General features: G+C 42.0%; 8 protein-coding genes across 13 annotated transcripts in view; 2 read left to right on the top strand and 6 right to left on the bottom strand.

Annotated features, from left to right (window-relative positions):
* Positions 1-4,218: 4,218 nt before the first annotated feature.
* LOC120789534 (receptor activity-modifying protein 3-like) lies at positions 4,219-35,611 on the bottom strand. 2 transcript variants are annotated; one of them, XM_040126258.1, is made up of 5 exons: positions 35,337-35,611; positions 14,707-14,736; positions 14,295-14,454; positions 9,016-9,090; positions 4,219-7,455 (listed from the first exon to the last, which is right to left on the bottom strand). In XM_040126258.1, the coding sequence occupies exons 1-5, from the start codon at positions 35,389-35,391 to the stop codon at positions 7,200-7,202; spliced, it is 576 nt and encodes a 191-aa protein (XP_039982192.1). In that variant the 5' UTR covers positions 35,392-35,611; the 3' UTR covers positions 4,219-7,199. The 2 variants fall into 2 exon arrangements, with proteins under 2 accessions (XP_039982192.1, XP_039982191.1); XM_040126257.1 differs by lacking the exons at positions 9,016-9,090; positions 35,337-35,611 and having other exon boundaries at positions 14,707-15,567.
* A 1,243-nt stretch (positions 35,612-36,854) lies between these two features.
* On the top strand, positions 36,855-53,622 carry zmp:0000000991 (mucin-17). The gene is made up of 5 exons (XM_040127397.1): positions 36,855-38,106; positions 43,212-43,333; positions 43,471-43,654; positions 45,727-45,772; positions 46,555-53,622. Exons 1-5 carry the CDS (start codon positions 38,006-38,008, stop codon positions 51,796-51,798), a joined length of 5,697 nt encoding a protein of 1,898 aa, XP_039983331.1. The 5' UTR covers positions 36,855-38,005; the 3' UTR covers positions 51,799-53,622.
* Positions 53,623-54,673: 1,051 nt separating this feature from the next.
* LOC120790103 (myosin-6-like) lies at positions 54,674-65,263 on the bottom strand. Its single transcript, XM_040127396.1, has 38 exons — positions 65,213-65,263; positions 64,655-64,866; positions 64,399-64,542; positions 64,151-64,307; positions 63,987-64,014; positions 63,780-63,885; positions 63,599-63,691; positions 63,451-63,514; positions 63,259-63,357; positions 63,087-63,190; positions 62,869-63,007; positions 62,619-62,737; positions 62,359-62,508; positions 62,071-62,241; positions 61,663-61,972; positions 61,506-61,585; positions 61,216-61,421; positions 60,991-61,114; positions 60,771-60,907; positions 60,430-60,685; positions 60,096-60,338; positions 59,290-59,466; positions 59,045-59,190; positions 58,584-58,674; positions 58,098-58,487; positions 57,848-57,974; positions 57,651-57,769; positions 57,364-57,560; positions 57,094-57,277; positions 56,838-57,003; positions 56,613-56,737; positions 56,223-56,531; positions 55,923-56,126; positions 55,526-55,822; positions 55,307-55,411; positions 55,113-55,208; positions 54,869-55,003; positions 54,674-54,783 (listed from the first exon to the last, which is right to left on the bottom strand). Exons 2-38 carry the CDS (start codon positions 64,856-64,858, stop codon positions 54,763-54,765), a joined length of 5,823 nt encoding a protein of 1,940 aa, XP_039983330.1. The 5' UTR covers positions 64,859-64,866; positions 65,213-65,263; the 3' UTR covers positions 54,674-54,762.
* A 9,210-nt stretch (positions 65,264-74,473) lies between these two features.
* Positions 74,474-79,769, bottom strand: LOC120790165 (myosin-6-like). The gene is made up of 5 exons (XM_040127516.1): positions 79,726-79,769; positions 75,846-75,927; positions 75,089-75,265; positions 74,844-74,989; positions 74,474-74,540 (listed from the first exon to the last, which is right to left on the bottom strand). The coding sequence occupies exons 1-5, from the start codon at positions 79,767-79,769 to the stop codon at positions 74,525-74,527; spliced, it is 465 nt and encodes a 154-aa protein (XP_039983450.1). The 3' UTR covers positions 74,474-74,524.
* Positions 79,770-81,494: 1,725 nt separating this feature from the next.
* Positions 81,495-96,011, bottom strand: slc22a17 (solute carrier family 22 member 17; the record flags this gene model as incomplete). The annotated part of the gene is made up of 9 exons (XM_040127513.1): positions 81,495-83,711; positions 84,527-84,638; positions 85,364-85,587; positions 85,788-85,893; positions 87,473-87,597; positions 88,121-88,286; positions 89,208-89,362; positions 91,321-91,424; positions 95,553-96,011. Coding segments are annotated over 9 exons (1,728 nt in total), but the record flags the coding sequence as incomplete, so codon positions are not given.
* Positions 96,012-107,620: 11,609 nt separating this feature from the next.
* On the bottom strand, positions 107,621-108,935 carry cebp1 (CCAAT/enhancer binding protein (C/EBP) 1). The gene is made up of 2 exons (XM_040127512.1): positions 108,642-108,935; positions 107,621-108,513 (listed from the first exon to the last, which is right to left on the bottom strand). Exons 1-2 carry the CDS (start codon positions 108,933-108,935, stop codon positions 108,208-108,210), a joined length of 600 nt encoding a protein of 199 aa, XP_039983446.1. The 3' UTR covers positions 107,621-108,207.
* A 1,934-nt stretch (positions 108,936-110,869) lies between these two features.
* ngdn (neuroguidin, EIF4E binding protein) lies at positions 110,870-115,760 on the top strand. Of its 2 annotated transcripts, none has more exons than XM_040126329.1 (11): positions 110,870-110,945; positions 111,225-111,284; positions 111,743-111,814; positions 112,375-112,461; positions 112,549-112,633; positions 113,328-113,380; positions 113,634-113,751; positions 113,940-114,114; positions 114,417-114,570; positions 115,111-115,174; positions 115,536-115,760. In XM_040126329.1, exons 1-11 carry the CDS (start codon positions 110,925-110,927, stop codon positions 115,553-115,555), a joined length of 909 nt encoding a protein of 302 aa, XP_039982263.1. In that variant the 5' UTR covers positions 110,870-110,924; the 3' UTR covers positions 115,556-115,760. The 2 variants fall into 2 exon arrangements, with proteins under 2 accessions (XP_039982263.1, XP_039982262.1); XM_040126328.1 differs by having other exon boundaries at positions 112,324-112,461.
* Positions 115,761-118,302: 2,542 nt separating this feature from the next.
* pabpn1 (poly(A) binding protein, nuclear 1) overlaps positions 118,303-125,457 on the bottom strand; it is a 13,067-nt gene continuing 5,912 nt past the window's right edge. For 2 of the 4 annotated variants that reach the window (XM_040126689.1, XM_040126692.1), the window contains exons 6-7: positions 124,920-125,071; positions 118,303-118,982 (exon numbers count right to left, since the gene is read on the bottom strand). In XM_040126689.1, the coding sequence (XP_039982623.1) occupies positions 118,787-118,982; positions 124,920-125,071 (348 nt within the window). In that variant the 3' untranslated portion in view covers positions 118,303-118,786. The other 2 variants (XM_040126690.1, XM_040126691.1) reach the window with 2 other exon arrangements.

The following is a 125,457-nucleotide window of genomic DNA, read 5'->3' as shown; positions in this document are numbered from 1 at the left end:
ATCCACATTCAGTGTAATACAGAAATAATAGTTAAAGTGGAAAGAAAGAGAGGTTTATGGGGAAGGAGGGGGAGAGTGGGAACTTAAGACTGGGAGGATGTCCTGTTTGGGTCATTTGCTTCTTACTGTGGGAAAGTGTGTTTGGTGTGTGTGTATGTGTGTGTGTGTTTTGTGTGTGTTTGTGTGTGGTCTGGTTTAGCTACTTGTGAGAACTGACTTCTGAGGACCCATTGTTCCTGTTTTATAATTTATTGAGGCTGTGGTTAAAGGTGTGTGTGAGGGGGTAGCATGTTGAATTAAGTCAATTCAATGTCCTCACAAATGTAGAAGACCACCAACAAAAGTGTCCGTGTGTCTGTATGTGTGGTGTGTGTGTGTGTGTGTGTGTGTGTGTGTGTGTGTGTGTGTGTGTGTGTGTGTGTGTGTGTGTGTGTGTGTGTGTGTGTGTGTTTGAAGAAAAAATTGAGTTCTTCTCCCCACTCTGGGGCCTCACACACACAAATACACCCACACATGCACAAGGATTTCACCATTAATTATGAAACTAAAACATAACATTTGACCCCATAGTGATCAGTCACACTGTACATCGTCAAAAACAGAACCATTTAGAAAACTTGTGTGTGTGTGTGTGGGCTGGGATCAAGACAACAGAGCAGGAAATACTTGGAGAACACCAGATAACAGTAGCAGCTTCTAAACAAATATGAAAATGCATGTTTTCTCCATAGATTGTGTCTTTCTGACACAGAACACTGTGCTTACTGGATCAATATAATATTAACATTCATATTAATATTTATAATAATATTCCAATTGACAAGTGAAGCGGTTCAGGTCTGATCTGTTAGCAACAATTATCACACCAAAAACCAACACAAGCATGAAGTAAATAAATCAATTTTTCAGAGCAGCAGTTGTTTTGAGGACTCTACTATTCTGTCCAAATATCCTCAAAGGTTTATGTTCGTTTTTTGCACCTTGATACGATTTTCCCAGTTTGAAATCATACATCTGTCATATCAGCCTTTTTATCCCACAAGTGTAACTGCCAACATTAGTAATAACCACGTTTCCATCCATATTTAGCACAGATTTTAAATGGATTTCCAGAAAATATTGAAAAGTAAAACATGAGTGAAGTCTTGTTTCCCTCCACTGCTGCTACGTGAATATTAGCCAACTGGTTGATGGAGATAAACAGCTGGTAGAGCTGATTCTCCAGTCGCTGCCATTAAACCACCACAGAAGAAGAGGACACAGTGAGATGAGGTCACTAAAAGAGCTCCAGTCAAAGCTCAGAAGATGGAAAACCACGTGGAGAACATGATGGAAATCTGACATTTAACGTTTGGTGCGTTAATGTGAGGCAGGTTCCAGCCTCCTCATGGCTCCACACAGATCTGATGGTTTCCTCTCTTCATGCTTCGTCTATGTCAGCGTTCATTCACTCAGTCTGTTTCTATTTGGCTTTTATCCACACAAGTACTGTGACAACTCAGCTGAGCGTAAAAAACTTTTTGCTTTATTTCCACTGAAAATGAGCATAGAAACAGGTGCATGGAAACTTACTGACTCGGTATAATTCAGGTGTCCCAGTGAGCCAACATGAACAGAAACTGAAGCAGCTAAATGAAAATCATCATTCATCTTGTCATCTTCACCTGTGATTTTCCTGCCGTTGACAGATGCATTAAAGTCGGCATTAACAGGAGGTGGACTCGGTCCTGCAGAGCCTAAATGAGCAGGTTCACCTTCCTCTGCTCCCTCACTAAAACAGGACTGTACAATATACTGCACCTCAACATGGATTGTTGTGAAAATGAGACAAATCTGTGTCTATATCCAGCTGCACGTGTGTGTCAACGTCTAGAAATTAATTTGCAGATATTTTTGATCTGCTATTTCCTGTCTTATCAGTGTAAAAATGTTTTATAGATATCAGCGCCAGTGTTGTCCACGTCTGGAGGACTACAGCCAATCCCTTGTTCTTTTCATCAGATTTCATGGAACTGGGATGAGGAACCACAGAGGACCAGGAGTCTGTAGGTTTCTACTCCACCAGCTGATTGCGCTGACTGTTGCTCCATCAGGTTGGGGGGAGGAAGTCATCAGTGAAATTACCTGCTGAGGTGACTGGCTGAAATGGGATCCTGCAGACTGTTGGTCCTCGATCACAAATGGTTCAACATCCCTGCCATTTAAGCACGTGTATGTAAAATATTGAGAAAGAATTCAGTAGCTATAATATTAAAGTGCCAAAATAGCAAGGGCACTGTGCTAGAAATGGACACCAGCCCTGAAAAACCTCGGCTGAGCCACAGAGCTTTGCGGTTTGCCAGCAATTCACCCATCGGAACAGTGCAGCTCTGCATGGACGCATGGCACTCTCGCACTTCCTGCACCGCTTTTGGTCAAAACCACCGGGTCAGCCCACTTCCCTGTATTCTTCTGTCAACTCTGGGAAAAAGCTTTAATATCCTTCCTGCCTCCAAGACGCTGGCCGTGCAGGCGGAGTGAAAACCCATCCTCGAGGGCAACTGCACTGCGATGTGTCCCCTCACCGCAGAGTGAACTATTGTCTCCTCTGTTTGTGTCTCCTTGTTTTGCCTTTCAGAAGAAAGAAAAACTCATGTGGCTTCCTGGACAGTTACAGGTGGAATAAATACTGCCTGATATCTTGCCATTTGTTTGTTTAGGTGGAGTCAATAATGATGCCGTGATTGCTTTGTGGTCACTGAGTTTGTTGTTTTCAGCTTTGCAGTCCAGCCTCTTTAAGATCAGACTGAGTGTCAACATCAGTGGCCATCACCCACTGACAGTGATGACTGCATTGTTTGACTCTGAGTTTATTTACATTATGCAATGAAACTGCATGGCCGGGTTTTCTTTGTATTGTTTCGAAGGTTTACATAGACACAAAACAAATCTATCATGGATTCAGCTGTCCAGCTGTTTGTATAGGTCGAGATCATATTCTTTGTCTTAACCAAAGAATAATTAGTGAGTTTGAATGACACACACACATGCTCCCCCAGGGCATCAGAGTTCTGAGATCTGTTCACAAGACATAGTCAGTGTATTTCCCAAAAAACCTGTTCTGTGCAGCGTAAAAGAATTGGTACACTCGCTCAGTTCTCCGCCATCTAAAGCAGAGGAAAAGCAAGAGACAAAGTATGAAACAGACACACAGTCAACAAGAGTATGATTCAAGTTCAGCCTAAGATAAAAATGCCAAAGAGCACAATACAGTTAGTTGGTTTCTCAAACCTATTTGTTGTAGTGTTATAGTTGCAGTACTGTAAAGGCCCTAGACCACTAGGGCACATCTACACATCTACTGACTATCCTCTTGTCTGGACTACGTAAGGTATAGAAACTGTGCTTGATTGACATTTTCCTGCCACGTTAAGGTCGTTTTGGATAGTTGGCAGTGGTGGGAAGCCTGTGGCAACGAGGGGAGTGTTCACATCATTAGACAACCCAAGACAGAAGCTGTGAAGATTTGCTCAGTAGAGCGCAGACCTCCACCAAGGCCAGAGTCAAACAACATACGACAGACTTCAGAGAAAAAAAATTCAAATTCATAGTCAATGAACTCGCTCTTCCCCATCCCTTCACTAAGTTTGGTGAATGGGTTCAGTACTTTTTTATGTAATCAACAGATGAGGGTGATCACATAACCTCCTTGGCGGAGGTAATTACAAAATTGTGAGGAAAGAGAAACTCTCAACGCATTGAACAACACACTTTGAGAAGCCTTGGAAGTCCATGTTTTGTTTGGTCCCATACATCGAGCATGAGTCTCTTGGATGCTAACGAGACAGTAAGTTAACAGAGCTTATCCAACAGACATACTGTATCTGTACCTACGTCAATCTTATCACCACCAGGCGATAACAAAATCTGTAAATGAGACACCTCACCATCATACTGTTGCCTTAGTGTCTTTTTAATGTGTATTTGTCAGAGAAACTGAGAGGCTGTAAACTGTTCTTCTGGTAATGTTGCTGAATGTGAAGTAAATATGTATGGCTTAATAAAAACTTAATTTCATGCTCCTATGGCACAATGCAGACTGGAGAGACGAGAGACAGGATGTGTCGTCAGCTTTGGGTTTTTGTGCCACTTCTTCAGTCACATGGTCTGTTCTCGAGCATGCTGCATAGATTCAGAGATCGCAGGGAGAAAAAGTAAACTGGGACAGGACTGGCTTTTATTTGACTTTAATTTACAGTAAATAATTCAGCGAGCAGATGATAAAACGATCCCTTCAGGATGTGACGATGGAAGCCAGTAATGATTGCATTTCTTTTTGACATTGATGGACGTTCATACACACACATTCTCACACTCCTCAGACGACAGATTAAAAAGATGACTTCAATAACTAGGGGGGCTTTGTTTGTAGGCAGGGACAGCTCATGTGGGTGGAGCAGCCTGTTGGACGACTGTAGGCGGGTTTGTTTCATGGGAGGAAACACCTGTAGACCTTGTGATGAATCATGACACCTAGTGAGGGGTTTGTTTTAAACTCCTTTGAGAGGGTTTTGAATCATTATTGAGGGACCTCTTGACCACTGTGCTGCACTGAAGCTCGTGATTTCAGAGTTCATTCAAATAAAACAGTGCTACTAAACACTCCACAGAGTCGAGTGTTCAGTGGAAAAGTAAAAGGAAAATTTAGTCCTTATGCTTAAAGGTGCTGGTAATAGCCTATTTATTTTTGAATACATGCTCATCGGTTTGATATCTTTTAGTAGCCTTTACATTATCCCAGGGTTAAAGTTAGTGCTTTGCCTGATTCTTTGCATGTAATTGACACCAGATGAGGTGAGAGACATGATGTTATTACTTCTTGTGGCAGAACAGGGTTTCTGGTGGAGGTAAATTAAAGAGCCTCCTCAGTAATATGAGAATAAATTATTACTTTTTTTTATAAAGAATATAATACGAAACAAGCAGTGGTGCTACATATCACAGCAAAGGCCATGTGCTCAAGGAGTCATCTAATAACTGATAACGAGATGAACTGCATTAGGGATGTGTGTGACTCTGCTCAGCAGGTGACTGATGAGTTGCAGTTAATCAGAGCAGTACATCACAGTGTTGTGACGAGTCTTTACAAGTTGGGAAATGCCAAGATAAATGACTAACGATAAAATTAGTTAAAAGTTTGTGCTGACAAGCTGGATCTGTTTCATAAAGGGCGATAATATGTTGAGGGGTTACCTCTGCCCTAATCAGTTTCCTGAGGGAAACCCTGCTACAGGCTGACTGTGGACCAGAGAAACAGAAGGCAACAGACTGCACAAATCTGTAGGTTTGTTAAACATTCATGAACATCAGTTCAGAAGGGATGAGCTACGATACACTGCATCATAAAACTGTGTCGGCTAGTGTTTGTTTTCTTCATGTAAAGAAGGAAAGAAAAAAACTATCTTAAGAGAGACTTGACATTTAATCAAAGTACTTTAGCTGAGGACTTTCAGTTTCCACAGACAGCAGCCGATGTGAGCCCCAGTGTGCAGGTGACAGCTGACAAACACACACTGATGTGTAATGCTTTGGAAGAACAGAAAAAAATCTGTGCTTGGTTTAGTTTGCCTGGTGAGGACTGCAGTCCAAAGGACAGACGAAGAACGTACGTTAAATCAAACATTTCCCCAAAAGAGTTCGTTTGCACTGGTCTGAGTAACACTGGAGAGGCTATGTAGATACAGTAGACAGCACAGACAGAGTATAACTGTACAGTATGAGGTTTCAGTGTCAGATCATAATCATTTTGGTTCCATTGAGAAACCCTATTTGTTAGTATTAACAGTAATTTATTCAACAGTATACGATAAGTTACACTGTTAGATAACAGTCCATCAGGGCTCAGGTAGTCACACAAGAAATTCAAGTCCCAAAATATATGAATCATAGTGTTGCCTTATCTTTGGGTTCCTGACCAGTGTTTTTTTTTTCTTTCCTTTCCAGTGACGATGGTCCATTCAGTAACTCAAGAGTAAGATCAAACTTGCTGAATCAATATTAAGTCCAAATATGGCTTCTTTTTCATCATTCCAAGCCATCATAGAGCATCATGTTTAAATATTTAACAAGTATCCTCTGGGAGTCTTTTTCCCAACAGTTTAGAGTTTAGTCGCTGCCTCTGATGCTTGGTGGATACTTTGGCCTTCAGCAACGATACAGTGCTCCAACAAGAATCTCCGAGGTCCACAGCCCAAATCCATGAGCTGAATGCACGAAAGCCCCAAGATCTGGTCAACTGTTCCGCTGGTCTAGTTCCCTGATAAGTGACGACAATATCAAACCACCAACATCCTTTGTGTATCAGTTAGATCTTTCTCCCTGTTAACCAGAGACACAGAGCGCCCTGCATCTGTGGCAGACGGGAGACATTCACCACATTTTATAGGAGAGTTCCCAGCTTTGCATGAACCAGACCACTCAAATTAAAGAAGTACGTTGATATTTTGGGACAAAAGAAGATTGATACCACTCATGTCTATGTGATAAATACGTAGCTGGAGCTAGTGACCAGCTAGCTTGTTTTAGCATAAAGCATGGAAATAGTGGTAAACAACTAGGCCTGCTCTGTCCGAAGATAAACTGCATGGAGTCTCCACTAGTTGCCTGGCCACTGGTGTCAGACAAAAACAGCCTGACACATAACACGCACTACACATTAAAGAAACATGATATGTGTTAATCCGTGCGTTTTAGAAGGAATGGTAGACAAGATTTTTTTTACCTTTGGACAGAGCCAGCCTTTATGCTAAGCTAAGCTAACCGGCTGCTGGTTGTATCTTAATATTTAGGAGCCTGGTGGTTTCCATTTTCTCCTATATCTCTCAGCAAGAATGTGAAAAAGTGAATTTCCTAAAACGTGAACTCTGTGCTAAATCACAGAGCTAAACAGGAGACCATGTTGAGTGTTTGTGGGCCGTTGTAAGATGTTTTTAAAAACACACAAAATTCATTAACAGCTTTTTTAAAGCAACCAGGGACTGCCTTCCTTGTCTCCACAGGATGTTTGGGTGGTTTGCAGAGCCACTTATGGAATATCTGACCAGCAGAATCAATCTCCCAAATCCTCCGTGCACTTCTTTGTTGTGTATAGTCCTGTTTCAATAAAGAGGCTGGGACTGTGAACTCAGTCCTTCTCCTTACTCTTCCATCCTCCTCTCTTCCTAGGCCAGGATGTCACTCCTCTTACTGCACCAGACCACCAGGGCGATCATGGCCATTGTGAGGAAAACGGGGATGAGGATGAGGATGGTGAGTGTGTCGTCCGGCGGGTCCACCCATACCACCTGCTCCATGGTGCAGTTGGAGAAAAAGTGCTTGTGTATGCGGATGATGTAGCTCTCCACCAGTGGATTGGGCCAGTAGCAGTGGACAATCTGGGACTTTGTCTCTGTGCAGAGTGTGAAAACATGGTACTCACTGAGGAGATGGGAAGAAGAGAAGGAAAGGATTAGAACACTCACTCCTGTTGCAGCAGAGGGTCAAGTGTGCAGCTTTTCTGACTTTTGATCTCATTTGCTTTCCACTTGTACATCTGTTTTAGGGCACTTTTTTAAAACACGGACACAGATCAAGGTATGAAAGCAACAAGAGGCATACCATAATGAAGGTGGACAGTTTCCCACCTGTTAAGACTCAAAATGACCTCACTTATTCTACACCTGGTTCTCTGAAGGGCATACAACATTAAAAAAATAGCCTACAGTGGTTTAGCTAGTATTATGTAGAGCATCGGAGGTTCAGTACGTAATCCATCACTGCGGCTGGGTATACACCAACTTCTTCCCTCCGCTACGCTCCACTGTTTCAGCAGGCATCGAGGGCCGCTCAGAGCTTTCTTGGAGCTTTTCAGGCCTAGAGCTCTGCTTTCATGAATCCATTCAGCCAGCCCTAATCCCTCTTTCTCCATCCTGAATTATCAGCCTTCCAGGTGCAGCTTCTTTTTTCATGACATCCAGGAGCTGTTCTTATTCTCACCAGCTACACTAACACTTACACCATCTCCACATCCTGCCCACATTGGCTCCTGTTTACATCACTTGGACCTGAAGCTCTAGACTATGACTGTCTGTGATATTAAAACTAAACTGGAGGCAAAGCTGTAAAACACAGCGAATGATTGTTGTTGTTCAGTGGACTGAGTACTGTCATTTTAAAGCACAGCACCTGTTAACTGTGTTTTCTCTTGTCATGGCTCCTCCCTTTCAGCTGGCGCAGGTTCAGTCATCTCAGACCATACTGTATATCTCAGACTAATATATCCATCGCTTCCTAAGACTCAACATTTCTGACTTCTGTGCACCTGGAAAATTCACTAGTCGGTAGAGTCGTATCAATCTTCTCATCTAACTTTCTGCAAGCAGGTGAATCAACATGCTACCCATAACTATTTTACTATTTCATTTTACTTTAACAGGCTTTTTAATATGACGATCTACTTATTTCCCATTTTGACATGTTTGAACACGTAACATAAAAATGCAGTTAAAGTAAATCTTGCCTTGTTTTTGTAATTTGGTGACACATTATTAAAATGTGCAATTTAAAAAAAAGAAATGAACAAATCTTGGCAAGACCTTAAGGCATTTGTTTTGTTTTAGAAGTAAACAAACTGAAACTATGAAACTGTGTCAATTTAGCATATAATCGTAATGGTAATGTAACAGAAAAATATAGTTATGCACTAAGCCCACTTAAAATCATATTTAATTTACCATACACACATGCTTAGGGAAACGTGTACAGTAGCCTGAGATGCGAAAAAAAGGGCAACAAGAAGTTGACGTCTAATGTGAGTGCATTGTTTCGTCAGCAGATAAACATTAGTGCTGACATCAATCATTGACTTACAAGATAACATCTAGAACATTATGTAAAACTGCTGTGTTTATTCACTACTACTAATAGAAAACAGCAACCATCACCAGGAACAAGAGGCCATTATGAAATCTAATACACTGCACCGTTTGAGCCTCTTACCCTCTGTACAGCACACACAAGTTGGGCTCTGATGTCAAACTGTCGCCACTGTTCTCAAAGTCCTTTGCTGAAGTGCTGCAAATCAAATAAAGCCAGCTGTCTGAATGGGATTTTACAGTCTACAGTATACAGTTTACTTAAAGCCACAACATTAAAACCAGTTACTGGTTTTAATGTTGTGGCTGATCACTGTAAATATAGTGTGAACAATGTATATAGACACTTTATATATAGTGCAGATGCATATGGGTGAGATGCCAGTGATAAGAAAAAAGTTTATTGCTGTGAAAAGCTTCCTGCCTGATCTGAAATCTATTAAAGCAGTGGGAGCTCATATGTTAGAGTGGAAACAACTATTCGCATTAACATCATAAGATGAGAGGGACAACGTTACCTTAATATAGGCTATCAATGTTTATGTTTTATTTTATGGCTCTAAGTTTGTAGTTTCTTCTATTCAACAAATTGTAAGTTGAACGATGTTAAATGTGGTTTATGAGGGAGTGACAGATTGAGGTTTCTGTGAGCAGACAGATACTGAAGCTGCTGATCACCAGTGTTCAGCATCTAATCTGAATATTGTACTGCCTAAAAGTAAAAAGTAATGTTTCCCTTGTTATTTCATAACTTCCCCTGAGATGTTAAAGCTCCCTGTGAAACCAAGACTGATAAAATGATTTGGGGGTTTGCAGCTCTAAAAGGCAACATAACAGAACACGAGTCGAATTTTCTACTACAGGTGGCACAACAGCATACAAAGTCAGTGGAACTTCCCATTTCCGGGGGGGATTAGACGTGACTTTGCTCATTTGGGGCTTTATCGATCTGCTTCGCAAACGTAAAGAGATGAGAAGATAAGGGAGAAGGACTAGAGGGAACTAACAGAGAGAACTTGCATTTGAACACGTACATAGGCACACTCCCACACACACGGTGCAAAAGCCCTTTACTACCTAGCTTACAGCTACCGGCGGTACAGTTGGTACATTGTTTGAGGTTTGAGGTGTTGCCAAGTGCTTGCTCATTGGGGAATGTCGGGTCTCTGTAAATATAACTATAAAGAGTACGGTCTAGACCTGCTCTGCATGAAAAGTGCCCTGAGATAACCTCTGTTATGATTTGGCGCTATAGAAATAAAATGGAGTTGAATTGAATCGCATAAACACAAACTGTCAGCGATCAAATTCACACAGTTGGCATGAGGCCGAAATTCACTTTGCTTTCTGTCTGAACGGACCTGAAACTTGACACGACTTGAATTTGTATTTTGTAACTTACGAGCATCTTTGTGTAAAGTAGAGCATCATGCTATAACCACATTTCAGCGGTTTCAACTGTTGACGGTGCTCAAGTGATTTTGTCTTCCAGGTGTTGGAAACAGGCTCTTACCAGTCGTATGGAGCATATAATCCACTTAAAATGAAGCTTGCTCATCTAAATGGGCAATTAGTTGTCACAAGTGGCAGAAGGAAGAGGTCTAATGAGTCAGAGCAGCATCTGGTCTCCACGGGGACTAACCATAATAACTAACAGTGAGCATATATTATTACAAAGTCCAGCTAGACCAGCACACCACTGTTCCCCTGTTCCTGAGTGCACAACAGCAAGGCAGAAAATCAATATGTTATTAGAGGTAAATGATTGAAGCCGGTAAATGCACATACACACACTCACAGCCTGTGAATGGTCTGTGTACACCCTTTTCTGTGCTCAGAGAAGCAGGTACCAGCTAGTAGTGGCTCATGTCGAACAGAAACGGCCCTGGTGGCCACTAGTGTAGGCTCTGCAGGGGTCACTGCTGGTTCAAACGTGAGGCCCCTCACTCCCCAAGCCCCATCCCTACTTCCGCTCTCTGGTTTCTCTGGTGCCTTCGCTCTCACTCTTTCCCTTCCTCTCCCTCTCTCTTTCTCTCCTTCTTATCACCGTCCTCCAGATTCCAAAGTAGACTGCTGCTGAGAAAGTCACTGTACCCTCCACAGTCGTGTAAATGAAGCATCGTACACAAAACAGCAGCCAGATGAAAAACACAAACTCATGTTCCTGGAGAGGCAAGTCACGCTGTGTTTCCTGCTGATTGTTGGCGATGGAAACAGTCTCTGCTGATACAGTCTCTCTTCATTTGATATGTAAGACATCACTGACAGCGCAGACCCTGATTAAAGGTGGTTGTGACTCTTTAAAAACCCTCTGTATCTTCTTCATTTTTGAGTGAGTAAGCATTAATACAGAGAGAGCGTGGATATTAAACCACCCATCCCGCACAGGTAAAAAAGACTTTACTCAAGTCCTCAATTCACATGAACTCACACTCAAACATTAAGACAAAAATCAAACTGTACTTGAGCTCTAAAGATCCTCCCTGAGCCCAGTGGAGGAACCTGGCTGGAGCAGCTTCATATTCATATTCATATGTTATGTTTTTTTATTCTTAAACCTGAGGTTGATAAAGCTAACTCTTTCTCAAAAAGTTTTCTTATTTCCACATCCAGCAGTCACAGAGCAACACGATCCTTCTTCTGGATCTGGTGTTTGTGTCCGCCTGATGAATCTAAGTCCAGTATTCCGTCTCTTTTAGCTCTGTTTTTGGTCTCCACCAACTCCTGTGGGAAATACCTTGCTTTTTAGCTACAAAGTGCTCCACTATGTTCACCAGCTGGTCTCTGACTGTGTCTGTCTGCTGTTTGCTGCTGAACAGGTAGTGGACAGTGGCTTTTCACAGTTTTATCTCTGAAAAAAAACGCAGTGAGAGTGGATGAAAACAGTAAAGTTGTTGGCCTGGAAACAAAAACAATGAACTGAAATACACTAAAAAACTCAATGAAGCTGAGCTGAAGTGCAGAGTGCAGTGGTAATGCTTTGTGGGTCCGTCACTATGAGCGATCCTTTTTATATTCAAGTAGTCATGTGATCCATTGTTAATATAAGAAAACTGACTATAGCAGCTTTATCTTCGGGAGCTTTGGCATTGGTTTTGCTTTGACAACTGCCTACGTCTAATTTCAAGTATAATTGCACTGCAGGTTTGTTATTTGTTGTCCAATTATTGTTTCTGTTAATGCATATACGTTTGCAAAAGTAATGAACACAAATTTTACAAAGCATTCATGATATATGTTTCTTTGCTAATGACTTGGTGTTTACATTTTATTTGAAATTACTTTCTTGACTGGGTGTCACTTACAAAACAGAAGCCGATCTCTGTGTGAATACTGGTGTCAGTAGCTAACTGGCCATCTTTAACCACTGACAATCGTGGTTAACTTTATCTCATAACTTACCTTTATTTCACATTTAACCTCTCCTTCAGTGTATAATAACTGAAAAAAACCCCTGTGTGAATGTGAGTATGTGTGTATTCAATTACAGGGTTTTGCTGGAAAGCAGGAGGAAGCTGTGACAAATTTTCCTGGAAAAAACTAAGCGAAGAGAAAAATAGAGTGAATGCATGACCAATGGATGAAGCAGGTGGTTGTCTTTCCCAGAATTATTACATTTTTCCTGCAACTCTGACTCAGATGGTTATTTTGATGGTGATTTTGATATCCCATGTAAATGTTATTTGTTTAAGAAACCACTTTCATGGCTTTCTCCTGCTCCTTGTGGCTATGCAGTCAAAGGAGAAAAAGCTGAATGTGAGAAGCCAAAGGTGAGAGGAAGAAATGAGGGGAAAAACTGGATAAAGATAGATACAGACGGGTGGTCAGGGCTCAGATGCTTCTTGAAAACTGTTCTCCCAGCCACGGTCATCCACCCAGCTGCAGGGCGCTGTCAGGGATTACAGTTTTCCATCAACCTAACTGTTTTGAAGGTGCCATCGTACAGGATTGACAACCCCTTAACTAAAACTACAAATGTAGAGTCCTCAGACAGGAAGGCAACAGCACTTGAGAAAAGAGAGCAGTAGAGATAAGACCTTAAAATGTGGACAGTGTTCAGATGTCTCTTATCTTTCAAAGCTTCCCAATGCTTGTTCGTGCAAAGAACACGGGAACCTATTTTAAGAAAGCAAGCAGTGATTCCCACTAAAATCTCCTTAGGAACAAAAAGAAGAAGTAGGACTGTGTGTTTCCACTGAGAATCCATTTTATGAAAATATAAAATCAGGTCAGGTGATAAATGCCTCAAAATGCAATTACAACTGAACCACTGTGTGTGTGTGTGTGTGTGTGTGTGTGTGTGTGTGTGTGTGTGTGTGTGTGTGTGTGTGTGTGTGTGTGTGTGTGTGTGTGTGTGTGTGTGTGAAGTAATGCCACCTGTGCTGCAAAGCTATGCAGGATGCAGCAGGGATGTAAATGACTATGAAGACATACAGATCCTTCACTCTGAACAGATACAAACAGCATCCAGATTATTTACCCCACCCCTCTCACACACACACAACCAACCCAATGACCTGTCACACATGACTGAAACAGTTTGCCACAAACATCACGACACTTCTTTTCGAAGTCAGGTGGAAACACACAGATGTCAAACACACTGTGCTACCTCAGTCTCTCCTGTGGTGGTTGGATCTCTAAGGACAAATGTCCATTACTCCTTTTAGAAATCAGAAAAAGGACACTTCTTGTAACTTTAGATGTTAAATCCAGATTCAGCTGTCTTTTTCAGTTTCAGCAGTACACCAGGTGATTGTTGTCTGTACGCCCACAGATCTGCTAGCAGCCAAAGCTGAAGGACTTTTCAAAAGTGTAAAGAAAAATGCGACAGGCTAAAAACCTGGTTTTAAAGTTAGATATTCAGCCATTCAGTAGAGTTTATATTGATTAATCCTTCACAAGTTCTCACCATATTAGTTGTGCACTTCAGGATAAAGCTCGGCCTGCTCCTGATGATAGTTTCAAAGTAAAAGCTTTGGAACACTGCCACCATGTCTCTGTCCTTCTTTTGAGTAACTTTACTCTTCTCTGTGAAGAATATTAGTGGATTTCCTGAATTCAATGCAACGTGGCCCAGTGCAGTTCTGACCTGTATGTTCCCACTGTTAAAGCCTGCTGTTGAATTTCCACAAGGTGAGGTTAGCATTAGATCATTTTGGCACATGGTTCAAATATAATTTGGCATATAATGTTGGAAGCTAAACCTATACATATGAAGAGTTCACATACATCGCAGCAGAAAACACTTTTCAGAATTTCATGAGGACAAAAACAGAAACAGATGGGTTACACTCCTAATACACAGACACACAACTATTGGGTTATTTCAAAGTCTGTGTCACTTAAATGAAGCTGCTAACATTTCTGTTGTGAGTGACGAACCTCCACGTTTGCTCTTACCTGATGAAGTGTGTGAGGTTACACCAGTTCTGTGGATCTATGTGAGCCATGTCCCGCTTGAAGTCCTCTCCACAGACCTCCACCTCCAACTGCAGACGGGACTCATTGCAGGCGTTGCTCGGCCTGGGGGGAGTGGGCTCTGTGCTGAAACTGTCGGTGGCTGAGAGGAAAGACGGATGACAAGAGCAGAGCATTTATAGGCGTTGTGAGTAACACTTGATAAACAGTCAGGAGAGTAGCTGAAGTCACATATGGAAGTTTAGGATCTGTAGTTTTCTTTTCCTCATCATGCTCTGTCATAAAGCTGTGACGTCTGTTTTTCGTACTGTCCATCATGAGTTTCATATCTCCCGTCAGAATTGATGAATGGGTGGATGGATGGGTGAATGGGTGAATGAATGGATATGCTTACCTGACAGCCCTTTCATCATCCAGACATTGACTGTAAAGAAACAACAGAAGATAGTTAGTGTGGTTCGATCCCAGGCTCCATTATGTGGAATTTGTTTAATAAGAGAACTGTTGTTACCGACTTTACATTTTCTGATCTCTCTGCGTCTCTCTGTAACCTTCCGATTCCCTGATCCCTGTTGCCTGAGATCCATGCACTTTTCTAACAGAAGTGTTTCACATTTTAAAGTGTGTATTTTAGGCTGGTTTTGGGAGTTTTTAATCTCATGTTGTGCCTCAGTTACCCCTCAGAAAAACATGTTTAAATGTACGAAATGATGTTGGTGACCAATGCCCACCGTCCAGGATCAGGCCAATATTGGCAACTATTCATTTGCAACATCCTGAAGAAGTCCCGGTTTGTGTTAGGACCGTAGACAGACAACAACGGCATTGTTCAGATTGAGCTGAATCTGTTGTTTTGACTGTTGTCAGGCATCAGATTATTAGTGAAACATCAGAGGTAAAAAAGATAATCTCAGCTACATCAATATAATCTATTTGTTTGAGCACTGCCATGACTGACAGACACTAAAGAACCAAAGAAATCCATTATTTGTGACATGAAATGTGTTTTCAATTTTCTGTGCATTTGCATTGTTTCTTATTTTCTTTGTTGTCTTTCAGTGAAGCTCCTGCAGAGCTGAAGGAAGTAGAAGAGAAAAAAACAGAGACAGAGAGAATGAAAAATTACTCTCTGAAGAGAGGTATCCCAGTGATACTCTGTAATACTAAAGCCCCCGCCCCCTCCTCTGAATCCAAACTCTCATTTTCACTGCAGCAGTGTTTCGAATGACCAAAGCTAAACGTGCTGCTGCACAGGAAGGTGTATCTCCCTTTGAAGTGCCACGCTTACAAAGTGGAGGATCAGTTTGAAAAACGCCCCGCAGGACAAAGACTGTTAGCAAGTGAGTGTGCTAAATATAGAGATCTTCCTGTTTTAGGAAGTTTTGAGGTGGAGTGGTGGTGAGATTATTTCACGCAGTGTGTTTGTCTGATATAGTTACAATCACTATAGTAGATTCTGGCCTGATTTCATTGTTACTGTACTGTACTGATGTGTCGCTCTGACTAAAAAATGACTACAGAGACTATAAAATGTAATGAAATGGTTTGGTTTACAATTCCATCAAAAGAACAGTCTGACATTTTGTGAAATACGTTTTTTTTCACTTTCTTGCTGATAGTCAGATTTTCAGATTGATACCATGCTCACATCTGCACAGTAAATATGAAGCTTCAGCCAGGAGATGTCTACTTTTACCTAATTTCCTACCCATCACTTTAATACTGACACAAAACTACCAGTATTGGCATTCAAAACCCCACATCGACCAAGCCCTCTTATCCATTCAGTTGTTATACGAATCTTTGGTTCTGAAGTCGAATGTAGAGTGGTAAAATCATAATTTTTCTTTCATCTGGATCCTTCAACCTGTTTTTTACAAAGACATTTTCAGAGCATAGAACAAACAAGGTGTTTCATGCCAAAGCCCAACTTCCCAGAGAGGTCGAAGTCGAGCTGCACGGTGAAGACCTGAATAAAAATTATTATGGCTTCCTCTCTGGAACAATAATACACTCTGTCATTTGAAGTTCAGGTCAAAAGGGCAAGAAACATCTTCCTAATTAGGGAGAGGGCTCCTAAGAAAGTGTTAAGAGCACTTTTCCTTCCAGTAATCCAAAGTCACCAAAATGCCAGACAGTGATGGTCCTGAAAGAATAGTTTGAATTATAAATATGGTTGGCTTAGATTATAACTAGTGTTGTATTTTACTTTCCCTCATCTGCCTGCGTCAACTACCTCAACCCCAGTTTAGCAAAAGCATACTAATAGCAAGAATGTGCAATCAAGGAATTCCTGTCATCGCTGTGTCTCAACAAAAGAGGAAAAAGCTAGTAAAAGCGTTTCTCACAGAAACTTTAAAGATGACAAGGACTTCTCAGACAAGCTGTCGCAGAACAAAAGGAGGTCTGAAGGTGACAGCTGAGTCACGCTCGGATTTATTAGACCGGATCAGGAGACAGCTGAGGGTGCTGCCTGAGAATCCCCAAGCTCGTGAGAGGTCACAGAGTCAAATCACTCATCTTTTTCTGTATCGTTACCCCACCACATTAAATCCACTTTCTGCCCTCTCTTCAAAAGGGAATTAGAGAGTTGTAAACGCACACACAGACTGAAAATTATTTCTCAAGATTCCTTAGAAAGAAACCAGGTCCTTTGTGTCTGCTGATAGGTACATCAAATCAAATATTATGGCACATTTCCACAGCAATCTGAGAATTGCACTCTTTGAAAGTTCTCTGACTTTAAAACTTGGCTTTCAGACGTTTGGTTCCCACAGGTCTCCTCTTGCATTTAATTCCTCCTGACAATAAGCCACACGCAGGTCGGGCCAAGAATAACATCTGCTGTATAACATCCAACATAAATACGCCTTTGATAGTTCGAGCTTTGTAGGAGCCCCCCCATTTAAAAAAGATATTGTCGAGACATTTTACAGGTTATTATGTGTGGGTGTAAAAGCTGCTAATATATTTATTTCTGTTCATCTAAGATCGGAGCACCAGACAGAAAGAAGCTGCCAATATCTTATTATGTTAACCATTCAAATTCGATAATTTTCATCACATAAAATTCCTCTAAAGGTCATTTAGTGTTTCATCCAGCTTTTCATTCATCAGGGGGTGGAAAAGCTACAGAATCAGCCCACTGCTACCAATAGTAATCACTGTGATGATAAAATATGATCAAAATCTCATGATTTTGGCAGGACACAAAACCAGTGTAGCTGTAGGTTAATCAACTGCTTCATATCCTCATACCACAAACTGATTTCACGTGTTTAAAGATACAAAGGGGAATTTTTTGATCTAACATTACTGACCTTTACTTGTACATGACCAGATTACCAAACAGATTAACAAACCAAAATGCTGTAAAACTGCTGCTATGCTTTTATTTTCACGGTGCATGGGGTGTTTTGCCTTCTTCTTTATTTTGTAGGCAGACTGTTATGTAAATGCACATAAATGCCTCTTCCCAGAATTCCTGGAAGTATAATTAAAATAATTCAGTGCTGGTATGAAACACTTTTATACTGTGTGTCAGACGAGGCTTTCAACCTCACAGTTTGGTTCTTACCAGAAATGCCAAAAGCAGAATTAAGTGATAACAGCTTTTATGCTATAATACACATTGTGGATGATTTGATCAGTTCATTTCCGTCTCTGAATCAACTCAGTGCCTCTGGATGCTGCTCCATCTGACACTGTGTTAACAAGCTTAACAAGCCTATTCACACTTCACACAAAGTGACACTGTTCTTCTTATTGTTAGATTATCACTCACTATTGAGCTGCCGCAGAGACTTGGCACCCAGTGCTTGTGTCCTACATTATTAATTAACACAAGCAGGACGGAGGATGTGATGAAAATAACTTGGAACAAAAATCTAGCAGCAGGATTCCCTTCGGTATGAGCTCTGCATAACAGCAGGGGGAAATCTGAAACTAAATCAACACCATCAGCTGTATGAACTCAGGGGACACAGGCAGATTCAACACCAGCGGTCAGTGAGTGTGTATGTGAGGGATTTGGTGGACTTATACAGTTAGTCATGCCAGAGAAGGAATTACAGCCTTTTGGTGAAGCTTTCATCCTGGCGTGTGCCAAATGAGTATCCCATTCTGGATTTAGAAAGAAGATGAAATATCAGAGCACTGACTTTAACAAACTTTTTAAAGCAGTATTATATTATTTTTGAGTAGCAACCTGGGAAAAGTGGAACAAGCAGTTAACATAACACTGACATATTATCGTTATTAAGTTGATATGTTGAACTTGTTCCCAAACAGCTGGTTACTTCCACACCGAGCAGTTACAGAGCAACATGATGATTCATCTGGAGTGGTGTTTATGTCCACCTGATGAATCTAAGTCCAGTATTCCCTCTCTTTTAGCTCTGTTTTTGGTCTCCACCAGCTCCTGAGGAAAATATCTGAGTCTTTAGCTGCTAAATGCTCCACTATGTTCACCAGTTTGTCTCTGACTACGTCTCTGCCATTTGCTGCTGATCAGGTAGTGGACAGTGGGTGTTGAAAACAACGCTGGTAACAGGGTTAGGGTTAGTTGCGTGTGAACCAAAACTTTAAAGCTGCAGGTCTTAAAACCAAAACAATGAGCTGAAAAATGCTAAAACACTCAGGTGAGTCAGGTGATAATTCTCTGTGAGTTCATCACAATGAGCGACTCCTTTCACAATACAGCTTGTCATTTAAGCTTGTCATTACATGGTCTATAAAAGCACAGCGCCTCATCCTGCTGTTACTATAAATCTGATCATGCTTCTACAGAGGATGAATAGCAGCAACACAATTCATCTGTAGCTGCCTCTACTACGACAGTTACTTTATAGGCTGTGAGCTGCAGTCTGTAGCAATATCTTTTCAGTCTAAGGAAGCCACGAGTGCCAATGACTTTTTATTATCTTTTTTCTAATTCATTTTTTAAATTTTTATTCTTTACCATTGGTAGATAACATAAGTATTATTTACAAAGAAAAATATTAATAAAACAACAACACAAACACAAAAAAAGACAAACGAACAAAACAAAACAAAAAACAAAAAGGGTGCGTGGGTGGGGATACCACTCATGATGTGCAGGGTTGAGAAGCATATTGTGGGCTGTTTTGTTATTTTTACTTGTCACTCATATATGAGTGAGGCGGTGCAAAGAGGAATCAGCTCTGGATGAATTGCAGGAAAGGAGACCAGGTTTTAAGGATTGGGATCAGATTTTCCCCAAGGGTAGATGTGAGCTTGATAGGTTTGTGTGATCTGTTAACAGATAGAAAATTTATTGATAATTCTATTCTTTCCTTCCAGTTCGGTAATATGGTTTTCTTGGCAACAGATAATGCTATTAAGATGAAAGCTTGGAGATGATGTGGCATTGTAAGTGAGGAGAGATAACCTAAAAGAGAGATAGAGGAGGAGAGGGGGATGCTGAGGGTGGGGATCTCAGACAGATTTCCCATGCCCTCCAACCAACACGGAGAAGAGAAGTTGTGGACATTATGGATATCAATTTTCTTTTTTATGGTCTCTTTCAATTGTATGTACCGTTAGTGACAGTGGTAGGAGAAGTTGTATGTTTGTTTGAGAAGATCGAAGTTCATGATAGAGCTGCCACTGAAAAGGTGCCTGAGGCTGGTTGGTCCTCTCCATTTCCGTGCAGGGAAGTTGATGGTTTCCTTGTAGATTTTAAACATAGGGTTATGCCAGATAGGGGTGAAAGTAGAAGGAGCTCGTTTAAAGTTAAGTATGTCATTTGCTTTCAACAAGGCAGTGAGAGTGGCATTTATGGTGTTAAATCTGAAGCAGCTGTGGGTCTTAACTGATTTATCTATGAATGTAATATGCTGAATAGGGAGATCTTTACAAATGGTCTGTTCAATATCAAGCCAGTCAGCACTGGAGTTGTTTGTCCAGTGTTGGATATGCTGAGGCTGTTGGGAGAGGAAGTAGTGGTAAAAATTTGGTGCATCGATCTGCCATATTGTTGGGGTTCTTGGAGTGTTGCTATTTTGATCCTGGGCCTTTTGCCCTTCCAGTAAAATGTATTGACTGTTGAAATTAAGGAGGAAAACCCACCCAGGGTTGGACTAACAGGGGTCAGGGCAAATAGATTTTATTTTAATTTTTAAAATTTTATTATTTTTTTAATTTAGTGTTCATTTTCAGAAGAATTTTAATTTTGACGGTGGAAACGCAGCCAATTAAAGAGAGTGGGAGTTTGTTGCATCTATCGAGTTTTTCTTTGATGCAATGTAGTAATGGGGTAAAGTTGAGTTTGGGTAGGCCCCCAACCTCAGCCTCCCATACAAAATGGCTTAGAGTCAGAATCCCAGACTTACACCAGATAATGGAGTACGCAGAAACCCTGCCAAAATCAGATTGTGGAGCGATGGGCAGGGGTTGAGGGATTTGTTAGATATACATTAACAAGATGTTATCAGCATATAGACTGATTTTATGACAAGGTAAATTGGATTTAATGCCTGAAATGCTGTCATTCTGTCTTATGGCTGAATCAAGTGGTGATAATGGGCATCCTTGCCTAGCTAATACCTGTTTAGGTTGAATGATCTAGATATTGACCCGCTTGTGACTACAGATGCTGAATGATCCAGGTGCACAAGTGATGAAATTACAGATTTTATATGTAATGCCAAAGCCTTGCTTCGAATTTTAACTTCAGTGTTTATTAACGATATAGGGCGGCAGTTGGAGCAGTTTGTAAGGTTTTTGTTTGGTTTGGGGATAAGTGTAATCAAGGCGGTATTCATATGGTGGGGAATTTTATAGCTATGGAGGATTTCTGAGATAATTTTTAAAAATAAGGGTGAGAGAAGGGACTAGAAATGTTTATAAAATTCTAGTGGGTATCCATCTAAACCTGGGGACCTGTTGGGCATGAGTAGTAGTGCTTTCTTAAGTTCATCTAGGGTGAGTGGTTTATCCAAATTCTGTGCCTGGGTTGTGTCGAGTTTTGGGAGGGAGACATTCCTCAGAAAAGCATTGGGTTCTGTACATGTGGTGTCATGGTCATGGGTGTAACATTTGCAGTATTAATGTGTGAGTGTGTCATTTATTGCATGTGGTCTTGTTTCCTGAAATGTCTTCTACTGATGTGATGTAAGTTTTTCAGCTTGTTGTTTAATTGATCAGACAAAGTTTCTCAGTTTTATCACCAAACCAAAATGTTGGTGACAGATTCTAAGAAGACTATGTTCTTTTTTTTTTTTTTTTTTTTTTGATAAGAATATTAAGTTCATGTTTGGTTTTGAGTAATTCTTTGCTGATTATGTCTGTAGGCGCCTGAGAGGCAAGGGTGTCCAGGCTGTTCACCTCCTGCTGTTTCCTCTTTTTTTTTTTTTGGTTTGTAGAATATGCTATTATTCTACCTCTTAGAATGGCTTTTGCTGTTTCCCAAAAAGTGCTCGGGTTGTATAAGGGGTTCTGCTGGTTTGTAGAACTGATGCCTATTCTTGTTGAAAATACCCAATAAAATCTGGGTCTTTCAGGAGTGAGATATTAAAGGGCCACCAGAGATGTGGGTGAATTCCTGTCGGTAATTTGAGGGTGACAGGAGCATGGGCTGGAATAATACGGTGGATGTTGGATTCTATTTTTCTATGCATGTGTAAATTGTTAATCAGAAAATAGTCAATGCAGGAGTATGTTTTGTGGTATGGGGAGTAGTAAAAATATTCTCTGTTGTCTGAGTTGTGTAGTATCCACATATCTGTTAGTCCCTCATCTAACATACAGTATATTGCTTAATTGTAGATGAAGAGTTGAAGGGCTTAAGGGAGGTTGAAATAGAGGAGCAATCAAGATCTGGATTGAATACACAGTTAAATCACTTTCTGGAATAATATGGGAATTGAGAAAGTTTGCTAATTCCAAAAAGGGGATGTGAGAGAAAGTGGTGGAATCCATGTAGGGGCCATAGATACGAGCTGTTGTAATACTGTCTTCCTCAATCTTGCAGTTGATAAAAATGAAACATCTTTCCAGATCAGTTACAGTTGATGTATGAGAATATGGTGTATTTTTGCTAATCAGAATGGAGGCACCACATTTTTTGGAATTATAATTTGAGTGGTAGGTCTGGTCAATCCATATGGCTGTGAGCTTCTGAGATTCTGCGTCTGTGAGATGGGTTTCTTGTAATGGACAGATGTCTGATTTCAGTTTGTGCAGATGCTTCAATACTTTGGTCCTTTTTGCAGAGGAGCTAATTCCTCTGATATTCCAAGTTTTTATATTCAGTGACAATGTCATGTTGTTACTGATGTTGGTAATGAGAAAAAGGTTGTGCTTTACAACGTGCTTGTTGAAGCTGCTACTCCATGCAAACTTCCCTGCATCCAAGAAATAGGCACATACAATATACAACACAGGAAAGACATGAAATTTTAGATGAGGACGGAAAGGAGAAAAAGAAAAAAAAGCAACAAGGAAATACAAAGGTCTTAACAACCATTCAGGGAACAGTGTGTCTTCTTGTGGGGACAGCTGAGTTTGATGAATGAGTGCCTATGACTCTATGTGAAAGCTGGTTTTAAATGACCGAGCTGGTCCGTGAAACAAGTGATGACTGACGGTCTGTGTCTAAACATTCAAAGAGTAATATATTTTACATTCATTCATTCACAGATTCTCATTAGAAACCAAAACCATTTAATCTCTGAATACTACAGACAACAGAATCATTAAACCTCTCATCAGTCACATGTGGATGGACGGTTTCAGCTGCCAGGTTTATCTTCACTGAGGTTCGCAGGACTGTGACTGCTGCTGCTGAGAAACAACTTGTGCTAATGAAACCTTTCCTGGTCACACAGTTGTTCATGGATCAACCCCAGCTCTTCATGATCTAACCATATCAACTATGATTCTAAAAGGATAAAACTCATCGCATGTCACCATCAAAGTTTCTTAAACATCGTAGTGAGTATATGTGCTGGCCAATTAACATTTAATAGCTTATTCAATTAGCTCGTCTTTTGCCTTCAATTAAACTGTGCATAGCTCTTGTCTTGTCAAAGGGACGCTTTAATTTGAAAATACACTGAAACGCCTATTTATACAGCAATAACTGACTCCTGAAGAGACACAGGCAGAAAACACAGAAGTAATAAAAGTGGAAGAATAAAGTCTTATTATGTTCCTTTATGTATAAAGGAGGGAATTATCCATACTGCAGGATATTCATTAGATTCTCTGCAAGTGGGTGTTTAAAATTAGAAAGACACTAACAGGCTGCAATTATAATCTTTATTATGAAATTCACAAAAAACATCTTCCATTAGAGCAGGATACTGGTACCTATAAGACATAATCAGTAAATACTTGTCAATAAGGGCAAGCCTTAAACTGACTAAACTTTTAACTGACTTAAAAATGTTCAAGTCAAATGAAATTAAGTCCTGGCTCTACATTAAAAGGATGTTAAACCTGTGAATTACGTAGGCCATGCCGAGGTATTTCAAATGAGGAGATAGTTAAAACAAGGCGTTTTTAGGAGTTACACGCTGGTTGACAGTGTGCCAGCCGAGAATCGGCTCAGTTTGCATGCACACTGCCACGCTGTCATCTACTGCTTGTTAGGTTGGCAAGACAAATGTAGAGAAAGAGGAAAAAAGAGAGGGAGGCGGACCTCATGTAACAGAGGGCTAGGAAGAGTGAGGAAGAGTGGAGGGAATGGAGAGGGAAATGCACGCTGGCTTCCTGAACATCAGCACACATGGATGGTAATATATGGACTGATTGACTTGTTAATATTGACTGTCCGGTATTAACTACATAATGTTGTTTTGTGCTTTTCTGTTGGAGTATCAAGAAACATTAGCATATTGTTACTGCATATGTACTGTTTTTTAGCCATGCTAGCAGCATGACTGGGGATAGTCTGGACGGTGTGTCCATCCACCCCTTGAATTATTGGATGGATCACCATGAAACTTTGTGCAGACATTCACTATCCCTAGAGGACAAATCCTACTGACTCTGGTTATCCTCTGACTTTTCTCCTAGTGCCATCATGAGGTCAAAGTTTTAATTTATCCAATACTTTGGTTTATGAAAAAATACCTGCAAAACTAATGGTATTCCCATCGGCCTCATGTGGCCTTGTGTTTACTGCTAATCAGAAAATGTTAGCATGCAACATGCTAAAGTAAGATGGTGGCCATGGTAAACAATACACCTGCTAAACATCAGCTGGCTAGCACTGTCATTGTGAGCACATTAGAATTCAGCTCCAAGCACCACTGTGTCTAAGTCCAGCCATACAGAGCAGCTAGCATGGCTGGAGACTGTGAGACTTGTTTACCTTTTTTTTAACCACGCCTAGACAACTGTCACTCACTGCAAAAGAGTGTAGACAATATTCAGTAAAAATACAGGTATGAGTTCTGAAACAATATAAAATGAAGTAAAAACCATAAATTTAGAACAAGAGTGCTACTTTCCAGATCCTTTAAAACTGACATATATTAATCCAGGAGAAAGGGCCAGTGTATTTAAAAAGCCCCCAGAGATAACCGCACCTAGCAATAAAAGGCAAACCTGGGCAGTTGGATCATTAAAGAGCAGGTCACTGTGATCCAATAAAGCTAAAAAGATACAGGATTTATTTTTGTATTTCAACTATAGCTTGGAACCAAGGTTTTCCTAAGGAGTCCCAAAGATTACTTCACCGATCAGCCACAACATTAAAACTGTAACCGGTTTTAACGTTGTGGCTGATTGGTGTACACATATATGGAAAATTGTAACGGCCTTAGTACAGAACCTTGGGCTCCCCCTTTAATTTAAGGAGGAATGAAATGGAAGACCCAGCAAACTGGACACACTGGGTTGTGGACAAATCAGTTTACTGCTTGGCTAGATAAGCTAATACTGCAGAATCTGATAACCAAGGTTGACATGGTCAACTGTTACAAAAGCCTTGGAGAAATCAGGGAAAAGAGTCACACATTAGAGCATTAGTTGTAGTGCTGTGTTGTTGTACAAACAACAGCAGTGAAGACCACTTCAATGTTTCTGAACAAACCGAGGACATGTGAGGTGAATCAAGCAAAAGCTCTGTATGTCTGAATAAATTTCAGTCTCATTTCCATCCGCAAAACAACACAGCATTCATGAGTAAAACCCTGACCTCCCTTTGAAGATCACTGAGTTCATGGCTTTTCAAGCCATGCCGACCCCCATGTTCACCATCTGCAGAAAAAAAATTGAAGCAGGCTTGCTCAATGAGAAGGAAATGTTGGTTTGTTTGCATTGAAGAAGTGCAGATGATCCTGAAGCAGGCCAGAAGGAAGCAAAGCAGCAGAAGGGTTACCTTATTTTAGAAGGGAGCTCAAATGAGATGTTTATGAGGCACCGACTGGCTGATTTTTGCAGAAGCCATAATCAATACAGACATAAATTTCGAAGCTGTAGGGAGCTACAATAAATACCTTTTATGTCACACAGAAAAAAACACCCAAAATGACCTGATCACTCCTTAGTATTGATGAAAAATTAAAAAGAAAGTAGTAGTAGTTCTGTGTACAACAGCAAATAAAACTAAAGCTTGTATTTGCAGAATTGTTCGGTCAATGTTAAATGCAATGATAAGCTATTGCACTAGACATATTGTATATCACCATATACATATAGTCCCTGCAATAACTATTTTACACTTATTGGGGTTTATTGAAGTACCAGTATCTTTGTATTGAAACTGCTGGTTAAATTTTGTGTCACTGTTCGATAGCTTACATTCTCTCTGCTGTTTTCCAAATATCGCAATGTTCCAATGTCGTCCTCAAAAATGTATTTTCTTCTTCTTGGACATAATGTCTAGGTGACAGGGTTGTCAATTTGTAAGTGTTTCTCAACAAAATTGAATATTTATGTGTGAATGTGCAACAAACAAGGTTAAAAGTGAAAACATTCTTCGTCATTATTTATCAAGAGTATCACTCTCAAAAACTCATCTTCTCTGCTTCACCAGGACTGTGCTGGTGTGGATAGATCAATTTTGCTCAACCTAGGTTGATCTGCTGTTTGCTGCTGAGCAGGTATTGCTCAGCGGCTTTTTACACCTTCGACTGAAAAAAACTGACAGATGCTCAAAAGCTCAGTAGAGCTTAGGATCCCAGCAAAGTCGGGTCCATCACTACAAGCAAACCCTATCATTAGACTCAGTCATTTGTTCTGTTGTTAATATATAAATATTCATTTCTGAGGGTTAAAGTTATCATAAGGAGTCATCTGATACGGATCTTAAGATACAGATATCATACATTACCTGCAATTACCACAAAATTGTGGCTATATGTTTTTCTGAGGCCTTAATTTTTCCTCTTTGATAAAGCTTTTAGTTCGGGCTGGCTCTGGTGAGACAGGAACCATCCCATAGTTCTGCTGCTTTAGGCCGAGGCTGCCGGGGTAACTCCCACGATGCAGTGAGCACTTCTCTCTTTCTCTCTCCATGCCTTTATATCACTCTACTTCACGTCATTAACTTTGTGTTTTCTCTCTCCCTTAGTTTGTGCTTTTCCTTTGTGTCCTCTCTCTCCCTATCCTCATCTGCAGGTCACTCCTATCCGGATCTGCCACTACTACTAAAGACTCATCATTATTAGTATAATTATTATAATTATAATTATTATTACTATTATTAATAGGCGCTGTTATCATTGTTGCTGTTATTATTTATAGCATTATTATACCAATAAGTATCACTGTTATCATCATGATTATAACAACCAGTCTGACAGTGCTTGAATACAACAGTATATACAGCTGTTCCTGTGCCCCCAACCCAGCTGGTCGAGTCAGACGGCCTCCCACACTGAGTCCGGTTCTGTCGGAGGTTTCTTCCTGTTAAGGGGAGTTTTTCCTCTCCACAGTCGCCAAGTGCTTGCTCATGGTGGTAATTCTTGTCTGTTTTATTTTGCTGCCTTATGAAGCACCTTGTAACATGGATTTTGAAAAGTGCTCTATAAATTATTATTATTAACTATTAGGTTTCTCTTTATAACATTGTAAGGTGTTGACCTGACCCTGTAAAGTGCCTTGAGTTAATGTATGTTGTGATTTGGAGCTATTTAAATACAACGTTATTGAATTGAATTGACTGAAAGGTTGCTGTTGCAAATCCCTGGGTCAGCTGGGAAAATCAGTAGATAATGCAGTTACGTCTCTAAATTTCAACTTCCCTCCAGAGGTTTGTGAGTCAGTGTTGTTCCAGTCAAGATTCAAATCTAAACATACTGATTAAAAACTTTCCAGTGGATGGTAGACGAAGATGAGCTGCCATGTTGCCACAGCACTAATATGTGAAAGCAGTCTGCCTGGATTCTGCTCTGACACATTTTTAAACTCATGTTGAACATCTCATACCCAACAGACATTACAAGTTTACAGATTAAGAGATGTTATTTTCAAGCTTGATCAGCGAAGAAGAGGACTGTTACTGAGAGAGGACATCGAAATCTTAATTTATCCTCAGTCAGCCATGGCCAGCAGGTGTCTGCAGGTGCCTGCAGCTGTCTACTGCTGCTGCTGCTTGCTCAGAAGACTCAGCTTGGATAAAAAGCTTCAGAAGTTTATCACAGATCTGAGAATGCCTACAGCCACAGGACACAGACCTGCCACACACACTGTGTGACTTTTTTAAATGTCCGCAGCTTGGTTTGGAAGTTATTTTACTGACAGACAAAAAAAATCACTCTTCACTGGGGCTGTGAAAACAGAGTGGAAACTACATGATTGGTTTCTGTTCCCACTCAGTCCTCAGAAAAACAAGCCTGTGGGACTCATTTATTCACCTGCCAGCTGATGTGCTAGGTGAGGTGAACAGAAATCAATTCAGAGACTCAACCTGTCAGGAGTTGGGACTAAAATCCATTCAGAAGTTTGACAAAGTACAAAGGAAGTAAATCTGGAGGGTGAATATTGCACTAAAGGCAAAATATTTGATCTTTGTGGTTTAGTGGATGTTGCCATTGATTCTCTTTCAATACACAACTGGTCTCTCAAGGATAAAATGAAACCACAATAAAGACGAGTATCACTTCTTCTCTTGCAGTGCAAAAGAAGCCCAGGAAGACCTTTCCCTTTTCTTTGGTCTGAGTAGAATTTTCCAGGCTGTTTCTATCACAGTGGAGTCTTCCATATGGGGGGGTCTGAGGGTCAAGGAGGAAGTAGAGGAAGACAAGACTGGAGAATGACACAGATGTGCATGACAGAGGGGAACTCTGGGTACTTGGCAAACAAAAGCAGGAAGAGGAGGAGGGAAGAGGGGGAGGGGCTGGGGCTGGGGGAGTGCTGGATGACCATGATGGAGACAGACAGAAATAAAATGCCGGTGGTGGAGAAGAAAGACTCCATGATAGTGGACTCTCCGGAGAGAATTGCCCTGTCACAGAGTTTGCACGTATGTAGGGCAGCTCAGGCGGTGGAGCAGGTTGGCCAGTGATCGCAGGACTGGTGGTTCGACAGCATGACGTGGGGAATTGTGAGGCACCGTGAGGGGATAACGGCTCTATATAAATGCAGTCCATTTACCATTTGGAGAGGAAAATTACAGCCAAGCTTCAGCAGACTAGGCCCCTGTGGAGTGAATCCATCTGTCTACAAGCCGTCACGGCTTGTTTGTGGGAGCGCTGGAACTGCTACACTGAGCATCTCATGAACATTTAGTCTGTGGCTGAGCAGTTAGACAAAACAGTGTCAGTAAAAATGTTTTTAACATTTGTTTTAGTGAAAAAGTGCATTTATATGAGCATAAACAGTTGCGTGCTCACACATTGCAGGCTGTTGGTGACAGATAAGAAACATGGATGCAATTATAACAGAGTGCACTGGCAGAATCAGCACACTTTATAAATTCCCAATCATTCTTCTTAGCAAACATAATCAGCTGGAATAACAGCATTAGAGAGGAAAGGCTATTCATGCTTCCATCAGTATTCCCCCATGCACTCCTCTTCAACTCCAGACAAGGGTTTAACTCCAACAGCCAAAAACAGCCTGAAGCCACTTTGTTTCATTCCCACTTTGACAAACATCACAATCCAGCTCCACTGGAACATTTGCATCCAACAAAAAGCAAACATTTGCTGTTTGGAAGAACATTGTGACAGGCATTAAGTATCCACTATTTGTAGAAAAACACCAAATTCTTAGGAGTAACAGTTGCATGGCTACATAGAAGAAGACAAAGCTGTACATTTAGAGGCTCAGTTGAACCGGGTCTCTTTTTCTTCTCAGTTAAATAAGCCATTTAAATTCAGACTGGAGTCAGTGACAATTCAGGATACCTGGCACCATGATAAAATGTGCCTGATCAGTTTTCTGCCTCCTTCAGTCGGAATGACACATAAAACTGCCATAATTTTTCCTTAAGTGTCCAAAGCACAGCAGCAGTAAACACTTTAGCCCCCTGCATGATGCAGTCCCCCACACAGACGATCTTTGATAAACATGTCAAATTGTTCTGGCCATCATTTACAGCCCCAGTACAATCTGTGAGAAAAATGCCAGAGCACAGCCATGGAATGCATTATCACTCTGACTCTGACCACAACCTCATCAGCGATGTGATGTATATATACAAATAGACAGATACATGGAGGTAGAGATCAGCAAAGACTGATATAACACAAGTTTGTATACAGGGAGGGACAATTTGACCAATCTGTGACCTAATTCTCATTGGGCGGACAACAGCCTTCCAGGATGAATCCCTTATTTACTTCGGTGGGAGAGACAGATTACCTGTGAAAACAGGGGGTTCGGGCTTTTCATGTTTATTCATAATTCATTTAGGCTAATAATGCTACCAGGTAGAGTGCACTCAGTGCACTGTGGCCGCTTTAGTTCATCTGGAGGTAACGTTCAGATTTTTTTTCCCCCCACGACCAATCAATTGGTTGAGGAGTAGGTACGATTTCAGTCGACCAAAATTTTCTTTGGTTGACTACAACCCTGTTACAAACAGATGAAAAAAAAATGTAGACCAATATATAACCCATTTCCCTGAAAAAAAGAAACGGTTGCATCGGAGAAATTTAGTGGAAAAAAAGGCACTCTTTCAGTCAGTTGTTGGAGCAGTGATGCCAAGGACCGCTGGCACTGTCCTCAGAGGCAGTGAGGTGAGTGCCAACAAGCTGTCCATCTGCCAGTCTCAGAGTCAGCAGAGGAGGAAAAGAGGAAGGGAGAGGGACAGAGGGAGAGGAAAAATTTGGTATTACTCTGACACAGCCACAAATTGCTGCGACAGTGAGTCAGAGAGTCAGAGATTGCACAAAGGGGACTGCAGATTATGTTCAATTTTTGAAAAGCTGGACACAGGTGACATCACCAGAGGATATTTATCAGACTTCACACAGCTCCCTCTGCAGACGGTAAAGGCGTCACACTAATGTTAAAACATGTGCAGGAGTACTCCCCAACACCTGGAAACACACGGTGGAGTTCTCTTTAATGGAATGAACATTTTTGCGCAATAGATTGTTTCCACTGAAAAAATAATGGCAAACATAACTAAATATAACAAAATGATGCATCCTGTTTCACAAATATCACGGAGAGATAAACCTCAGTGACTGAACAGGTTCCCAAAGAATTCATACTAAATTCACCCTCACCCTTTTCTAACCCCATCCACTCCTAATCATTTTTAGACAGTCCCTAAGAAATGTGCCCAATTTTATAAACTGACATGGCCGTTCATGTTTAAGAAAAACATGAAGACTCTCCTGTAACATCATGAACGCTGCCAGTGAGCTTCGTGAAAAAGCTTTTCAAGGTTTTGAGATCTCCCCACAGCTGTTGCTGTTGTTTCTGTGGTGAAGACACGTTAACACAGGGTTTTATTCATCTACCAAAGCTCTCAGCTCCTGACACCTCAACACGAGCCAGGATCCGTGTCTGCATGTGAAAGGCTGCTTGCTAATTAAATGTTAATCTCAGTGTGCTTTAAAGCATCGACCAGCAGCTGATTCGAACAGGGCATTGTGGATTACTGCTTAACAGGCTGGTCAACTCGAACACATGCACATATTCCTCATCCAGTTCCTCCGATGGCTCCAACTCGTTCTCTGCCAATTTTTAAATTACTTTTAGTCTGTGAATAAAATCACTTCTGATCATCATTTACTAATTTCAGTCCTCAGACTCAGCGATGACTTACAAATTCAACTGCGTCCAGTATAGTAGCGCTCATCACTACCTATCTGACACCCTCTGTCACAACTCCTGCACTCTGACATAAAGATAGAACTAACCACCCCCCTGCTCCTGCTCTGCCCTCTCTCTGCTCCTTTGAGAACCCAGTACCAGCGTATGATGGCTCCTGCACATGAGATCAGATAAGTCCTCTCGCTACCTCCTCGGACAAGTTAGGGTGTTTTTTTTTCTCAGCCTTTTAGCAATAATGAGACCGAAAGAGTTTGTGTTTACTGAAACCAGCTGCTTTAAAGATAAATAACAACAAGTGAAGATCTTGTATTCGTGTTGTGTATTACTTGTACCATATGTTGTAGGCCTGCAACTAATAATTATCTTCATTGTTGATTGATTTGATGATTATTAATAGTTCTGTCCATAAAATGTCAGAAAAATGACATTAATCGTTTATCAAAATAGTTGCCAGTTCATTTCCTGCAGATTGACTAATCATTTCATTTCCCGTTTGTTGCATTCATAAAATTCCCTGTGTAACAGTTCATTATGCCACATTTTTCGTCTACTATTTTGCACTTTCTCCCAATACCAGGTATACTGTATTTATACTGTGCGGGGAAGCTTCCACAGTTTCATGAGCTCTAATCTAAACTACAGTTAAGATCAAATCTGGAATGAAAGCAAACTGCGGCTTCTGGCTGAAACTTCAGGAGTGGTCGGACCAGTCATCACAGACAGGCAGCAAGTTTAGCAGCGCATCTATAAAGTATAAAACATCTCTGCAGTCTGTTGACCACATGGTGCTTCATCAGAAAGGCTCTGTGCTGCAGGATGAGTAAGTAGCCTAAGTTTGAGCCAGTTCCGGTGTATGACTATTTAACAGGCATCTGAAAGATTAATAATGCTCTTAACATGTTTTCAGTGCAGCTAATCGACTGTAGGCTTTGGTACATCAGGCATGTTTGTAATGGTTTTAACTGTATATACCCAGTGTGGCGGAATGAACCAGGTACAAGCTGCAGTCTGGACTGACTCACAGATATCCTTATGATGTTTTGTTGTTTCTTCATGTGTTTGTCAGTGTAGTGCCCATCAGAGACGCTATCTTATGGGATGGCAGGTTTTCTACTTTCTGACTGAACATCCCACCTAATAACGGGCCTGTCTAACTATTGATCTGTCTAACATCTGGCTGTTGTTGTAACTGGGTAGTGTTAAAGAACAAAACCAACAGTACGTTAGACCGCCTCTCGTTGCTCCCCCCCACCTGTCTGTCCTCAGGCCCAGGCCCATTCATTCCTACTGAAGCCACTCTATATCACATGAATATATACTTTCATTTCAAAAAGGCTGGATCATTTTTTAAAACATCTGGACATGGCATTTTAAGCACATTGTCACTGCCCAGAGAAAATCATGTATCTCCAAAAACCTTTTAAGAAAAACAGCTCAGTTTCAGCCTCATGACAATATATTTTTCAGATTATCCGACTGGCTTTAAAAAACAGTATTTAGCTAAAGAAGCAGTAGAATTTTCTCAACCCACAAAGGAACACTTCAGTTTGTCTGAGAATTTTAAATTTTCCATTTTTTGAAGGTACCTGGTTTTCACTGGACGGTGATGAAATGTAACTCAAAGCGGAGTAAATAGTGCATTTGTCTGGGACCATTTTCAGTGTTGGATTTGATGCACCGTGAGTATTTCCTGCAGCAGGGCCGTGTACGTGGGGTTGAGCCTAAATTAATTCCAGACCTCAGTCCAACTAAGATAAATTAAATGTTGGACTAATAATCTTTACGCTAAAAAAAAAAGAAGAAAACGACAATACACATGTAAACTTATTCACTGAACACGTTGAAATCTAAACTGCAATTTGATACAACCAGGATTTGTGCAAAGACACAAACGGCCCTTTATCTTCAGTCTTACATTTTTTAGCATTTACACATGACGTGTGTCGATTAGTAAACCTGAAAAAATTTCAAAGCTGGAATGTGCATGTGATAAACAACACTGTGTATACTGACATCCATCCCCCAGCATATGGACATCAGCCCTGTGCACTGATAAGATTGAACACACTGAAATCTTACCACAGGTCACAGAAGAGCGTTTTAATAAAAGAAGTTAAAAACATTTTTTCACAGCTATGCCTTTTTCAGATGGCAGTGGAACAGAGGAACCCTGAGGCATTTTCCCTCGCTGGGAGAGAGGATGAATAGCTGTTTATTGGGGGAAGCAGATACTTTGCAGTAAGTGGGAACGGCCCCTTTTCTGTGCTGCAGATGAGGACCTTATCCACCAACCATTCTGCTCTCAGACTGAGAGTAAGAAATCAGGCCGACTCAGGGTGATTTTAGTGTGTTATGTTCTGGTTTTCTCTGACCGTGCTGGATCTGATTTCTCCACCTTTCTTCTTCCCAATGGGGATCTGGATGGGAAACTCTTTCAGTCTAGACAAGAGCTAACCCAGTGAACTCTCACTACTTGTCATTTTTAGACACTCCAACATAAATAAGAGTTAGTTTGATCACACAGAAATCGCTTTACTTCTCCTGTTTTCCATGATGCTAGATTCAGCTTTTACAGAGCCTGAACATAAAATGTGTTTTAAGTCAGAAAAGGACCATGTAAGCTAGTTTTCTGCTTGGCCGGACGGTGCTGTAGGGCCACAGCTGTGACATGGCAGAGATCCAGGGGAGTCCAGGCTGAAGGTCTTGGCTGGACATAGACCACATCCTCCTGTCTACTATATGCCTAACTCTTTAAAATGGTAAAAGGACTTCTTAAAGTGTGTTGGATCAACGCTTTTGGCATTTATCCACCTTCAGTTTTACCCCTCCAGAGGCTCTAAGGGTAAACAGCAACAATTTGCCTCTAAATAAGAGCCTAAGTTTGATGTCTTTCCAAACTACAGACCTTGAAACTGAAATCCTGTATCACAGGGCTCATGTGTCCACATGGGAGAGGGCTAGGTATTTTCAATCACCGATAGACAAGATGGCACCAAGACCAAATATCAACTCAACATTTGCTCTCTGAGAGCCCTTGCCTTCGTAGCCACATCCAGGAAAGAGTCCCTGTGCTGCAAACCAGCTCAATATGTGAACTGGAACTGCTTCTGCTCTGCTGATCCTGCATCTACGTGTGATGGCTATGATTACAGGATAAAACAGGGATTACAATAACAACATTTACGCTTTGACTCATCTCAGTCAGTGCCCAGCATAACTCTAACATTACTGCAGAGCAGGACATCTCCAGAGCATCAACACAGGCATCTAAATCTTGACAGCAGTATAACAAGTGTGCATGTTTCAATGAGAGGGTTCATGGGTCACAGCCTTGCACCACAAGAAACATCATTTCATACATGATTTCATCCGTGTACCGCCAGCTAATGAGCCAGATCCAGAAATTCCCACTGGCCCCAATATAGGTCAGGTCTATCCACTGGGGCATGATGTCATTTTCCAGCATATTCCCACTCACTGCATGTGCTGTGAGAGGTGGTCCTTCTTAGCCATCCTTATCATGGGCACCTTGCGACCTGACACCCTCAGGCAGTGTAGAGGGACACATGCTGTGTGTACAGCTGGGTGAATTCATGGCACGGAACCTGTAACTGTGCAGTAATACACTGGCACATTTCTGGAACAGCACGAAGTCATTTCGTGCTGTGCAAGATATCTGACTGGAGTGGAAAAGTGGGCCCAAACACCTAAAACAGCTCTAGTTTCAAGAGGCACTCGTGTGATGCTGTGACATTTCCCCCGATAACAGCGCACACGCACGCTGTCTGGCACAAAATAATACAAAATAATCGTACTCACCCAAAATCCCAACAACAAAAAGTTTCAGCGCTGCGCACCCATGTGTATCCATCATGTTGCGAGAATCCAGTCGGACCGGGAATGAAACCTCAGCTGCGGCTCCGTGAAAATGTACATTTGAAGCGAACCATAATTAAAATTATCCCCAGTGTGAAAATCCGAGTTCCGTCATGCTGTCATGAGTCCAAACTGTGAGGGTGAAGGATTTTGAGGGAAAAGCCAAAAACGCAAAAAATAAATCTGATCCCAGAGCGTGATTCCGGACTGTCCACGGGATGATCGCAGCCGTGAGGAGTCAGAGCTCAGGACCAGTCAGGCTGCCCCGCATCCTCTGCGGGGGAGGGGAGGAGAGGAGTGGGGAGGAGAAGATTTCTCCAAAGCAGTGATACTGGATTGTATTTACTGGATAACTGCGAAGAATAAGCCCCTGTAGTTCCCAGCATGCCCTGGAGACATTTAAATATGACACAGGAAACTGATGCAGAAGATAGGCTACGATAAGAATCCAGCAACAGAGCAAATAAACAGGTTTCCAGTCTTGTTCTTTTTTTTTCTTTCTTTCTTTCTTTGACTGTCTTATTATACGGGACATTTGAACACATGCACACACAACTAAAATTCATGAAGTTGTCATATCTTTGTTTTCCTATAACCATTTAATTCTAAGTTATACCCACAGTAATACAAAAAATAAAACGTCATGATGACAATGTAATTATATTATATTCTGATATATCTGTCAGACTGCATCACTTCACCGCTCGTAGACGCATGAAAAAAATAAAATAAAAAAAAAAATATATATATATATTTATTTATTTATTTATTTTTATTTTTTCTTCCTTTTTTTTTCCTTTTTTTTTTCTATGAAACAACACTGCCCTGCTCTGGTTTCCTTTCACATTGCACCTCGATCAGTCTGTCTGGATTCGGCACTGAAAATCATCCAAGATCACATCATTTCAGCAAAATAAAATAAAACTTTGTACACTTCTCTGTCAACTAAAGGATAACCGTTGACAATGCCGCTGACTTCAACTCTTACAGTAATTACACATCACACAGTCGTTATTATAAAACTTGTAGGGTAAAACCCAGGGATTGAATAGCCCAAGGGACTGTACACAAATTATCAAGTCAGAAAAGGGGGGTGCTGTCATTTTTTATTTTGGCTGAAGGTAGAGTAGTCTTACTGTTTTTTTTAATAGCAGGGGACGGTGTAAGGAGTTCCATCAAAAAGACAGCTTTCACTGGCTGCAACAGTTCTGTCTGTCTCAGGGTTTTATCAGTGTGTACACTGGTGACACACACTACAAGTTCCATTAAGATATTAAGGATAAATTGGGGTACACGGTTAAACAAGTTAACACTGTTATATTACGCACACGGGGCTTTATTAGGAACACCTGTACACCTGCCTATTCAAGCAATTATCCAATCAGCCAATCTTATGGCAGCAGTGCAGTGTATAAAATCCTGCAGATACAGGACAGGAGATTCAGTTAATGTTCACATCAAACATCAGTAGGGAGAAAAAAATGTGACCTCAGTGACTTTGACCGTGGCGTGATTGTTGTTGCCAGACGAGCTGGTTTGAGTGGTTCAGAAACTGCTGATCTCCTGGGATTTTCACACACAACAGTCTCTAGAGTTTTTACTCAGAATGAAGCCAAAAACAAAAAACATCCAGTGAGTAGCAGTGGATGAGAGAATGACCAGACTGGTTGGAGCTGACAGAAAGGCTACAGTAACTCAGACAACCACTCTTTACAACTGTGGTGAGCAGAGAAGCATCTCAGGGTGAACAACACGTCCGACCTTGAGGTGGACGTCTACAACAGCAGAAGACCACGTCAGGTTCCAGTCCTGTCAGCCAAGAAGAGAAATCTGAGGCCGCAGTGGACACAGACTGCACCAACACTGGACAGTTGGAGACTGGAAAAACGTAGCCTGGTCTGATGAATCTGGATTTCTGCTGAGGCAGCAGATGGAAGGGTCAGAATGTGTAATTGTTCATATTTTGTTTCTGAAACCTACACTATGTTCCTTTTGATTAAACTCTAACAAGGCTGCCTGCATTGCAGAAGAGATGAAGGTGAAGAATCTTTTTTCATTCCAGCAGAAATTTAAGGAGAGAGCAGGAGGAGGGCGCTCCAACTTGTTTGCCCTGGTTTGTAAAGCAAAAGTGAAAACTGTTGTCACGTGGCCTTAACTCTGAGGAGCACAAACTCTAGCAGGGTTCCCCGGAATCATCGAGCACTTCATGAAAAATAAAATAAATTCCTTGCAAACCTTTCTCTACAACTTTAAATAAACAGGGGAAACGAAAAATGTTCCCATGTTGCCACATTGCCTTTAGATGCAGGGTAAAGACCATCAAATAGATAGACTGTGCAGAAGAGCACTGAGCATCAAGCAGCTGGACAGCGTCCTGAGAAGGAGACGTGGCTGAGGGAGAACGTTTGAAGAAAAGGGACGCGGCCGGTGGCGACTGCATGGTCTCCTCTGCCTGACTGCAGGTGTTGAACTTTAACCTGCACCCTGGCACTGACATGGACGTGCACTGGGCCTATTCACAGTTCAGTTGCATTGGGTTCCACACTACGTGATTAAGATGCACTGTCCCGTCAGCCTGAACAGTGAAGTCTGACTGAACCGGTTCAAATAGGATGTCAGGTGACGCAGGAGAGCTGGAGCCCAGAGCTGTAGGAGAGGAGGCAGCGACGCGTCTGAGCAGGACAAGGCGAGTCACACGGACCACCACTGCAAGGTACGTAAAGTGTCGTTCAAGTTCCTTTTTTAATTTCACTGTGTGTTTGTGGGTTCTGTCGTCCCGTCAGATGTTGCTGTGCACTGTTTTTGTTTCCCTTTGCCTGCTGGAGGCTTTTTAGCCGCGGTGCGAGCCGTTCTGATGAACGGAGGGAAGCCCACGCCGAACTCCTTTTAAAAATCTGTATATTCAATGTTGCAGTTCTTGTCCGGAAGCACATACGTGTCTCACAGCAAAAGGAAAACCTGTCATGATTCATGGCTCCATCTTTAGTAAATTCGGCGTTAAGATATTCCGGTCATTTCACATTTTACACTTGGTTCAGCCGCAGAATACCCCCCGTACTTTATTTGACGGCAGGAGGAGCTGGAATAACTTGTGAAAAAGTGGAAATTTGTTCTGTTTTGGTTTGTTTTTGGTCGTTTTTTGTAGTATTTTGGATACATTTCAGTGTCGTGCCGATGCAAAGTAAGCTAACTTATCTCCTGACACTTCTTATGAAAGTCCTTTTTTCGTTGTTTTTTTTAATAAGGTTTGGCGTGACACGCTCTTTCTCTAGCTCCTAAAACGTGACGCATCTGGGCTCCGGTGAACTATCGATTATAGGCGAGCCTGTGCTGGTATTGAGTGCATGCGTTTGTCCTGCACTTCACTCCCAGTGTAACATTAACCCAGGCTACTGTAAAACGGCACCATTGGGTGCAGGGCAGCTTCAGTGGTCTAGCAGGCGAGCTCATGCGTGCACATCCAGGCCTGCGGTTACACAGCGTCACTACCACGGATACACAGTGCAGTACACGGTCTGTTTATTATCTGCTAGTCTCCCACAGACATACCCGTCTATGGTAAGGAAAATAAACGGCATGATTGTTGGTGCCAGACGGGCTGGTTTGAGTCTCCCATAGACAGACCTGGCTATGGGAGACAGGTATGTCCCCCCTGTATACGCCTCGTTAGGCTGGAAGACAAACAGCTCTGCTGGATGTTTGACAGGCACTGAAGGTGTGGCACCAAACAGAACGTGTCTCGCTCTGTCCTGGCCACCTTTTGTTACCACTCATGCAGTCACTGCAAAGTTGTTACGTTCTCTCTGCATGGATCTTGAATTCACGAAAGATTAGGGAGTAGTTCATTTGCAGTATTTGGAGCATTACACAGGTTTGTCAGTTCTGAGCACACACCCACACTTCAGGCTGGATCCTTGTGGTTATGTATGTGTTAGCTGGCAGATCTGGGAACACACCCACAGTCAGGCTGACCTCCAGTGAATAACACACAAACATACTTGTATGAGACACAGCGCATGATGCAGCAGCCGAAGAGCCTTTCTAAGATAACAGTTAGTCATCAGCTCACAAAGTATCAACACAAATAGCGACATGGTTCCCACAGATAATGTACGTGTGACATGGCCGCAGCACTGACTGAAGGCTGCAGTGTGTTTGTTTTACCAGCCTGAGGTCAGAGGTCACTAAAGTCTTTGCGATAACAGTCCATAGTCTAATTTAAATTCAAATGCATATTCTGCTGCTCTTTTAATACATTTGAAAAAGTAGACCTGTTAGGTGTTACTATAAACTACAGTTATTTCGATTATTGATTAATCTCAAAAAAAAAATTATAAAATAGTTGAAAAATGGCCAATATGATTTCCCACAGCCTGTGCGTTTACACTGACTGACATTCAGTTTGATATAAAACAGAGAAAGAGGCTCGAACTCGAGACTGTTGTCCACTTTTCTTGAAACAGTTAGTCAGTCATCAAACTCGATTCATCGATTAATTTTATGCTGAGTGATGAATTCATACTTGTAGGTATTTCTGCAGAAAGTAAAAGGTACCAGGAGAAATCATGGAGTAGCTGGGCTCATTTTAACAAAGTAAAAATTACGATTTAAAAGTAAGTATTTGGAGCTGAACTAACTGTCGATTAATCGATTAGTTGATCAATAGAAAATAATTGGCATAACTTCTGTAATTGATTAATAGTATATTTTTTTAAGCAAAAATGAAAAGAATTCACTACTTCCAGCCTCTCAGATTTGAATATTTTCTGGTTCTCATCATCCTCCATGATGATAAGGGAATAGCTATCATTGTTTCTTGGTTAGTCAAATAAGTAAATAAATAAATTTAAAAATAAATAAATAAATTATGAAAATTGTCTCAGTCGACCTGAGAAATTGTGATGATGTGATTCACTATTTTCTGGCATTTTATAGACCAAATGATTAATCAGCTAAAGTAAAAAATAATCCAAGCATTGATTAATTATGACAATAGTACTTAGATGCAGCCCTAAAAATATGTAAAGATATATTCACCTATGTATGTTCAGGCGGAAAATCAGCACACAAACAGAATCACAAATGGGTGTGATGTTGATCTATTGCATATTAATTGTTATTAAACCAGGAACCTTCCAAATGCAAAAGGGCATCATGTCATTTGTAACTTCAAGTGCTACAGCAGAAACTGAGGAAAATTATTCTGTTTATTATCAGCAAAGACACAAAAAAATACAATAATTACCTTTGATTTAGAGGCTGGAAGAGGCCAGTGAATTCCTGGCATTTATGCCACAAAAATTACTTTAAAAAAATTAGTCATTCATCAATATTGTTGCTGATTAATTTCAGTTCAGCTATAGTAATGGCTATAGGGCTGTAATATCCACCTGCCACTTCACGTGGATGTAGTACGAACGTAAACTTGACCAAAAAAAAGGGAAAAAGATAAAAAAGACCAAGCCTACACACTGGCAGTTCCAGGATCACTGTGATCCACCACGAACATTGTGTTTTCTCTGCAGTGAAATGCTGTTAGGGCCGAAACAATTACTCCCTAACGGATGAGTCAAAGGAAAACAAATCATCAAAAGTTTTGATAATCCGGTGTTTAGGTCACTTAGATTTTTGCTGTTTCCTGCTTCTCCAAATGTTAGGATCTGCTTTTTTTTCGTGCTTGTTAATAGAATATCTTTGGATTGCGTACTGTTCAGTGGACAAAACAAATTATTTGAAGAAGTCAACTAAGGCGCTGGGAAACAGTTAGGGGCATTTTTCACAGTTTCCTGACTTCTTATAGACTAAAGAATTAAATGTAAGATGAATCCACAGATTCAACGACAATCAAAATAACCCTTACTTGCAGTCCTACTGTTGAACAGTTACGCAGTCCTGTCTACTGAAAGAGAGAGTCATTTCAGCACTACTGTAAAACTCTGGTGATGGCAGATTTCAGAGGCGCTGCCTTTTGAACAAAGGTGGACAAAACGTGAGGTGAACATGTGATCCTGGAGCGCATGATGTCTGAACGGCTGCTCCTCATGCTCCACCATCACAGGCCCATCACTTACTGGTCAAATCAACCAAACACGGTGACTTAAGGGTTTACAAGCACTAATATGACTCTGATGTCGTAAGAATTCTTCTGTTGCCTCCGGCAGAGGCAGGATTAGAAACACTCAGTACCATGCACATGGAAGGTGTGTTGGCCCTGGCACTGAGGTAGCTGCTGCAGAGCATGAAGATCTCCCTCCCTCCGTCTCTCCTCATATTTCTCTCTGCTTCTCTCTCATGTCACAGCAAGTCAGGCTTTTCATAACAGCTTCATCCAGATTATGCTCTAATAAGGCCAGTGAATCGCCCCTGAAGGCAAGGTGGATAGGGAGAAGTAGATCTCTGTGTGATGGTCCTTGTTATTGAGAAAGTCGGGAAAGAAACATCAAAATAATTCGCTTTGTGATCAGACGAAGCACCGCGGGTTGGATCAGGCCTCTGGATCCTAAGCAGCAATTTCCATCCTCACATCAACTGCTGAATTAAGATAAAAAAAGAGAGCGATCCCTGAATGTCCTGTGACAGATAATTGCTGTAATTTCCTTTGTCGTTTTTATCAAACAAAGGTTGCAGTGGCACGTACATTCATATTTTGATAACCGCCTCATTTTTGCTCTGTGTCATCATGGTGCCAGGCAGTTGCCTCATAGCGTGGGTTCAGCGTTGGGCTGCAGCAGAAAATGTGCACATGCATGTTTGAGTGAGTGTGCGAGTGGATGTGTTAGCGCTGTGCTCTGGTTGTAAGAGAAGGTGTGGAGTGAGCAGAGGTGAATTATTATATAACCAGTTCTTATCAGTCCAGCACTGTCAAAGGGATAAGAAGAGGGAAGCAGGGCTGTCTGATATTCCTTTGGTCTTATTTTTCTGCCCCCTTCTTCGCTGTACCAGTTAGATTAAAACAGACAGAGGAATCTCTTTTTAATTCAGTGTCTTGCAAAAAAGGCCAAGAGATGCTTTGGGACCAGAGATTAAATCATTAATTAGTTAATTAATTAGTCTGCAGCTATTTTGATAATCAATTAATCGTTTCCTTCATTTTTCAAGCAAAAAGACAAAACCTTCGCTGGTTCCACCTCATTAAATGTCAGGATTTTCTTTGTCATAGATGATAATAACCAGAAGCAGTGATGTGTAATAAAAATAATAGTTGGGACTGGAAGGCCACTGATCTGATGCTGGGAAAAGAATTGGATGCTTAGCATTTACAGTAGGTTTGACTTACGTTTGTGAATGAAGGGGTCACAGTGAAATTATGGACCATACGCATGTAGCCTCAGAAAATGCGTTGGACGTTACACCATAACTGACGTACACATCTTCAGAAATGTAAATATGTGTCGTCAACAGAGATACCATGTGGGGAACACAAGAGCCTAGGCTGCTGGTGTTTTTACCTTCAGGTTTCTAATGCAGGTAGATATCATCACTGTGGGGAATGTAATTAAGGCCCAACTACCTATGTCTAGTGTTGAGTGATATGTTGTGGATTAAATCTGACACTCAGCTACAAATCTAAACACATGACGTAAGTCGTATCTAAGTGGGGACTCCTATGTACTCCTTGTGTTGACTCTAAGCTGCACTGCCCTTCAGCAAGGCCCTTCCTCCCCCAGCTGCTTCAGTGGGTTTGAAGCAGCTGGCCGGTGGTATAAGGGCTAGAACCAGCAAATCTTTGCATTTTTGAATGAGTAAAAGTCCGAAATGATTAATCGGTCACTAAAATGAATGTAGATGAATTCCTTCTACTTTTTTTGTGTTTTTTAGTTTAAGAACACAGGATGATTCATTTGGTGAGAGGTTCCAGTGGGAAAATCATTATGGTGATGAAACCCCAACAGGCCAGGAACATCACCTAACAGGCATCAGACAGGAGGGACCACACAGAGGTGGAACACACACACACACACACACAGACACACACACACCTGACACAACATGATACAGATAACATTTATGATACAAAATATTTCTTTATACATCAAGAATCTATTTAGCCTTATTTATTTCACTGAATCTGTTACAGCACTTATATTTGGAGCGGACAGAATAAGACAGGAGGAGGCTGCCTATTGTGCTGATTCAGAGGTCCAGGTCCTGAAGCGTTCTGAACCCAGATTCACCTCTCTCTTCTTAACACTCTCCAAGAATCTAAGCCTTGACAAACCAGAATTAAAACTCAAGCCGAAGACCAACTCCTTTCCAAACAGGTAAGCCAGGCAAAGACACATGGAGGGAGTGGGATGAAATACAGTGCTAAATACGTTATTTCCTGGTCCATAGTTTAGGGACTAATAGGCATGCTTTGGCATGCAGGACATTATGTCACCATAGCAGTCTCTGTCTGTGTGTAGTGACAGTCGTCGAGCACATTCCTGCAGATACCATCCTATTGAACATTTAACTAGTATTCTTTAAAAAATCTTATCAGGTTGATTCTTTTTTGTGCTAATGTTTAGATTTTTAAAGCCAGCACCTGGTCCATGCATGGCTGGATTACCACCTGGGCAAAGTGGGCAACTGCCCAGGGGCCTCAGACCCTCGGGGAGCCCATGATTCACTGTGTGTCAGTTAGTTTTTGGTAATTTGATTAATTGAACATCTCTTAAGAAATATGAGTCCCTGGAGTACAATATCAACTAAGACAGCCCCCACAGTTATAAGGACCCTGCCTTGTAGAGAGGTCTCATTTCAGAATAAAGTGGGGTAAAATCAAGTTACCACAATGGGAGCCCAACATCAGCTTTTTGCCTGGGGGCCCCCTAACAGGTTAATCTGGCCCATGACAATTTTTTTCTGTCAGTATTGGGTTAAAATTATATTCATTTGGTTCAAATAGATCTAATGTGTGCCAGTAAAATATTTAATATCACACTTATTCTGTCCTGTTGACATCATAAAGCAAGTTTCAGTGTTACCTCTACAATATTTGTTTTGAATTTTCACTACTGTATGACAGAAGGAAGGATTTCTCAGGCCAGGCAGTGTTTGGTACAATATCCACTGTAGTTGTTAGCTCTAGGACTGGAAGCTGTTTCTGCTGTTGTTGTCAGTCCTCATCAAGATTTGACTAGCTGTTTTCTGAGATATCTCTCTGTACATCACTGCTGGTCTGACTTGTCTTTAACATGATGTATTCATTAGCCACCTGTTAACCTGAATGAGTGTTGTGTTTCATTGGTACACTGTTCAGACCAGCATCCCAGGATCTGTTTCTGATGTGGCTGGAGTAAGAACATGAGCCACTGACATTTAAATCATGTTTTCCAACATTAAGTCAAACAGTAACTGAACCACTCAACCCTGTCTGTGTACTTTAGCCTGTGACAAACAAAAAAAGGAAGTGCTGCTGCCTTGGTTTTTTGCGGAAATGTTGAACTTTTTCTTTAGGCATGACATAGTAACTGCTGTTGATTTTGTGCGTCAAGGTGTGATGCTCTGTGGCAGAGATTTCAATAGACCTGTCAATAAAGTCATTAATTGAACTGGCTTTATTGGTTCAAGAGAGGACACACCTTTTCAAGTGTCACTGAGCCACTGGCAGTCTCTTCATACCCTCCAACATGACCTTATGTAGACATCTGGCATTGAGTGTGTGATCTTGTGTGTGTGCCGTACACACATGTTTGATCCATGTGAGGTATGACTTTAGTGCACATGTGACAGTGAGAAAACAATTAAGTCGAAAGGGTTAGAGCTTGGAATGCTGACCATCCTGCTGATCAGCTTTGCTGTGGAAAATGTGAGACATCTAATCCCTGAAATGTTTGACACAAAACTTTACAACAGAGCACAGGAGGACCGACTGTGTCAATGTGAAAACGTGATTTTTCTGAGAGCAGATATTAATCTTATTGTTGCTAAGACATTTTATTAATTTTCACTGTTTATTATCTCAGCGGTCTCTGTGAAACCTAACCTAACCAGATTCTATTTCCGCTGGTTCCTCTGGTTAAACACATACTACAATTCAACCTAAATGATGAACGAAAACAAAACTCACATGTCATCTAAATGATTAACTGCCTTGTCAAATTTATTCCTTATTGCCTTCAGTTTTGATGTGCATAACCCACCTAATAACAATAATAAAGCATACTTGTGCAGACCTTTTGTTGTTCAACAAATACGTCATCAAAGCTCCATAGCCATAGCCCGTAGTACATATGTTGGGTACGTATGAAGTACAAGTACATTATGTCCAGTCTACAGTTAAGTGACAGATGTAATCCTGAGTAGTATGTTTAATGGTTTTTATGTCTCCCCCCTCCCGTTTTGCCAGTTTGACTGAACCAAAGAGAGCTGAGACTGAGTACGGCTGCTGTCAGGTAAAGATCATCAAGTCTTTATCATAATATATCATAATGTAAACGGGACACTGGTTTAAAGTGTGCAATCTGATATAGAACAAATATTCAATTGCATATTTGAATTTCAGTTAATCCAAAATATCCCCAAAAAAACAAAACTTCAAGTACCTAATTTAAGGCAAAAAGTTCAAAGCCACTGAAATTCTTTGAAAAACACATTGAACATCACAACATAATAGTGACATTGCAAAAACATCTGAGATCGGTTATTCGTTTTAAAGTTAGAAGATTCAGGGTGACTGCTTTGTGTGTGTGTGTCCTTGGAAATCTCTCATGTCTTTCAAATAACCTGTTTGTCAAGGCTTGAATCTCTTAAATAGCCACACCATGGGAACAGAAGCTCTAGTAAAGCTCAGGCTTCTACCAGTTCATAATTTACAATTCTGATACCATACTTACTGTAAAAGCCAGATAGCATTTTACTTTGCTGTGCACAGAATTTGCATTGGTATGATATGATGAGCTGAAGTTGACATGAAAAGAGTTAGGCTTAAATGATAGAGCTAGACATACCTGATCTATAGTTACAAAACAAAAATCTTGTCTGGGATGTTGTGTGGTCATATGGATCACTATCTAAATAAATTCATGTAAAAAAAATAGTAAAAAAAGGACATTTAAAACCTTAATTTAACATTCATTCTTCATTAAATAATGAATGTGATATGGTTAATTCATTTTAAAATGCTAGTTGCAGTTGTTTGGCAAGTTATCTGCAGGAATTCTTCTTCTTTTAACAGGTTAACAGACGAACGTCACCACCAGACATCCATACCGAGACAGCCAGTTACTGCCCCTTACCTACAATACTATTTCCAACCACGAAGGAAGAGCAGGTTTCCACAGTTGTTTGCAATGAACTGGAGACTAGCAGGGACTTGAGTCTAAATCACAGTTTGTCATATGGTGACTTTGGACTGTATGAGCATAATGGCTTGCACACACCTGCATGTGGGGCACAACCAAAAAGGACTGGCTGTGGATCAGTAGAGTTAGAGGGAGATACAAAGAACCATACAAAGGTAGAGAATCACAAGGATCTTGAGGAACTGTCCAGCCCCACTGTAACCATGCTATCTCCCACCGTGGTAACGGTTCTTGCTCCACACTTGAGTGGCCGACTACGAAGGACCAAAAGATTTGAGGGAACGGAAAATTCAGAAGCTCAGGGGAATTGTCAAGATGTGACAAACAATGCGGTAAACTGTGCTCGTGAATGCTTTCAGGAGATTCAAAACCAACATGGTGTGGAGAGGGCTTTGATTGATGGATCGCAAGCCCAACTGAGGGTCCCATTTCTGGGTACCAGGAGGAATACAGTGGACTGGTCAACTAAGAGTGGTCCTGCAAGATTGGACTATGAATCTAAGAGGAAAATGATTCAAACTGTTTCTCTGGGTGTAAACTCTGGAAAGATGGACAACAGGAAACTGTCTGCAGATGCTTTAAGCCCTGTAGTCACAGCTGCATCTGCAATATCTCCCCTGTCCCTTGACCCAAATGAACAAAGGAGAAATCCTCAAACTGGCCATCAAGGAGCACTCTCAGCCTTAAGCTCTAAACCAACAACCAGCAGTCTACTTCTCTCTTCAAGAAGAATCAACTCCAGTGGTAGGAGCTCTAATGCAGCCTCCACCCTCTCTGAGGAAAACCCTTTGCCAAATGATCGAGAAGGAAAACTGTCCACAACACACCTCTCTCAAACCACTGTCAATGATAATGAGCAAGAGAGGTCAAAGTCCCTCCTCTCTCCATCGTCCATTTCCTATAGGACAACTGAAACCTGGCCTCTCCTTTCCCCATCATTCTCCAACCACAGAGAAAGGAACATACCTGAATCACGCGTTTTTTCAACTTCACCTATAAACAAAGACACAGAACCTTTCACCCAACAACCTCAAACATGTTCCAAACAGGCATTTCTGAGTAGAGGACCATCAGCGAGGCAACAGAACTGCAGGGGTTCCGACAAAAATACAACCCACTCCCTTCCTAGAAGGACCACACTGACATCCACTTCCCGGTGGAAACAAGTTACCCCTGAAGGCAGTTCCCCTCTAATCCCCAATGATACAACCAAAGTCGAAGCCCAACCAAACACACCCTTAGTTCCACCCTGCAATGATAAAAGTGACTTGGCCTTGCCAGGTCCAACTAACAACAAAGGATTTAGTAGTCAAATCCCCAATAACAGAGAGAACAATAACACAACAGAGTCAGTTTGCAAAGGTAGCATGAACCTTGTTATGAAGACACAGGAAGGAACTCACAACCCCAAACAAAGACATGTTGAGGATTCACTTGACCACAAATCAGACAGGCTTGTCAAACAGCAATATGGCTCCAATTTAAACAACAGAGCACGCCAAAGGCATCATAATTTGCCCGATGTTTTTTCTTGGTCTAAAATTAGCAGAGCTACAGCACACAAAACACTGAGTCACCCTAAAGATCTCAGCAAGCGTGATGTAAGTAATAGTTCACTTACAACAAATGTAACTGAATTACCACATACTTTGCTAAATCCGAAGAGCGTAAATACACCCACAGAGAGCAGCACCAAATACAATAATAATCATTGCTCATCCAAAACCAACAGCAGCCCTGCATCACCTCACAACAAGGACTCTGAAAAGTTTACCAAACAGTCTCTTTCTCTTGCCACCTCCATCACTCTCAGTAGTCAAGCTCTTTCTTCTACAGTGACTGCAGGCCTCCCCCCAAACCGAAACACCAAAACTAGTTCCTCCTCTTATTCTCATCCAGTTTCTTCTAAAACCAATACTCATACTTTATCACACACTAGCTCTTCTTCCCAAACACCCAAATTCACCAACACCACATCTCTTGGCTTTGAAAGAAGCTATGCCTCCATTCCCAAGCCTTTCCACACTAAAACAGTGTCTAGCCTGATGCCCACAGTCAGTACTTTCTCTAATACAAACTACATTCCAGTATCCACTGCATCTATCACCCCTTCTACAATTGGCAGCCATCCTACAGTCGCAACTGCTCCTAGCCTATTCCTCCCTACTTCTGCCACTCCTGTCATTACATTTTCTCCCACTATCACCTTCTCCTCTCTCCTAACCCCCCCTGCAACCCCAATCATTACCAGTCCCAACTACTCAGAAACATCGTGCCCTCAGGAATGGGGGACATTTTCAAGCAGCCCAAAAAGAGACCCAAAGAAACTGCACCCCCAGGTAGAGGGAAAGAGATTGAGACAAGTAATGTTGGAGGACTCGTTGGCCCTTCAGCGTTCTGAGCCCATCACATTGGAGAAACCACATCCATCTGGAGTCCCAACAAGTCCTCTATCTCCCTCCAGGTTCCCCCGAAGTGTTAGAGCTCCGTCCATCTTCTCCTTTCTTAGATCAAGCAGTCAAACCACAAATACATCTCCTCTGTGCTCCCCTATGCCCAAAACCTCCCACATACAGGTGGGAAAAGGAGGGAAGTATCGATCCCTGTCATCTGACTCTATGGCTTTAACATCCAGAGTGCAAGAGAAGTCCAAACAAAGACCTAGTGACATTATGATCTTTGACCAGTTAAGCCAAGACGTAACCACATCCAGGCAGGAGAGGACACAATCAGTGGAGTCTGGCACAGTCCAGTGCCGTTCCTCTGCTCCTCTCTCCCGCCCTCCTGACTTTTCAGGTGGTTATAAGCTTCGTTATAGCTCCCCACCATACTCCACTCTTATGTCTAGCAGATCAGCACAGGGAGAATCTAAGACATTAACACTCAGATCACCTCTCTTCCACCAAGCCTCTCAATCAAATTATACACCACAACTTTCCTTACATACTGACCCAGGTGCAGCCATGACCATACCTACATCCAAACCCCCTCTGTCGCCTATCAGCCCACCGCCATTATCTTTGCCTTTACAAGACAAAACTGCCACGCAAAAAAGTTCAAAGTTTGGGATTTCAGAAGCTGATCAAGTCAACAATATTCACAGCAATAATAGCAGCCAAGATCTCCAGAATGGCCAAATATTACTTGTCGACAACAGATTTCATATCAGCTCAAAGTGTTTGAAAGGTGATAAGGCACACAACTCCTCTTCAGCATGTGTAACTGAGACACTAGTTTACAGCATTAAATCTAACGTAGATACAGCTACAGCTGCCGCAAAGAACACCACACCTAAACCTTTGCAACATACTGCAAACAGAGCACTTTCTTTTGACACCAAGTTAAGTCAACAGCCAGATGCAGTGCAGAGTAAGGAAGCGTCAGGTGAACCCCATAGTCATTCAGATCAGAGCTCCACTGGTGGCAGCTCATTAGAGAGTCAGTCCCAGGACGACAAAAGCTGCAACAAAAGAATGAAGGAGAGTGTACTGGGTAAAAGCAGATTCTTTTCAGTGGAGAGCAGCAATGGACAAAGCCCAAAGAGAAGCCGGTTTGCACTGAAGAAAAATGTCAGTCCACCAAACTCCAGTTTATCAAGGTCAGACTCAGAGAGGGCCAACAAAACTAACAACAAAATGGACCAGGTCCTTAACAGACTGAGACAGACATTCAGCACTAGACGGTCTGATGACGATCTGTCGTTTCCATGGAAATGGAAAAAGGCCTCCCAAACACCTTCTGTTTGTGGATCAAGTGACATCAGCTGTGTCAGTGTTATCACTGTTGACAGTACCAAAATGCTAGAGGAAAAAGAGCAAGAGGGTGGGGTTGTGCTGAAGGACAATGAAAAGGGAACAGAGAGTTCGAACAGATGGGCACAAAACAAATACACCATCATACAGGCCTCAGCTGTTGGTAGCACAATGACAGGAGATCAATTCTCAATTCGGTCAGACAAATCAACTCCAGAAACTGACCAGGTTGAGCGAAATGCTTGTGCAGGGGCCAAGACTGAACGTAAAACCCAAGTTCGTCTGACAGCACACAGTCAAACAATGCACCAGTTTGACGTTAACAAAGACAGCAGGACAGATTATAAATCCATAAACCAGTTCCCCTCATGTAGAGATCCCAGTCCTGGTAGAAGCCCGAACCCATCTGGTGGTTATCCTAATCAGTTCAGGAAGTCCACATCCAGTCCCAGGAGCCCCTTCTCCCCCTTCTCCTCTCTTTCCCCTCTCTCCTCACCTGATGTAACAGACGACAGTGTTTTCTACAGCCCAAAGCTGCTGCGTCGCAGGGAATCCTCCTCACCATGTGAGCCAGGAGAGGGTATCAGCCTGGGGGGTTCAAGGAGAAGCCGAGCATCCACAGGTCCTCCGAGTTCCGGTCCAGGACAGGACAAGGAGCGCTTGGCATCCTCCTATGCAGACTTAAAGTATGGCATTGAGCCTGGGAGGTCATTTTCTGTGAGTTCAGTACTCTCCAATCGACCCTCAGGGCCTGGGCGCATTTCCACTGGATCCAGATTCATGAGTGTTGGTGATCTCTCTGAATCTTCCTTGACTTATGGAGGTACTAGCATGGGCTTGGATCAGTGGTTATTCACACCTGATTGGACCAAAGAATATGATTGCAAGCCCCCTAGCGATTGTAGTGTGTCATATTTCCCCAGTGACCCTGGTAAAATGAGATCAAGATCCCTTCCTCGATCACTGACCAGGCGCTTGGCAAACTGGAGCTCAGGAGTCTCGGTTTCTCAACCTGTAACTACAACAACCTCAAAGCCAGCCCACCTTTGGAGCCCTAACGTGAACAATTGTCACTTTGGATGGGATACAGAGGGTCCCCCAACACCTCCTCCAACACCTCCCATGTCACCAGTGTCCAGACGCATTTCCGAACCCCCCAGCCTTTCCTTCCCCACCTTTCCCAGCTCATCCGGAGCACCGCAGTCGGTGGACTGCCAGTCCTCCAGAGGGCATTTGCCCTCCAGAGGTTACGTCTCCAACCTTAGCACCTTTGAGGAGTCTTCCGACAGCAGCTCAGACACGACAACAGATGATGAATATTACTTAGAAACAGGTGACGGTGAAGAAAAAGAAACAGAATTGTGAAAGCAGAACAACTGCTTGAACCTCTTCCTTCTCACAGTCTCTGTGATCCTAGACTTAATGATTTAGAAAAAGGAGATAAATCCACAAGAAGAAAGATGAACGGTAATCTGTCATGTACAGTGTCCTCTGCTTTTTTACCCTCTAATTGTCTCAAGGGAGACCTGAATTCAATAGGGACAACTGGTTTCCTGCATGATTTGCATTTCAAAAGTGGCAGATGCTGTAATGTTAAATGAGCAAGCATGGTATTATCAGCACAGGTTCAAAGATGTTTTAAAGTATGTAAAGTTTACTGTACATGACTGCAGATCTGCAATGTAGGGATAAGAAATAACTACTGTTCAACATTTATAGTTCTCTCAGTTGCATGGCATTAGTGAGGGCTGTACATCTGTGTAGTTGTTTTAACAATCAAATAATGTGTAAAGTTAGGCTCTGGACATAAGTCTTATCTTTAATTTTACATTTCATCCTGCTACTTAACAGTGAGTGCTGAGGTAATCTGGATAAATGTGCTACCATATGATATTTCATTTCATCATCTGTCTTCCTCTATGTTTGAAGATTGAAATTAATTCTGGCGAATGTTGTCGTTTAATGCAGATAGAGTTTATTTTCTTAGTCACTTTTTTTAAGCAGGCAGACTGTTTCTTTAAAAAAGTTTTTTGTATTCTTGGATGAAATACAATCATTATTATTTTTTTATTAATATTATTATTATTTTATTATTATCAATATTTTTGTAATCAAACATTATTAAGTGCTCTATACAGTGCCTGCTCTTATTTGCACAGTGAACCTCTAAAGTCTTAATATATCTGTTTTTATATATAAATGTAATATTTCCAACAATATTTGTGGAATGTGTTGTTAAATTTGATTACACTCTTGCTGTTGTGTTGTGTCAAATGATCAAGCCTTAACCAGCATGATTTCTCATTGTGTGTTCTTATTTCAGTGGTTCCCATAACACTATTTACATGCAATAAGTGAAAATGGATGTTGAGTATTAGCATGACAAACAAAAGGTTCAGTGCCTGAGGCCACATTCCAGTCCGCAGGGAATTTTTTCAATGACCATTATTAGTCACATACTATCTACTTTAGATAGTGTCTGGTGTGGGTGGGGCAGTTCAACAGTTTCACATTATTGAAGTGGGTGTTTCCTTCTATTCTTAGCTGTGGCAACACACAAACTGTTAAGGTGATGGTTTTATAAAACGTCCATTAGACTGGGTGTGAAATCGTTACTTCACCTGTGTTTGCTGGCCGGGTACTTTGTGTCCATGACTTTCCCTTCAATGTGTAATTTTCCCCAGAGAGACTGCATCCATATTATTAGCCATGGCATCATCTGCGGAAGGCATGACAGCTTCGCATCATGTGTAATCATGAGTCTTCACAGCACTGACTTTGAATCAGTTTTTCCAGCTTATGTCATAAGGAAAGTGCAGCACTGGTCACACTGCAACAGTGCTGCACTTCCTCCAGCCAACAGCCCTGTCTTCACACAGTAAACACTTGTTAAAGGCACTAAGCTGAGCCTGTGGGTGGCTGATAACGGAGACAGAAAGAGAGCTTATCTGGTGTTTTGTACCATGTTAAAGACCACAAGCAGCGATATGTAAGGGCTGCAATAGGCCCTTGGGAGTAGTGTTAGATGTACTTGCCTTGTATCCTGAATGTGTGTAAAGCCCACATCAATCTGTTTTTCATTATGTAAAATCTACTTATGATGTATTCTTCATGGAAGGTATAATAAATCCATAAGAAAAATAAATATTGCAGACTTGCACACGAGAATGATTCTTTTTAATGAGACGGAAACCATTTAAATTCTTTAAAACTGCCACTTTTTATTAGAAAAAGTAAGATTTGAAGATCCTTCACTCTGTGAATCTCATTACATAAATATGTTAAGCTTGCAGGTTCTGCAATAAAAAAGCTACAAAATGCACAGGACAGGCGTGTCAGCTTTCATCCAAAAGTGAAAAGCACTTTTTCTCATGGGGGGGCGTTGTAGTGTTTCTGTGTGTTTGTGTGTGCATGCGTGTGCTGTGCAGAGCATATCACAGGCGCAGTTGTTCAAAGTGAAACAAAAGAGCTCACCAAACAAGAACTGCTTTGGACACTGATTTAAAGCACTGTCATAATGATACTATCATACATAGTCAAAGGTTAGTTGAGGTAATTGAAAGCATAAACTGGGTGTTTTTGTTTTAAAGGTAAAATGCAAGTTTATTTGTTTAGCACCTTTCAACAAAGTGCTGTACATAATACATACTGTAAAAGATGTGGGAGCACTTAAAGGCCAATTCCACACTATCTTTGGAACAAAAGACCTACCACTGTGACAGTAGTTTGATTATTGAGTGAAATACTGTGAGGAGCTTTTTACAGCCATGATCAGATCAGACACCCACTGTGCATGACTTTTCTACTCAGTTTCTGATTCAAAATCTTTATTCTTTGTCAACTCTTCACACTGCATTATAAGTCTCAGTTGCAGCTTTTGCGAGTTCGAACTTTCTTTGTTGGAGCTCATTCACAGCTGTGGAGTCAGCTGCTCAAAGTACCAGCCCAGCACTGCAGGGTATTGTCTTATTTTCTTGTTTTGGACTCTTCTCCTCTTTTCATGTCGAAACATGAAAAACAACTCAGTTTTCAATTTGTGGTTTGGAAACTTTAGTCAGGAGGTGCTGCATGAGTTTTAATTACAGTTAACTACCTCACAGTACATGGCTTTACTTTGTTTTTTTCTATGTATCGTAGTGATTCACTTCTCAAGTCACTTCTTTAAATATTTTAGAGTTCTCCTGCAGATTTAAGTCAGTAGAATACAGGAAACAGAGAATGGTTGTGCATTCAAACTCATTTATTCTTAATTCCACTCATGTTGCATGGAGAATAAAGAAACTAAAACACTACAGTTGGACAATATTCGTCAAGGTCCAGTTAAAGGCTTCACTCTTTGTCATGTGATTTCTGTACAAAGAAAACAAAAAGATTACAAAAGATTACAAGGCATAGTTCACAATTAAATTGAGCATCTTTCTGCGTCGTTACTGACCTTAGCACCAGAGTCACGGCTTTTTGCTCTCAGCTTGTTGACCTGGGACTCTGCAATGTCGGCCCTCTCCTCTGCTTCCTCAAGCTCATGCTGCAACTTCCTCAATTTACCTAGATTTGTGTTTGACTGTTCTTCCTAGAGGATCAAGATTAGTGTGTGAAATTTTTTAAAGTATGACTATAACTCATGGCTAACTCATAAAAAGACAGATTTTATTAAACAAAGGTTTAGTATTTTAGCTTACAGCCTCCTCTGCAGCCCGCTTGTATGACTTGACTTTCAGTTGAAGTTTATCCACCAGGTCCTGAAGACGGTGCAGATTCTTTTTGTCCTCCTCTGTCTGTTTAATTATTTTAGAAGACATATTTGCTCATTAAAGCAAAAAAATTCATCTTTTTGTTGAATTGTTATCACAGAAATTGTGCATGTAGAGGATACCTGGTATGTGAGCTCTTTGATCCGTCTGTCATACTTGCGAATACCTTTCACTGATTCGCTGCTTTTTCTTTGCTCCATATCCACCTCATTTTCCAACTCTCGCACCTTGAAAACAACAGATATTGATGCATCTTTTACATGTTTGTTAAAGGCAAAAAACAAATCCTGGATTGTACACTAGTATTGTAAGGCAACAAAGTGGGAATGAGAAATATTCACCCTGGCTTCCAGCTTCTGGACCTGCTTCTTGCCACCTTTCATGGCTATTTGCTCAGCTTCATCTAGACGGTGCTGCAGGTCTTTGATGGTTTGCTCCATGTTTTTCTTCATACGTTCCAGGTGAGCGCTGGTGTCCTGCTCCTTCTTTAGTTCCTCTGCCATCATGGCAGCATCAGTAATGGCCTTCTTTGCTTTCTCCTCAGCATTTCTACACTCCTGCACAGCCTCCTCCACCTCATTCTGAATCTGGGCAGTGTCTCCCTCCAGCTTTTTCTTCTGGTTCAGCAGGCTGGTGTTCTGTAGGGGAAGGTTAGGGAACATTAGTATGTAATATTATAAACTAATTTGGGTACACTGACAAACTATAATATAGTGATTACAAAACTCTTGACAGAACCTGGGAGTGCAGCAGCTGAACTCTCTCACTGACATCCAGCAGTTCCTGCTCAGCCAGTTTACGACCTCTTTCAGTCTGCTCCACCAGAGACCTCAGCTCATCAAGTTCAGCCTGCAGCAGGTTGTTACGTCTTTCTACAATGGCAATGTTCTCCTTCAGATCATCATTAGCACGGAGAGCATCATCCAGCTGCAGTTGGGAGTCCTGTCAAGAGAGATAGTCAAATTCTTTCTGTGATTAAAAGGACAAAGGAAGCAATCCATAAACACACACCATCACTGGTAGGACTTATGGCATTACCTTCAGATGAGTATGGACTCCCTTTAGCTGCTTCTGAGCCTCTGCGGCCTGCCTGTTGGCCTGGCTCAGCTGGATCTCCATCTCATTGAGATCTCCCTCCATCTTCTTCTTAACCCTGAGAGCCTCGTTTCTGCTGCGAGTCTCAGCCTCCAGGGAGCTCTGCAGAGTGTCCGCCACTCTCTGATGGTTACGCTTGGCCTGCTCCATCTCCTCATCTTTCTCAGCCAGTTTACGCTCAATGTCAGCCTTAACCTGGTTGAACTCAAGCTGAGCTCGGAGGATTTTACCCTCCTCATGCTCCAGAGAGCCCTAGAAAAACAGTCACTTCCATTAATATGCATTTGTTTTAACAACAGGAGGAATATTGCTATCAGAGGTATACTTGTGGACCTCAGCTTCTTCCAGAGCAGCTTGTATCTCAGCCCTCTCCTGCTCCAGCTGTTTACGGTTCTTCTCCAGTTCATGGATGCTCTTTCCTCCCTCACCAAGTTGTTCAGTCAGGTCAGAAATTTCCTCTGTTTTGGGCATATTCATTTATTCTGTTACTCTCCTGACCTCCCTGCTGTATCCTGTGTATGTTATAAGACAAGTCATGTTTTCATTACATCTGCCTACCTTGGAGATTCTTATTTTCTCGTTTTATGGTCTCCAGATGATCCAGAGATTCTTCATAAGAGTTCTTCAGTTTGAAGAGTTCAGTGCTGAGAGAACGAGCCTCTTTCTGGGCACTTTCCAGCTCAGTCTGGGACTCTTCATACTTCTGCTTCCACTCAGCAAGGAACTAGATAAATAATATTCAGTATTAGATTACTATACAGTAATTCATCCATTCACAGTTCATTCAAGTGCCGTTTTGTCTTTCTCACATTACCTTGTCAAAGTTTCTTTGTTTCTTGTCCAGAGCTGCAGCAGCAGCATTCGATCTCTCCACATCCACCATGAGATCCTCAATCTCACCCTGAAGCCTGTGTTTGGTTTTCTCCAGAGAGGAACATTTAGCATTAACGGCCTCCACAGCTTCTTCTGCATCTTGTAGACGCTGGGCCAGTTTCTTTCTATTTGAGACCAGACACATCACAATCATTCTCAAACTCTCTCAATTTTATGTCTGTGCTGTCAAAGAGGACACAACTGCTCTTACTTTGCATCTTCCAGCTCCTCCGTCCTCTGGATGGCATCAGTCTCGTACTTGGTTCTCCACTGAGCCACCTCAGAGTTGGCCTTCGACATGCTGCGTTGGAGCTCGGCTTTGGCCTCCTGCTCCTCCTCAAACTGCTCCCTCAACAAATCACAGTCATGGCGAGCAGACTGCACTGCATGGGCAAGTGCATTCTTGGCCTGTAGAGTGATAGTTCGAGCTGTGATAGACATACTGTCAAGTTCATGTAACATCTATCTGGAAACTGTAATTATAGTAATTTAAGATACCTTGACTTCCTCCTCTAGCTGTCTCTTGAGGTCTTCAATTTGCTGAGTATAAGACTGCTTCCCTCTGGTCAGCTGGGAGACCAAGGAATCCTTCTCCTCCAGCTGTCTGGCAAGCTCACCTTGTGTTAAGGAAGAAAATGATCCTCTTTGCCTAAATATTGTGTATTCCGTTTCAAAGATTCAAAGAACTGTCTTACCATTCTCAGTTTGAAGCTTAGCTTTCTGCATGGTGAAATCACTTATGATACGCTGGCCTTCATCTGTTTTAGTCCTCAGTTCACTCATTTGATCTTCAAGAGTGCGACACATTTTCTCCAAGTTTGTCTGAAAATAAAACAAAATTTGCTCACATGTTAAGGAACGCTTTCATTCGGACATCTTTAACCATAGGATAAAACTGACACCATGCTTTTCAGTCTGCTGGGGTAATTTATTGGCCGCACTCACTTTAGACTTGACAATCTGCTCCATGTTGGAGACCACATCATCCAGCTCCAGTCTGAGCTCGCTCTTCTCTTTCTCCAGCTTCTGTTTGACTCTTTGCAGGTTGTCGATCTGCTCTCCGAGGTCGGCCACACTGTCTGCGTTCTTCTTTCTCAGTGCAGCAGCAGTGGCTTCATGCTGCAGAGTGGCCTCTTCAAGGTCTCTGCGCATCTTCTGAAACTCAGCCTCTCTCTTCTTGTTCATCTCAATCTGGGCCGCAGTGGCTCCTCCAGCTTCCTCCAGCCTCTCACTGATTTCCTCCAGCTCTCTGGCCAAGTCAGCCCTCTGTTTCTCCACCTTGGCGCGGGCAGCTCGCTCTGCCTCCAGCTCTTCCTCCACCTCTTCAATGCGGGCCTAAGATGTACAATTTCCATTAAGAAGGCCGAGTAACAAGCAGAACAATGACTTTGGTCATTCAAATTAGGAAAATGAAGGCCATGTTCACCTTACCTGTAGTTCCTTCAGTTTCTTCTGAAGTTGGGCCGCAAGTGCTTGTTCATCTTCAATCTTGCTGAGAAGTTGGCTTATCTCAAAGTCTTTTCTTGAGGGAGAAAATATGTATTCAGCAAGTTGTTCCTAAATTAGCTTTTTCTTACCTTTGATCTAGCTACCTTATAGCCAGACTAGAACATCAACATTGGGCAAATCTAGAAACCCCCAGATTATGTTCACTGAAATGTTTTTAAATAATATCTGTAATAATATCTTCCCATGGCAACTATTTATTGGTTAAGGTGATGGAAAGATTGTGGTTATGGCAAATAAACTATGGTTAAGGTAAGGCAACTAAAGTCCTTGGTTAGAGGGAAGGGAAACTTGGTGTTTAGGGTTGATATAAAGGTGAATGCTGACTGCACTTGCACTGAACGTTGGCACTGGATGCAAATTCTGAGGTCGAAGAGGAAACTTACTTCTTCAGCTTCTCTTCAAGTTGCTGCTTGTCGTTCTCAAGGTCCATTAGGCTCTCCTGGCTCAACTTCAGATCTCCTTCCAGCTTCCTTTTTGCTCTCTCAAGGTCCATCCTGACCTTCTTCTCTTGTTCCAGAGAACCTTCAAGCTATTTCAAAGCACAGAAAAACAGATTTACTATATAATACCACAGACATAAGAGTTATCAAGTCTAGATTATGACGAATTTATATAAAGTTATATTCACATCATCGACTTGCTGCTCCAGCTTGGCTTTGGCCTTGGTCAGAGTGTTGACTTTGTCCTCCTCACTCTGCAGGTCGTCCAGCGTTTGCTGATGAGCTTCCTGAAGAGCTTTCTTTTCTTTGGTCAGCTTGGCAATGATCTCATCCAAAGCTGCCATCTCTTCAGTCAGGTTTTTAACCTTGAAAAACAAATTAAAAAGTTGGTGTTACATCTGCAGTAACTGTTGGTAGTACATCTGCAGTAACTGATTTTACTACAACCTGCACTAACTGATATCCTGACCTCTTGGGGACAGCTGTAAACACGTTAACATGGTGAACTTGTTAGCAAACAGTTGCGTATTTACACACCCAGATGACAAAGAGTAACATTTGTATACATTTGGAGTCATAGCTTTGGCCACCTGATGAATGTAAACCCAATTCTCACTCACACTCTTTTGGTCTCTACCAATTCCTGAGAAAAATATCTTTCCTTTTAGCTACTGAACACTCCATTACATTCACCAGCTATTCTCTAACTGTGTCTGTCTGCTGTTTGCTGGTGAGTAGGTAGCTTGTAGTATGTTTGTTTGAGCTGTTAACAACACTATAAGAGTGGTGAGAGTGAACCAAAACAGAAAATTCATGGACCATAAAAAACAATGAGCTGAAAGATGCTATAATGCTCTGCAGAGCTGAGGGGAACTTTGATGATAATTCTGATTGTGATAATTCTCTGTGGGTTTGTCACTATGAGAGACTCCTTTCACATTATACATAATCTATTGTTCTCATCAATAATATTGTTTATAGCTTCCTTAATTACCTTGTTCTCAGTGGCATGCTTTTCCTTTTCCACTTTAGCCAGAGTCAGCTCCAGATCATCGATGTCCTTCTTGAGTTCAGAACACTCGTCCTCCAGCTTCCTCTTCTTGGCAGTCAGCTCTGCATTCATCTCCTCTTCATCCTCCAGTCTCTCTGTCAGCTCTTTGGCTTTGGCCTCAAGCTGGATCTTGCTCTTGATCAGACCCTCACACCGCTCCTCGGCATCTGCAAGGTTGTCTTGTTCCTGCACACAGTAGATTCATCAAATGTTGCTATTCATCACATTTTTAGGTAAACCTTTGCAAGTTTTAGGTAATCTGAATGACTGATCTTACAGATTGGACATGGAGCTGCAGGTCATTCTTCTCTTGGAGAAGGGTGACCATTTTTTCCTCCAGCTCTTTCTTGCGGGCTTCAGATTTAACGTAAGCCTCTTTGAGCTTTGTGAACTCCTCTTTCATGTTTGCCATCTCCTTCTCAGTCTCAGCTGATTTTAGCAGTGGTTTGATCTTGAAGAACATCTTCATCCAGGGCCAATTCTTGACTCCCATGAAGGCACGTACATTCCACTGGATCACCAGTAAGGCATCCCTGTGAATAACATCAGTAAGCACGGATCAATTTTTTGCAGTACCTTTCCTTTTTTTACAGTAAATATGGGGGGTTAAGAACGAACCTCCGCTCAACAATCTTCTGGAACTCGATCCTGGCAAGTATTCCTCTGGCTCTCGCTTGAATTCCAGTGATGATGAGAGCAAGACGATCATCTCTCATCTCTTCAAGAACACCCAACAGACCAGCTTTGAAAAACACCTAGTAAAAATCAAAGAAACAATCATTTAATTGCCTATAAATAAGCAATTTTTATTGTTTTGAAACTTAAATCAGTGCTTCACCTTTGTGTGTCCCAGTTTATACTGTTCATGGTCAATATCCAAAGAGCCCAGCAGTTTTTCTGCTGCTTTCTTGTTGTCAATGAACTGTCCCTCAGGAATAGAATTGGGATTAAGGATACGGTATCTGAAAAAAAATTTTTTTTTACAAAAACCATAAGAACATTTTGACCATGATGGAATTGTTAATGTAGAAAGATTTTTCTCTTACTTTTGCATTTACAGTACCTTTGTTTGAAGTCTCCATACTGAACCCTGTTGGGGAATCCCTTCCTGCAGATCCTGATGCCTTCCAGCACACCATTACAGCGCAGCTGGTGCATGACCAGTGGATTCTCCATCGCTCCAGGAGTCTTGGTCTCATTAGGGATGATGCAGCGTACGAAGTGGGGGTGAGTTGACCTGAGGTTGGTCATCAGTTTGTTCAGGTTTTCCTGTAAATGTAGACAACAAATACCAGCAGGTTCTGTGTACCAAACCTAGGTCATACAGTATACCAAACCTTAAACATAGTTTACCCTGTGCAGTGCCGACACAGTCTGGAAGGACGAACCTTTCTTCTTTCCTCCCTTTCCTCCCTTGCCTCCTGCATCCTGGGCTGTGTGGAAGGGAGATATATAAGTGTAACTGACAGTTCATGGACAATAGTAATCAGTATGGTAAATGATCCCTTACCTGAATCTGAACCAGCATACCCAACAAACAGCATAGCCAGTAACTTCAGGGTGGACTTCTGAAAGAGTCCAACCACAGTCTCGTTCAGTGGGTCTTTGTTCTTCTCCAGCCAGTTAGTGATGTTGTAATCAACAGTACCAGCATAGTGAACCAGGGAGAAATGAGCCTCTGGTTTCCCCTTTACAATCCTGGGCTTCTGGAAGTTGGGACTTTTACCGAGATGGTTGTCATACAACTTGGCTTTAAATGTTGCATCGCTGGCTTTGGGAAACATGCACTCCTCTTCAAGGATGGACATGATCCCCATGGGCTGAAGGAAGGAATTCATTATAATACACTGAATTCAAACTTTTGCTTTAATTATGTCATTTTCATCACCTCTGTGATCCAATTTAACTCTGCACCAACCTTCTCAATGAGTTCAATGCAGGCTGCCAAGTCCATACCAAAGTCAATGAACTCCCATACGATCCCCTCTTTCTTGTACTCCTCTTGCTCCAACACAAACATGTGGTGGTTAAAGAACTGCTGCAGCTTCTCATTAGTGTAGTTGATGCACAGCTGCTCAAAGGTGTTGAACTGTTCGTTTAACAAGATATTTGAGAGAGAAGATATTAGTTTTCCTGTGTCAGTGTTCATTTTCTCTGAGACAGAGCTGATTTCAAACGGCGTGGTCATTTAATTGCTGACACTCACATCAAAGATCTCAAATCCAGCAATGTCCAGCACACCAATGAAGTACTGGCGAGGTTGTTTGGTATCCAGAGATTGGTTGATTCTCACCACCATCCACAAGAACATTTTTTCGTACACTGACTTGGCCAGTGCGCCAATAGAGTAGTACACCTATTTTTATCAATTAAAGCAGAGACTTGATTACATTATGTTTTTTTTTTTGCACTATGCATTTCTAAAGCACTCATATTCATTACCAAATTTCGGCCATAAGGACTCACCTGCTGAACACTCTGACCTTTGGTGACCCACTCGTTTCCAACTTTAACCCTTGGATGACACAGGCCTTTGATGAGGTCAGCAGAGTTCAGGCCCATGAGATATGCAACCTTGTCGACATCTGAAAATTGATTTTGTTTAGAACATGCATGCACTATATTTTTTGTTTGAAAGAAACAAGAATTTGCTATAGTGACACTTTTTTTAAAAGCATATACCCTTAAAGTGTTTCTTATTGTCCTCGTCCTTTACCTTCTGTGCCATCGGCCTCTGCTTGCTCTTCTCTCTGCTTCTGTTTAAACTTCATGTTTCCATAATGCATGATGGCACCAGTCAGCTTGTAAATGCCGTTCTTCTCCTCTTGGGTAAAGCCCAGGACATCGAAAGCTTCCTTTAAAAACAAAATTACATTTGAGTTAGTTGTGAAACTGTATGTGTGGAGTTTTTAACAAGCACTCAGTTTCACCTACATCAGTAGCCATCAGCTCTTCTGCATCATTGATGGAGGCCACAGTTGTCTCTCCTTGGGAAATGTAGGCATAGTCATAGGGGTTGTTGGTGATCAACAGCATTTCTGTAAAATAAAATAATTTTCAGTATGTGATATTTTTGAGACAAAACTATGTTTTATTCAGCACTCACCCAGCAGTTCTGGTTTCCTCTGGGACAGAATCTGGTAGAAGATGTGATAGTCTCTCTCAGCCTTTAGCTGATAAGTGACACGAGATTTCTCTAGAAGATCTGACAACATATAACATGTTGGTATTAAGGTACATTTCTGAGCTGAGAGAACTCTTTTCCTAACTTTCAATTATTTATGTTCTGTGTACTCACAAGTTTCAATATCAGCTGAAGACAGTTTGCCACTGACTCCAAAATGGATTCGAATGAATTTACCCTGTAATGAGAAAATGTTGTTTAGATGTTGTGAACATAACATGGTCTGATTGACAGTTGGGCTCTTTGAAATGAACAAACTTACAAATCGGGAGGAGTTGTCATTTCTAATGGTTTTGGCGTTTCCAAAAGCCTCCAGAGCAGGGTTGGCCTGGATGATTTGATCCTCCAGGGTGCCCTGCCGATTTAATGAATACCAAAATTTAGGCCCTAACGTTTGAAATTTCATCCTTTACACTGATCATAATATAAACAATGAAACCAACCTTCTTCTCCTGACCACAGTCCTTCTTGCCAGAAACAGCTGCAATGCTGGCAAAGTACTGGATGACTCTCTTGGTGTTGACAGTCTTTCCTGCACCCGATTCTCCACTTGGGATGAAAAACACTCAACATGTAAACTGAAAATTTTGTAAAAACGTAAACTCTATTCATCAAATTGGAAACATATATGATGTTTGAGAATGACTTACGTGATAAGTATAGACTGGTTTTCTCTGTCTGCAAGATTTAACACAATGTTCAGTGTTAGGGCCGTTTTCTTGAAATGCATAGATGGTGTCAGAAAGGATGTTACAGTTTCCCAAAACAAAGGGCTGCATTAGAAATGGCATGTTACACTGAGAGCTCAACATACCTGCCAGCATGTACTGGTAAGCATTGTCAGAGATGGAGTAGATGTGAGGAGGAGCTTCACTTCTCTTCTTTCCTCTGTAGGCATTGACCACTGACTGATCATACACTGGCAGCCACTTGTAGGGGTTGACAGTCACACAGAACAGGCCTGAGTAGGTCTGTAGACAAAAGAACATACAATAAGTCTTTTTAATTGGACTGAAGATTTTGTACAGTGGTGAGGTCTGCAGGTTTGTGGTCATTACTCACGTAGATCATCCACGCAGCATAACGCTCTTTGAGGTTAAATAGCACAGCAGGTTCATGGAGGAAGGTGAACATCGCCATGTCCTCAATTTTATCAAACTTTGGCGGGTTCTGGGGGTGGATATCTGCCTCCTTCACGGTTACAGACTGGAAGGATATACAACAGGGTATATCCCGATTTAAATTGTTGTAAAAGTCTTCAAAGGTATAAGTTAACTATCTTGTTCGACTGCTGTGTCGCAACCTCTTTCTGACTTACTTTTCCAAACTCAGTTTCAACACTGACTTTGTCGCCATCTCTGCTGGTGATTGTGGCTTTAACATACTCCACCTCAGGGTCAGGCACAAAACACTGCCTCTTCATGTCAAAGGGTCGAGTCTGGGCCTCCAGACGCTCCTTCTCTGACTTTCTCAGGAAGGGAGCTGCAGACCCAAACTCTGCCATAACAGCATCACTTGACATGTTGAAAGCTGTGAACCAAGGTTGAAAGAATTTGGATTACATGGTCACTGGAGTGGCATTGTAGAACTTATAGGTTAATTTTGGGCAAGTTTATGATTTAATGCATTTCTATACATAGAAAAGAATTACAGAACATCACAGACATTGTTGTAGTTTATTTAAATAAGCAGAAAAGGGTTAGTATTATAATATTGTAAAATATAAGTACATCAGCTGTTATTATAGGTGAATGATGAAAGGCATTTGTACATAATTCAAAGATGGCTCAGAAGCTACTAACAGACAAAGTAGTAAAGTTTTGAGGATTAGTTTTCATATTTTACTTTGAAAACCAAACAGCATGGAGCTACCTACCTGGTTCTTCTTCCTCTCCCCCTTGATAGATTTGTTCTGCTCAGTGCCCTGAAAGAAATAACAAATAGTGACTTTTTTTTCAGTATCTGACATGACAGTTAAGTTGTCATATGAATAAATCGTATGTGCACGTACCTGCAGGTGCTGTGTTCATGTCCTTGCTCCTCCTCTTGAACCCCTCTTTATACACATCCAGGAGGCAGTGCCTCCACACACAGCTGCCCTGTAAGGAAAGAGGGAGAAAACAAAGGACACTATTCAAAAAAGGAACATCTGTATTTGGAAATAAAGGTGTGGACAACTAGAAGTGTCATGTAACGATTGGCCATTGAAACCGAAGCTTATGAGTTGGTCTTAGATCAGAATCTATTTTAGTTTTCTCCTTTAAGTTGCTGAAAAGCCACCAAAATTATAAAATATTAAATTATTTTTCACTTTATTTTCATATAAGAGTATTCAATTACTATTAAAAATTATTTTGGCTATGTGAAATATTTTATATTTTGAAATATTTCCAGCATATTATGTAGTCAAAAATGTGTATGTACATCTATTCTAGGAAGGAAAATGTGTTTTGTTATGCCAACTATATAAAAACTTTGAATTACATGAAACATTATCTAATAGTATTTTTTTAGCTGAACGCCACTGCACCAGTTGGCCTGTCACCACAACAACAGGCACTGTCTTGGCATCTGCAGACAATTGTATTGTCTGTCTTCTGTTATCCTGGAGCACAAAGATAAACTTGTGAATTTTTTGACTTGGATTCCTTCTGCTGGTCCTTGTTTGCCTCCCTGTGGATCATAGCTGACCCTCCTCCATCTATAATAAAAGATCGGGTACGACAGCTGCCTGCTTTCAAAGGTTTCAGCGCCCATACCGTAAATAAATACATTTAGGTCATACAGACCACTTATCACCTCCCCCACATATACATCATTAATGGCAAGAGGTCAATGCCTGTAATAACTGTCACGTTAACAGAAGAGATCCTAAATTCATGTGTTTATTGAGTGGACCACCTGAAGACCTCCTCAAGAAACAAACGACCCCTTTTGACTTTAACAACTTCACACTACAGAGTTCGCCATGACCTTGGACGTCTTGACAGTTGGTTGTCTGCACCCAGCGTACCATTCCTCAGGACATCAAGGGCAGTGCTGAGGCTGTCATTCCCAGCTGTCTTGTGTCATTCCGCAATCACCACTTATATTGGAGCTTCCTATATGCAGCTGGAGCCCTATCTGTTGTGCAAGTTGGTACTTGGGCAGATATGGAAGGTGGTTAACAATCATATTTTAGGTGACAGTTGTATTGTTTTGGTTGAACGGCAGGCGAAGCAGAAGATTTTGCTGTTGAGAAAACTGAAAACAGAATCTGCAGCTGAAATTAGTTCATTGTTCAATTCTGGATCAGCTGTGGAGCCACATTTTTTTGAAAAATGTAACATTCACTACCGCTCTGATTCGCACCTCTGACTGGCTCCTTCCCCATGGCAACGGCAGCTGAGGCTCATGGGTATTGTAGTATTTAGACCCGTCCACCAAAATGATGGACAAAACCTGAAAGACAGAGTTGAAATAATTCAAACTGGAAGCCACAACATAAACCTACATTGTCTAGGAGAGTCCTGACTTTCTGTCCATGGTAACTCAGTTCAGGAGATCCTTTACAGAGAAAATAAAATGTGAACTCAGACTGGAAAACACGTCAGGAACCAGTTACTCCTCCCTTTTTGTAACTCATTATAATTAAGAATTTGGTTAGTGCGGCACCACCCGTTTTATACATGAAGATCAGTTTACTTGTCCAACATTAACATGTTGTATCTACTTTGTTTAATCCAGACAACTAAACTAACTGGCTGCTGGTTGTAGCTTCATATTTACCATACAGACTGTGGTATCAATCTTCACATCTAACTAAAAGTGGCACACTATTGCTTTAAGAAAAAATCAGGATATCTTGGCTTCATCAAATCTCTCTCTTGCACTTCCTCCAGACTTTATGAAAGTCCAGTTGTAAATCTCAGAATACCCTTTAATAAAATGTAAAAGCAAAGCAAACTGATACCGCCAAGGTAATATAGCTCTTCTTCATATACATCAGCAGCTTTCTATTGTCTCTAATTCAATTACAATCTTTGGTCATAACTTTTTGTAAGTTTGAATCAAATACTAGTTCAAATATATGCTCTGAGGTTCATATTGTGGGAATTTTTAATATTTATTGTTAATGGTTATTTACTTGTCAAGTTATGTCAAGAAACATCCAGTACAGCTGAATATTTGAAGTGGATGTTAGGCATTTGAAGTACCAGGAAAATATTTTTTAGATATCTACTAACAATGTATTGAGGACATTGCATCACTTCAGACTTTAAACCCATGTCATATTTGAAAATGTTGCATTACTTTAACATTTCAAATCAATACATAATAACAGTAGCATGCATATCATCTTCTGCATCCATTTTTCTTCTATTTTTAAACTCTGGAGTGTGAATAAAACTCAGCCAAAAGGTTCCTCAGCGCAATGTCCTGAAAAGAAAGCACGGACATAGAGGTGTTTATGGCACATTGTTTCCTTACTTCTGTCCTTGAGCTCAGAGATAAGCACATGACATTCATAAAGCCACTACAAATGTCTTTGGCACAGAGGGACAGATTGCAAAGTCACAGTGACACACTACATCAAACTTACACCGTAACACCTTCACTAGATCACTTACTTAAGAGAACATCCATTTTAAGCTTTGGTGACTGATCCTCATTTGAAATCTCTTTGACCACTATGCTGCACAGTAAAAGGGAAAGAAAATTGGTATTCAATTAGTAATGACTGATTCCTTTCTCAGCCACAGTAACTAAGTAAAGTATTTGTTGTTTTCCCACATTTCCACAAAAATGACCAAAAGTCAATCGCCATGCCCTGTATGCTCACAGTGTGAAGAACTGACTACGCTCTGCATCACAAAGTATTTATTTATTTATTCAGTGAGATCCTATTTGGAGAGCATTCATTATTTCTTTTTTTCTTTATTTCTATATGTTTTAATGGTTTCAAACAAGATAATGGGAATGGTCTCATGTCACATTAGGATGTCAAGCTGTTTGTAAGTGAAAAAACATTTTTCCAGACTACTGTACAGGGAGAATGGAGGACAATCTTTCATTAAATGAGTAAATCATTTTCAATTGTTTTATGTGTTTTTTTTTCTTTTGCCTGTGCTGTTGAGAGGATATAAGGATGGAAGTTGAGTGCGACCATCACCACAGTTGCAGCTGTTGTTTAGAAAGGCCTGGCCATCACCCTATATACTGGCACTAACTGCTACTTCATGCTGTATATCCACACGCCATCTTGTTGGCCTGGCATTGTTTCCTTCTGTTTACCCTTGAGGACAAAGATAAACCTGTGAAATTGTTTCAGGATTCCTTTCGCTGAGCTTAAGTGAAAGGAAGCTCTTTACACTGTGATCTGTCTCTCTCACCACTGACTGCTATTGAGATTGTGTTTTTGCTACTAAATCCAGAAAAAAAGTGTTGTTTCCGGTCTGTAGGGGATTTTATTATCATATGATATACATATGTTTATACATATATGTACTATATATATGTTTTCATCTGAGGTGTCATATGAGGTCAAGTTACCTGACACAAGGAAAGTGTTCAAATGTGAAAGATGATAATTTTGGAGGGGGATTCTTTGCAAAGTATGAACTCCTCCAATACCTTTGTACTGGTTAACAAAGCATTTTCAGGTGGAGAATCCTCCACCTTCAGTCTTCATTTAGCCTCAGAGGTGGAACAAACTGATTCATGTCAGCAGCTCTGAAGTCAGCTATCTTTAATTATTGCTGCTGTTAATTCGGGTTTTGTTCTTGAAGTGAGAGTTAAACTTAATGTGCTGCCCTCTTTTGACTATATAATCTAACATCATGTGCTACCAGAGGACATGACTCATTTAATAATCTTTGAAGTTCATTTAATGTCCAGTGATTAGCAGAGCAGAAAGGGGAATTTTACAGCAATGTGTATAAGATCCTTGAGAAAGCGCTCACCAACCATTTGTGTGACTTTGTACATAATAATAGTTTATTTAAAAAAAAATAAACTGCTGCATTTGACACTATTGACCATCACATACTATTACAGAGACTAGGACATTTAATAGGGATTAAAGGAACTGCTCTGCTGGTTTAGGTCCTGTTTATCAGATTTCAGTTTGTGCACATCAACGATAAATCCTCCATATAATCAAAAGATAGTCATAAAGTTCCACAAGGCTCTGCGCTTGGACCAATTCGATTCACCATATATATGCGTCCTTTAGGCAATATTATTAGGAAACGCTTTATAAAGTACCATTGCTATGCCGATGATACCCAATTGTACTAATCAATGAAGCCGGATGAAATCAGTTGGCTAAACTTCAAGCATGCCTTAAGGACATATAGACTTGCTGTTGAACTCAGAGAAAACTGAAGCTAATGTACTTGGCCCTCAAAACCTCAAAAACACATTATCTAATGATATAGTTACTTTAGATGGCATTGCTCTGGCCTCCAGCACCACCGTTGAGATTCTCAGAGTTGTCTTTGATCAGAATACAAACTTCTGTTGTGATTTACATTATCTAAATAAAATTCACTTGACTTGATGTTGGAAAGCTGGGAACTCCAGGCTGTACTCTGGACATATTGTCTCTAGAGAAGGCCTTTACTGCCCCTTTGTGCCCCAATGGGTTCCTAAAAAAGATGGGGGAAAAAAGGTGGTTGGAAAGAGCAGTATAGTTGGGGGGGGGGTGCTGGGGAATGGTAGATGTCCCCTTTTAGAAAAGTGTCTATTTAGTGAAAAGATACAAGGTGTCGAAAGAGATGTTAGTTTGTACAGCATGATTTTGCATAAGAGAACCCAATTTTGGGAGTAACATGTTGGTAAAGTATAAAATGTTATAATGCTAACATAGTATTAAATGCTAATAAGCTAAAGCTACAGCATATAGAATCAGGCAGGAGTTAAATTAAACTGAGGTGCAGTCTTGATTTCTGAACTTACTTGCTTACCAATTAATATGACCTGAAATACAAAAATTACAATAACACTGGGCCTAATCCCCACTTTACATTTCAATTTTAGACTTTTAGAATATAATTGTCATTTTTAACTAGTCCCAGCAGTCCGAGCTAGCAGCTCTGTGAGGCTTACACACAGCAGTACTCTGAGCTAAATCTAATATCCACATTCTAACATGCTCACAATGACAATGCTAACATGCTGCTTTTTATGATGTTGCGTAGGTTTAATGTTTACCATGTTCACCATCTGGGTTTAGTGTGATAACATTTGCTAATTATCAGTAAACACAGCGTGCGGCCTGAGGCTGATGGAACGTCATTAGCTTTGCAAGTATTTGTTAATAAATCAAAGTATTAGACAAATTAAAATGTTAACCTGATGATGGCACTGGATGGAAGGAAGAATCACCAAAGTCATTAGAATACATAGTGTAGGTTCCATGAATATCAGTACCAAATTTTGTGGCAGTCCATCAGGTAGATGTTGAGATATTTCACAGTATAAGTGAAAACTTTGACCTGCTGGTGGCGCTAGAGGAAAGGTCAGGGGATCACTGAAGTTCATGTTCATCTTTTGGGCATCATGGACATGTATGTACCAAATTTCATTGCAATCCATCCAGTAGTTCATTAAATTATTCAGTTCGGCCCAAAGCAGTTGACCTACCAACACTGACATCCAGAGCCATGCCAGTGATACAGCTACAAATATAGCCAGGTTCTGAGTATGGTCAATTTTACAGCATTTTACTGTACTTTTACAGTATTATCTTGTAGGTAAGAGTGTAGACATTCAAGTCATGCAAGAAATTTCAAGCTGGCTCTCGATTATAACAACCAAACGTGATGTAAATAACAAGGTGCTGAGCTCAGCCCTGCAGGTCTTGAATTTTTTAACAGTCAAGAGAGCTGTCAGTATAATGTGCTTCAGGGAAAGTGTGCAGTCTTTCTACAAGGTGATAACTTGGTCCTATATGTCAGAAGAAAGTATGACAACCTGCATACCATCTGGCCCTGCCGTCCTCATAACTCGGCCTTCAAAGCTCCACACCCTGTGTCTAGAGTGCCACTCTAACCTTGAGGGAATGGCTTTGCTACCGGGGGGGGGACATACTAATCTGTGTTGAAGTTCTTACTGTCAGCTGTCTTATCCTCGTTACAATGCGTCTCCTGCTTTGGCATCTTTGTCTGTAGACAAAGACAGACTGGACCAGGTGATATGTAGGACTTCTGTCCCTGCATTGACATATATAGAATCTGTCAGGTGTATAGATAAATATAAGTGTATAAATCTTCCTCGGTTACCAGAAGGTGTGAAGCTGATTTTCTTTCACACTTTCTGTATTTTTTTTAAAAAAATAAGTCAACTTTTACATGATATTTCAGTAACTGTCGTGGTTCAAAGATTTTAGGACTGAAGTGCACACACGCACAAAAGCAGGTAGGGGCAATGAAGGTACTTTAATAAATGAACAAAACTGGATTACAAATAGATGGCTAGATGCGCTGGCAAGCACAAACAGGAACCTAAAATCAAAAAGAGCATACAAAGAGTAAGGGGAATACAGGGACCTAAATACAGAAGGGAGGCAAGGGTAATAGGGAACAAGTGAAACTGATTGGGGCGGGGCAAGCAATCACACAGGCGGGGAAAAACAAAAAACAAAACAAATATACAACAAGTAAGAAGTAGTAGAGAAGTAAGAAGTAACAAAATAATACAGGAAGCACAAAATCCATAAGTCACTGAAGGGGCAGTTCGAGACGGTAAAACTTTCAGTATTAGCTCACAAAGTGCAGTGTACGTATGGGGTACCAGTCAAGTACTTACTGGGTATAAGGAGATAAAAAAGTGTTGAGTAGTAGTTAATTATAGTATAAAAGGGTCTTTCCCACTATAATTACCCCAGACTTATACTGTAATATGTGCTTTCACCCAAATTTTCAATGTTTTGTCCTAATCATTCTAAAAAGTAAAGACCATTACCTCAGCTGGAGTTTCTTATACATACTTTCAAAAAAATTGGTGAAAGCAAAGTTAAAATGAACATTTCATTTCTTGAATTTACGAAAAAAAAAAAACCCACACTATTCTGTATACTGTATGTTGTTCAGTAAAGTGTATGTTTTTGGCTTCTTAAGTGTTTATGATCTGATGAATGGACAGGACATAAAAGCTTATAGGATCTTCTCTAACATCAGTTTTATGCCTCAGATGGATCATACGCTGAATTTACTGTTCCAACCTATGTAACATCATTTTAAAACATAACTTTATTTATATAGCACTTTCCTTAAGAATGTTACAAAGGGCTTTACAAAAACAAATACAACCAGAGAAAAAGGAAAAGCAGAAACATGCACAGAGGAAGGAACAACATTAACTTTAATAAGATCAAATAAACAGGTATGAAACAGTATAGATAAAAACCTGTCTCAAACATTTCCGAATGCTTTCACAACGATAATATTTTTAAGAAAAGATTTAAAAGAAGCTAAAGACTTGGTGTGTCTCAGTAGGCAGTGAGTTCCATAGTGTGTGGGCTCTAATAGCGAAAGCCCAGTCACCCTCTGTCACAAACTGTGACCTGGGAGTAACCAGCAGGGCTCCATCCATGGATCTCAGTGATCGAGAGCGCAGATACCAGGTCAATAAATCAGAGAGGTACTTAGGTGATAGGCTATTTAAGACATTATACATGAACATAAAATTTTAAAATCAATTTGAAATCTAACAGGGAGCCAATGTAGGGAGGCAAGCACAGGGGGTGATGTGATCATGTCTCTCTATCCCAGTAATGAGGTGAGTAGCAGTTTTTTGTGTGGTAGGTTGAGGGAGCCCTGGCTGATACCCTAGTGAAGTACGTTGCAATAGTCATGTCAAGAAGAGACAAAAGTCTGAACAACTTTTTGTAAATCATCAGTTGATAAAAATGACCTAATTTTAAAGAGAAATAAAAATGTATGAATTTATTTTTTATAAAAACAAGACTGAACATTTTTGACTTGATCATCAAAACAGAGGTTAGCATCAAATATTATCCCTAAATTCGTAGCATCTAGGGACCTAGTCATCACTATGTTAGTGTCATGGCTTTTGTAGTTTATGGTACATGTCAAATCATCATTACCAAAATAAAAACTGCAGAGTTCAGTAATTATTGTGTTTATCTTGTGATATTATGAATAATGCCTCATACATACACCTGTTATACATGTTACTGTGAGGGAATAGTGAAGCTTACAGGGTGGTGCTCTGGTGCAATGTCTCCATCTTGTGATTTTAACGGGTACAAATTATGTTTATATCTTGTTGTGACATCACTACTGGAAACAGCTTTCCAACTGGTTGTATTATATATATATATATATATATATATATATATATATATATATATATATATATATATATTTTTTTTTTTTTTTTTTTTTTTATTACAGCTTGGTGTCAAGTAGTTTGGACATGACAGTTATTGAATGCATGGATGACAATAAGATCATTTGCTTTCGCTTTCTTTAATTTGTTTTCTTTATTAATATTTGTGTTGTTATTTTTCTATTTATATATTTTATTCATATATTTATTCCTTCTCTTATTCCTCTGTTATGTCAAAAAAAGTTCAGTACGACTGGTACTAAAAATAAAGACTATTCCAGTTTAACCAATACCGATTTCTTGTACCTTTTTCTGACTCCCAATATACAGTGTTTTAAGAATTTTTTATTTCTCATGACAAAGTCTTATCTATTTTATTTTGAAACGACAACATCCAAAGGATTAATCTGAAATCTGAATGAAAGAGTTCCTTAACATGTGAGCAAATAAACAAGGTTTTCAGATGCAGCTTTCAGCTTTCAGCTTCCAGTTCCCTCAACCGTGAAAACAATGTCACGGTGTCACAGAGACCAAGCACCATACCCACATCTGAACAAATCTGTATCACGTAACCTGGACTCCAGCTTCTGGACCTGCTTCTGGCCACCATTCATGGCTATTTGCTCAGCTTCATCTAGACGGTGCTGCAGGTCTTTGATGGTTTGCTCCATGTTTTTCTTCATACGTTCCAGGTGAGCGCTGGTGTCCTGCTCCTTCTTTAGTTCCTCTGCCATCATGGCAGCATCAGTAATGGCCTTCTTTGCTTTCTCCTCAGCATTTCTACACTCCTGCACAGCCTCCTCCACCTCATTCTGAATCTAGGCAGTGTCTCTCTCCAGCTTTTTCTTCTGGTTCAGCAGGCTGGTGTTCTGTAGGGGAAGGTTAGGGAACATTAGTATGTAATATTATAAACTAATTTGGGTACACTGACAAACTATAATACAGTGATTACAAAACTCTTGACAGAACCTGGGAGTGCAGCAGCTGAACTCTCTCACTAAACAGGATTGTGGTTATGGCAAATAAACTATGGTTAAGGTAAGGCAACTAAAGTCCTTGGTTAGAGGGAAGGGAAACTTGGTGTTTAGGGTTGATATAAAGGTGAATGCTGACTGCACTTGCACTGAACGTTGGCACTGGATGCAAATTCTGAGGTCGAAGAGGAAACTTACTTCTTCAGCTTCTCTTCAAGTTGCTGCTTGTCGTTCTCAAGGTCCATTAGGCTCTCCTGGCTCAACTTCAGATCTCCTTCCAGCTTCCTTTTTGCTCTCTCAAGGTCCATCCTGACCTTCTTCTCTTGTTCCAGAGAACCTTCAAGCTATTTCAAAGCACAGAAAAACAGATTTACTATATAATACCACAGACATAAGAGTTATCAAGTCTAGATTATGACGAATTTATATAAAGTTATATTCACATCATCGACTTGCTGCTCCAGCTTGGCTTTGGCCTTGGTCAGAGTGTTGACTTTGTCCTCCTCACTCTGCAGGTCGTCCAGCGTTTGCTGATGAGCTTCCTGAAGAGCTTTCTTTTCTTTGGTCAGCTTGGCAATGATCTCATCCAAAGCTGCCATCTCTTCAGTCAGGTTTTTAACCTTGAAAAACAAATTAAAAAGTTGGTGTTACATCTGCAGTAACTGTTGGTAGTACATCTGCAGTAACTGATTTTACTACAACCTGCACTAACTGATATCCTGACTTCTTGGGGACAGCTGTAAACACGTTAACATGGTGAACTTGTTAGCAAACAGTTGCGTATTTACACACCCAGATGACAAAGAGTAACAATTGTATACATTTGGAGTCATATCTTTGGCCACCTGATGAATGTAAACACAAATCTCATTCACACTCTTTTGGTCTCTGTCCCTTTAGCTGCTGAACACTCCATAACCATAACTGTGTCTGTCTGCTGTTTGCTGGTGGGTAGGTAGCTTGTAGTATGTTTGTTTGAGCTGTTAACACTATGAGAGTGGTGAGAGTGAACGAAAACAGAAAATTCATGGACCATAAAAAACAATGAGCTGAAAGATGCTATAATGCTCTGCAGAGCTGAGGGGAACTGTGGAGTTGGGTGATAATTCTCTGTGGGTTTGTCACTATGAGAGACTCCTTTCACATTATACATAATCTATTGTTCTCATAAATAATATTGTTTATAGCTTCCTTAATTACCTTGTTCTCAGTGGCATGCTTTTCCTTTTCCACTTTAGCCAGAGTCAGCTCCAGATCATCGATGTCCTTCTTGAGTTCCCGACTTTCTCAAGAAAGGAGCTGCAGGCCCAAACTCTGCCATAACAGCATCACTTGACATGGTGGAACCTGTGCAGTAAAAATTATATAGACCTCATATAGACTTTACATGTGTACAAAACAAGATTTATTTGTTAAGAAAATATTATATATTGTATATATTATTATATATAATATTTGCCTTAATGAGCACTGAGAGTCATTCCACAATTCACAGTTAATGCTGCCATTTAAATGATAACATAGATTTAGATCTGCTTCATTGTCATTGTCACATTACCTGAGTTTTCACTCGTTTGGCAAGATGATTTCTTTATATCTGTTGTAAGTTATACAGAAAAATTAACATTTAGAAACTTCCCAACCCCTTATCAATATTTACAGTTAAACCAAGAAGCTGTGATAAAGAATTTAATCCTCTATTAAAAAATCTCCTCCACAGTACTCACCCTCATGCTGTCTGGTAAACATGCAGCATCCCAGGCCTGCAGCTGTCTTTATAAAGGATGTAGTCCACCCTACGAGGCGGAGAAATTAGTTATTCAGACCATCCAGCAGATGATGTGGACATTTAGGCCTGAGGTGTTTACCTCATTGACCTGTAAGGCTTATAGCTGTTTGTTCTCACACTCCCAATAAGGAGCACCTGCTTGTGTGTTGACATCAGGTCAGCAATTGTAAATTTCAGCCTTAGTTCTATTTTAGCCCACCCATTATTTCTATGGCATTAAAGCAACATCATTTAAGCCACTGGATGGTTCATTTGGATTTGTTTCCATCAAAACCAAGGGGACAGTGTTAAACACCCACATGGTCATGGAACATACACTGGGATACCTCACATTATTCATCTGAAATGAGCACCTCCACTCCTTTCCTTCTGATGAAAGTAAGGTCACAATGCTCCATTGTCAAGTGTGAGTATTGCGAGCATAACCTCTGGCCTGTCAACTGTTCCTTCTCTTTATCCTTTTAAACAAAGATAAACCTCTGAAATACTTTTTGGATCTTTTCTGCCACTTGTGAGGTGCGTTTGATTGCCAGACCTTGACCTCTCATTGTTCTGTGGCAGGTGCTTTATATTTGTATAGGTCTCATTGGACATAAATAAACAGTTATAGGCCATAAATGGACCTAATGAAGGGGGTGTATGACCTGGTGCCAAACAAGAGTTTGAGTTAGAAAGATGGTTGGACGATAGTTATTATACACACAACATATGTACTAGGAGGCAATTTACTCTAGGTCATCAATACCAAACAATAATAATTAGGAAATATGTTATCATTACATTAGTCAATAACTCACGCTCATATCACAGTTTTCACAAACTAATGGAGGTCAGAGTTTTTTGATAACTAAGAAAAGCAGGAATAAAAACACAAAAAGCTGGAAACAGAATAATAATTAATGATTAGTTATCATAATAAAAAGCAGTGTAAAGCAAACAGTAATGAAACAGATCCATTAGACACTGGGGAGAGTGACCCACAGAGGCCCATAGGTTTAACACAGTCAAACGGCTCTGATTTCCTCAGTGTAACCCTCCTTTAGAGTTAAGATAGCTGTCAGGGTTTTACTGCCCAAGGAAAGTGACACACTACAGGGTGCTAATTGTATTTACTGTGAAAGGATCCCTTTGCAGGACCTAACACGTGACTTGAGATCCTCTTCAAATGTCACAAATTCACACCTCGGGTTTATCTTTGACCTCACTGGACAGGATTTCAACTCCCAACAATGTCCAGGGTCCAGGTCTCAGCTGTCTACTTGTCTCTCTGCAGTCAGTCTAACGCATAAGGATTATGTGTAAATATTACTGGATGTTGGAGCGTTGCTTGGGATGGGTAAAGTACATGGAATGATAAATGGACTGCACTTATAAAGCGCCTATCTATTCTTATCAACCACTTTACAAGGCTTTACTCTACGGCCACATTCACCCATTCAGACACGCATTTACACATCGCATTCACACACACTCACATATACTGAGGGCACAGCCATCAGGTGCTTTGTATTTGTATAGGTCTCAGTGGTCATAAATAAACAGTTATAGGCCATACACAGATCTAATGAAGGTGGTGTATGAACTGGTGCCAAACGAGTTTGAATTAGAAAGATGGCTGGACGATAGTTATTATACATAAAACATTTGTTTAAGGAGGCAATTTACTCTAGGTCATCCTTACCAAACAATAGTATTATGTGCTGTAGTATTTTTGTGTTGCAGTTCCAATGTTTAAATAAATTTGATGAGAGGATACTTTATCGTTCCAAACATTTTGGGAATTTATTGCCTTGATAGAGAGAGTTAGATGAGAGGACACTAATGTCCTTTCTGTCCATTAAATATGAAGCTACTGTTTTTTCTTTTTGGACAGCGCCAGGCGGCTGTTTTGCTGTGTTTCCCATCTTTGTGCTGAGCTAAGCTAAATCATAGTTGGCTCCAGCTACATATATAGAGTACAGACATGAGTGGTATTGATCTCATTTAATTCCCAGTAAGAAAGCAAATGGGCTTATTTCTCCAAAATGTCAAGGTATTCCCTTAAAGATGAGGAGATATTGTTAATTAGTTTTTGGTCATTTTATTTAGAGTTTAAATTCTGTCTAACCTTTATTATTTCAATAAATACTGTGCTAATTACTAATCCTACAGCGCATATTTGCCCCGGGCCCCCTTGTGGGTTAGTCCAGCCCTCACTCCCCTTAAAGATCTTTATGAACACTGAGATCCTCAAGGAGACCCTCTCCTGTCTCTTTACAGTGCGTGGGCTGGACACTAAAGGTCATTGAGACCCCAGCCACCTCTGAAGAGTCTGTCACTTCATTGCTCGGGCTTGATTGGCTCCAACAGAACTGGAACAGTGGTATTTATAGATGATTTCACTGCTGATGGAAGCAACGGGATGAATGCAGAGGTATACAGGAGCATCTTGTGCTCAGATTCAACCAAATGCATTGAAACTCACTGGACGACATTTCATCATTCAGCAGGACAATGATCCTAAACATACGGCCAAAACAACCACAGAGCTTTCAGTATGAAGAGGTGGAATATCCTCGACTTGCCGAGTCAATCACCTGATCTCAGTCTGACTGAGCAGCAGTCCACTTGGTGAAGACCAGACCGAAAGCAGAGAGACCCCACAACAACAAGAGCTGAAGGAGGCTGCAGTGAAGCTCTGGAGGAGCATCACCAGGGAAGATGCAAAGAATCCGCTGACGTCTGTGGGTCAAAGACTTAAGGTTGTCACTGACTGCAAAGGATTTTACTCTGAATAATAAATATTACAATTTGTTGACTTCATGTGTATCTGTTCAGTTACTTTTGAACCCCTAAAATTTGGGCACTATGTGTTTAAAGGGATATATCTCCAGCACCGTTCTTTCTGTATTGATGTAAACTACTCAAATTAAAGCACAGACTTCTCTGCTTTTTGCTTTAATGTAGTATCCGTTATTTTATTTCAGAGTGAATGTGCTGAGGTTCAGAGCCTGAAGATCAAAAAATGCGTAACTGTCCAAATGCTTATGGCCCGGACTGTACATCCAGCAATGGAGTCAACCAATAGGTTCATAATACTGAAAATACTGAAAGTCATGATAATAATAGTGTTTAAGAGCTGTCTTTTAACGCAGGTGGAGAAACATACTGTCTTCTCTCGAAGCTTTGTTATATACTCAGTGTGATCTGTCCCACAGCACCAGACATAAACTATTACACAGGGTTTCTCACTCAGTGTCATTTCAGCTATATAATGTGCCACTGGAGTAAAAAAAGGAACTTGAACCTGACCTGTAGCGCATGTTGAGTGCACTGAGGTTGTTGCCATCCTTCATCGTGACAATGAGGCGTAACCCGACTCGTCTTTTTTGCTGGTCATTGTCTCCTTCCTTTTGTCCTTGAGGACAAAGATAACTTGCTGACATTCCCACTGACTGCCTGTCTTTTATTTAGGTGGACAGCTTGAGAGGTGCATTTGGATCATTAGGTTAAATAGCAACACATCACCATAGGTTGTATGTCTGATCCCTGCCGTGCTTTTTTACTAGAGATTTTTTTTTTAATAGAGATCAAATTCAAGTATGTGTTTATAGTTAATGTGACTAATGTGCTTTTAGTCATGGATAAAAATTTCTAGTCTTATTCTTCTACTCAGAGCTATAGGGTGTAAAAACTTTATTTATATTTTGTACTGTAGTGTCTTTTTTTTTTTTTTTTTTTACTAGTTGTACAAATAAACTTTGGAATTAATAACTACAACAAGGAAGAAATACAATGGAGAGAGTCAAGTCAAACTGCTGTTGTTGCAATCACAGTATATTGTATGCACATTTACAGTAATTGTGGACAAAGGAAAAATGTCTAAATAGGTAAAGCTTTTTGAAAGTTTTTTCTTGTTAGGTTTTTTTTTTTGTTTTGTCTTTGGTCAGGTTGTAACCAGCTCTAAACTTACAGACTGCCCTCATTCTCAGCTGTTCAGTCATCGTTATCTACTGGATCTGGTTGGCACATTTCAATCTCCGTCTCACTCGACTTCTTTCTTCTTGTTGAACCGGCAGGACCAGGACCAGTGAGAAAACCTCTCTTTATTTGAAGGGAGGATTTACAGTACACTCTATCTTGTGCTTTGCCTTCTGTTTCACTGCTACACTTTCTGTCATTTCTTTACTCATGGGTTACCTTTAAGTAACCGAACTTCATTTCATCACAGTACATCTATATGTAAAGAAAAGTAATCACAAGCTCAACACAAGAAGCATAAATGTTGAATATCATTCTAATGTGTGTTTGCTAGTGATTATTTTTTTTCTTCTTATTTCATCATAGATTGGTGGCCAGCCTCATGGAGACTTCCAAAACAGATTAGAGAGAATTAAACAGTACCTCACACTGAGATATGATCAGACTACAGCTTCAGAGTGACATGTCAAATGTCAAATTCAAAATATCTACTAGAGAGACAGCAGAGAGATCGATATGGACAGAAATTCCTTTATGTATCTGGAATCATATGAAAAATAAAGTTACTGTGTAGTGTTTACGTGTGAGTAATGAGGATTGTAAACCGTAAATAGTGACTTTACATTATTTCATCTCAGTTAGTAATACTGTGCATTGATTTAACTGTATTGTGTGCTCTGATATGTAACATATTTATATCCTTCAGACAACCATACAAAATAATCATTGTGTATTTTGTGTGTATTCCCTGCTTATTTAACATTTATTTAACATTAACAGGTCTCATCAAAATACACTAAGCTGCTGTTTTAGTGCTAAAGCTTTACTCTGGATTCAACATCTCAGACCTGTGTGTTCCAAACCTATTTTTAAATTATTTTAATTATTATTATTTTAAAGGGTATATGTCTTTGTAAGGCAAAACTCATAATTTACCAGTAAGCCAGCCGTTTTTGTTCCTCTCAACTGAGGAAGTTACGTTGAAAAATGCATGTCAAAGTCTAACTTTTGCTGTGGTTTTCAAACACTTGCAGCATTTCATGATATATACTGTAGCAAGAACTAAAAATGCCCACATCTCATTTATTTAACCAGTTTTATTTTACATGAAATCAGGCTATAGAGTTAACAGCATCACACTCATCATTGAACAGATCATCGGTGTTGTCAGACATAATATTACTCGAGCCAAGTTAATCATTGTGATAGTAATAATCAGTGGATAAGTGTTAGAACTTGTTGAGTGCAACATACAGAGGAAATAAATCTGCCAAAAGCTGACAGAGGAAGTTCTTAGCTAAGTCTCAGTGTCCTTCATAATTCTTTTAATAACGCCTGAACATCAGAGTCGAAATCGAAACCCCCGCAGCCTCTTACCGTCACACACCCACAAAAACTTGAGAAAAAGAATTTCCTGAACACACCGTCATACATAAAGATTTTCTGAAGCTCTGAAACTGACTCGCTTTGGTAATTCTCTGTGATCATTTTTACTTGTGCCACGTGCAACATGGCATCAGCAAACACACTCAAAATAAAGAAGAAAACAGTCAACTTTGGCAGGTGGAGGAGTTGGGGGTTCATTTGGAGCTCTGGGTCCCTCTTCAGCTCCCATTCAAACTTATTTGAGTATTGTCATTGGGTCCTTTCTCTAGCATCAATTAACATTCAGCTAAAATAACAGATGACCTCCAGGTACCAAGTCCTGACAAAAACATAGAAGTGCCTGGCTAACCAAGGCACTGTTTTTTTTAACTTATACTGTACTTTGTTCATACCCGTCTATTCTCTTACAGCCGAGACTTGTCATCCAAAGAGGTATTGAGAACTGTAAGCTTCTGAGGAAAGACGGAAATAACAAGCCCTTCAAGTGCCTCTAACATGCAGATAGGAATGTTGAGATAGCTACTGGATCAGAGACATCAGAAAATAGAAAGTTTACTCCATGCCACATCATCTCAACCCAATGTAACAATATTTAGCTTAATACTTCAAAATGCCAGGCCTTGCTTATTAACAACATAAATAAGATATAAATATAGCTGGCTCCAGGCCAAATTCATTAACCAGATTCACACAGTTTGAACATCAACACCTTTCTGATTAAAGGCCTTTTTGTTCCTTTTTTCGCCTCTGATGCAAATATTAAATTACCTTAAATTTGAAGACTTTTGTAAATTAACCACCATCATTTTAAAAAATAATGATTCGAAACGCTCCGCACCACTTCTCCACTGCATAGCATACTGTGCGTACAGTTTCCAGGCACAGGGTCTGCTTTAACAAAACCCAGATGCCACCAGAAGTTAAAGAAACTTAGTCTAGAGTATTTACAAGGCATATAACTCTCACAACCCACTCGAGTGTTACAACATATGTCCGAGAACTACGGTCCATCAATGTTTGGGTGTCAGCTAAGTTATACATCACAGAAATGTATATAAAATCGACTTTCATCTACTTTTCGTACACTTCTGAGCACTTTTTGTGTCGTTGTACACAGCAAACACGACAAAAAACGATCTATGCAGGTTTAGACAAACGCTAAGAATAATTTGAGACTACTGTCCGAGCCTGGTACAGTCTGGACTGTCAGTAGTAAGCAGCTAACATCTCTACGACAGACACACTGGAAGACAGCGTGCAGCACTGTATGCTGGTGTGTCACATGTGGGGGAGCACCCGCTGTCTGTCATGAAGGGATGGTACCAAAGATGGTGTGTGTGTGTGTGTGTGTGTGTGTGTTTGTGTATGAACAAAGTATGTGTTCAGACACATTCAGACACACCTGAATGGCAGGAAACAGAAAGATGAAGAAAAATGGCCACTCAACCCAACGGCCTGTGTTTGGAATGACTAGAGGACGATACGTCAGGAAGCTTCGATCACGTTCATCTCTGCAGCCCTTCACTCTCCATCTATCTTTAAGTCTCTGCACTGCTCGGTCCTTTTTCTCCTCTGCAGGAACATGACAGATTTAAATGTCCTGGCTGCATGCTGACTGATTTCAGCACAGTCTATCCCCCTGTCTCCGGGTCTTTTAGGTCTCTGGGTTGGGTGTTGCGAGCAGCGGCACGTTGTCCCTCCTCCTCCTACCCAGTGGGGGGCGTCTGTACTGCTCCCCGTCGGCCAGCGTCTGGGGCAGTGGCTTCCGCTTGCTCTCGGGCAGCAGCAGGATGGACAGCACGGCAAGCAGGGCCAGAGACGAGTAGACCACATGGTGCAGGAAGTAGCCGTAGTGGTTCCTTAGGTCCATGAGCGGGGAGCTGAGGCGGCCCACGCAGCCCAGGGCGAGTACAGCGCCCACACCGCTGCCCCTGCACAGACACAACAATCAGATTAGACCTTTACCACGTATATTTTTTCATTTTCAGCCCCCTCCCTCAAAGACAAAACTCCCATTTATTTCTGTATGGGTGCTTTTTTGGTGTTTCCCCCTTTTATTATTACAAGTAAGGTAGCATCTATGTAGTTCATCTGATTTTCAAGATTTAATAACTTTAATGTTTATGCAGCCGTGTTTGCCTGTTGTGTATGTATTATTGTATTCACATTTCTTTAAAGGATTAGTTCAACACTTTGGGAAATGTGCTTGATTACTTGTTCGCAGGGAGAGAAAATTGAGTCGGTTGGCTTAGTTTAGCATAAAGACTGGAAACGGGTAAACAGCTGGCTTGTCTCTGTCCAAAGGAAACTAAATCCATCTCCCAGCAGCTCTAAAGCTCACTGATTAACATGTTATATTAGTTTGTTTCATTCTTATAAAATACCTGTTGTAAAAATGAAATTCCCTCAACTTGAAACGCTTCATCCCTTCATTTCCAAAAGAACATAAGCCATATCGTAGTTTAAGAGTGATCCCAGTTAATACAGATTTTGTCAAATATCTGAAAACTTGTCGCAATTACTAAAAGCTGTTGATGGAAAGTTCCTCTCAACTCTGTCACAATTTACTGCATTTTTCATGTTCTGAGTCATATTGGCAGCACTTACAGCCTGAGCAGGCTCTTTCTGACAGAAAAAATATAGTAACACCTACGTCTACAGCTTAACAGATTTTTTACTATCGAACAATGTGAGAAAAAAGACCACTTTAACTTTTGAACTGCAGAGTGTGACTGTGCTATCGTACCTGATGATGGTGGGCATGACCTCTGCAGTGAAGAGGATGCAGAGGGAGGCAGTGGCCTGAGAGGAGAACAGTCCCAGCACTGAGAAAACTGTGATGGCAGTCTCACTGAGATCTGGAGGGAAAGAGGGGGGCAAGGTTCAGTAATTATGCATTACCCTGATCAGGTGCAGCGTTTCTACTTTTCAGCCTCAGATGATAAATCATGAGGCCTGTTGATTTGAACGGAGTCGACCTACCTAATCTCTTCTTATAACTTGACAAGGCCTCCTTCACTAACAATAGACACTGAGAGCAGTAACTAGCCTCCAAGAGGAGCTCACCTAAAACCTCATCACAGCCCAGTGCCTCTGCCCACTCGGCCCGTTATGCATGATTAAAGCACAGCCTGACACAGCTTTGACTTTGCTGCCACTGCAGTGTCCTACATAAACTCAATGTCATGCTTATTTTCAGCCACTTGGGGGAGACACCAGGCTGCGGAAAAACCAAGGCACCTAGCTTGTATGTTTCCATGAACAGAGCTGTCGGGTTTGATTTGAATCTATTTCACAATGCGTGAAGCACAAGGTCAACATGGTGACCACATGGTGAATGACAATCTAATATGACCCCGGATCTGAGGCCTACAACAAATCAGCTAACTTTTACCTTCATTTCAGTTTGGATTGAAGGAACCAAGAACTTTAATCCAGACATAAGCCCCACATATTGGTTCTCTGAGAGCAGGGGGTAATTTCTGTTGGGGGGGGTCCACTTTGCTGGGAAATACTATTAATAGCCCACTCATTTAACTCCTTGGAGAAAAAAACATCCCGTTGCCGACTAAAGCCCGCTTACACTCCATGAGTCCGAGGAGGATCAAAGAAGCCAGCCCAGTCATCGTCATGAAGAGGAGCAGGATGCCACGGCGACCGCACCTGTCCACTGTCGCCCACAGCAACAGCCAGGCACCGCCACCTGCACCCACAGACAGCAGGTACATCCAGTAGAAACCGGGAGCGGTGCCTCTGACGTCACCTCGGAACGAGCTGTAGCAGTGACTAATGCCATGAGAGATGAACCTGAGGGAGGAAGGACAGAAAGAAAAAGAGTGAGCAGCCATGTATTTCCAAACTGGTTTCAAGTAGAAAGGTGGAGGAAAATGTAAGGTAAAGGTCAAAACACTATGAAATATGAGACTGCAGCAGGAACACAGCCTGTAAATAAACTGACTGGAAACTGCAGAGTTGCTAAATTAATTACAGAGTGTGGGATGACTTACGACGTGAAGCCCAGCACACACATATTCTTCCAGATGTTCCTGCTGTGGAAGAGCTCAGGGAAGGACAGGTGGGGACGTGAGGAGGGGGCTGGCTCTGAATCCAGCTCTGCAGAAAACAAACAGGACAAAAACAGGGTTTCTCTTTTTAATTAACAGTTTAACAACACAGAGAAGAGTGACCTGACCTGCTTTCTCTTTTAATCAATAACTCACTGTCAGATTCAGGAACACACAAGCTCCATCGATTCGTTCGGCTCATATATGGGTCAGAATTGGTATCATTTTATTTGAACTCTTTTTTTTATTACAGCACAGCTTTAATCATATAAAATGTTTAATTCAATTCATTCATTTTATTTTTTTATTAACACTTCTTTTTGTGTCTGGCAAGCTAGCAAAATTAATCCACTCATTAAGGCAATGAAGTAAGGCTGAAAGCTCTGCAGGAAATCTAATAAGTAGACATTGAGTTAACTTAATGAATGAACCTTAAAGCTCGACGTATTTTAAACTTTTGAACAGAGTTATAAAGTGAATGATTCCTATGCGTGTGAATGCAATAGTTAATAAATGATTTAAACCATCATGTATCATTACCTGTAATTATAGCAATGTTATACTGTGTTATCAGTCGTTCATAATCAGATTATACATCAGTTACAGGCGATTCACAGCAGAAGTTATAAAACTCAAAAATGTCATATCTGATTATAGAGTGTTAACTAGTGGGGCCTTAAAGTAAAATGTTAAAGACTCAACCCATACACGATTAATTAACTGAGTGGGAATCCTTCATCATCAGTGAACACAAGGTTAACTGGTGTAGAAACTGTACGTCTGTCCAACAATACTATGAGATTTTTAAAACCGTTTCCCTCAGCACTAGAAAATCCGCAAAATAATGAAGGCACTATATACTTCATGACTATTGATAGATTAAAGTCATGATTTTGAACTGATGACGTGTTTCAGAAGTCTTCTACCAAAAATTGTGCATCACTTCTGGTTGAAGTCTCGCAGCTGTAAAAACACGGTTAAACATACTGGATGTTCATCTGCTCTGTATCGGTGATTGTGGTGACAGCACGATTTATGCAGCACTCGTGACTCCTGTTAGTGGACCTTTCTAACAGTCAGATCCCCCTGGGTCTGACTGACACCAAACGTGAGTAACATCACTGTGTATGATAACCTTCTGTCGATTCCTATGTCTGCAAATGACTGCTTGGCAGAATTGTTTGAAGCGTTGCCCTTATGGTGGCAACTGTGTCACTAAACAAAAAAAAAACTCCTCACATACAGTATTTACATGTAAACTGTCACAGAGCCCAGTGAACATCTCGCTCAGATTATTTTGTAGCTGCCGGTCAGTCATTATGCTCCACTAAGTTTCCATTTTAATGCGGGGACCGTGAGTCTGTCATAAATGATCAAATATAATTGAGCATCATTCCCTACTCTCGGTAGCGGTGTGTGATAGGCAATCGTGCTGAAATGCAGGACAATAAGAAACATACACCGATCAGCCTCACCATTAAATCCGGTGACTGGTTTTAATGTTGTGTCTGATTGGTGTATGAATATTTCAAACCACATAAACTAAACATCTCTTCAGCCCATCACTGACAAGTGGTTCTCATTTTAAGAAGCAGCATGAGGATGTAAACCCATCGCTTCACACACACCTGTGAAGCTCTCGTCGTCCCTCACATCTCTGTTGGAGTTTCTTCTCTCGCTGAACGAGTTCATGTCTGCAGATCGCTCTGACAGAAGGAGCCAGCGAGGGGACTCTGGAAATACTCCAGGAATGCTGCAGGAGAGCAGAGTCAAAACACAAGCCCAACTCACTCTTTGATCTTTGCTGACTTTTACCCAGCACCAACGCTATTTAGACATATTAGGATTTTGTGCTATGACCCAGATTTGCCGGTCAGCACGGAAAATAACCAGTGTGGGTCACAAAGTAGCAGAATTCTTTATTTCTTAATCCAGCTTTTCTTCCATTCTTATTAAAACCTGAAATTCATTGCCAGTAATCTTTCTATAATCTCTGTTAATTTGATTTTGACCCTGCAATGAAGGCTTATCTTGTAACAGAGGTCTTAGAGGGATCGGGGACCTTAAACAAATGGGCCCTAACGTGTTCTGACATGGGCTAAAAGGCTCAGGGTGATGAGGGGGGACTGGAATCAATACAATCCAACAAAGCTTTCAGCAAGTCAGTTGGCATCAAGACACTTAGTCAAAAGACTATCCAGTTCCTTCATTCTCTTGGCTTTATTCTGCAGTTTCTCAGGAAAATGGCAATATCTTAGAAGACTCCAAACTCTTACCCATAGCTGAGGAACAGTGTTAGCGGTGCGGCCCCAGCTCCCAGCAGGCCCCTCCACGACTGGCAGCCCAGGACAACAGCCAGCAGCAGCAGCTCTCCGGCTACAGTCATCAGCCCGGACAGCGTGGTCACCACCAGCCTGAGAGAGGGCTCACACAGCTCCAGACCTGACAGACGAACACATCAATCCAAACAAACCATGATTTTTACAGTTCCCATCGTCCCCGATTAGTTTTGTTTAACACCAGTTTCATGTTAGTGGTGCCTCTGGAAGCAAACTCAAACATACTTTCACCTTATTTTCACTGATTCAGTCTGTCAGCTCTTTATCAAAAATGGTAACCAAAACCCCGAAAAACACCCCGGGTGATGCATGAGCACCGCGAAGAAAGCAGTGTGTTTATTCGTATTTTTGTTTTCTATTAGTCTTTTAGTTTAGTAAGGTAGTAAAGTAAAGTAGTAAGCATGCAGATAGACAGATTAAATATATTTTATTATTATGATTATGCTAGGGAAGTGGTCTGAGATGTGTTTTTTGTTTTGCAAAATGTTGTTTCTATTCAAATCCATTCTAATTACCATGAATCTGTAATAATAATAATCTGTAATGAGCAAGCAAACCACAACATTTACCTTTTAAGTGTACACAGTCTGACTGTTTCATACACAAAAATATATATTTAGATAACTTTAACAAAATCCTGCTGCTTTAGAATCAGTCCTTTAAAATTGCCCGTGCTTTTTATTATTCACGGTTTTCTTTTGGTTGCAAAACCTCTTTAGCACGACCACAAGGCGTAAATGAATGTTTATATCCAGAATTATTTAATTCAGTCCCTCTGAATTTTCACCTGCAGTCCCTGCAAAGAGTCTAAGGTAAAATTAGTTACTGCACCAGGGAAGAAAAACAACCTGATTCCTACTACAGCGACAAGTGGCGCATAATGAAAAACAAAAAACTTATCTAACCAACAAACTTATCACATCATCTCAGTATGTGTATATCTGTCTGCTACAGTGTGTCACAGATTATCTATGAATTTTACTCAAACAAACAAGGTGCATCCTTCAAATGTTAATGTACTCACGGGTGATGTACAGAGTGAGGTAGACTCCCGCACTAGCAGCTGCCAGACAAAAACGCATGACGATGAAGATGGAGGGGTACGGAGAGACGCACACCAGCACCCCAAACACCACCGACAGGGTCAGGGAGGTCAGCAAAGTCTTGGACCTGCCCAGCCTACAGAGAGACAGATATATACACTGAAAACAGGACATGACCCACACATAAGTACAACTGTATTATTACACAACAGCATGGCAAGAGAAGAAAACTTCATGTCAGCTTTCAAAACAACTACTGCAACTTACTTACAGATATGGATATTGGATGTTGTTGATCTTTCACCCAAACTCATATCAAGACCAAAAGTTGATTTAATTAGATCAAAGAGACACTAATTATTTTTTATCAGCATAAAGACAAATTAACAGGAAGAAAATCCTAATCAAAATCAAACCCATGAAGATAAAACCACAAAAACAAGATGTACAACAGTAATTCATTAGAACAAGTTCTGATAGCGCAAGAGCAAAGACATTACTTTATATGATATTAACAGTATGAGGGATGAGAGCAGGAAATACCACTATGGTCTACTGTGAATTTAAGAGTTAAGATATAGTGGAGAACCACGGTGTGAATTCTGCACCTCTATTGCATCATCATCACCCATTAATGCTGTTACCACATTCCTACTTTCACGTCATCTACAAATAATTCAGAAAAAACGTTTATTAACAAAATTTAGAGCTCATCATTTTGAAATTAACACAATTTTGTAAAATAAGGTCTGAATTTTTTTAAAATAGTATTTACATTTTAAGATTAATTGTAAAGCCCGGCAGACACCCAGTTCAAATAGATACAAAACAGATATTATCTAAGTTTATTTCAAAGACAAATTATGTAATCACAAAGTTTAAAAGAAATAAAAACTTCTAAGCAGCTCAAGTCTGAAGCATAACTGATCACTACATGGAATAATTAACCAATTTCCAGCTCCATGCAGGTGCAGCAGTTTTGTTTCCCAGCTGCAGATTAGAACTGTTCCCTATTCTTCTTCGTATGTTCCCAGGAGGCAGCATTGATTCACTAGTCTTAACAAACAGTCGCTATGCTCACTTGGTCAGCAAATTAATGAAAGCTCTTAGCTGTTTAAACTGGCATCATCTCCCCCACAATGCCCCCAAAACTACAGCCTCCCCTGTGTGATTTTCAAACCGACAACACAGCAGACACAGACTGGATCCATTATGTCAATTATCGGAGGTACTTGGGCTGTGTCTCATAGACTGCCGAGCATGAAGTCCTAAAATCCAGCAAAATAAAGCTTACAGTACATTCTTTAGCATTCATTTCTATACGCCATTCATTGCTTGTGCGCAGCATTGGTTTCTCCCACAAAATGATTTCTTACTGTGATGAAAAGCCCAGTGAGAGGCTGTTTGGGCCGCTTGATACTAAATCGGTCTTCCTATTGATTGGTGGCCAGCAGATGCTGACTGACAGAGGAACCGCTGGCAGATACAGTAAATCTATAGCTAATTTCATTTGAACATAAACAGCTAAGCTACTTCTTGTACTTTGTGTGTGTGGGTGTACATGTCCCTGTGGTTTGCATGAAGGATTATGAGGTAGTGTACAACTGCAAAGTAAGGACAACACACTGAAGAATGAGGAACAAACTGATCTGATTTAACAGCACAGATGTCCGCTGACAGATGAACCGAGTTGTACTGGAACATGTTAACATCTTGTCCTGCGTAACACATACAGTGGCTTCAGAAAGTTTTCAGTCCCCTTCACTTTATTGTGTTGTAGATTTAATTGTAAATGGATAAAACTTCCATTTTTGTCCATCGGTCTTCACTGAATAACAAATGATGACAAACTAAAGTATTCAGACCCTTTGCTGTGGCTCCTAACTGTGGTCAGGTGCTTCCTGTTTGTTTTAATTATCCTTGAGATTCCAATGTAGATTACTTGTGGAATCATGGCAGGAAAACCAGCAACTTTCCAAATTGACAGTAACCTACTAACAGAAGTTCTTGGGTTGTATGGTACTGTTCACCTTGTGTGTGTGTGTGTGTGTGTGTGTGTGCGTGTGTTTGTGTGTGTGAATGAGCATGTACTACCTGTCGGCAGCATAGCCCAGGCCCAGACAGCCGGTCAGAACGCCCAGGATGAAACACACCTCCTCCACTGGGACCAGCCAGTACTGACCACACACCAGATCCCACTGGACAGCACAGACACAAGAGAGGGGGACATCAGGTGCATATCAGGGGCCTGTTCCAGAAAGCAGGTTTAACAAACTCTGACTAACCCTGAACTCTGAGTTGACTAATCTGAGATGTGAAACTCAAGAGTTTTCTGTTCCAGATCAGCTGATCAGAGTTAGTCCAACTCTGAGTATGTTCGCTCTGAGTTAAGTGAGTTAAGCGCCTGGTGAATGGAAAAAAAAAACATCAGTGTATCTCCTGGATACTGTGATTCACCATGGCAACGGGTAAATAAAGAGCAGAGCCTCCATTTGAATCCAGTGGAGCCAGAAAAATTCATCTGTGATATTAATGCACATTTATCTTTACAAACAGCCGCAGTGAGAGTCTGAGCTGAGAAGACAGTCAATAATTATTTACACTATTACACTTTGTTCAGCGTCGTCCACTAGACCACGTTATTCAGCAGACTTTGATTTCCTTAATTGAAGATAAAGCGTTAGATTAAAAGTTCAAATATATTTATTCAGCTGTAACCTGACGGGGACAAAGTGCTGCCGGCAGCTGAAGATGAAAAGATGGATCAAACAGATGAGACATATGTTTATGGACGTACGATTGTGACCTTATGGTCTGACCCAGGAAAAGTCTCGTGATTTGGGTCATTTGCAGTTGAAAAAGCATTGAGGTTCAAACTGAGTGTAAAGTTTCAGACGTCTGCATGGTAAACTGAGTAAGCAAGCTCATTAGGGAAACTGGCAAACGGTGAGGAAAGTGGAAAATTCACACCCACTTTACACCTGGCTATCAATTATTATTATTTCAGGTGTATGTGTCCATTTTTGGAGACAACAAAAGCAAAGAAATTTTGTTGCCTTCTTATCTGCATTTTTTAAAGCCCTAAGCCAAAATTTATAACACCACCGACCATTCACATTGATTATTAGTTTGACCAGCACGGGTTTATTTACAGTACATATTTTAAAAAGACTTTGGATCCAAACCAAAGTGCAAATACAAAATAAAGTTTACCAATGAAGGACTGACATTTTATTTCAGCAAATTACACCTCAGACGGTTGCAGAAAATCTTTGTTTGGTCGGTTTTGGATGCGAAAGCACATGTGCTTCAATTGATGTGGATTATTTCTGCTCATTGGAAAATGATTATGGGTCGCAGGTGTAAACAGGGCTGGACTAGCTTTATTTTGATCACAGGCTGAGAGAATGAAGCTGTTTTAAACCTTGTTTAGACAATACAAACACAGGAAGATGTAAGCAAATGATATGACTGAGTGTGTGGTCATGATAATCAGAGAACACTACATGTATTACTATTATTAGTAGTACTAGCAGCAGGAACACTAATAGTAGTAACAGTAGTATTACACCAAAGGGACACTCTTTTCACAAGCATAAAAAAGCAGTGCAGCCACATGGAAAGTCAGCACGTCTGTTAAACAGAACAACAGATATCTGCTCTCAGATCTGAGCTTTAATCACATTAAGTCGACCCACTGATTTGCACTAACAGCTGAGCTCTGCTAATATCACTGTCTGCTGGTTACTGAACGCAAAATTATTTTAATGATCCAAAGAGAGAAGGAGGGAGAGCAGAGGGCTGGTGATAAAAAGGCCTTGTATAATTGGAGTCCATGCTCAGAAACATAAAAGCCTGTCACATAATATCAGCCGTCCTGTTGCTGAGGCACAGAGTCACATCAGGGCACAGTAACTGGGTAAAGGACATTCGACTCATTCCGGTGGCATGCTCTGAATGACAGAAGGAGGGAAAATGCACAGAAACCAGCTGGGAAACTCCTCAGACCGGTTTTGTGAATGCGGTTCGAGCACCAATCAGGTCCGTGCCTTTGGGAAGGACTGAAACCTGCAGCCATTTCTTCATGTCACATTTCTGACTCCAGATCATTTGAATAGGAACGCGTCCTCGCTGCCACTGTGGGATGGACTCCACTGAGACTTCAGAGTGAGGTTAGACATGTTGGAGAATGAGGGTTCTGCTTGAAAGTAACATGAAAGATGAGAACTACAAATAGACAACATGAATATAATCTTTTCTCGTGATATACTGACTTCTTTATAGTGATGTCAATATATATGTTGATATATTAAATTTACTGGAAAAAAATCCATTGAGAAACTGTGTATGGGTGTTTGTGTTTAGCTAATCCAGAAAATGAAATATCTGACAAATCAGTGTACTTGATTATATTTATGCAAAAATCCCATAAAAATTGAACAAGTTCATACAGAAGCCCTGCTCAATGGTTTGTAATATTGCCCCCTATGGCCTGATACACCCACATATATCAAAGGTACAGCTACTGCTGTGTACACGCTACGGCAAAATTTGTGGAGGTTGACAAATATTTATCCTGACATTTTGCATTACCTTTATATGCTTTAGCTCACAGATCCACAGCGAAGAGATGTTCAGTGGAGTTTGCCTCTAGCAAAGTGATACGGTATTTACTGATCAGCAGCAGAGGCGAAGCTGATCAGAGACCTTCTTGCTTCCTGCTCATCACGCTGCCAGCTGAGCAAAGCAGAGCAGCACTAGAGGAACATATCATCATCACAGCAAAAAAGACTTTCTGAACTAAACCTGACTTAAGAGACAGTTAGTCTACTTGTCTGTCCACGTCGATTCCAATATTTAACCTGAGGGATGAAGAAGACTACAAGCTTCTTCTTCTTCTAGGCAGATGCATTTGCAAACATACTCCTGCTAAATGCTTCCCTTGGTAGCGTTTGTAAACCTTCCGCTTGCTGCAGTGGTGTGAGTGGATTACAAGCAAATTGCCCTAATACCACAGACTGGAGGACCAGGTGTGGTTCCCACATCAGTAGGCACAGAAATGAAAACAGACACACAGGCCACAGAGCCACCGACCTGAGTGGAAAACTGTGAGCAGCTGTCTAGGCTCTTTTAAAGACAGTAACAAGACAGCACATGCAGTCTGTAACATGTGCAACACTGCCATACTCAGTATTGACAGAAAATCAGTGCAGAAGAACCAGAGGTTTTACCTTCTTCCTTGTCAAAACCTGGTGCCTCGATTACCCACAATGCTACTGGACCTCTGATAGTTGGGTGGTAGATTGGGGTGTGTTATGCTAGTAGGTGCTAATGTACCCTGGAGCCACTAGCCTGCAGCAGAGATGATCAGCAGGCTAAAGAGGTCTGCTAAGCTCACTTCTTTCTAGCTCCACACCCCCAGATTTTTTTTACTTTTCTAACTTGTAGTCATTAGACCCAACCCACGATTTCACACAGCTCCGTCTGGCGACACTAAAAGTTTCATTTTACTGTTAAAACATATGAAATTGTACTCCCCAAAACCTGGAAACAGACTTTGATGAGTAAAATCAGCACAATTGTCCTTTATGAAGCTCTGACCTCTGACTTTTCAGACTGTACCTGCCAGTACAACCCTCCTCCTAGCCATGGTGGAGTGAAGGTCTAACAACACTCTGATGTCTTAACAGGAAAAAATGCATTTCTGTTCTCCATTAAATAACACTGACGTTTAAAGTACAACCAACTACCGACAAAACAAAACAGAAACAAAAACGCAGAGTGAGTTGGTGAGTTTTTGAGTGGACACTATAGCTAACCTAAACTGAACCTAGTTTGTTATATTATATAATCATGTAATTCTATGTTATACTGTAGTTTTGCAGTGGTGTCTATGGGACAACAGTACCAGACTGTACTGGATCTCCCAGATCTCTGAAATTAGTTACAGTCGCAGCACAAACAAGAAAGAGTTTTCACAACAATTCCTGTCCCGACACAACCACAACAAAACTTTACTTAAAAATAAAATAAACTAAAAGCTATGATGGACTGCCAATCAGCAATATCCAAGGTTCTTTCGCTTCGGAAAGTGATCAAACAGGTATTTAACACAAAAGCCATTTAAAGTTAGGTGAATGAGTCATAAAAGACACGGGTATGTGCAGCTGTGTTAAAGTTATGCAGGGCATTGCAAGAAGAGAGACTGCATGCTCAGCGGGACGATAAAAAAAGTAACAAACTTTAGGCCACACAAAAAGCTGAAACAGCTAACGAGGCCAGGACCATCATCAGAGAGCTCAGAAGGACCCAGGCCGATGCTTTACCTCAGTAACAATGTTGTTCCTCAGCCCCTCTGTGATGTTGTAGTCCCAGCCAGCCTCGCAGTCCACCACAGATGACTGGCTGCCGTTGACGTACTGCTTACACTGAGATGGGCGCCCGCTGTCCCCGGGCCTTTCCCCCTTCTCCCAGGGCAGGGAGGCATTCAGCACCTCCAGTGACAGCAGGGGCCCCGGCAGGTGGCAGTGGTGGGGCGGGGAGAGGGTGATGAGGGGGTCAGAAGAGAGCAGGAAGGCCAGGAAGAGGTTGGGCAGGATGGAGAGAGCGATCAGCACCCTCTGCTTCTTCCTACCCAGAGCTAGCACCATCACCTCCCCCGTGGGGGGCAGCGAGGGTGGGGCGGGGAGGGAGGAGGAGGACGGGGCTGGGGAGGAGGAGGACGGGGCTGGGGAGGGGAGAGACGGAGGGGGAGCGGGGCATGGAGAAGGGGAGGAGGAGGAGGACAGGGGCTGGGGAGGAGGAGGACGGGCTGGGAGGGAGGAGGACGGGCTGGGGAGGAGGAGGACGGGCTGGGGAGGAGGAGGACGGGCTGGGGAGGAGGAGGACGGGCTGGGGAGGAGGAGGACGGGCTGGGGAGGAGGAGGACGGGCTGGGGAGGAGGAGGACGGGCTGGGGAGGAGGAGGACGGGCTGGGGAGGAGGAGGACGGGCTGGGGAGGAGGAGGACGGGCTGGGGAGGAGGAGGACGGGCTGGGGAGGAGGAGGACGGGCTGGGGAGGAGGAGGACGGGCTGGGGAGGAGGAGGACGGGCTGGGGAGGAGGAGGACGGGCTGGGGAGGAGGAGGACGGGCTGGGGAGGAGGAGGACGGGCTGGGGAGGAGGAGGACGGGCTGGGGAGGAGGAGGACGGGCTGGGGAGGAGGAGGACGGGCTGGGGAGGAGGAGGACGGGCTGGGGAGGAGGAGGACGGGCTGGGGAGGAGGAGGACGGGCTGGGGAGGAGGAGGACGGGCTGGGGAGGAGGAGGACGGGCTGGGGAGGAGGAGGACGGGCTGGGGAGGAGGAGGACGGGCTGGGGAGGAGGAGGACGGGCTGGGGAGGAGGAGGACGGGCTGGGGAGGAGGAGGACGGGCTGGGGAGGAGGAGGACGGGCTGGGGAGGAGGAGGACGGGCTGGGGAGGAGGAGGACGGGCTGGGGAGGAGGAGGACGGGCTGGGGAGGAGGAGGACGGGCTGGGGAGGAGGAGGACGGGCTGGGGAGGAGGAGGACGGGCTGGGGAGGAGGAGGACGGGCTGGGTACGTGTACATGTACAGTGTTAGCCATCTGGTACTGCCTGCTGGGCCTAATGTGAAAGTTCCTAGTAACACTGCATTTTGTCCGACAGCTCCAGAGTAAGAGGAGACACAGTTAGGTTACGTTTATTTTAAACACAGAAGAAAAATCTGTCCTGAACCTGTCTCCAGCAGCCTAACCCTGTCCTCAGCAGGCTAACCCTGTCCTGAACCTGTCCTCAGCAGCCTAACCCTGTCCTGAACCTGTCCTGAACCTGTCCTCAGCAGGCTAACCCTGTCCTGAACCTGTCCTCAGCAGCCTAACCCTTTCCTGAACCTGTCCTGAACCGATCCTCAGCAGCCTAATCCTGTCCTCAGCAGCCTGTCCCTGTCCTGAACCTGTCCTCAGCAGCCTAACCCTGTCCTGAACCTGTCCTCAGCAGGCTAACCATGTCCTCAGTAGCCTAACCCTGTCCTGAACCTGTCCTCAGCAGCCTAACCCTGTCCTCAGCAGGCTAACCCTGTCCTGAACCTGTCCCCAGCAGCCTAACCTTGTCCCGAACCTGTCCTCAGCTGGCTAACCCTGTCCTGAACCTGTCCTCAGCAGGCTAACCCTGTCCTAACCCGATCATCAGCAGCCTAACCCTGTCCTCAGCAGGCTAACCCTGTCCTGAACCTGTCCTCAGGAGGCTAACCCTGTCCTGAACCTGTCCTCAGCAGCCTAACCCTTTCCTGAACTTGTCCTGAACCCGATCCTCAGCAGCCTAATCCTGTCCTCCGCAGCCTAATCCTGTCCTGAACCTGTCCTCAGCAGCCTAACCCCTTCCTGAACCTGTCCTCAACAGCCTAACCCTGTCCTCAGCAGGCTAACCCTGTCCTGAACCTGTCCTCAGCAGCCTAACCCTGTCCTCAGCAGCCTAACCCTGTCCTCAGCAGCCTAACCCTGTCCTGAACCTGTCCCCAGCAGCCTAACCCTGTCCTGAACCTGTCCTCAGCAGCCTAACCCTGTCCTGAACCTGTCCTCAGCAGGCTAACCATGTCCTCAGTAGCCTAACCCTGTCCTGAACCTGTCCTCAGCAGCCTAACCCTGTCCTCAGCAGGCTAACCCTGTCCTGAACCTGTCCTCAGCAGCCTAACCATGTCCTAAGTAGCCTAACCCTGTCCTGAACCTGTCCTCAGCAGCCTAACCCTGTCCCCAGCAGCCTAACCCTGTCCTGAACCTGTCCCCAGCAGCCTAACCTTGTCCCGAACCTGTCCTCAGCTGGCTAACCCTGTCCTGAACCTGTCCTCAGCAGGCTAACCCTGTCCTGAACCTGTCCTCAGCAGCCTAACCCTGTCCTCAGCAGCCTAACCCTGTCCTGAACCTGTCCTCAGCAGCCTAACCCTGTCCTGAACCTGTCCTCAGGAGGCTAACCCTGTCCTGAACCTGTCCTCAGCAGCCTAACCCTTTCCTGAACTTGTCCTGAACCCGATCCTCAGCAGCCTAATCCTGTCCTGAACCTGTCCTCAGCAGCCTAACCCCTTCCTGAACCTGTCCTCAACAGCCTAACCCTGTCCTCAGCAGGCTAACCCTGTCCTGAACCTGTCCTCAACAGCCTAACCCTGCCCTCAGCAGCCTAATCCTGTCTTCCGCAGCCTAATCCTGTCTTGAACCTGTCCTCAGCAGCCTAACCCCTTCCTGAACCTGTCCTCAACAGCCTAACCCTGTCCCCAGCAGGCTAACCCTGTCCTGAACCTGTCCTCAGCAGCCTAATCCTGCCCTCAGCAGCCTAACCCTGTCCTGAACCTGTCCCCAGCAGCCTAACCTTGTCCTGAACCTGTCCTCAGCAGGCTAACCCTGCCCTGAACCTGTCCTCAGCATCTTAACCCTGTCCTAACCCTGTTTTAACCCTGTCCTCAGCTGCCTAACCCTGCCCTGAACCTGTCCTCAGCATCTTAACCCTGTCCTAACCCGATAATCAGCAGCCTAACCCTGTCCTCCGCAGCCTAATCCTGTCCTGAACCTGTCCTCAGCAGCCTAACCCCTTCCTGAACCTGTCCTCAGCAGGCTAACCCTGTCCTAACCCGGTCATCAGCAGCCTAACCCTGTCCTCAGCAGGCTGTCCCTGTCCTGAACCTGTCCTCAGCAGCCTAACCCTGTCCTGAACCTGTCCTCAGCAGCCTAACCCTGTCCTCAGCAGCCTAACCCTGTCCTGAACCTGTCCTCAGCAGGTTAACATTATCATAACCCTGTCCTAACCCCTCTATCTGAGAACCTGTCCTCAGCATCCTAACCCTGTCCTAACCCTGTTTTAACCCTGTCCTCAGCAGCTTAACCTTGTCCTGAACCTGTCCCCACAGCCTAACCACGTCCTCAGCAGCCTAACCATGTCCTGAATCTTTCCTAACCCTGTCCTCTGCAGGCTAATCCTGTCCTGAACCTGTCCTCAGCAGCCTAACCCTGTCCTCAGCAGCCTAACCCTGTCCTGAACCTGTCCTCAGCAGCCTAACCCTGTCCTGAACCTGTCCCCAGCAGCCTAACCTTGTCCTGAACCTGTCCTCAGCTGGCTAACCCTGTCCTGAACCTGTCCTCAGCAGCCTAACCCTGTCCTCAGCAGCTAACCCCTGTCCTCAGCAGCCCTAACCTGTCCTCAGCAGCCTAACCCTGTCCTCAGCAGCCTAACCTGTCCTGAACCTGTCCTCAGCAGCCTAACCCTGTCCTGAACCTGTCCTCAGCAGCCTAACCCTGTCCTCAGCAGCCTAACCCTGTCCTGAACCTGTCCTCAGCAGGCTAACCCTGTCCTGAACCTGTCCTCAGCAGCCTAACCCCCTGTCCTGAACCTGTCCCCAGCAGCCTAACCTGTCCTTTAACCCTGTCCTCAGCAGCCTAACCCTGTCCTGAACCTGTCCTCAGCAGCCTAACCCTGTCCTGAACCTGTCCTCAGCAGCCTAACCCTGTCCTGAACCTGTCCTCAGCAGCCTAACCCTGTCCTGAACCTGTCCTCAGCAGCCTAACCCTGTCCTGAACCTGTCCTGAACCTGTCCTCAGCAGCCTAACCCTGTCCTCAGCAGCCTAACCCTGTCCTGAACCTGTCCTCAGCAGCCTAACCCTGTCCTGAACCTGTCCTCAGCAGCCTAACCCTGTCCTGAACCTGTCCTCAGCAGCCTAACCCTGTCCTGAACCTGTCCTCAGCAGCCTAACCCTGTCCTCAGCAGGCTAACCCTGTCCTCAGCAGCCTAACCCTGTCCTCAGCAGCCTAACCCTGTCCTGAACCTGTCCTGAACCTGTCCTCAGCAGCCTAACCCTGTCCTGAACCTGTCCTCAGCAGGCTAACCCTGTCCTCAGCAGCCTAACCCTGTCCTCAGCAGCCTAATCCTGTCCTCAGCAGCCTAACCCTGTCCTGAACCTGTCCTCAGCAGCCTAACCCTGTCCTGAACCTGTCCTCAGCAGCCTAACCCTGTCCTCAGCAGCCTAACCCTGTCCTGAACCTGTCCTCAGCAGCCTAACCCTGTCCTCAGCAGCCTAACCCTGTCCTGAACCCTGTCCTGAACCTGTCCTCAGCAGCCTAACCCTGTCCTCAGCAGCCTAACCCTGTCCTGAACCTGTCCTCAGCAGCCTAACCCTGTCCTGAACCTGTCCTCAGCAGCCTAACCCTGTCCTGAACCTGTCCTCAGCAGGCTAACCCTGTCCTGAACCTGTCCTCAGCAGCCTAACCCTGTCCTCAGCAGCCTAACCCTGTCCTGAACCTGTCCTCAGCAGCCTAACCCTGTCCTGAACCTGTCCTCAGCAGGTTAACATTATCATAACCCTGTCCTAACCCCTCTATCTGAGAACCTGTCCTCAGCATCCTAACCCTGTCCTAACCCTGTTTTAACCCTGTCCTCAGCAGCTTAACCTTGTCCTGAACCTGTCCCCACAGCCTAACCACGTCCTCAGCAGCCTAACCATGTCCTGAATCTTTCCTAACCCTGTCCTCTGCAGGCTAATCCTGTCCTGAACCTGTCCTCAGCAGCCTAACCCTGTCCTCAGCAGCCTAACCCTGTCCTCAGCAGCCTAACCCTGTCCTGAACCTGTCCTCAGCAGCCTAACCCTGTCCTGAACCTGTCCTCAGCAGCCTAACCCTGTCCTGAACCTGTCCTCAGCAGCCTAACCCTGTCCTCAGCAGCCTAACCATGTCCTCAGCAGCTTAACCCTGTCCTGAACCTGTCCTCAGCAGCCTAACCATGTCCTCAGCAGCCTAACCCTGTCCTGAACCTGTCCTCAGCAGCCTAACCCTGTCCTCAGCAGGCTAACATTATCATAACCCCTGTCCTAACCCCTCCATCTGAGAACCTGTCCTCAGCAGCCTAACCCTGTTTTAACCTGTCCTCAGCAGCTTAACCCTGTCCTGAACCTGTCCTCAGCAGCCTAATCCTGTCCTAACCCTGTCATCAGCAGCCTAACCCTGTCCTGAACCTGTCCTCAGCATCCTAACCCTGTTTGAACCTGTCCTCAGCAGCCTAACCCTGTCCTCAGCAGCCTAACCCTGTCCTCAGCAGCCTAACCCTGTCCTGAACCTGTCCTCAGCAGCCTAACCCTGTCCTGAACCTGTCCTCAGCAGCCTAACCCTGTCCTCAGCAGCCTAACCCTGTCCTGAACCTGTCCCCAGCAGCCTAACCTTGTCCTGAACCTGTCCTCAGCAGCCTAACCCTGTCCTGAACCTGTCCTCAGCAGCCTAACCCTGTCCTCAGCAGCCTAACCATGTCCTAAGTAGCTTAACCCTGTCCTGAACCTGTCCTCAGCAGCCTAAACCTGTCCTCAGCAGCCTAACCCTGTCCTGAACCTGTCCTCAGCAGGCTAACATTATCATAACCCTTTCCTAACCCCTCTATCTGAGAACCTGTCCTCAGCATCCTAACCCTGTTTTAACCCTGTCCTCAGTAGCCTAACCCTGTCCTGAACCTGTCCTCAGCAGCCTAACCCTGTCCTCAACAGCCTAACCCTGTCCTGAACCTGTCCTCAGCATCCTAACCCTGTTTTAACCCTGTCCTCAGCAGCCTAACCTTGTGCTGAACCTGTCCTCAGCAGCCTAACCCTGTCCTGAACCTGTCCTCAGCAGCCTAACCCTGTCCTGAACCTGTCCTCAGCAGCCTAAACCTGTCCTCAGCAGCCTAACCCTGTCCTGAACCTGTCCTCAGCAGGCTAACATTATCATAACCCTTTCCTAACCCCTCTATCTGAGAACCTGTCCTCAGCATCCTAACCCTGTTTTAACCTGTCCTCAGCAGCCTAACCTTGTCCTGAACCTGTCCTCAGCAGCCTAACCCTGTCCTCAGCAGCCTAACCCTGTCCTGAACCTGTCCTCAGCAGCCTAACCCTGTCCTGAACCGGTCCTCAGCAGGCTAACATTATCCTAACCCTGTCCTAACCCCTCTATCCTCAGCAGCCTAACCCTGCCCTAACCTTGTCCTAGCCCTGTCCTCGGCATCCTAGCCCTGTCCTCGGCAGCCTCCTCTGTTGGTGCACATGGACCTCCTCAAGGAGCCAGTGTTCCTGTTTTCTTACACAGGAAGTCTGACAGAAAGGAATCCCACAGCGTTACATAAGAGCTTTTACGGGAGGGGGGCATGTAACCCACCGGGGACTGGCTGGCCCCTGCGGAGGTACTAAACAACAGAGCAGCTGTTTGGATGGAATGCAATGATAATATAAGGAGGATAACTAACGCAGCTGGGCCGGGCGAGCCGTACCGGACTGGCAAGACTCACACCTGACCCAGCAGACTGGCCTGGATGTAGAAGCGGATGCACGCCGTTACTTACCGCTTTAAACGCAGTTAAATGTGTAACAAGACGCCACTGGCCGTCGTCTCTTCTACACATCCAAACATTGCGGACTGAGGGGGGAGGCACAGCGGAGAGTACTTCTCCGCAGTCACCGTATCTCCTCCGCGCCTCGACGCCAGGCTGCTCCGTCCGGTATATGACAAGACATTTCTGTCCCGGAGAAGTGTCGTAGTCTCACCAGAGCTGCCGTTGACACAACAAAGGACACCGGACCGCCGTTAGTCCCGAGCACAGCGCTAATGGATACGCGGGGATGCCCGCCGGGGATGCTACGCCGCCCCTCTAGCGTCGCGGCTGGAGTCCAAGCGTCTGGCTGCCGACATTACACAACATCATGAAGCGTGAAGTGAGTCCGACTGCACCTTAAAGGGAAACACCCCGTCGCTCTGCCGGTGGCGGACAAAGGGCGACTGGAAAACTACACTGGTGGAAGCCTGTTTAAAGAAGCGAGCGGCTCCGGAAAGCTTCGCCAAAAACCGGCTCAAACCGTCAAAGCGACGTCCCCTTGTCTCACTGCTGTCAAAGATCGTTTATGTGGGACGGTCATTCACTCAATAGTAAATTGGACCTTCCTTCAGAGGAAAGCTGTCAGCCTGCACGGGCTGTGTTACAGTAGAAGACAGAGGGGACAGGTTCCAGCTGTGAGCCTACACAGGTGGTGTTACAGTAACAGACACAGAGGTGATGGTGTTAACGAGGGGCCCGATTTTGAAAATGTTGTCCCCCTGTCCGTAATTCCTAATAACAGGCCTGTGTCAAAACGTCATTAGACTTTACTTTCTGCCTTACTGGTATGTTGATACTTCATATTTTCTTTTATATTTTACACATTTTTGTTATTCATTTATTTTATTCATGCTACAATTAAAAAAAAGCTATGTATTTAAGAGTGTTTCTGAGACTTAAGAAGCTCTTTTTCTAAAAAAAACGAAAGGGTTTTTATCTTTTAAACCTTGCATAACAGGAGCAGTGCAATGGTCAGTATGGACATTGTATGATATTTAAACTTCAACATGCACTTCTGATAAAGAAAAACTGGATCTTTAATGGTCTGATTCGTGCCTTTGTTATCCTGTTTCAGACTGAATGCATGGCGCAGAAGACAGAACCAGAATTTTTGGAAGGTTGAATGTGCAGTAATAGTTTGGTTTTAGTCCACATTTATTACGCTTTCACAATGATTATTGCACTAACCAGGAGAGTAAAGAAAGCAACATTTATAATGAAAAAAAGATAATAGTGTTTTTACACAGTGGGCTATTCAGTTGGTTCACAGAATCAATTGCAGAGTGAGACCTCTGCTCTCTGTGCGCTCTCTGCTACAGAGGGCCTACAGGTAGTCCTCTGCCGCATGGTGGAGCCATAAATCATAGATCACCACAAGGACAGATCTAATACACTGCACCTCAATGGTCCAGGCTGATAGGGGCCCGTTTTTGCCATGAATATGTAATAGTTCAAATGTCGTCAGTATAGATGAGAAATGGTACGTACTGTTCCCTAATTTATCTCAAGTCATATTTATTACTCTGGAACAGCAGTCTGATTTAGAAGTTTTCGGGACTATAGAGTGGTGCAACTTCATCTTTACTGCACGTATTCTAAGTTGCTTTTCCCTTCTCTTCCAATACTGTAGTCCTGAGCAGAAAAAAAAAAATCTTGAAAATAGTGAAACGTCAAGTAATAATAATAAATAAAGATGACCTGAATGACAAGGAAAAAGCATCAAAACAAACCATTGATGCATTTATGCATCATAGTTTTAGTAATTTAAGGTTTCTAGTCTTATTGAAGAATATTGTGGTAATTTTCCTGGCACGTTGAAAGTCATAGAGGAAACTTCAGTATGAACTACATATGAATATTGCGGCTGCTTCATCTGTTGTTGACTTCAAAATATACCCATTTTTTTCATGAACAAACAACCATTGGTTTCCACAGACTGTTTGGTAATGACCGCTAAGCTACACTTGATGGCACCAACGCAGTTTGTTTCCCAGGAGGCAGTAGAGGAAGACTTTGGTCGTAGAGGACGACACAGAGTTTGATTTAAATTTAAATGTTCTCTTCCATGGAGCATCTGCACTGTAGGAGTCCTTTACACACCCAAGAAAGTACTTTTACCTGAGTCATAGAGGATGACTGTGCTCTTTTATTGTGATGACGGTGGAGACGCTGCCATTCATTTTAACAGAAAATCATCATGACATCATTTATTTCATGTTATTGTCTTCTGTCATGACAATGTGTTTGTGTGTCCCACAAACCAAAACAACGATGGCTTCCACTTCCCCTCTAAACACCAAGATAACACCGATATATGACAGATAATGAGTATTTGTGGTAAATTATCTCTTCTATCAGAAAGTTAGATCCTTTAAATCACTTAACCTGCAAAAAGGAAAGATGAAAAGTGAACAGTGCTCAACATGCCCTCTAGCAGACGAATCACCTCTTCGATGCCATGAAAAGCACTTCACACCACCACGAAGCCTCTGTCACTGCGGGGCTCTTTCTAGTTGATTATCTTGGTACCATCACTGGAAAGTATTTTAAATGTGTGGTGGGAACCTGCAGCTGAGGAAGCAGGCGTTTGACTGCTGAGTTGTGAACATGTGAAAATGTTGAAGCGCGGAAGTGCTGAAATAGAGGTAAAAAGTTTATGTTTCTGATGTTTGGACTAGATCTTGTGCTGTGTTTGTATGTTGCTATATTCGATCAGTTTCTGCTCTGGAGACAAAATTTTATCCGGCTGCTCATTTACTGCCACAAAAATATCTTAACTTGCCAGCAGCTATGAGAATGGAGCAGCTTCAGTGGGGCTGTGGTGGGGTTCATATGGTCTGCTGCTGTTGAGTAATTTGGAAGGGATTAGGTGAAACACAGTCTTTCTTCACTCTGTGGAGATGTTGCAGTCCTGGGACCACAGATTGCCCCACACGACGCTGCAGGACATTTCAACAGACATGGTCACACAACAAGTCATTATGTGCCTCTGAATACATGACAGGCCTGTGTCACACTTTCACTCTCCTTTGTAGATGAGGAGTTCATCGCCAAAGGGACACAAAGTTAATGTTTATTTGCAGGATAAAGTTAGTATTTTATATGTCATCTTCTAATAAACACAAAAACAGGATTCAGCATTGTGTTAACTTTTTTTGTACAAATAGAGATAAGTTTGTAGCTTGTAATATTACAGATGCACATTATCTATGCAGAACTGGACTCTCTGATCTATAAGCTAATGAAACACTCACACTCAGGGACTGGATGTTATTCGATTTAGCCGCTGTTTGATTAATCAAACTATTAACCTTACAGTGTGGGTGCTGATTAAAGTAGAGTTGTAATTATTATCCGTTCAGTCCAGTGAGTTGTAAAATTGCAAAAAAAATTGCATATTAACACTGATCATTTTGCAACTCAGATAGCTCTTTAACAATGTTTTTATGTTTTTAATAAATCCAACAAATGTCGGGTTTTGCTTAGTAATAATGACACATGACACATGTTTTTACTATGTAAAAAAAGTATAACATTTGTATAAGGGAGAACTGAACATCTGTATCCATGTTGCTATATTTGGTCTTTGTTGCCAAAAGGCAATTAAACAAAGCTGAAATTAGGTCAAAAATAAAAATTAGAATCTTGAAAATGAGATATGGAGAGCCAGCTGAGTTATTTTTGAATGTGGAGTCATACATCTCTTAGCTATTCTTACAGAGCATTGAAAGGTTTTACTAAATGATATAACTTTTATGTTGGGCGAAGATAAAAATAAAAAATGCCCCCCCCCATCTCTCTGTCCCTTCACTACCATCACAGCCACAGGAAGGCCCTGGCAGCCCAAAACACTGATACTATCTCTGTGCTCCTCATCTCTGTCCTCCACTGTGTCGAAATCTTGCCCATCCCACAAAGGGAAACCGCTGGTGCACAACGGTCGACGGCATGACGTCCGTTTCTGTGGGTAGACAACTTATGGTAAATAATGTGGCAGGTGCACGCCATGTACCCCGATGAAGGATGCAGTGGAGGATCAGTGAGAATAATAAAACATAATCATGTGTTCTTTAAATCAAAGCCTAATGGTTGTAAAGGCTGTCTGAGGAAGCTGTATCCTGTGTACTGTATGTATTTTCATGTTAAAGTAGGATCACCTGTCCAAACTTCTGTATATTGCACATGAAGGATTATGGTTTCTTACAGGCAAAAGCAATTTTTGATTTATTAAAGAAAATATTTGACAAAATATTGCTTTAACAATGTTCTACCATAAATTTATAAAAAAAAACATTCAGCAACATTAAAGTTGAAATCTTTACATATTTAAAACTGTCAAAATCATTTCAAGTAATCCCACACTCACTTAGAGTATTATACAGAGAAAGACACTTAGATTTCATTTAGTCGTCTAAAAACCACAGGTTGTTGTGAAATTCTGTTGGGCAACAACACTTACAATCATCCCTGACGATGACAAGAAGTATCAGGTAGATGATTAGGCAATGTTTGTTAAATCAAATCAAAGAACAACTCAGTTTATTGCAGAGAGTGGTCCTCTTTCAAGGATTATCCATATATGAAGATGCTGCTTTCAAGGGCCATCATTTGGAATTTGCAAACACAACTATGACCAGCTTCTTTGCCCTTTTTTCCTTCCCTATAATCATAGTCCTTTTTCACAGAACCTAAATTCACTCTGCCACTCGCTGAACGCTGCTATGTGCTCTCAGGGGCCTGCGTTTACAGTTTTTTTTTATGGTAACAGCATTTACATTCAGACCCAACACGTCTGCCAACAGGATATATAGTATAACAGTAACAGTACTTAAAGGTTCGCTTTTCCCTTTTTGTCCAGGTGTTTAATTAATTTCTTCAAGGCTCCAGTGTGCAGGGTCGTAGCCACAATTTCAGAAATACAAAATCCCCCCTTCCCAAGAAAAGCACCAAAAAAATTAAGTGTCAAACATTCATTTTTTGGGGATTTTTTTTACATTTTATTTATTAAGCTAACTGTAATTTTGTCTGTAAATTTGATTTCCCGACATAAAATGCTGTTTTGTTGACAAACTGTCTGATCACAGCTTAGCATCTGTAAATAGGGAGAGCATGCCTGTCAAGCTTTGGATTTCTCCACGTTTAAGTTTTGCATCTAGTGCGTCTGAAAGAAACAATACTCTTTATCTAAAGAGTTTGGAGGGTGGTGTCTTTTTTAGCCTTCACAAAACCAAAACACAAGAGCAAAAGTGTAAGGAATGGATTAAACAGTGTGTTTGTCTGCTCTAACGTAAGATGAAAAGGTTAGCATGTCTCAGTGTGTACTCAGTGGAAACTACAGTCCTGCCAGTGTGTTATGCTCTCTCTCCTCACAATTGTACAATCTGAAACTCTAATTAACCACTTTATACCTGGCATTACATCCCCACAAAAGCCTTCATTTTCAAATCTACTCCTCTACATGCCTTTTTGAAATGATCACAAATGTTTGCCTCTTTAGTGAAAGCTTAAAAAAAACACTAACAGGCATTTGACTTTGAATGTTGGAGATATGCTTAGACACTAGAAATGGATGTGATGCCTGGAACTGGATGTTAATGAGAAGTTGGTTTTCGACTATGTTCAGATACTGGACTCCCCTGATACTCCCTCCTCAGCTCCCTGCAGGTGTCTCTGTGACAGGATGTGTTTGAGAGTGTCCAGCTCCTGTGTCAGCTGCCCTATTCTCATCTGCAGCTTCTGGTTCTCCTCCTGCAGCTGCAGGGCTCTCTGCTGGGTCAGGAGGATCCTCCGGCGGGCCTTGTCCCGGCTCTTCCTCACAGCGATGTTGTTCCTCTCACGTCTCAGCCGGTACTCTGCGCTGTCCTTGCTGATGCTCCTCTTGGTCACTGGGGCCCTCAGAGTTGGCAGGAGGAAGGGAGAGAAGTCCTTGAGGTCACAAACACAAATGTGTTTAGGATGTGATTATGATTGATGATTTTTCTGCTCTGAACATTTTATTCACATTTCTGAGACATTTTAATCAATCGTGCACTTATCAAAAGCCTCGGTGTCACCTGCTGAGTGTTGGTGTTGCTCTGATGGTGGTTTGTGCTCGCTGCACTTGAGGTGTTGCTGAGACACGATGTTGAGTACGGCAGGTACGACAGTCCCATCATCTGCTCGGCGACTCTGTCCTCGCCAACCCCCCTCATCATTCCCTGAGACTGGCTGTATGGTATCATGTCCATCTGAGCCAGCTGACTGGTGGATCCAGCCTGGCCAGAGGTTATAGGGTTCATGGTGTGGACCTGACCCGGGTACGAGCTTGCCCACTCCTGGATGACAGAGGACACCCTGGAATCAGACATCTGGACGGGTTCAGAGGCAGGATAAGACAATGAGTAGGTACTTATCAGATTAGTATTTTACATAAAAATATGATGCATTGGGTCTCTGTAAATATAACTGTAAAGAGTAGGGTCTAGACCTGCTCTATATGAAATGTGCCCTGAGATAATCTCTTTTATGATTTGGCCCTATATGAATAAAATTGAATTGAATTGAAAAGAGAACCACAGTGAAAACAAAATTTTAGCTTTGGTGTTTACATCCTCCACAGTTGAACTGTGAGCAGGACCGGGTGACCACAGTCTTGTTACCTCCACCAAGGAAGTTCTGTTTTAACCCGTGTCTGTTTGTTTGTTGGTTTGTCGACAGGATTACCAAAAAAGAATTTAACTGGTTTGCACTGAACTTGGTGGAGGAATGAGGCATGGGCCAGGGAACAACTCATTCAATTTTGGGGCTGATCCAGATCTTTGACAATGAATTTTGATTTTGATTTTTTTCTCTCTGCAGTCTGGTGTATGTTGTTTGACACATGGCCTTGGCAGAGGTCAGAGCTCTACTGAGCGCCATTCTAGTTAAATGTATGATAATTCAACCCCCCGAAAAGCCTCATCTGGTGTATATTATTTACTTTTACTTTTGCTACTTTAAATACATTTTGCTGATAATACCTTTGTATGAGATAACGCAAGACTTTTACTCATAACGGAGTATTTTTACGCTGTGATGTCTCCTTTTACTGAAGTAATGGGTTTTAAGACTTCTTTCATCCCTGCCCACAGAAATGTTTCTGCCTCTGAATCTATATTTTCCCTTAAAGAAGAAGTTAGGTTATTACACTCATAACCGAGGATTTATGAATGGCTTTTCAAGAATATAACCTAGTTTAATTAACCAGTGTACAGTAATATGTCTAAAAGACGTTTGAGTACTGTACTGAAAATACTGTTATCCTCAAGACGTAAAGTTTTTTAAGTGTGACAGTAAATTAACAGTAAATCATATCTGATTATGATAATGAAATTCATCAGCAATAATTTGGATAATTACTTAATAATTTAAGTAACTTTACAATATTTGCTGGTTTTCTGTGACAGGTAACTTTGGCTTTGTTGGACATGAAAATATATAAAACTGCATTCCAGAATACTTTTTCAACATTTTAAAAATGAAACAATTAATCAGGTAATTGATAAAATAATCATCAGATTAATGACCATTGTTGTAACAATTGTTAGAGGCAGCCCCACATTAACACAAAAGATACAACGTACGGAAAAGTCAAAATATAAATGAATATGTATTCTTTGAGCTTTATCATGTCACTTGACAGCATGTTGTGAGTCTGACCCTAGTTAACTATGATTGTGGCCACTGCCTCTTTATTCTACACCTCTTCTTTTAAAGCTTTAAATCTTTCCTGTAATGAATACAGCAGAAGTTAAATAGTAAATTTCAGTTAGACAGGTTGCATTGTAATTGCAAGAGTCGTCAGAGCACCTGCATGCTTAAATTTGCAGATTTCCATTTGTTTAACATGTAACAGCTGCATGTTAAAGTTCTGATGCGACTCACCATGACTCTTCTTCAGGCTCCTGTAACGAGAAATGGTCTGAGAGTCAGATTGAAATTCAGAGGCAGGTACTCCTCCTCTGAAGATGATGATCACTTCATCACTTCCTCTGTCGCGCTCCCTCTTTCTCACTCACAAACATAATTTAGACAAAAGAAAAACACCCAGAAAGGAAAGAAAGACGGAAAGCAACAGATTATTTATCACAATTTTATTTTTCAGATTATTTATGATTTCCCGGCAGTTGACAATTTATATTTTTTAAATTAAATTCAGGGACGCCCAGGAAAGTCACCAGCTTTCCGCAGCAAATAAAGCAACTGATTTTTTAACATTTTGATTTGACATTTTATTTTAAATCTTTCCGTTACGGGCGATAACATAATAACGCCTCAACCGACTCTCTCCGGCTTCCGTAGATCAGTTTGAATTTAAAATGGCTGCTCTTGTAGACAACGTGAGTAGAGCGCAGTCAGCTACTGGAGAATAAAGACATTTATTCATTTATTTAATTTACGTTAACACCAGTGGTCGCTCTGACGATTTAGTGTGTATTCTGAAACCAGCTTTCGCGGGTTGACTACAGTAGTTTTGTTTTTGAAGACGAAGCTAACCAGCTAGCCACCAGCTAACTTAGTTCTTTTGCTACCCTGGAAACGGTATTTTTGCTGTATCTTTGTGTCTGCATCTGTATCTGTATCTCTGTGTTTCTGATTGTGCTTTAACTGTCTGACAGGATTTAAGTGAAAGTGATTTGCCCAGAGCTGTCCAGCTGCTAAATAATCTCACAAACCAGGTACGACAATAACACGACACTCTCCTGTTTATTGCGATTATTACTGACTAATTAAAAGTCCAAAGAAACTATGCAAACACATTATAAAAATACTCAGGTTTTATATTGTCAGCAACTAAATAATACTGCATTATTACTGGGCATACTAGTCCTGGTCTGGGATTATATACCATCGTAGTACTTTGTATCTTTCAACTGTTCTCAGAACAGTAAAAAAAAAAAAACCCTCCTGTCGTTTATCTTGGTCGGGGTTCATCATGACTGCAGGACGTCTCTTTGCAGCTGAGTTTTAGTAGCTGACAGATGAGCTGTAGGTGTGACTATTTGTAGTCGACAAAGGAGGTATAGGTATGAGTCTTTTGTATCCGACAGATGAGCTGTAGATGTGAGTCTTTGTAGCTGACAGATGACGTGCAGATGTAAGTCTACAGCTGAAACTCTGTCTCTTTTCTCTTTAGGTGGCCTCAGTCACGGGTCATGTCCATGAGCTGTTAACTAAAGTCAAAGATGGGACATTTAAGACATCACAAGTGAGCACGGACTTCATCAGATCTGTTATTAAATATTTTGGATAGAAACAATGGATTATACAGGCCAGAGGCCCCAGGTTCCCTACATGTCTAGTGGTTTGCTTAAATTGATTAATTTCAAATGTGTTCGAGATTTTGCTCCACCAAAGTGAGTTTACGGCAGTCCATTCATTGTCACTTAATCTGCTAGCCCTGTCTTGTATCATAATGCTCACATTAAACTGATCCTTGTCTCGTCTTTCTGTACAGGGGACAGACAGGACCGATACTGTATATGGAGATGTACTATGTGTTTGTCTCTTGTCTCTGTCTAATTTGAGCTGTGGCCATGTGGTCCAGACTTTTCATGTTTTTTTTTTTATTGAGTTTGGATTATCACAGCAGAATAGGTTACTTGAAAGAGTTTATGAAGGCATGTGTAACTGTTGATTTCAAATGAATCAAGCTGTTAAATTTGTGAGATAGACACTCTGCTGCCCGCTCTGAGACTATCCATCCTGCCTCTGCAGGGTTTGTCTTTTTTGGACCTTCGCTATCACCTGCTGCTCTTCTACCTTCAGGACCTCACTCACCTGATCAACATCAAGAGCGAAGGAGGCAAAATAAAAGACAGTGAAGCCTTGAACAGAGTGGTCACAATCAGAACGGTGAAGTTTGTAATGATGGAACAGTTCATTTTCATCTGTCCAGCTGATGCAGGGTTTGATCCCCCCCTTTTATTTATTTTTTTTAAGGTCTTGGAGAAGATGCGACCCCTGGACCACAAACTGAAGTACCAAATTGATAAACTGGTGCGTACGGCAGTTACTGGCAGTCTAGGTAAGTTATGTGATGTTGTCTGTGATGAATGCACCCACCAATGATCTGATTTTTAAACTTGTCTCGATGAAAGTGATGATAGCTACCTTCCATGTTTCACCAGCTTCTTTACGTAACAGTTGTTATTACTGCCTGTGGAGTTTTTACTCTCTGTGCTGAATCAGTTGCTCTTTTCTTTTTTACTTTGGAAGGCTTACACTGGGTGTGTATGTGGTTTCTAGAATTAACAGAAATACCATTATAACTAACTGTAATATAAAAATAATACAAATTAAGTGAGTTACACTGAAAGTCCTATAAAACTCTGTCCACAGCACAAAACTTGGTCACTACAGCCACAGATACGCGGATCTGATTAATCTGAAAATGAATGAGAATGAAGCGGGCAGACAAACCATGAACTAAGAAAAAACCTCTATATGTTTGTAGTACAGCATTAACCCATAAGACTCCACAACTACAACAAATTCTCACACTTAGAGATAAACAATATGACAGTAAATATATGTTCATGCCCAGTTACAATGAGGACTGAGATGTGTCAGGTTGTGGGTCAGTTCACCTCCCACTGGCTCTGTCAGCTGAGCAACCTGTTGCCATCTAGTCCAACAGGTCAAGTTACACACATGAAAACACTGAACTCTCAGGTGCAAGGCTTCTTAACAGCAACGTCTCATGCTTTTGTTGAATTTAGCTGAAAATGACCCGCTGCAGCTACGTCCTAATCCTGAGAATCTCATCAGCAAAGTAAGTCCTCAACACTGTGGTCATTTTAATCATAGTTCATATCATTAATCATCTGTTTCGACTGAATATACTGTTGTGAAAAATCTTCAAAATTACGTTGCTTGTTTCCTATACATGATTATTGTTCAAAGACATTTTGTTATCAGACTACGACTGACTTTGTTACTTAAACATTAATATAGTTTGTAAGTAAAACAGACATTTTTTGTCACAGTCTAATTTATTTTCTCTCTATGCTTAATCAACCAACCAGCTGAATGAATCTGAGGAGTCTGAGGATGAGGATGAGAGAAATGCAGCCTCAGAGAAGAGAGCAGCCCACTCTAGTGGCAAGAAATATGTACCGCCAAAGATTGCCCCAGTGCATTATGGTAACGTCGTCTGTCTTTTTAAACAGCTTTTTGTTCTTTGCTTCCGTTTGTTAATAGATTAAAGAGGGTAAATTTTCCATCATTGGTAGAGTATTTCTGTGAAAGTTAATATTTAGCCATGCTGCAAAATACTTTCTCCTTATTTAAAAGTGAGGTTTATAAGAGCCATATCGTTTTTTTTCATGCAGACGGTGACATGACCGAGGCCGACAGGAAGAAGGCTCAGGCGGCGCATCAGCAGCGAGCAGCTCTGAGAAGCTCTGTGATCCAAGAGCTGAGACAGCAGTACAGCGACGCCCCCGAGGAGATCAGGGAGAGACGAGACTTCCAGAGCGAACGGCAGAGCCGCGAGGAGACACACAGGTTGGTCATTTTCTTTGTATGCGGCTTATATTTTCTTTGAACAGGTCGGATATAATGTATATGATGGCTGAGGGTTGAATAGGTGAGAGACGGGACAAAAATGTCTGTTGTTTAACGGCTGTATGTTTAATATCCTTTACTTTTGTAACTGTGAATATCTTATGAGGAAGTCTTGCACATTGTGTATAGGATATTTTTATAGAAAACGTGTCAACATAATGCAAGTTTTCTTTGTTTGACACGTTTCGATTTCTAAACGTTGCTGGTGAACAATTATTTTCATCTCTTCTTCTTCTTCACAGGAAAAATTATGAGGAGTCGATGATGGTGCGACTCAACCTACCAAAGCGTCAGAAGAACGCCAGGAAGAGAGGCACAATGGCCATGTCCGGCCAGCTGAGCGGTATCACACACTTCGGTGACATCACAGCGCTGACAGGTGGCGAGGGGGGACAGGTGAGCTCTGACAGGGACATCAAAGCCTGTTGATGAGGACAAAATCTTAAATTTAGTCCAGACATTGTTTGTTCTGGTAGAGTGTAAACTCCAGACTTGTATCAAGCAGCAGACCAGCTGACCTGACTTTATTTGATACATGAATCTATTCTGAACATAACAGGACACTTACTATTAGCACACAGTTAATGTTGGAGACAACGCTCCTGTTGCTCATACATCTGGGCACTTGCTGTGTTGACAGCACTCTGACTTTATGCCTACACAAGTTTAGCATACAGTCACGCTCCCTAGTGTCATAAAAAGCACTAATGAGTTGGAGTAATGAGTGGCCAGCCTCTTGCTGATAGTCTGCACCACTGCTTCATTCAATTTAATCTACTTAATGTGCTGCGTTTAGATTTTGTGCTGGACAACAGAAGAGGCCACAAATAGAAGTTGCTAACCGGCTCATCTTCATCCAAGATGAATGGGACCACTGTGCCTTGTTTTTATTTAGATGACATTCTTTATAGGGCTGCTTTGTCTTTCTTGGTGCAGGATGGCGAGAACACTTATCCAAAGAAAAAGAAGAAACTCATGAAGAAGAAAACCAAGAGAAAAGGTAAAGATATTAAATATACCAGATAGTGCAAATTCTTCTAAAGAGACAAAAATTAGGGTCAAATAACTTAAGCCCTTACTTTTTAACTCTGTTACTGCTTCTGCTTCAGCACTAGCTGTGTAGAGTCTGAATTTAGTACCACTTTACTAGCATTTGCTGCACCACACCTATGTAGTTGGTGTAAAACTTTTTTTTTCTTTTAAAACTAAATGTTCATAAAATATCTAATTCAAGTCTTCAACAGTCATTAGTTTTCATATTTCAAAAGCTTATTCAGATGAAAAGCAGCAAGGAATCAGTGCTTTTATTTGCATTTGAATCCTGTTTCATCATAATAATAACTGATTTCTCTTCTTTGTAGCTTTCAAGAAGCACAGATAGACTTGAAAGGTGGTGTCCAGTGATGAAAGAGCAACTTATGATGTGAAGTAGATTTCTTACAAGAAGCCATCATTGTTTTAGTTCATACTACACTGCTTACAGGACTGTACCATCACTGAGTCAGATGTATTAAAAATAAATTCCCAGACGCTTTTACATACAGTGGTTGCCTTTGTTGAATAAACATTTACTGAAGACTCTTGTATTCTTAAGTCATGTTCTTTTTTCCTCCATTTGAGGGCAGTGACCTTACCCCCTTATCAGAGGTAACACACAGACTATCCTTGGGACGAAAGCACTGGAGGTGTTAGTGAGTGTCAAGATTTACTTTCATTTTTTTTATTCTTACGGCTCTGAGTTACTGCTGCTAGAAGAGCTGTCATCGTGCCAATGAGGAAATATGCAGCAGACATCATCTGGCATTTAAACATTTAAGGGCAGTGTCTGCAAAGAAACATTCAGTCCAGTTTGATCTACACAGTGTGAGGAGCTGCCAAATGTGAGTCCTAATCACCTGATGCTGCATGCACACCAGCCAGCTGATCCCAAGGCAAACTAATGTTACACATGTGGTAGCAGAAAAAGCAATGGTGTAAATAAAACCGGTGGCTAAATTTTATGTAGCTGTTTGGGTCTGAGGGTCCTGCTATTGTACATGGCTCACATAGCTTACTGGAACACCTGAGCAGCACAGCCAGCGGGAACTTGTTCAAAATGTCTGCTGTGAAAAACCCATATTACACCATCACTATCTACTGAACTGAAACTACGCCTCATAGAAACATATCCTGTGTCTAAATATTAAAAAACTAAGGTTTAACCTTAGTTTGGGTTCCAGGGCAGTAGGATTTGCTTCATCTGATCCGATCCTGGTATGCCAGCCCAAAGACAGTACCAGCACTGACACCGCCACTGCTCCAGGGATTATTTTTTTCCTCACCCTTTTATTATATCAATGTTTTGTCATGACCGTTTGGTGAAAAGTTCAATAAATGCTCAAATATATAAGATGACCCATGGTCTCCCAGCACGATCTGATAATGCTCCAAAGAGCTTCTTGTCATGTCTCAGTCTTCAAGTTCCTCCAAAAACGTTCAGTGGGGTTAAGGTCAAGTGACTGTGGAGGAAAGTCTGTGACAGTCAGGACTCCTTGGTCTTCAAGTCATTGTTGCAAAGCTTTGAGGTGTATTTAGGGTCACTATCCTGCAGTATGAATCCTTCTCCACGAAGATGTAATCCAGAGGGTTTAGCATTTCTGTGAAAAAAGCAGCAGTACATCTCCTTGGTCTGGGTGTAGTCGTTTCAGTGCATGTGTCTAACTCCAGGGTAGGCTAAACACCCCCAGACCTGAACATTCCCACCAACATGTTTCACTGTCCGTGTGATCCACCGTGGTTTCATCCTCTCTCCTGTTCGTCTCCTTACATACACCCTTCTGTTACTGCCACAAATCCAAGACTTGGATTCATCAGTAAACAGGACTTTTTTCCAGTGAAATGCTGATATCAGTTAGCCCACCCCAAGCGTTTGGCCTTGTTTCCCCTCCTGAAAAGTGGTTTAGTAACCGCTACTCGTCCTCTGAGACCACTGCAAGACAGCCTTCTTTTGACAGTACTTTTCCTGAGTGTTGCGTTCTTTATTTACCAAATTCTGTATTTGTGATGAAGTCTCTCCAGGAACTAAGCTTGATGTATTGATCTTCTGATGGCGTGGTCAGTTTTGGTCTGCCTGATTGTGCTTTGGATACAGCTGATCCAGTTTCTGGAAAGAGTTTTTAGAGTTCCATGCACTTCCCCCTTAGAAACCTTTAGTCTAGCCAGGATTTGACGCTGAGAAGCACCTCTTTGCTTATAATAACAATTTGACTTCCGATATCTTCACTTAGTTCTGATTCCATTTTCCCACCATCACAATGCTACTTAGTAAGCAGTGATCTGCTAGAAACTTGTGACACAGCCTTATTTCTAACAGGTGAACACTGGCTGCAAGTTGAGTTACTTGAACGAGCCTCTGATGAGTAGATGAAATCCATCTGAGTGTCGTCTGAATGCATGCTTCAGTGGAACGGATAAAACTCAAAGAAATCTGACCTTTTGTATAAAGGAGTTGGTTGATGTCCCAAATTCTTAAATTTGATTGCTGACCTAGAAATAGAGCTGAATCTTAAATATTTTTTCTTCATTTTAGATAACTTCTTTAAATGTTTCTGAATCCAGGTTCAGAAGCAAAAGAAGTTCATAAACTCAAATCCAGGTTTATGTGAAAACATCAGATTTTCAATGTGGTCTCAGACTGTTGGACCCCACTGTGTGTGTGTGTATGTGTAATTGTATATGTATGTATATATACACATACATACATATACATAAATATATATACATACATTAAAAAAAAAAAAAAAAAATCCCTCCCATGGAGGAGGGGATTCCTCAAGCTCAGGTCCTCTATATGTGCGTGTATATATATTTATATATATATATATATATATATATATAAATATATATAAAGAGAGAGAGAGAGAGAAATTCCATTATAAATATTTTATGAAAATGATTCATTGTGAAATGATTCAGCCCAACCACTGAAATTACATTCAGATGCTATTAAACTAAAGCAGACCAGGAGGATCACGGCCTTAAATAACAATCTAACATCAGGTGCAGAATTACTTTTCAGGACAAAAAAACACATAGACACAGTCTCATTCTTACACAATGTCTTTATTTTTTTTTTCCTAATTACAGACTCATGGGTTAAAAATAAAAATTAAAAAAAGCAAAACATTTGTTGAAACCCACTCCCCCTTTTCAAAAAGAAAAAAGAAAGAAAACAAAAGAAAGTCTCCACACAAACCCCACCCTACTTTCCCCATCCTAAAACAACAGATCTGGCCCACTCCATTTATTAAATTAATAATCAATGCTATTAGCTCATTAGCCTTCCTCAGACAAGCCGTGACTGCACTGCGTCAAGTCAGAGAAAGGGGGCGCTACAAGGTCCGCACTGTACACCCTTTTCTCTGGTCCTGCCCTTCTCACTCTCTCTGCCACTCGGCTGTGTTGGCTTCAGCTCTCTGGATAGAAATCATGTGTAGGGTTGGCTGCCTGTTACAGGCCATCTGTACTGCAGTGTGCTGTGGTGTCTGTTAAACAGGTGTGTGTGTGTGTGTGTGTGTGTGTGTGTGTGTGTGTGTGTGTGTGTGTGTGTGTGTGTAAAGGACTAAAAGCATCATCAGCGTTTGCTGTTGTAGTAAATGCCACCCGCCGCGGGCCTGTGGTCACCCTGCCCCCCTCCCCCACCCCCCCACACAGACAGGATGGGGTGAGTGTGCATAGCGGGAGCAGAGAGAGAGAGAGACGCCGCAGAGACAGTGGGGGGGGCCGGCGCCACCTGGGGAGGGGTCGTCAGCCTCCACTGGTCCTGAAACCTGAAACGACAAGAAGTGGTCTAATATACAGAGAGAGGAGGGGGGTGGGGGTGGGGGTGGGAGAACAAGGAGCACAGAGGGAGGGAAAGGGGGTGGGGGGGTGGGGTTGCACGAAATAAAAACACTGATGCCTGTCAAAAAAATAAAATGAGCTTTGGCCATGCCTGAGCTGGGGAGGAGGGTTGATGGACCCCATCCATGAGGGGAAGGAAGAAGAGAGGAGAAAAAAAAAAAATAATAAAATTAAAAAAAAAGCGTGTACAACCCCATTGAACACTGAAGGTCCATCAACGTCCAGAGATAAACACAATCCATGGTGTGATGAGCCGGGGGCGGGGTGTTATAAAATATAGGGAGGGTAGGGGTGAGGGTAGGGTTAAGAGGGGCAGAGAACGGCACAGAGGGGGGAGGGGGGGTGGGGGGTAATGATATACTCCAAACCACATACTTAAAACACAACATTCTGGCTGGTGGAAGTTTCACACATGTACCGTACATTAAAAACTAAAATCAACACTATCCGCTTGTTGCCCCCCCCCCCCAAACAACATTTTTGTTTTGGTGGTGGTGGAGGGTGAGTGGGTGGGCTGTGTTGGTGATGGTGTGAAAGCAGGTGGTCACAGCCAGACCAAAGGAGACACATCTGCAGCCTGAGATACCATCATCCCCCTCCCCCCCAATAACCAACAAAAACCAATAAAGAAATTTGCCACCGTGTTCTCCCCCAGTGGCCAACTGATACCTTACCAGGGCTGACCGCATCAACCTCGGCACACGCACGCTCACACACAATCGCACACTGCGGCAGTCAGTCTCTGTCCACCACAGGGTTTCCTTTTTGTCTTTTTTTCTCTCTTCTGGGGTTCTCTTCTGTTATTGTTGGGGAAGGGAGGGACTTTTTTTTTTCCTCTATATGTGTGTATGTGTGTGTGTGTGTGTGTGTGTGTGTGTGTGTGTGTGTGTGTGTGTGTATTTTTTGTGTTTGGGTTTTTTTTGTTGTTTTTTTTTTGTTTTTCTAAATGGGAACACAGAGGGAGAGAGGATCGATAGTAAGGGAGTGTTGGGAGGGAGGGGGTGTTTAGTAAGGGGAATACCACGATGTTGTTCGCCCTCGGCCCCTGGAAAAGAGAGAGAAAAAGAGGGTGAGTTTTTTTCTGGTTGGCTTAAGAAGATGACACCAATTTCCTGGTGTAATATAATATAATAATATATAATATAATATAAGATAATATAAAAGATGTGTGTGTGTGAGTGAGACTGGGGTCTGCTGAAATCTCCTACGGGTAAACTGAAAGGGACAGAATATACTGATAGGTGTCAAAATGAATAACTGTTTAGGACAGTGTTCGGAAATCTCTGGAGACATACCATCTTAAAGGTATTGTGCCTTCATTGTGTTACAACTAATCAATGTGGAAGAATAGACTACAGCGCTGACAGCAGCTATGTGAAGAGAGGAAAAGTATTTGGTTTCCAGATATGAGGAGAAAATGATTAGTGTGGGGGGTGAGGGGACAGCAAAGGCCCTCTCTCTCCCTCTTTCTCTCTCTCTGAGTCTCTCTGTGCGAGAGCCGCCTCTGGGGTCACTGTGGGGAAACACCGTGAGGACAAACAGCACCACACATAAACCCCAGCAGGACGCCATGCACACACACACACAGACAAGGTGGGCAACAGGACTCACAAATGCACCATTTTATACTCTCAAATACCACCTGAAACAGATCCACAAGCCAGGCAGCAGCACACCTTCCACAAATCCTCGTGTGTCTCTCTCAATCTCTCTCTCACACACACACACACACACACACACACACACACACACACACACACACCTTACTATATTCATTGGGATTTGTCATTGACATCCGTCATTAACATAATGCATTCCCTCGCCCCTAACCCTAACCTAAACCTGAGCCTTAACACCAAGTCCTAACCCTCAAACAGCCATTTAAACTTGTGGGGTCCAGCATTTTGGTCCCCACAAAGCTGTTGCACCTCACAAGTATAGTGCGCTCCCGGCTTTCGGCCCCCATGAACACAGTAAAACAAGCCCACACACACCATCCAGTGGTAAACAAACAGGTCACACTGGGACTGAAACCAGTGGCCGGCAGGCTAGATGCTGAGGTCAGGCTGCAGTAATGAACCCTCGTTTCTGGGAGTGAACGCTGTAAAGGTAAATCTGAGTAGGAGTGTGTGTGTATGTGTAGGGTAATGTACATGCAAAGACACACACTCCACAAATGCACAGGAAAAACAAAAAGGCTTCTTCCACATCACAAGCACAGTCTGTGCGTCTTGTGGCTCACATTAAAATCTTTCCTTTTCACCGTGCCAACTTGGGAAGATCAACAACGATGTCAATGGATGTGAAAGCAGAGAACAGATTTTCTGCAGCCAGAGGCCGGTTTCGTAAGAGAGGCTGCAAGGATCTGAGGTGCTAGACAAATACCACTATTTTCTGTGTAGTCCTATCAAACTCTGGCAGATGAGGCTCTCCTTTAGCCTGCACAGAAAACACTGTTAACATCTTACAAAACAAAGCCAATCAACACTCTGATACTTTAATCAAACATATCACTTGGACTGTGAGTGCAGAATCAGAGCCAAGCATGGAAATCCTCCCAAGCTCACAACAGGTCAATGCAAAGATTTTGAACAGACTGTTTTTGCTCACTATGGATGTGTTCCCACAACAGGACAAGGCACCAGTGAGAAGTGTTATTAGGTTCAGATCAGGGCCTGATTCTGTTCAAGTGCAGCTCAGTCTTCAATGTTCCTGATGTAACAACCAGACAGCTCTCCTCTGCAAATGATCAAGGCCAGTTCAAGTGAAGGACTATGCTTCTCTGCATGCTATTCTCTGTGGCTGATGATTGTGTATTAACCAGTGTTGTTAGAGAGTGGGAAGATACACTATGTAGTTATCAGTAATACCCTAGAGGGCGGTTTTCATTAGGAGTACAATCGTTACCGTCCAATTACTAATGGCAACAACAAAAATAAGTTCAGGATCCTGGAACTGCCAGGTTCAATTTGACTGATGCCACTGTGTAAACAACATGCGGTATTCAAAACCTTTATAACGGATGATTTGTGCGTTTTTAGCGCACATTTTTGAGGTTAATGTACTTTTTTTGCTGTTCTGCAGGGTGGGGTGTCAAATCTTACTTTCATTATCATTTAACTGCAAATCAGACAGACAGAACTTAAGTTCAGCAAGCACAATATGTCTTACATGAGCATACAAACTACCAAGCTTCTCAAACTCAAATGCCAATAATACCTATGGTTTAATAAGTCTTTCAGCAAGTAAACTGTCCATTAGTATGAGTACTTTCTGCTCCTGGAGACTTGATTTAATATTAAATCGTCTTTGTGCCTTGTCCTGCAGCTCGGTCCAGATCCCAGTGAGTGAACTGGCAGGGTTAGGGTTTCTTGGTATGTGAGGGAGTACACAGAGCGATTAGAGAGATTCTGACCTTGAGCTTCAGACACTTTCCCACACAAAGGAATGAACAGAGATGTAACCCTTCCCTGTGGTTGTTTAAAGGCATACTTGCTGAACTGCGACTTCACTGCACAATTACTCCAGTCAAGAGTAAGGGCACAAATGACGAAAAACACCAGATAAAACTGACTAAACGGGGGCTTATCAGAGCAACTTGGCAAACTGTTTATTAATGAAATAAAGACCGCTGCATGATGGTTTTTAGACTATTTCCAAAATAACTGTTGCAGCATTCTTCTCCTGAAAATGTTCTTTGTTGAACATTAAAGTATTAAACAAGAGCCAAGGCCTGAAGGATCCAGATGACGATCAAATCAGAATCTCTCAGTGTCACATCTCGGTGCAAGTGTGAGGAAGCTGGCGTGCTGATCAACGTGTCTGGCACCACACCTCCTTTCTCAGTCTGAACAGAAAAAACAAGTTGGCTCCACAGACAGAACTCCACCATGGGGCTTATGTGGAGTGAGATTACTGATAGCTTTGATTTCTCACTGCCTACAATCCATTTACATAAAGGGTAAGTAGGTGATGTTGTTCATTAAGCCCAAAACCTCTCATTATTTTTGCATCATCTCATCTATAGAAAACTGTGCATGTCTGGTTTAAAGTTAACTGCAAAGTGATTTAATTTCATGCTGTAAACACTTCAAGTTTGTATTGGCAAACCCCACGTGGCCCTGCAGTAGAAACAGGGCCCATAGCAGAGCTCTGAAGTAAAGCCCATCAAAATGAGAGCTCCTGTCTCATTTCAACAACTGTATGTAGAATGCTTCCAGAATCCCAGTGCACAACACTCTGACCAACGTCAGGCCATTTCTGTGGTTCAGTATGGATCACAGTAATGGCAGGCCATACTGAGGGTTTAACAGGTAAAGAAAAAAATAAAAACACCAGCAGCTACATCATGTTTTCCACCTGCAACAGGTTTTGAACATGCTGGAGCATCAGTGCTGCAGCAGAGTCAATTAATGTCAAAAGGTCACACACAGCCTAAACCTCTCAGTTATGTAAAATGGTACGCACTCTACTCTACGTGGTGCAATTAAAAACAGCCCCCCAGTCTTTGCAAAAGACATGAAACACAGCAAGTGCAGCTTTAGATCAGCACCATTCTGTTGCTGCTTTGCTGGAGCCTGAATGGGCCCCAATTCAAACACAGCTCAGACTTACAGACTGCATTACAGGGCTGGGATGAACAGAATGATGTGCACTGAGTCTGTTTGCCTCCGATGAAATGGTTTTATGTTATGTGGCATGCAATGAGGTCCTCAGTTCCACAATGTGATGTAGTTTCTAACCTGGCAACATGGCATATTCCTGTACCTGAGTTTCTATTACAGGCTTTAATACTCCCTGTATTAATGTCTCCCTGGAAAAAATCCCCGTCATGCTATCCAAGGATAACTATCCAAGTTATTCCATGATGCGGAATCCACAGTACTCAATTACAACCAATACTGGACTACGTGTAATGATAAAATGTGATTTAAATTCTAACAAATCATTGTTTATACTCATCACTCGAGGATGGGAATTAGCTTTAATATTTAGACGTTACAAACAAAATTTCTGATTTTAAGTAAGATGTGTAGATGTTTACCTCCTCTCCTTTGGCAAAGCTCAGACTGCTTCTCTGGCACTTCTGTACTTTCCTTCGCTACACTACTTACTCATGAAGGAGAATTTTTTTCTCCTCGTCTCCATTCAAGTTTTTTCTTGTTAAGCCTATCCAGTCCTTTCAATGTGACCACATTTAAATAGCCCTTTCTTGCACCTACTATTCAGTCCAAATAGGTCTAGAGTCAAAAAGAAAACTCTTTACACGTTACCCACTAGGTAACTTTCAGAGCATTCTCAAACATTTTGGCTAAAAATCAACCTTATTCTAACTACTCAAAAACATCCCACACAGGCTTGTTTTCTGTGGCTTAATTACCAGCAGCATGCAGTACATGTACCACTGTTTTCTCCAAAGGGACAGCCTGGTGTTTTAGAGAGGTCTTAAAGAGTTAACATTTAAGTAAAGCTGTCGCGTTTCCGATATATGAACCCCATCGCTCATTTCCCTATCAAATATATCAAATGTTGATGATCATTAATCTGCTTCCTTGTCCTGCTCTTTCTGTGGTAAAAACAAGGAGGAGAGTGTTAATCTTTACTATACTACACTCTAATCTGCTGTGGGAAACTTTATCATCTGTCCAATTCTTGTTTGCGCCGTAGCTGCATCCCCGTTCTGTACAACAAAAACCTAAATAATAGTCAGAGTTGCATTTCTATGTAAATCTAATAGCTCTAACTCTGGTCATGGTGGTCTGTCCCGTTTGTCCTGTCATCCCTTTCGTTCTTTGCCAACAGTGCATGCAGGTGCAGTGTTGTCCCAGGTGTGATAGGTGAGGGGCATCTCGGCGTCAGCTCACCTGAAGGCCCGTCCTCTGCCTCTGGGTGGTGTGTAGCCACTGTAGTAGCGTGCACGCGATGAGAAGCTTCCTCCCCGTGATCGGAAGCGAGCCCGTGGAAAGCCGCGGTCTGTGGTGCTGATACCTGGTCTGTTTGTTCTCTTAGCGCCCACCTGGGGAGCAAGGATCGAACAGTGGGCAGTTACAGAAACTACAAAATCCATAGTTTTGTATTTTCAGATTCAAAGAAAAATGTTTAAACGCCTAATAATTTAAGTGAGAAATGAAATAAATGTCATTCCAAAATTTGTCTTTCAGTTTGGAAATATATATTACGTTTTCTATAGTTGATTTTCTGTGAGTGGTTTCAATCGTACCACAGTGACAAAAGCATATACAACCTCCTCATTCAAACCGAACTAGACATCTGCCAGTATCAGTATTAGAAAACTTTAATCACAGAAGAAATAACCAGTAGAAGGAGCTGCTGTAGAGCCTGGCCGAAATGGAAACTGTTCTTGGGTCAAGCAACACGAATGAATGTAAGACTTCGTAAAAA

This window comes from Xiphias gladius, chromosome 5 (genome assembly GCF_016859285.1).
Source record: "Xiphias gladius isolate SHS-SW01 ecotype Sanya breed wild chromosome 5, ASM1685928v1, whole genome shotgun sequence".
Lineage (NCBI taxonomy): Eukaryota > Metazoa > Chordata > Actinopteri > Istiophoriformes > Xiphiidae > Xiphias > Xiphias gladius.
The sequence above is the reverse complement of the archived record's forward strand: the minus strand, read 5'-3'. Positions and strand labels throughout refer to the sequence as shown.

Coding starts and splice junctions, on each gene's coding strand:
- LOC120790165 (XM_040127516.1), bottom strand. CDS start 79,769: ATGAAGGATGGCAACAACCTCAGTGCACTCAACATGCGCTACAG. Junction 75,266..75,845: donor AGCATGCCACTGAGAACAAG/GTAATTAAGGAA, acceptor TTGTTTTTCAAG/GTTAAAAACCTGACTGAAGA. Junction 74,990..75,088: donor TGGAGCAGCAAGTCGATGAT/GTGAATATAACT, acceptor GCTTTGAAATAG/CTTGAAGGTTCTCTGGAACA.
- cebp1 (XM_040127512.1), bottom strand. CDS start 108,935: ATGTCTGATTCCAGGGTGTCCTCTGTCATCCAGGAGTGGGCAAGCTCG. Junction 108,514..108,641: donor GCAACACCAACACTCAGCAG/GTGACACCGAGG, acceptor TGTGACCTCAAG/GACTTCTCTCCCTTCCTCCT.
- ngdn (XM_040126328.1), top strand. CDS start 110,925: ATGGCTGCTCTTGTAGACAAC. Junction 110,946..111,224: donor TGGCTGCTCTTGTAGACAAC/GTGAGTAGAGCG, acceptor ACTGTCTGACAG/GATTTAAGTGAAAGTGATTT. Junction 112,462..112,548: donor GAGTGGTCACAATCAGAACG/GTGAAGTTTGTA, acceptor ATTTTTTTTAAG/GTCTTGGAGAAGATGCGACC.
- zmp:0000000991 (XM_040127397.1), top strand. CDS start 38,006: ATGTCAGGTGACGCAGGAGAGCTGGAGCCCAGAGCTGTAGGAGAGGAG. Junction 43,655..45,726: donor ACCAACTCCTTTCCAAACAG/GTAAGCCAGGCA, acceptor CCGTTTTGCCAG/TTTGACTGAACCAAAGAGAG. Junction 45,773..46,554: donor CTGAGTACGGCTGCTGTCAG/GTAAAGATCATC, acceptor TTCTTTTAACAG/GTTAACAGACGAACGTCACC.
- LOC120789534 (XM_040126257.1), bottom strand. CDS start 14,899: ATGGATCTCAGGCAACAGGGATCAGGGAATCGGAAGGTTACAGAGAGA. Junction 14,455..14,706: donor GATGATGAAAGGGCTGTCAG/GTAAGCATATCC, acceptor CTTTCCTCTCAG/CCACCGACAGTTTCAGCACA. Junction 7,456..14,294: donor AACCTCACACACTTCATCAG/GTAAGAGCAAAC, acceptor CCATCTCCTCAG/TGAGTACCATGTTTTCACAC.
- LOC120790103 (XM_040127396.1), bottom strand. CDS start 64,858: ATGTCAAGTGATGCTGTTATGGCAGAGTTTGGGTCTGCAGCTCCCTTC. Junction 63,358..63,450: donor TTCAGCTGATATTGAAACTT/GTGAGTACACAG, acceptor ATATGTTGTCAG/ATCTTCTAGAGAAATCTCGT. Junction 62,242..62,358: donor CTGGATTTGAGATCTTTGAT/GTGAGTGTCAGC, acceptor TTAAACGAACAG/TTCAACACCTTTGAGCAGCT.